General features: G+C 38.8%; 1 long non-coding RNA gene and 1 pseudogene across 2 annotated transcripts in view; one reads left to right on the forward strand and one right to left on the reverse strand.

Moving 5' to 3' along the window:
* Positions 1-36,230: 36,230 nt before the first annotated feature.
* LOC311593878 lies at positions 36,231-100,906 on the reverse strand. The gene is made up of 3 exons (XR_014777853.1): positions 100,822-100,906; positions 59,561-59,657; positions 36,231-36,305 (listed from the first exon to the last, which is right to left on the reverse strand). It is a non-coding gene; the product is annotated as an uncharacterized lncRNA (long non-coding RNA).
* Positions 100,907-132,798: 31,892 nt separating this feature from the next.
* LOC311593847 (ERBB receptor feedback inhibitor 1-like) overlaps positions 132,799-144,179 on the forward strand; it is a 54,403-nt pseudogene continuing 43,022 nt past the window's right edge. The window contains exon 1 of the transcript in view: positions 132,799-132,850. The product of the transcript in view is annotated as an ERBB receptor feedback inhibitor 1-like (transcript). The remainder of the gene's footprint in view (positions 132,851-144,179) is intronic.

Raw genomic sequence — 144,179 nt, forward strand, 5'->3', positions numbered from 1 at the left:
ATGAGGGGAACATTGCAAAGATTTTTGCTGAATAGTGACAGCAGCCTACACTCAGTGCTCTGATCAAATGTGCAGATAACGTAGAGAGTGAGCCAGAGCTTGGGAATAAGGCTTCCTCAAGACCCAGCTGTTCCACTCCTTGGAATATACCCAGAAGATGCTCCAGCACACAACAGGGACATATGCTCAACTATGTTCATATCGACCTTATTCATAAACTGGAACTAGTACTGGCAATATTAACTTAATACATAGACTTCATAAATATGCTAAACAGATAACTACACTTTGTGCTTTATGCTGGACAAGCAGGCATAAGAATTTTTTTCTTTTTCTCTTTCTTCCTTTCTTTCTTCTGCTTCTTTTTTTTCTCCTAATGAAGCTGAGATATAGGCTTGGACAGTGGAGGATGTCTTAGTTAGGATTTCCATGGCTGTGAAGAGACAGAACAAAGCAACTCTTATAATGGCAAATATTTAATTGGGGCTTGCTTACAGTTGCCACTATTTAGGTACATTACCATCATGGCAGGAAGCAAAGCAGAGTGCAGGCAGATGTGGTGTTTGAAGAGCCAAGATTTCTACATCTTGATTAGAAGGCAACCAGGAAGAGACTGGATTTCCATGCTGGGCAGAGCTTGAGCATGGAAGACATTAAAGCCCTACAGGGACACACTTCCTCCAACAAGGCCAGATCTCCTAACCGTGCTGCTCCCCATGGGCCAAGCATTCGGGTACGTGAGTCTGAAGGTCAAACCTACACGAACCACCACAGAGACTATGCAGTCACATGCTCATGGGTACTGCTATTGGACAGAACTCTCAAGACAGTTCAAAAGCTGCTTCCTTCCCTCTTATCCTTGGGGCCTGGCATTTCTTCAAGTCCAGTGATTTCTAGAAACAAGATGACCCAAATCATTTCTGATAGGTATTCCTCCTCAGATTTTTCTGATCAGGTATTTTTCCACTGCCACTATCAATAGGACAGCACAGACTGGATGCCTAACATCAATACTTGAAACTTTAAAATCCATGGCATCAATATAAAAAAACTAATTAAAAAATATTGGAAAGGATTCAGCAAGATTATGAGTCAGAAGTAATGGTAGACTCCAACAAACCAACACTGTCCAGTAACATCAGGGCTGATGTACACATGAACTCACTGAGACTGTGATACCTAGTTGGGACCTACAGAGTTTCAACAACACAAAATCCCAACAAGGGGAAAGGGAAGTGGAAACAAAGACCCTTCACCTAACCAAGAAGCTATTTTGTTGTTGTTACTGTTGTTGTTAATTAAGTCACTTAATTACTTTACATCAGGATCACAGCTTCCGCTTCCTCCCCTCCTCCTAGGCCCTCCCTCTCACCTCATCCCCCAACCATACACTCCTCTTAGGGAAAGGGGATGTCTTTTCTGAGGAAAATAAGAGGCTTCCTATGGATATAAACCTGCCTTGGCATATCAAATTACAGTAAGACTAGGTAGGTCTTGTTCCTTTGGATCCAAAGGCAGGCAACAGAGTTAGAGATGGCCCCTGGTCCCAGCTAAGAAGTCCCACAGGAAGACCCAGCTGCACAACTGTTACATATGCACAGAGAGCCTAGGTCTGACCCACACATGCTCTCTGGTTGGCATTTCATTCTCTATGAGGCCCTATGTACCCAGGTTAATTCTGCAGATTCTGTAGAATTTCTTGTGGTCTCCTTGAACTCTCCTTTAATCCTTCCTCCCCCTCTGCCACAGGGTTTCACGAGCTCCACTTAATGTTTGGCTGTGAGTCTCTGCATCAGTTTCTAGGTGAAGCTTCTCTGATAACAGTTATGCTAGGCTCCTGTCTGCAAGTATAGCAGAATATCATTAGTAGTGTCAGGGGAGGACTCCCTCTCATGGCTTGAGCTCAAGCTGGGCCAAGTCATTGGTTGGCCCTTGCCTCAAATTCTGCTTCATCTTTTACCCTTGCACGTTTTGTAGGCAGGAATAATTGTGAATCTAAGGTTTTATGGTTGACTTGGTGTCCCAGTCCCCCCCGTTGGAAATCTTGCCTAGTTACATGTGGCCAGTTCAGGCTCCATGTCCCCCATTACTAGGAGTCCTAACTAGGGTCACCTCATAGAGTCCTTGGAGTTTTCATTCTCCGCTTGTCTCTCCAAGCACTCCTCCTCCATCCTGACCTCATCTCTCCTGTTCCCACCCCCCACAACTCCCCCATCCAGTCCCCTCCCTCCCTCCATTCCCAATGTCTAATCTATTTCTCCTTCTCAGTGAGACTCAAGAATCCCCTTTTGTACCATCCTTGCTACTTAGCTTCTTTGGGTCTGTGGTTTGTAGCATGGTTACCCTGTGCTTTACGGCAAATATCCGCTTAGAAGTGAGTATATACTATGTTCGTCTGACCTGGGATCAAATGCCGGCATTCATATGGCAACTCATAACTGTCTGTAACTCCAAATTCTGACACTCTCACATAGACATAAATGCAGGCAAAACACTAACACACATAAAATAAAAGTAAATCTAAAAACACAAAAACAAACAAAGCAAGAAAACCTATTTTAAAAAGAAACTAATTAAACTCAGAGGGCTACTGAGAAGACGTGGAAGTAGAAAAGATACTTGTTGAGAACGGTTCCAACGAGAAGGACGAGATGAGTGAAGAATCATGAAAATTGCCAATTATTAAGTCACATAAATTTTCACTGTACTTTCCATACTACTTGCATATGTGAATTACATTTCATTATATACTGCTATTCAAAAATAAAAAAATAAAAACATCTAGTGCTTTGGATGCTTCTGTTCCATGAATGGTGCTGTGAGCAATAGGTTATATACTTGACGCTCACTGAGGACAAGGGTCCAGCACCTATCACAATCTTAGTGCATAAAATCCTCTACTGTGTGAACAAAGTGTCCCCTCCTTCAAGAACAATGCATCAGTCATGAAGACATCTGTGGGCTGTCCTTAAAAATCTGTAAGTAGAGGGATGCCGTGGTTAATTTAGAAGTATGGCCTAATAAATGCTTATTATTGGTATAAAAAAAGAGGAAAATTGCCAATTGAAATGAAACAAAAAAATACATTGTATAAACAATGAAACTGTCAATTTTACAAAGTGTTCAAATACTGGAAGGAACTCCAAGAAGCTATTTGTAATGAATGCTTTTGTGGAAAGCAAAAATCAGTTTTATACAATGGAGACTCACTGATATCAACCCTCTCCAGGCCTGTTTCCATGCCTATGAGTAGCTAGCCAACACAAAATGGACTCCATGCTTGTTTCATTGATTATAGTCCTTTTGTTTTGTTTTGAGGTTTTGTCATATTAGGTTTTTGTTGTTGTTTGGTTGGTTTTCATTTTTTTTTTATCTTGGCTTTAGTTTGTTTGGAAAGAGAAATCAGGTGAGAGCAAGATCAAGTGAGCAAAGGAGAGAATAAAAAAGAGAAGATAAAGTTGGGTGGCTAAGGGGGTGCACAAAATCTTGGAAGATTTAGGGCAGAGGAAAATATGATCAAGATATTTTGTATAAAAAGAAATTTTTGTAATAAAAACTTGAACTTACAATTTAAATGGAAATTATAAGTTAGTGTAGAATTGCAGCCTCTTTATCAGCACAACATGAAATTTCCATTAAATAGAAGAAATTCTATTACAAGTAATTATAAGGAATTCATTTTTTCATAATATTCATAAAGTAATCTATTATAAGCAACAATATAATAATATATGCCATTTACTAATAGTTCCCAATCTAGCTTATTTGGGAATGAGTCTACTTGCAGGAACATCACATTATTTATATTATAGTAAACCATATCATTAGTGACTCTGAGTTTCTCACTTCAGATAATGCCACTGTAATATTGGGAAATAAGAACTTATAGATACAAAGCAATATAAGTAATAAATTTTAAATTATTTCTTTATATTTTAATTCACATACACATAATTATTTTGCTTTATTTTTAAGTCAACTTTCTTACCTCAAATACTATGGATTTTCATAGTAACTGCAAATGTCTATTTAAATCATATTTCAACAAATAGATCTTTTGAGAGGTATAAATCACAGCATTTGAAAGAAAACATAATTGACAAATTTTCTAGCTTGAGTAATTTATTTTGATTTATCATTTTTTAAACTGGGAAGTCCCCAGCTCCCCTAGGGTCTGGGAATGTTTTTATTATTAATTAATTTATTTTTTAATTCACTTTACATTCTGGCCATAGCGCCCTCCCTCCTCACCTCCCAATCCTACCCTCCCTCCCTCTCCTGCCTCCCCTTCTGCTATTCCCTGGAAAGGGGGGGTCACCCTTCCCATTCACCCCGTCTCATCAAGGCATATCAGGACTAAACTTGTTCTCTTCCCCTGTGGCCTGGTGAGGCAGTCCCACCAAGGTGAAACGATCAAAACACTGGCAGGGGAACCCATGTCAGAGACAATCCCCCCCCTTCCTTTACTAGAGAACTCACACGAATCCTGAGCTGCCCATAAGCTATATCTTTATAGGGAGCCTTGGTCCAATCCGTTCACAGTCCTTGGTTGATGCTTCCGTCTCAAGAGATCAGGGATACAAGGCCCATACCTAAACACAAACGGGCCATATACAGCAAGCCTAGAGCCAACATCAAATTAAATGGAAATAAAGTTAAAGCAATTCCACTAAAGTCAGGGACAAGACTCTGCTGCTCACTCACTCTATATCTCTTCAGAATAGTATGTGAAGTTCTCACTAGAGCAATAAGACAACTAATGGAGATCAAGGTAATACATATCGCAAAGGAAGAAGTCAATATTCAGATGATATGATAGTTTCTAAAAGTGACCCCCCCCCCAAAATTCCACCAGAGAACTCCTAGAGCTGATAAACACCTTCAGCAATGTGGCTGGATACAAGATTCATTAAAAAAAAAAAAAAAAGAACAGTAGCCCTCCTGTATAAAAATGGCAAATGGTCTGAGAAAGAAACTACATCCTTCACAATAGCCACAAATAATATAAAGTATCTTGGTGTAACTCTAACCAAGCAAAGTCAAAGACCTGTATAACAAGAACTTCAAGTCTCTGAAGAAAAAACTTGAAAAAGATATCATAAAATGGAAAGATGTCCCATGCTCTTGGATCAGTAGGATTAACATAGTGAAAATGGCCATCTTGAGCCGGGCATAGTGGTGCATGCCTTTAATCTCAGCATTTGGGAGGCAGAAGCAGATGGGTCGCTGTGAGTTCAAGGGCAGCCTGGTCTACAAAGTGAGTCTAAGATAGCCAAGGCTACACAGAGAAACCTTGTCTCAAAAAAAAAAATGGCCATCTTACCAAAAGCAATTTACAGAAGTAATATAATCCCCATCAAAATTCTTTACAGAGCTTGAAAGAACAATTCTAAACTTCATATGGAAAACCAAAACAAAACAAAAAACCTAGGATAGCTAGTACAACCCTATATAATAGAAGAACTCCTGGAGGCATCTCCTCCCCTGACTTCAAGCTCTACCACAGAGCAATAGCAATACAACCTGCATAGTACTGGCACAGAAATGGACTGGTTGATCAATGGAATGGAATCAAAGACCCAGAAATTAAACCCACACACCTATAAACACATGATTTTTGACAAAAGGGCATAGACGTTTGGCAAGGTTGATAGTACCAGGTAGAGTGGACCTCAAATTCAGCAAGAAAGTAGTTGGTAGGCCCTATAATACCTATGCCATGATTGCATCTTGCCAAAGTGGCCATTACTGTAGGTCATGTAGTTCAGAGTTGGGCAGGACTTTTCTCCACTAATAGTTTACACACCACATTGTGGCACTATGACAGCTGGCCAGCAGTACAACTTCCAGCTCAGAGATAGCTTGACTGCACAATCTCCTGCAACTCAAGTATGTGATACCTTCAGTGATAGGGTCTTATCATTTACTTATGATAGGCAGCCAAGGCTGTTAGCCTACAACATTCAGAGGATTCTCTGGGGCTTCCTTGACCAATTACTGGCAGGGTGACATCATGCGTAAGATATTTGGATTTTGATTTAATAACTCTATGCTTCTGGGAGGAGTATTGTCAACCTATTTTTATTATTATTTTTTCAGTAGACTTACATGACGTAGGTTTCCATGGGGCTTTTCTATTGGATTTATTATTTCTCCAACTTCTCTCTTACCCTATTTTCTACTTCCATTCTTTCTTAACCCTCTGCACCCTCTGATTTTTTATTTATCCCTATCTCATACGTTACACCCTGGCCTCAGTTTCCCCTCTACTTCTCTCAGCCTCCTCTCCACCGCCCCTCTCCCCCAGGTCCACTCCTCTTCCATTTCCCTTCAGAAAAGAGCAGGCCTGCCACTTCCTCTACTTTTCTATCACATGGATTCTGCCATTGTCTTTCTCTTAAGGGCTCTATTTATTTGCCATCCCCTTATATTGATCTCTTTCTAGTTTCCTGGACTATGTAGACACCTCAATTTAAATATGCTAGTCTAAGAATGCAATGTTGGGCCTTACATATGAGAAAAAAACCAATTCTTGCTTTTTTGAGCCTGGGTCAATTCATCCAGTAAAACTTTTTTCCAGTTCCAACTATTTTCTTTAAAAGATCATTATTTCAGTTTTGTGTGCTCATAATATCAGTTTATTATTTTTATTTCTCAGTACTATTAGAGGACAACATCTCCATTTTTGTAGACTGGAACTCTCTTGTTGATTGTTGCAAGAGACTCCTTTGTAGACATAAGGTTATTGCATAAGCCAAATGCTGATATCTATATTCCCAATATCTGGTTGCAATCCTTGTTCTGAGAATCTCCTATTTCAATGTTGTGTAAATACTGCTCCCCAATTGACCCCTGATATGCCAATAAAGCAGCTTACAGTCAATCACTGAGCAGTGGTGAGAATAGGGCGGGACTTCCTGCCAGCCAGGGGAGGAGGAGTTAGAGGAGGAAGTGGGGGATTCAGCCATGGTCCAGGAGAGACCAGAAGAGTGAGCTAGAACAGGGAAGCTACAAAGTGCAAATAACTCTGAGATGTACACTGGAAGAAAACTAAATTAGCTTAGATGATTAAGAATAAAGTAATAACTGCTCAGTTATTGTGAAGCTTCTTCTTAAACAAATATAAAAGAGTCTCAGTTATTTCTGTGGTACCAAGGGTAGGAGTGAAATTGATAAACACAGTTATATAAAAATAACTTTAATACTCTTAATTTTGTCTCTGTATTTCTACTTTGCCTTTATTTTTTTTTTTTTTTTACAATTCATCTTACCTCTACAATAGTAACAAAGGTGCCTTCTTAATCATTGCCTTAAATAAAACACAAATTAACCTAATATAGGAGTACAGTACCAGGTGATTACAAATCCCATTCTTGGTCTCAGCAATTGTTGCAATACCAGAGAGATGATGCCAAAATAATTTTGATTGCCAAAGAAACCAATTTTACCACTTTGACTGAGGCGAACAATAACTTAGCTCATATGCCTTATCTTTCTCATGTATAATTAAAATTTCACCTGAATAATGCTAACATTTCTAAAGTCCTAGGAAGAAGCAAAAATTAAGTTAGCATCTACTGTGAACAAGGTTTTAGCAGCACCTGAGCTTTTCACTCTTTGGTTGTTTGGTTGTTTGGTCAACTGATTGATTGGTTGGGTTTCCCTGTAAGGAAACAGGTGTAAAAAATCATTATTGTTTCAGAGTTCTATCTACAGGTGATTCTGTCTCATATAGCATTTCATTAGATTAGTTAGGTGGTAGAATAACTATTAAAATGTAGTTTATTACAGTGTCATAGCTCATTATTAAATATAATAATGAACTTTATCTTTAGAGACCCTTAATTATGCTCCTTATAAGTATAGACTTAACAAATATATCAATAATTTTCTATTATGACACTAATGCAAAGTAATTTTCCTGAAAAAGCGTATTCTTCATCAGTAGCCAAAATTAAATTTAATAGGCTTAATTATCATAGGAATAGAAGTTAATTGACTGTAACTACATGTCTTCTAGGAGTCACCAACATCTCAGGATTACTAATTAGCTCTGGAAAATTCATGGAGAATTATCAAGTAAAATAGTATACCTATTTTATTCATACAACCAATATTTGCTATTTGTGGATAATATGCATGAAGCAAAAGAAGTTATATAATTATGTGCACTATATTTTCAATACACTTTTGTGTTGAAAGTATAAGACACACTTCAATTTATGTAAAATGCTTTTTTCCATTGTGCCAAATAAAAGTCATTTGTATAAAGTCCCCACACTCTCAATCTGCGGCTCCCACTGGCTCTTTCTTGACTTGCAGTCTTGTCATCTCCCAGTAGCACAGTGTCTTGCTTCCAAAATTCTTGCTTTCCCTTTTAGCTTCTGTTTGACATCACTGGAAATGGAATCAGCAAAGTCCAGCGTTCTTAACAAACTTTTATACCGAGTCCTGTCTCTGCTCCAAAGTAGCCATTACAGTGAATAATTTTATGGGTAGTTTGAGCCCAAAGAACCCTAAAAGACCCATGATAGCCTGTTGTGTCAAATAAGCTTGCAAAAAGAGGCGCTCAATTTGACTTTCAGATACAGAGTGAAATCACTCTCTAGGATCTATGAAGTGCATGTTAAGAGTCTCTCTGTGCACAAAGATATGAGTCATTTTATTCTAGCTTATCAATGACTCATCTTGTCCAAAAACTGCCCTAGTAAGAGCCAAAAACAATCCCTTATTGACTGATATATCACTAACACTCTAGCCTTTAAAAATGTAAAAAGAAAATTTGTATTTGGTCATTTCCCAAAAACTATTTAATTTGTGGCACCCAAAGATGCTCTCTAAAGTAGATGTTATCTACTAAGCCTTAAATTGTTTTAATTTTTGAACAAGAAAATCAGTCCATTAGCAACAGAGAGCCATATATTTTCTTGTGAATAACCTCTGTGGCATAGCATAGTTTATCAAGTCAACCAAATTGACGCCCTGGAAGTCTTCAGGGGAATATTTTGAAACATAATAATTCTGTGCAAAAAAAGGAAACGTACTGGTAAAAGCAACGGGTAAAAGCCCACGCTGCCCTATTTACAGAGCACTGAAGTGATGTGGAATATACTGATGGTACTCTAGGTCCAAACATGAACCCTAATGTCTAAGCCTTCTAGGTCATTTTTGATACAGGAATGTGAAATATTACATCTAAGTAGACAGAAACATGAGCTTTCAATAATATGGTGAATAGACAAGAATAAGTATATAAGTAAAGCATCTGATAGCAGGAATATTACCATTTTTATTTCATTGTTTTCTAATATCCCTACCTAAATGGAAAAACCTTTGGCCTGAATGGAAACAAACAAAACCCCCAAGGCTAGTGGCTGTGAACGCTGTCCTTTTGTAACACACACCAGCCACGAGATGAGGTCTAGAAGAGAACACCCTTGAAAAACACCGAAACTTGGTTATGCTATCTCACTAACACTGTAAAAGAATTAGTTAGTTAATTAGTTAGTTAGTTAGTTAGCTAGCTAGTTAGTTAGTTAATTAGTTAGTTTTTCAAGACAGAGTTTCTCTGTGTAACCCTTGCTGTCCTGGACTAGCTTTATGGACCAGGATGGCCTGGAACTCATAGTGATCTGTCTGCCTCTGCCTCCTGAGTGCTAGAAATAAAGGAATGAGCAACCATGCCCTAGAGTTTAATTTTCAGTTTGAGTCTAGTCATTTCAATTGTGTCCTGAGTTGACTTAATTTTTTCCTTCTTTTTTCAGATAGCATTAAATCTCAGGGGTCTTTTCATAGGATTATGTCATCAATGGCAAAACTAAAATGTTCATCCAGACACCCAAATTGGTCATAACTACCAACTAGCATACAACTGAGATAAATTGCTCAATGCACTGAGTTCTCTGTGAACAAATCATAAGGTACACTGAAATTAACTCAGCCTATTTGGCTTCTTTTAAGCCAGTGATTCTCAACCTGTGGAGTCACAATCCCTTTGAGATATATATATATATCTCAATTCATAAAAGTAACAAAAACTACAGTTATGAGGTAGGAACAAAAATAATTTTATCATTATGGATCACCACAACATAAGAAGTTGTATTAAGTGGTCACAGATTTAGGAAGACTGAGAACATCTACAAATCATGTACATCTGTATATTGAAAATAATCCCCAGGCCCATTTCTCTGCCACAAAATTCTGGAGAAAAAAAAAAAAAAGGTTCGAAGTGTTGCCCTTGTCTCTGTACCAAAATGGATGATGGTCTCTCTTTTTTTAATTTTATTAATTTATTCATATTACATCTCAATGGTTATCCCCTCCCTTGTATCCTCCCATTCCTCCCTCCCTCTCATTTTCCCTTTACTCCCTTCCCCTATGACTGTGACTGAGGGGGACTTCCTCCCTCTGTATATGCTCATAGGGTATCAAGTCTTTTCTTGGTAGCCTGCTATCCTTCCTCTGAGGGCTACCAGGTCTCCCCATTCAGGAGACATGGTCAAATATGAGGCACCAGAGTTCGTGTGAAAGTCAGGCCCCACTCTCCACTCAACTGTGGAGAATGTCTTGTCCATTGGCTAGATCTGAGTAGGGATTTGAAGTTTACTGCCTGTATTGTCCTTGGCTGGCACCATAGTTTGAGTGGGACCCCTGGGCTCAAATCTGCCTATCATAATTTTCTTCTTGTAGGTTTCTAGGATCCTCTGGATCCTTCAACTTTGCCATTCTCCCATGCTTCTCTCGTCTAGAGTCTCAATAGGATGTCCTCCCCTCTGTCCCAGCTTTCTGGTTAGTGAAGACTTTCATGGGACATGCCCCTTGGGCTAGTCTCTTTTAACTCTTCTTTCAACTCACCAACCTGTAATAGGAAATCTGCTTTTCTGTGGAAAATGGCTACCCACCTTTTTTATTTATGCCTGAAATTAACACTTGGGATAAAAGATAAAATTTCTACAGAGCCAAAGAAGGTAGATGACAGAGACTGTTATCTGTATAACCACAGGGAAGAAAGACAACAAAGTGGCTGCTACTCAACAATTACATCCTATCATACTTCCCAGTAGCAAATAGGTTCACCCAAGACAGAAGTTATGGGATGTCAGAGCTGCTGATGTCTGTGAACACAGACAGCTGTATGGATGTACCTCATACAGCTTGAATGATGCAAGTCTTTGCCTTCTCATGAGAGAGGGAGGAGCTAGAGAAATTCTAGTTTGAAAACCACCATGTTGTCTTGGACTGTGATGTCACTTGTCCATATTTATAACTGTAGACAACATTTTACAAATAATCTGGGTTAGGTTAAGAAAATATTAAATAATTCCTACACAATTAACTCAGACAAGAAAAGGAATTGAAGTTATTGAGCAAATTAAGTCCAAGACATAGAAAGACGGACAAGCATCACAGTTTGAAATGGGTGAAAGAATGGCACGCTTCAAATGCAACACAGCTGATACAGTCCCTTGAACTTGCTGTGCAGTGCTGTTTAGTCAACGCTGTAGCACGGGGCCACAAGTCATTACCAGAGGAGGATAGCTGCAACACTAGAGTTTCCAGAGAACACATGAAGTTGCTCTCATGGTTCTAGAAAAAACTCCTAGCAACTTCACCTGTGTGAACAGTGCCAACCAAAGCATCCTCCGATGAAAAACGTAAATATTCAACAATGTACTGAGAACCAGTGAAGCCAGAGAGAGTTTTAAGGTCTGAAGAGAAATATAAGACAAAACTAAAATTCCCATCTGGCTTTCCATGTCTCTAAGTGTTAGCTTCTGTGGATAGACTGTATCCATGGATAGATGACATTTTCCTTACTTCTAACATATAACCAGCGACTGGTTGCCTTAGTGTGAGATCATAAAATCAACAGGACATAGATTCTATGTATTAGAGTCTCCTCCAACTTGGCATTCAGTTTCTATTATATAAATGCTTTTGTCTAACCTTTAAAAAACATATTGCTAAGGTCCAAAATGTCCTCATCAAAGTATCTCAAACTGAACATTTAGAAAGTGCATCCTAGCATAGTGACACTGCTCAGTGGGCACAGCAGCTGCTTAGAATGCACAGCACCCTGGGTTTGATCCTAAACACTGCAGTAAAAATTAAAATTAAAAGCTAAAAAGCACACTTCCAGTTCCTATCCGGGGTCTATTTAACTATGCCCCTATAAATCTGTATTTTATTGAAGTCTCTAAATGACTCTCAAGAGAGCCTAACATTTGAAACTGAAAGGCTCAAAGTGTTAGTTTATTAAAAGGAAAGATAGTACTCATCTCAATGTTGTAAATGAAATAAATTTGAATGATTGCTTCAACCTGATACAATTATTGACCCTAAAATCACTGGTACCTCCCTGGTAGGTGGAACTGTTGGCTGTGTATTTTATTCTCTCAAGACTTTATGAATGGTGTTTGTTGGTGAACCACATATTATAAATTTTCTTTCTTTTTTATAATATTAGTCTGTAAAAAAAAAAAGGGCCAACCTAAACTAGGGCTTAATTGTCTGATTTTTGCTTTTATGACTTTTCAAAAGTAAAGTGCCTCCACCCCTCTCCTTCCGTTCTTCTGAAATTCCAGTATTAACAGTGAGATTCTCAGCCCCAAACTCATGATGTACCTGGCTCTGGGCAAGACATTCTGGTTTTGTCTGGAGCCAGGTTGGGCACGGATTACTGGTGCCTTAAGCCCTTTCATTAATATGATCTCAAGTGAAATCACGGAAAGTTTGAAGGTCTCATAATTTACAGGAAATATGGCTAAAATGCTCATCATCGATACCAGCAGTGGACAGTGGTGGATCAGAGCCTGATTCTAAGCCTAGCAAATTCTCCTGGAAAGTGGATTTCATAGCTTGCCTGAATTTCCTTGGCTTCTCTCGGTTGTCTCTCTCTCTCTCTCAGGGAGGAACAATAAGCAGTATCTCCGAGTGACCCCTTCACATATTTCTTTTTTTTTTAAGATTTATTTATTTATTATTATGTATACAGAGCACTGCCTACATGTGCACCTGCAGGCCAGAGGAGGATATCAGATCACATTATAGATGGCTGTGAGCCACCATGTGGTTGCTGGGAATTGAACTCATGACCTCTGGAAGAGCGGTCAGTGCTCTTAACCACTGAGCCATCTCTCCAGCCCCTACATATTTCATTATGCCACACAAAGCACATTTAGGCAGAATGGCCTACAGAATCTTTTCAGAATTGTATTTGTTAATTAAGTAACTATGTTTTAACTAAATATTTCAGGTACTTTGAGATCTTTCATTTATTTCCTAAGTATTAAATTCTTTATAGTATGTAAATGCTTCAGTTTAATTTGGACCAACATAAAATACCATAAAAGTATCATAAAAACACACAAGGGAGAAATACGTCTCGCAGTTCAGGACAGCAGCAGACTTGAAGGCAGGTGAAATCCTGTTTCCTTATAGAAAATGTCTTCTTGTTTCCAAACAAGCAACCTCTCTTCGGTCCCTCTGTGGGGGGAATAGTCTCATTCATGGAGGTTCTGTCCACATTATCTAATCAATTTCCCAAAGAACCCTTTTATGCCATCATCTTGGAGGTGAGATTTCAGCAGATGTATTTTGAAGAGGTACACACAATCATACCCTAGCCGAAAAATGAAACAGGAAGAAAAGTACCAAGCCACTCAGTATTCTAAGTGCTAAATGCTAAGCCATTCCTGGTTGTTGTACATTTATCTAAGCAATTTAGAATATGTGATCCATTTTACACTAAAATGTTATAGTAAGTCCAATGCAAAAAATTTTTTCAAATTAGATAATTTTTAAAACACTCTATGCAACCTCAAAGAAAATATTGCTTGGGGTGTGACTGTCATATAAAGAACTATTAAGATGGTTATACATACTAACATAGTAAACATTACACACTTATAAAAAGATGGCTGGATATATTTGTGTTCTTACATGGAAGAGCCATTACTACATACTGTTGAATATGAAACAAATTATAAAATAACATACCAAGCTTCCATTTATGAAAAGATGATTATGCATTAGATAAACCCTCCAGTATTAACACTCGGGGATAGAGGTTGGCTTAGTAGTAGAGTTCTTGCCTATTATGTGTGAGATCTTCAATTCAATCCCAAGAATACAAATAAATTCAGGCTATGTGATGATGTGTATATTTTAATTCTTCCTAATAACTGAAAATTAAAACTGTCAATTCAAACTTGTTAGAGTCCATTATTTCTATCTAAAAGCTATTTAAGGAGTACATAATTATTATAAAACTTAACCTTCCTTTCTTCCTCTTAATCTACGACTGAACTTTGTCCTATCAGTACTTGAAATTTTAAAAGGAGGTTGTGGGTTATCCCACCATTAGAAGCAGGTATCGAGGCGATGAATATGGACACTTTTGACCCAGGTAGCTTCTCCGATAGTAAGTCTCCAGCATCCCACATATTCTACTCATGTTCGGTTGCAGCAATGATATACCATGACCAAGGCGACTCATGGAAGAGTTTATTTGGGCTTACAGTGCCAGAAGGATGCGAGCTCATCATGGCGGCCCAAAGTCACGGCAGCAGGAGGAGGAGGAAGCTGCAGGCTCACACCCTGGACCACAAACATGAAATAAGAGTGTGCTGGGAATGGTGAGGGCCTTTGAAACCTCACTTCATATAGGACAGGAAATTTTTTATAGGTTACAGTGAAAGAATTCTATTACTTAATGGATTAAGCAGAGAAATGGCTGTATTCACTACTCAAGTTTTAAGTTCCTAACTAAAACATCTACTTTCAAATTTTCATACTTCATAAATTTAAAGATGCTGTTTTATGAAGCCAGAAAATATGTTTTCTAGATTCTCTTTCTATTTTTCTACATTACTTTGATTCCTCCCCTGGGTCAAATAACAGTTTTCAGAGGAAACACTGTCCATTCTTGTAATATCCCAAGGGAGGAGACTCCAGGCAATACATGGAAAGCTCAGTTAGCACTGTTAAAATTTGGTTCACTGCACGCACGCGCATGGACATTCTGCATGAGGGAATTTCTATAGAGATCACAGAACGCGATCGTGGACAACATTAGCATGTGCAGATTGTACTTTATTTCTAATTTTTACACTTAAAATTGTGTAACAGGTACATATTGATTTGTTCTTTGCATATTTTCTTACTTTAGAGTGTGTAGCGTCTACCTGACCTCTACCTGATTGATGCTCTACCACTGACCTATATTCCCAGTTTTATCTCTTCGAAGATACAGTATTCTCTTTAATGATTCAGTTAACCTTAGAGTTCAGGATGAGTAGCTGAAGTTTTCATAATTACAACTTTTTAGCTGAACATGATGAGACAATAAAACTCCCAGCACTCAGGAAACAGGGTTGGGACCTTCAGAGGTTCCTAAGCCAACCTCAGCTCAATAGAGAGACTTTCATTAAAAAAAAAAAAACAGAAAAAAATAAAAACTACAACAAAACATAACTCTTCTATGAAGCCACCATATGATGCCACTCAAATTAAGTGTTCCTGAAAATATTTCTCAAAAATAGAATCATCTTTTTTTTTATTTACTTGTATGTATTCTACCAACTCTGAATCCTTCTGTGGTTGTATAAATATCACCCAGTTCAAAACTAATCCACTGAGTCTTTATAAAAGAGTTCTCATTTGCATTATTGGGTACCATGAAGATGCAAAGCACAGAGATTGTGCACCAACAGGAGATCAGAAAACTGTGTAAATAGGTTATAATGGCTGTTTTACAGTTAACTTCTGAAATTCAGGGTTCTCAGATATGGCATGGGATGAATGTGTAACAGTATGTATGCAGAATATAGAAGATTTTCCAGAAAAGTTAGCTACAAGATTAGAGGTCGGTGTGCGACTGCCGCCTGCTTCCAGTTCTCCCCTGAATATTCTAGTATCTTCCATGGGAGGGTTAGATTTCCCAAACCTATATTAGTGTAGGGAGCACTGTAGTATTCTGTCCACTTGGGAAGCCACTAGAGTAATTCACATGTCAAGCAGAGTCAGTGACAGCTGGCCTGGCTGTGTAGCTTGCCACCTGGATGAATGTAACAAAATAACAACAAATCATCTATAGTTGTGTTACTGTTGCCATTCCGTTACACAGGAATTATATATAAGGCATTCAGTACAATATCAGTAAGTAGATATTTCAGTTATTATCTCTGTGTGTTGTATGTGTGTGTATGAGTGAATGCTTGCATGCAGGTGCCCACACCCACACAAATGTAGGCGAAGGCCAGAGGAAGGCATTAGTATCCTCCTCTATAACTTACTCCCTTGAGACAGGTCACTTAATGAACCTGGTTTGCACCATCTTTGGGCAAAACTGTACTGTGTCCCAATAAGCCCCTAGCACTGTACATTCAGACTCATGCATAGCCATGCCTAGATTTTTATGTAGATGCTAAGGATAAAAACTTATGAAATGCTGATCCTTTGATTCTCTGATTTTATCATTATTCCTTCTAAATTACCTAACTGTTACAATAGGGATCCTTTTATGTCAGTCATGAAGGTGAAATATATTGAACTGAATATCTACTGACAAGCGTTACGGAAGAACATTGAAACAGATGAAAAATTATATAACTGAAAAAGGAAACATGAGATGCTTAAATAATTGCTGTAGGCTTATATTCACCAAATATCAAAATCACAAGGTTGCTTAAAATATTCAAATAAAGTGATTTCTATGCTAGCTGTTTAATGGTGTTTTACTTGGCTTCTAAGGTGACATTGAATAGAAGCTGTTCACTCTGTCCAATGAAAATAAAGATAATGAAGCAAAGGTATGTTAACTTCCACATTATAATCATAGTATCTTAAAGCAACAGAATGGTAGGACAAAGCTTCATCTTTTCAGTTTGAACACTGCTGTAAAATCAGCACAACAATAAACAATTTGTTCTCAACATCAACAAGCCAACAGTTATTTCCACCAGTAAATAGAGCTTTGTGAATCCACTTTGGACAGACTGACAGCCTTAAACTGCCACTTCCAACAACCAAACAATTCAATTTCCTTTTAGAGCAACTGTATTTGTTCTCTAATATAATATGACTGTTTTAATCTTATAATTTAAGCTGACTTTTGGATTTAATAAAGATTCATCTGGTAGGATTCAATCAAAAGAAATACAACAGCTTTAACAAGGAGCAGCATACTCAACCCAGTATTGCTTCTGTCACTTTTTGATACTTGTGCTTACCAGAAATTCTTAATTAAATATTCAACATTAGAAAAATTATTATCTATTTGATTTTTAAGAAAGGTGAAAATCAATTTATTTAAGCCCTAAATATTAGGGCTGGGCTCAGTGGTTAAGAACACTTGCTGCTCTTGTAGAAACCTTGGGTTTGGTTTTCAGCACCCACATCACAATTTCTATACTGCCAGCTTCAGAATATCTGATGCTCTCTGACCTCCGTGGGGACCTGCATGTATGTGATGCACATAAATTTGTTCAGGCACACTCACATACACATAAATAAAAGTAACAAAACATTAAAAGAAACTGGCAGCAAGCACATGCTAGAAGAGCACAAAACTATATTAAAAACAACAAAATACCAACAGCAACAAACCTTAAATACTTATAGTTTTCATAGACAGGTCAGCACTTCCATAACTCTGCAAGTGCTAATTAGTAAAGGCTTTACTCTGGTGGACTATGAGGCCTCGGCCTTAGCTTTTCAACTCTGCCACCATGATAAGAAGGAATCCTTGTCAGTACATTTTCAACTGGGCACACCTGTGTCGTCAAAGCATGGACTGTCAAGGCTTAAAGTGCAGTTTGTGAGAAGAAGAAAGATCACCTCAAAGTACAGAAAACACACTTCACTCAGGAGAATCCTCTGTGCAGAATTCAAAACGGGATGGTATCAAGCCATAAGTAACTGCTAAGCGTATTCTGTATCCAAGAAGACTCAGTATTCGGTGCCATGAGGGTGCCATTGTAGTACAAGATCACATTCTTACCCTCAGGAAACTCACAACTCCCAGAAAAGCAAAGACTTGAACTGCATATACCACCAGCAATGATAGGCATCACGTAACGATGAGTTAGGTGCATAAGTTAAGCTCAGTCCTTTCAGGACACCACTGGGGATAGTCATTTTTTTAATATATCTTACCTAAATAAGTTGAGTGAGTAACACTGTTTTCTCTGGTAAGGAAAAATCAGTGACGTATTTATCGGTTAACCTGTTATGCATAAATACCTGTTATTCTATGGATTCACGCTCTTGATATTCTGTCATAAAAGAAATTTTCAAACGTCTACAACATAGGGCTATATGTAGTTGAACTTAAAATTATATTTTAATGATGCTAGGAAAAGATAGATTGCTACCATTTGTATTCAGGAAATACGTACCGACGTCACAAAAATTTTAATTGGCCTTGAAAATAGGCTCGAATCCAAAGACCTAAACCCAAAAGAAATAATACCAGAAAATATTTAGAGGTATAAACAGTATTACTTTAAAAAAAACAAAGGCTGCTCCTGCATCCATTGTCTCCTACCAGACCCACTGGTAATCAGCAACAAAAAATTTACTTAGATCTTACATTTTTAAACTACTCTGGAAAACCATCCAAGACAAAGTGGGTGTTAAGTACAGGCTTGTGAGAATCACTACATTTATAAAAAGTATTCAAAGCTACATCTCGGGAGAAGTCCTTCTGCCAAGGCCTTACGTTCAGGGCCTGATAAATCCTTATTCTGAAGCACAAGGCTGCGGTGATTTATCAAATAAGAAAGATCCTACCATGTCCTTTCCCCACAATTTTAACTTTGAAATTTATGAGCTATTGAAGATCCTTACTCCGTATAGCTTGTTCCGGCTATTTGGAAGTTTGCTTTTATGAAATATGAGTTAAAGTTTCTAGAACCATAGACTGACAAAAAAAAATCTGAGTACTATGCACAAGAAATATCCATAAACAATAGAAGCCATTTCTGCTACCCTCGGTTGCCTCTCAGAGGTTGAATGTAAGACTCTACTGTTGAAGACACTGTACACTGAGGACACAGGATGATTTGGGATGGTTCTAACTGAAAATCTCCTTCCTGTGGCCTAACTCCCATAGTATCACAAATTATTATTCAAGCTGATCATGGAGAGAAGCAATAGTAGTCCCATCCAGCTGTGACACCATGAACCACAGCAATGACAGCAGAGTAAGATATACATGAAAGTGCAGTAGTGGCACTTACATTAGGCAGGAAGCAACAGTGGGCTTAAGATCCACTCCACAGGGGACGAATCTTTCTCATCCTACAAGCCTAGCCACCTTGCCATAGCTGTAAGATCATAAACCCTAAGTGAGTCTACCACTGCCACTTTGCTAGGTCTGTATAATTCCTAGATACATTCTAAATACATAAAGATGATCCTCCCCCCCCACAAAAAAAACTTTAGATATCATGCGTCTCATCAAATAAACTTCTCTTTACAGCAAGTTAACAGCATTACAGAAAAGCACAACTGCACGCAACGCAGAGTCAATGGATCAGAAGAAGCCCACCTCAATGCGTATGTAGACATCGCAGCTCCTGCATTCACCACTTAGAGAGCATCAGAGTAGAGGAGGTAAAAAGATTAGAAGAGTCAAAGTGTCATAATTGTATTTGTGATACTGCCTCTCAGGGAAGTGGCTGCATAAGCAGGACTTCAACAATGGCCATATCAATACACATGTTAACATGGGGAAGGGGAAGTTTTTATGGTGTCCTACCCCTCCACAAAGATGGGTAGGCAACTAATGACTGCTGAGAGAGAGAATCATCTTTCCCAAGGATAGTCATCCTACGTGCTCATTCAATGCACAGCAGTCAGCCCCCAAGCCACAAACACGCAAACTACAAAAATGGGCTCAGTGAGTTTTATTTATATATTGGTGCGTATGTGTCAAAGTAATAGAGAAATAGAGACTATCTATTTAAAAGCGGGTGGGACAGAGGTGGCGTTAGAGGGGGGGACATGGGACAAGGTGGAGGAAAGAAAGAGAAGGAGAGAGGTGACATAATTATATTCTAACTTAAATGTACATTTAAGCGTTGGAATTAAATGGAGAGTTGCACTACAGCTCTAACACGCACCCGTAAAACAGCAGTGCTGCCATGTAGCCTCAGTCACCATCTGAGGATAATGGGGAAGGTCAGTTGGGAGTCGCATGATCTTTTGATGGTTGACACAAACACCAAATGCATCTGTTCACTTACCGTTAACTCATGGAGTTAGTTTCAAGGGCAGCTTCAAACGCTTCTGCCATGACAGTGTTTTGCTTATTTCTTTGGGATATCCTCAGCAGGTTTCTTATTTGTTCTCCTTTTAACTGACCCCACCATCACCACCAGAATAGAGGCACAAGGGTTTCTGATTCTGTTATGCAACAAATGCCACGGAGAGTGGAACTAGAAATGATTATAATAGTTTCTTACTAACTGACTTTGCCATAGAGATCTAAGCCATAAACTTCTTTGGAGTATTTTGTTCTTATCGTTGCCATAAACTTTTTCCCCTCCCCTACCCCCTTTATTATTCTCTCATACAACACATGCTGACTGCACTCTCCCTTCCCTCCACGCTTTGTCCTCCCCTCCCAACCTCTTCTCCCCCATATCTACTAATCACGTTTTCTCCCCTTCAGAAAAACGCAGGACCCCAGTGAAGTCAACTGAACTCGGCATAACAAGACGTGATAAAACTAGGCATAAACCCTCATATCAAGGCTGGAGGAGGCAACCTAGTAGGAGGAAAAGGAGCATGCAAAAGAGTAGGAGATACCCACTTCCACTGTGAGGAGTCCCACAAGAACTCCGAACTAAGCAACCACGGCACACGTGCGGGCTCTGTGGCTGCAGTTTCCGTCTCCCTGGGCCCTTGTGAGCCCTGATTAGAGGATTCTCCAGGCTCTGTTCTCCTGGCGTCCTCCCCTCCTTTGCCTCCTGCCCTCCTTCCTCTCCCTCTCTGCAGGTTCCCGAACTCTGCCTAATGTTTGGCAGTGGGTCTCCGCATCTGCTCCCAGAGGAGATCGCTCTATTCATGACTGGGTTAGGCACCGATAAAACAAAAACAAAAAAGAACAAACAAACAAAAACCATTTTTTGTAATAAAAGCAAGCAGATTGTGCAACGAGTGTCATGGATTCTAACATTCTCTTCAGGTGCTTTGTCTTTTCAACATATTGAGTTGCCCAATAATTTACATATATGTAAACTCCCCTTGAAACTAGAAATTGTTTCAAAACTATTCAAAGATTCTTTTGGTAGATTATTTAAAATTAATTAGTACTGGTATTCCTTTGACATTTTTTCTCTTAGGAATCCTTTGGGTTTAAGAACGTATGCGCAGATGATAGTATGTGACATGTCTTTGCTCTGATTCCCAGTACCACACAGGGAGGGGAAAGTCAATGAAAGAGCATTGGAAACAAGAAAAAAATACTTGTCTGTAAGGATGTATTCTCAATCTTTAATTTGCACCATCTATTCAAACATCAAGCAAGAATTATGAAATGGTAAAGTATTTTTAAATGGTTCCAATTCAGCCCATAATAATACAAATAAAAATATTTCTTAAAGATTTATTTATTTATGTATTTTATGTACATGAGTGCTCTGTTTTCATGAACATCAGAAGAGGATACCAGGCCCTGATACAGATAGTTGTGAGCCACCATGTGGATGCTGGGAATTGAACTCAGGACCTCCAGAAGAACAGCCAGTGTTCTTAACTACTGAGTCATCTCTCCAGCCCCTCAAAATATGTTTTAATTGATTGTTGTTACATTATCATTGTTATTCACATAAATAGTCATCAGACACCAGTTACATTTTAATCAATGTAAGCATTAGATTGTTTCAGCTCTTTTTGTATTCTGTACAGTTCACTCATTCTAAGATTTCTGCTCCCATGTCTTACCTCAGGAGCTCCATTCATACAGAACACAAGTTAGTAAGTCATTTAAAATCTATTTACAAAATGTATATTGCATGTGCCTAGCTTTCAGGAGATATTTTCTTCTCTGACATAAGAAAAGAAAAATGTAAAATAAAAGATCAGATTACTTCATTATATAATTTCAAACATTTCTCAGGTAGTTTTTTGTTACTGGCTGGCTCCACCTCCTGAGCCGGAAGAATCTGTTCCTAGCAAGAGTTGCTTCCGTTTCCTGCTACACTGCAGGCACAGCTGGGAAACAGTTTAAAGGGAGGAAAGGTTTCCTTAGGCTCCTCTCAAGTTTCAGCCCACGTTCATCTGGTTTCATTATTTTCTGACTGACTTGAAGCAGAACTTTGCTGTAGGGTCAGCAACACAGCATGGAAGTCGTCTGGAGGCAGGAAGAGAAAAGATGGAGCCAGGGCAAGCCATGCCCTTCTGGGGTGCGCCGCCAGTGAGCTGCTTTCTCCACTATACCCCGCCTACATCTCACCACTCCCCAGGAAAGACATCAAATTATAAAACCATCAAAGCAGTAACCCGTTGATTTACTCGCAGGCTCCAGGATCCTGTCACTTAACAAAAACTCATAAGCTGGCAATCAAGCCAAGTTACCACAGGGGCCTGTGGGTAACAGTTCATGAAAGTAGCACAAGCTTTTTCGACTTCGATCATTGAAATGTGGAGGGGACTTGAAGCTAAGTTACGTATACTATAAATTGTATGCCCTATGTTGGAGTTCATGTAACATGTATTATAGTGGTATAGTCCCCGAGGAATCAAGATAAACTTTCAGGACCAACGTTTTTTATAAAAACAACAACAACAATAACAAACATTAAGGTAAGATGGGCACAGAGTACACACCAGTAGCCTCAGCACCAGTGAGGCTAAGACAGAGGGATCTCAAGTCCAAGGGCTACTGTGGGATGCCTAGTGGGCTCTAGGAAATAAAAAACTATAAATAAGACATTGGCCTTCTGACATCAAAATTAAATGCACTCTGTCAATCCCAGTCTTTAGTAACTATAGACAAGGAAAGTAGACTCTGATTAGGGTAATTTCTTATAGACAATTACATTTTTAGCAATATTGTCTAAGAAAGTCACCTTCCTACAGTGACTGTAAAGTGCTTATGACAGCAAACCACAGAAGGTTTTGAGGGAAAAAAAGCTAACACATGTATATGTATTTGCATGACTGCCACATAACAAAGTTACCACAGGGGAAGAACTATTTCAGCAAGTATGAAATATTAGTCTAAACATGCATAAAGATGTTATATCAAATTTAATTCACATTTTCCCTATCATCCACAGTAGTATATAAGGGCATATTGTAAGTAAAAACAATCTTAAATTCTATAAATTATGATATCTGAAAATTGTGATACTGTGAATTTTAGAGTTAACCTTTCCTCCTAAAATGGAAAAGCTTTTTCTTCACTTCTGGGGAATGCTTTCCAGTCATTTTGCTTGTCTTACACTGACACAATGTGGTGGATATAGGCTTCTTTCTACACATAGCCTTGAAGTTGGACTCATTCAGAAGAGAAGCATTAGCTCTATCCTGTGTTCTGTGGAACTAAACTGTCACTGACCACTGACGAGTGATGAATCCTTCACAGAATAAAGCTAGACTTCAAGTACATTTGTGATAACAAAGGATTTCTCCAACTTTACATCTACAAATTTACAATTTCTTTTTTTTAATTTACAATTTCTTATGACTCGTGTGGGTGTCTCGGTGTGTGTATGTGTGTGAGTGTGTGTGTGTGTATCTGTGTCTTTTTGTATGTATGTGTGTGTGTGTGTGTGTATTTTCCAGGGGAAAAATGCAATGGTAGTAAACAATGACAAAATCAAACAAATATGAAAGACTTGAAAATTTAAAATATTTCAAAATAATTATTGAAAATAAGGCTTATTTCCCAGTGTCTTACTGATACCAAAGGAAGGAGAGTGAGTTGAGGAAACATATACTGGACTTTAAGAGTGATCATTGACAATGTGACACTTTTAGAACAAACTTTCCTGTTGTTCAGATGTTACCCTTTAACTGAAAGGGTTGATCTGGGGATGAGTATTTTTAATGAGTATTTGTAACATAGTAGCACCTCTGTAATTTTGAATACTACTACAAACATTTGAAAACCAGGACTTTCAATAACTGTGTCCTAGCCTTGTATCCTTGGGTGCCCTCCTCTTTGTTTCTTTAAAAAAAAAAAGTGTGGTTTATGAAAACAAACTAGTCCTCCCCAAAACTTCCTCTAGTCGTTCTCCAAGACCTACTAATTGGACCCTTTGCACTTAATTAACCATAAATTTCCTTTTAAAACCATGAAAATCCAACCTGAATGATATACACTTCCTAGTGCCAAACGGGAGGCAAGCCAAGATAGTAACGTCATAGCCAGCTGTGTATGCATAAACTCCAGAAGAGTTAAGATAAACTTTCATCTGCACAGATAGTCTCCAGAGAAGTCCTAGGGGTTATGAAGAAAAGCTGTTAGTGTTCTAGAAAATGGAGGAGCTTTATGACTAATGTATATAGTCTAAGCTCAGGATAAAATTCTTATTTCACACCATCGAATTTTCTAATGAACTTTTGAAGATTTTTTTTATGCAATTACTTGCCTTAGTCAGATATATTAAGAAGGCTACATTTTTTATTTTAAAAATTACTGTGACTACATATAACTGTCCACACCATAAATCCTAATGCTCACAAAGCTGTCCCATATTAACAATGGACTTATCCACATGATTTGCAGTGGCCATCAGAACACTAACCAACATACGCTTTGCGGTGCAGTATTTGTAATTTTGTTTACTGTGTATTTTCAATGCTGTCAATACCCCCTGTTTGTTTGTAATTTTGTCAATTTGATAAGACATTCTTGACTTCTCCCAGCACTCTGTGAGGCAGAGGCAGGCACATCTCTATGAGTTTGAGGCCAGCCTGGTCTAAAATGAGTCCAGGACAGCCAAGGCTACACAAAGAAACTCTGTTTCAAAAAAATATTTTCCATCTTTATGGGTTTCTGGTGAAGAGTTTGCTGTAGCTCTTGTGTTTATCTCCTGTGTGTGTCTTTTTCTGGATACTTGTAGGAGCTCTTCTTTATGTCCAGCTTTTGTCAGTTTTAATATGAAGTTCCTCATGATTTCATTTAGATTTATTTAGTTTGATATTGCTGGAAACTCTTGAATGCACAAAATATAATAGCTCCCACAAAATCTGTTAAATGATTAGCTGTTTGGTGGAAGTGTGCAATTCACCTTCTGATTTTACAGGGGCTTACCATTTAGAGATTTGCTTGACTATCAGAAAAGACATTGGACATTGGCATATTAAAAGTCTTGAGAATGAAAGACCGTGGGGACTTTTGACGTTAAACGCAATACATGTTTACGGTATTGGTATGGCTGCAATCCTATGTGGGCTGGAGGATGGCAGGAGAATATCACTCTTAGACTCATATATGTGAATGTTTGGTACAGGGTTGGAGGAACTGCTTGGGAAGGATTAGGTGATATGGACTTGTTGGAGGACATGTGTCACTAGGGATTGGCTTTGAAGTTTCAAAATGCATTCTCAGTTAAATCCTGCCCCCCTCTCTTTCTGCTTCTTGGTTTTTGTCTCAACATTTAAGGTCTCAGCTCCTGCTCCAACACTAGACCTGCCAGCCTGTTGCCATGGTCATGGACTCACCCTCTGAACTGTAATCAAGGTCTCAATTAACTATATAATATATTTATATAATTTTCTGCCTCTTCTACTTTCTTTTATCCTAATGGAACTCGAATTTTATATACACTGATTTTTTTTTTAAATCAAGCAACAAAAAATCCTCTCATCTAACTAAAAACAAAATTAACATGACCTCAAAGAATGAGGAAAATATGACATCAACAAAAGGGAAAAATCTCAAATTTAAAAGACATCAAACTCTGTTCAAGATTTTGTATTCAGGAGTTGATGCTTTATTGGTCTTTTAATATTTTTCTCATACTCTCTATATCACCTCTATTGCTTCGTATTCAGGTTTACTTTTCTTCTACCCTGGACAGTCTGATAATCTGTCTCACCATTTTCTTTCGTTCTTTTATCTTTATCTTTGGAGACTCTATTTGTTTGTTAAGTTACTTCCAATTCCATCATTACTTTGATTTTTTTTTCATTCTCCCAGTCCATACTAAAATTGTTGTCACAGATGTTACAATGTAGTTTTTACTAGGTTCCTTAGCAGGGTCTGTTTGTATTACATGGGGTACATTCCTTACTGTTAGTCATCTTTTTCTGCTATACATGTGTTACCTGGTTTGTTTGTTTGTTTGTTTTTTGCTATTTTCTAATATGTTCCTTTGAATTTCTGAAAGGTTATTTTATGTGAAAATACTTGGACTTTTAAAACCTTACTCATAATTTTTATAAAATCAAATAAGAACATTCTTAAATCACAGTTTTAGTCTCATGACCAGTCACCCTGGAAATGTGATAATACTTAAGGAATTGTGTGATGTCCACACCCTAACTGGTGGAATACAAGCTATCCCAGTCTTGTGAAATCTGGATAAGGCTTCAGGTTTTTCCTGGTACTACCATTTCTCTGATAGTTTGTATTTCTTCCTGTATGGGTCACATCAGGCAAAAGATTCCCACCACACTAGACATCGTCAAGCCCCAAGTGGTCTCATCAAGCAAGCAAGACTCTTAGGCTGTGTGGATGCTCACAGTGAAGCTATAATGGCGCTTAGAAAGGTTGGCTGATGGCAGGTGGGAAAGAGAGCAGGCCTTAGCTTCTTTCCTCTCTTATGGATAGGACATGACCTGTCCCACTGCATATGTTTAAGGAAAGCAGGTTAATCCAAAGTGCTTTATTATATTTTGGCCAGAAGTAGAAATAAGAGAGATACCCCCTCATTTTGTTTTGTTCATGATGGTCTTTTATTTTGGGCATTGGAATGGTAAAGCATAAGAAATAAAAGACACACACACACACACCATACACCACACACCACACACACACCATACACCACACACACACACACACACCATACACCACACACACACACTACACACACACCATACACCACACACACACACACACACACCACACACACCATACACCACACACACACACCATACACCACACACACACACACACCACACACACACCATACACCACACACACACACACCACACACACCATACACCACACACACACACACACCACACACACACCATACACCACACACACACACACCACACACACCATACACCACACACACACACCATACATCACACACACACACACACACACACCACACACACCACACACACCATACACCACATACACACACACACCACACACACACACCATACACCACACACACACACACCACACACACACCATACACCACACACACACACACCACACACACAGCATACACCACACACACACACAAACACATACCACACACACACCATACACCACACACACACACACACCACACACACACACCCCACACACACACACACCACACACACCATACACCACACACACACACACACACACACACACACACACACACACTGATGCTATTGATCTAAATAGATCCTGCACAAAAACAGAGAGCAGTCAGTAGCATGAAGAGACAATCTACAATGGGAGAAAACATCTGCAAAATATACACCTGGCAAAGGGTTTATATGAAAAACATAAGGAACTCACAAAACAATTAGAAAACTCAAATAATCCCACAAAGCTAGCAATATGTCTAAACTGGCATTATTTTTAAGGACATACAAATGTCAACAGATAAAAACTGCTGAGCATCACTAATCATGGGAGAAACCACAACGCCACATCACATAACTATAGTAAAATGGCAACTGCCAAAAAGACAGAGAGTAACAAGCTCTAATGAGCATGCAGAGAAAAGAGAGAATAAGTTGCCATAACTGCGGTGGAAAATAGCAAGAATCTCTTAATAATTAAAAATAGACCAACCATATTGATCTGAAAATCACCATAAAGAGTACATTTCCTAAGAAAAAGAAATCAGTATGTTGCGGAGCTACCTACTTAACCACGTTCATTGGAACATCTCACAATATCTAAGAAATGAAAGCTATGTAAGTATCCACAACCTAATAAAAAGATGGTGACAGCATGGCACACATACATGGCTTAGTAGAAGGGTACAATATTGCTATATTCATATTTTCTATATTTTCACATTTTTATCATTAAAATATAAGCTCATAATGATAAAAGGTTGTACTTAATGAACACATAAAACGTAATATTCCGTCCTAACTTATGTTCCTAGTATATAATAAAAATAGACATATGTTTAGTATGAAGAAAAGACATAATATTTGGTTGCTAATAAAAATAGTAATAATCTCTATTAGTCCTTAATGGTACAATTATTTTCTCTTTGACCCCTTGGAACTTGTAACCATCTAAAAAACCTCCACCAGGCTCCTAGTTTCGCTTTAAGAACCTTATTTTAACATTTACATTTGCATTGTTGTGCTCTGCATGACTACTCAGAGCTTGCTTCTTTCCTCTTTGACTTGCCACACTAGAGTCACAGCTCCCATATGTGGGCATTTCCTACGATGCTGCAGTATCTGTGTGCTGCTCCCAGGCGCCTGCCACTTAGTGCTGACCCACTCGCTAATCCATTTACCCACGCGTACACTTTCAGTACATCGGTAGGACACGCATATATGTTGGAGGATAGTTTTTACATTCCTTCAAAAATCTCCTATTAACACACTAAATGTCCTTATGATTTTTTTCAAAATAATTTTTTTATTAATTTATTCTTGTTACATCTCAATGGTTATCCCATCCCTTGTATCCTCCCATTCTTTCCTCCCTCCCATTTTCCCCTTATTCCCCTCCCCTATGACTGTGCCTGAGGGGGACTTCCTCCCCCTTTATATGCTCATAGGGTATTAAGTCTCTTCTTGGTAACCTGCTGTCCTTCCTCTGAGTGCCACCAGGTCTCCCCCTCCAGGGGACATGGTCAAAGGTGAGGCACCAGAGTATGTGAGAAAGTAATATCCCACTCTCCACTCTACTGTGGAGAATGTTCTGACCATTGGCTAGATCTGGGTAGGGATTTAAAGTTTTACGGCCTGTATTGTCCTTGGCTGGTGCCATAGTTTGAGTGGGACCCCTGGGCCCAAATCTGCCTATCATAATGTTCTTCTTGTAGGTTTCTAGGACCCTCTGGATCCTTCTACTTTGCTATTCTCCCATGCTTCTCTCATCTAGAGTCCCACTAGAATGTCCTCCCCTCTGTCCCAGTTTCCTAGTTAGTGAAGACTTTCATGGGACATGCCCCTTGGGCTAGTATGCAGATATAAGTGAGTATATACCACTTGAGTCTTTCTGCTTCTGGGTTAACTCACTCATTATGATCATTTCTAGCTCAATTCATTTGTCCACAAATTCAGGAATTCCTTGTTTTTAATGGCTGAGTAGTATTCCATAGTGTAAATGTACCACAGTTTCTTTATCCATTCTTCTACTGATGGACACTTAGGCTGTTTCTATGATTTGGCTATTATGAATAAGGCTGCTATGAACATGGTTGAGAAAATTTTCTTGTTGTGTGCTGGGGCATCTTCTGGGTATATTCCAGGGAGTGGAATAGCTGGGTCTTGAGGAAGCCCTATTCCCAGTTTTCTGAGATAGCACCAGATAGATTTCCAAAGTGGCTGTACTAGTTTGCATTCCCACCAGCAATGAAGGAGTGTTCCTCTCTCCCCACATCCTCGCCAGCATGTGGTGTCGCTTGAATTTTTGATCTTAGCCATTCAATCGTTTTATTTCAGCCATTTACTTGGTGGCTTGGGCATGTTCTATGTCATGGTGCAAGCATGGAGGTCAGCGGACAACTGCCAGGAGACAAGTCTCTGCTCCCACTGTGCAGATCCCAGTGATTGCACTCAGGTTATCAGACTTTACTACGAGAGCAACCACTGACTGAGAGCTGGTTTTCATTCTCCTTGTGATGCATATTCTCACATCATGGAGACATGCTACGAGGGCGTAACCAGAGCGTGAAGCCAGGCCTACCCATCCCCCTCTTCCTAAGCCCAAGCTTTTATTATTGCAACACAGATATTCATTTGGAATCAATAATTAACAGTGGAAAATCATACCTAATATCCTACTATGTCAGAATTATGGTAAAAATTCACATTAGAACTTTCCATGCCTTTAGAAGTACACGTGTATTAGTACATGGTCACATTTGTTTGACTGTAAGTGATATGTTATGTGGTTTAACTCTAAAGAGTTTATTAAAGTTAACTTGTCTTTTTCCTCCTAGAGTTTAAAATAAAAACAGCAAATTCTCTCTCTCTCTAAATCAATCTCTCTCTCTCTCTCTCTCTCTCTCTCTCTCTCTCTCTCTCTCTCTCTCTCTTTGTGTGTGTGTGTGTGTGTGTGTGTGTGTGTGTGTGTATCCATGGTTGTTCTGGACTTTGTAGACCAGGCTGGCCTTGAACTCACAACAATCCACCTGCCTCTGCCTTCCAGAGTGCCAGGATTACAGGTGTTTGCCACCACACTCAGCTAGCAGATTCAATATGATGGCTTTCTAAGCTCTTAGTAGTTCAGTGACAAGCCATAACTATAGGATACATAGCAGAATATGAGCTCTGTTATCAGCACTGTCCTTTTAATGTCTTTGCACATCCAATTTCAACAGATCTAGTGCTTTTCCACTAATATTTCACTTAATTTAAAAGTAATATTAATAACAATATTTAAAATATCAAATAAATGAAAAATAAGCAAACAAGAAGTCATGGCAAACGTTGTAGCTATGTACTTAATGGGATTGTATGGGCCACATCTCTGAAGGAGTCAATACAAAGGAAACCACTACTGACACATGATAGGAAAACAGTTCACAAAATTCCTCCTCTTCTCTTCAAGGACTAGAGCTACCTGCCTCCTGTCCTGCTGAGGGCTCATTTCAGATACTGACAGAAACCTTTTCCACTGTGCAGCTTTTCATGAGACAATTAATATTCACACCATGTACCCTGGATTTGCAGAAATATATCCCCCAAACATTTAGGCCAGCTTCCAATGGAAATTCTAATGTGAGTGCTTTGGAAGCTTAGAGTCAGTGAAAGGTGATTTTATGTTATACAACTAGCTCCTGTCAGGGCGTTTCAGCAGCACTTCCCTAAAACTTGAGGACCTTATGATCCATCTGTAAATGGCTCTGAGGTTGACACGCCCTCACTTGGACGAAGTTCCTCTCCAGATCATGGGGTCTGCCCACTTGTACCTGAAACTATGTCTTTCTTTTTTAGTCGACATTTTCTGAAGGATCAATTGCAAGCAAAAAAGGAATTCATTTTAGGAAACCTTGTGACTTCCCTGAATCCACAGAGCTTTCCAGAAACTGAGGCTGCGTGCCAACTCATTATTACTCTAGCCACGTGGGTCCTCCATCAGGCAATTAGGACATAAAGGATTTTATTATCCTAAAGGGAAAATGGATACAGGGACGCACTCTGTGAGAAGAGAGAACAAGAAAGCCAGAACTCGCGGCATTGTACACTAGCCAATGAGGAGTCTGTGTTCACTGCAGAGGTAAACAGCGGCAGCCACAGGACAGGCACAAGAAAGCCCAGAAACTTTATTTTCTCCCCTCCTTTTGTACCAGTTGACAGCATTTAGACACCTGGCTTGTCCTTTAAGGTCCAGGTCTCACTTTCTGTTTAGAAGTTAGTTCAAGGTGTAATTTAATAGAGGTCACTACTTTTTTCTTCAATGGTATCATTCAGCACTGGCCTGAATCCTGTACAGAACACTGTAAAGCCATTGATGTAGAAAATTATTTTAACCACATGGGCCAACTGAGCAAAATGGAGCTATTAGCTTAAAGGCTTTTAGGGATTTAAATCTATGGTCGCATCATGCTTGCTGTTGGTCATGTTTATTTATCCTTAGTGATCAGTCCAGTACATTTCCTTTGTCTTTTAATTCTCAGTCAAATTAAAGTTTCAGTAAACATTTTATTTTTAAATTATTGTGCATGTAATTAGCTTTCTTAGTAACATGATTTTTTTTAAGCTTGAAAGTGGGGGTACACAGCAAGTTAGCTTTTCTACCTCACATGCACATACATACACAGCACACATATGTAATCATCATCATAGTCAGCATCCCTTGATTGGGGGAAGTCTGAATGGCAAGGGTTATTTTCATTTGCTTTATGGAATATAGTGGTGAGACTAGTATGTCTATTTGGAAAGGACTGAAAAGATAGAGAACTTATTCTGTGATGTAAAGTATGCTTAGCTTATTTCCTGGAAAGTGAAGAGAAATAGAAGAGTACAGAATAAATATCTTTGGAAAAATAAGTGCAAAGGAAAAGGGAGAGACCCTCTTTGTACTAGAATTGGTCTCCAGCTGGCTAGATTCAACCACCAAAAGTGTAAATCTACCTTTAAATGTTAGGCTATTTGCTGCCAGGTGTCTGGTCATTGGGTTTGAAGCTGTTAAACACACTGTGTCAAGCATCTCTGCTTAACCTTGTCAATCCCCCCCGCCACAGATTTGCCTTTTTAAAAACATTTCTTCACCTCAAATTTCTGTCAATCCCTCCAAACTTACCCTCTCTTCAAAGAATTCAATTAAATGTACAAATTCACCTGCTATACTAAAAACTTTTACCAAAACTTGTGCACCAAATTCCTCAGGCATACTTGAGTTGGGTGCGTTAGCGACAATCCAACCCTAAGAAGACTGCTGTATCTAATCTGTGACCTCATTGAGAGCAGTTATCTCCCTTCTGCCCTTAAACTCAACAGAATTGCCACTGCATGACATATGCTTTTTTTGGATTATTTTGACAGTGTCAAATCTCTGCTTTTCAGTATTTCTCTTTTACATTGTCTGCTATGGACACTCTACCACAGCAAGTCTAATGCAATGAGACTGCATAATCTGTTTTCATCATGTTGTCTCCAGGCCTGGCCTACTGCCTCAACTGTAGAAAATGATCCAATGATACTTCTTACACGAATGACCCAATGAATGAAGAGTTGTCTCTATAGATGTAGATAGTCTCTGTTCATAAATAGTATCCCCAAGATTTGTCATTTAGAAAAAACATTTGTCACAGTAGCTTCAGAGGTCCAATTGATACACATGGGAAGATGGAACCTCAAAAGAGGAACTATCTTCTTCTAATGGGCTCCAAGGGCATGTCTGTGAGGCATTTTCCCCACTGTGGGTAAGTACATCCATTGTTAGGTGGGCCTTAATAGTTCAAGAAAGATAACTGAACACCAGTCTTACAGCCATCCGGAGAGCATCGTACCTCCTGGTCTCTGCTGCCTCCTATCTTGAGCTTCCCTGGATTATGGATTAAATAAACTCTTTACTCCCAAGGGTGCTTTTGGTCCATATTTTATTATAGCATTCCGGAAGTAAATTAGGACAGAAACTGGTACCAAAAGATGTAGAATTGTTGGTGCGAAGGACCTGGCCATGTGTTGTTAATTTACCAGTATAACCTAATGATGTTTATTATCAGGCCTATAATTATTATTGTGGCAATGTAATCTGCTACCAATCAATCAAGACACAGACAAGTGTTATATTGTAAAATAGCCTTAGCTAACCTGGGGTCGGGCAGATATTAATCCTCTAAACTACTTCCCATAGTGGAGCAAGTATGGGATACCTGCCACAATCCCATGCCATCTGCTTCTAGTAATTTCTACCATGCTACCACCCATCCACAATATCAAATATTTGCTAATGTTCTTCATCTGGGCCAACTCTCCATCCATGTTGGCCATGTGCTTCTCTTCCATCTAACCCATGGCAGCCTTCCTCTCTTCTCTCCTCCTCCTGTCTCCCTTCCTCCCAAGATTCTCTCTGTCTCCCACACCCAGGAACGTTAGCCATGCCTATCTCTTTGCCCTGCCCAGGTGTGACGGCCTTTTATTAATAAGCATCAAAATACATCAGATCAACAACTCTACTTTTCTGTCTAAATAAAAGGCCATTTTTATATACAGTAAGAACAATTATGAAAAATTATAAAAACAAATAGGTAAGACTTATATACATAATGTTTAATCAAGCAACCTTGAAGAAAATATTATCTGTTTTATCTTGGGGAATCTAAAGTTTTGAATTAAATCAATATCTATCAAAGCTCAAATCTATCAACTTAAAAGTATCTATCTAGACATAAATGTATCTTCTTAACTCCTAAACAACTAAGCTTAATTTAAAAACTATCTGGTCTTCAACCCCATCAGAGACTTGAGAAAGAATAAAGTTAACTACCTGAGTAAACACGAAGTACTTCCAAAATGGAAAAAAAAATGACAGTTTGCTGCCTGAACAGTCACCCAAACTCTCTATAACATTGGAGCATTATCTTCAGCCTTCTGGCCCAATATATCTGACAGACATATTAGTGAGGCAGGAACTATTGAGGACTTGCTTACCCCATCTTGACAAAGTCTGGCCATCAACTCTGCCTGTATCCAAGATTACCCATTTTAGGCAGAATTTTGTCTGTGGCAGATAAAAGGACATTTTTGTCCAGTGGCTTGTTTGTCACCTTTGAAGCCTTCTCCGCAAAGATTTTCTTCAATGCTCATCATCTTCTTTGAGGTAGGATGGGTGTTGTCAGGAGTTAGCCTGTCTTATTGTCTAAGAATCCTTAAAATAATAAAAACATTTTTAAATGCCATATTCTGTAGATCTCTGAGGTTTTTGAAGACCATATCTAACTATTTTACCTTATCTGTCTATAGAGTCATACCTATCTCTTTAACCTAAGATGTATATTCCTGTGATTAAAATTATACTAGTATTTGATGTGATTATGAATTGATCAGCTAACAATTTACTTGTATTACTTAATTATCCTAAACATCTTGTAATAGCACTATCAGAGTACTGGAAGGAAAACATGTATTAATTGAGTTGTATGTATATAATACTTCACATTAGAGTAGGAATGTAATGTGTAAAGAATAATTTAAAATTTTAATTCAATTTTAATGTATCAAAATTAAACTTATTTTGCATCAATATACAAAATTCTATATCAATGAATTAAAATTAACCTTATTTGTGAGTAACGATTAAGGCATTAAGTTGAGGAGTAGATTCAATAATCTACTTTTTGTCCTATCATCCCTATATATTTCTACATTCCCCTTTCTTTTTTTTCAACACCTATCTCCATACCTAAGAAAGAAAGATAAAGGAAAAGAGAGAAATTGCTAAGTTCAACTTCATTTTCTCTCTGAAGAAGACCAATAATAACTTATAACCAACTTCCAATGACAATAAACCTCTATAGTCCAAGAAAGCAACCAAAAACCTACCCAACCCCCGTTAAGGGAAACGGGGCATCTTTCTCTTAAAGTTTTTTCAGGATGGTTTGGGGTGAATAATACCTATGTAGGGGCCCAAATAAAATTGGAAAAAAAATGGTTAAATAAGCTAGGAATGGTATTTGTGGTCCAGTCTCTAAATATTGAGAAATTCCAGGCTTAATATAAGTCCTGTGTGGGACTGTCTGAAATGCTGGACCAATCGGGATCAGGAGCCTTCTTTGAAGCTGTCCTTTTCTGATAAGGGGCAGCAACTGAAGCACTTGGGGCTGGAACATGAGTGATGCAGGATGTCAGCGTCGTGGCAAGCTGGAGGATGAATCCTGTCAGGTCTAACCCAGCCTCAATGTCTGGTTCTTTTGTTCTGAAAACATATAGTTTCTCACAAGCATTATACAGTCCTAAAACTATGGATGTATTAGGTGTGCGTGATGCACAGAAAAATTAAGGGTGGTTCTCTGCTCTCTGTATAAGCAGAAGAAAGACATCTGTAAGTCTTCATTCATCCCATACTAAGAATGGAATCTAATAATAAATCATGGGGATTCTGTGACCAACAGGAAGCTTTGGCTGTGCATAGGCATTCATGTCTCAGCCAGCCTCAGAGCTGTTCCCATGTAGTCGGATCAGCAATATAAGTTACCTGCTTGTTCTGCAGTTTGAATTCATGTAAGCATAGACCGACTTGAGTTAGCAGCCTCTCTTTTATCCAGGTCTGTTTCATTTTGACATCTTTCAAAGAGGAAATATAACATCACCACTAATAATGAATATATAAATCTTATCATATTAAAATCAAAACAAGATTGTATGGTTCCAAATGTCCTTCTCTAAGCTCTATGATGCCTAATGTATAGGCCAGGCTGCTCCCTGTTTCCCGAGAGAATGCTTCCCATTTTAGAGAAAAGCCAGTTGCCCTGAGCAAAGGAAAAGGCATTAAGTTTAAATAAACATTATATTAAACTCCCATTTTATCCCATTTTATTTTAGGGTTTATGTATACTGTAGGCATCTTGTACCTGGCTTTTCACATTTGTTACAGGGTTTGTTTTTTTTTTCTCACTCCTTCTCAACATGGGAGACATGCACCTTGCTTATCTGTTTCCACGCCCAACCTTTGTCCTTACATTGACCAACAGAGCATAACTCTTAGGCTAATTACCCTTTGGCACCAGTGCTCCTGTGGATGTTCCACTTTCACGATTGGCTGGCCTTTTTTTTTTTTTTTTTAGAGCAGTTACATCATTTTTCTTTACATAAACCTAAGATTTATGTGTATCCATCCTTTAGCTCAGTAAGGACATACAGTACATTGTTAAGAAAAAGGAACATACACAGGAAATTTAAGGAAAAATTTGTCAGTTTAAATCCTAGGCTGTCTCTGCAAGTAACTTATCTTATCAACAGGGGCCACGCCCTGTGAGGACCAGGTTGGTCTGCAGTTCAAGAGTTCTGTCTGTCTTTGTCTTCTCTGTGTTGGGATTAAAGGTGTGTGCCACCACTGCCCTGTTCAAATATTTCACCTCAATTCAGTCAAAATCTTTAGAAATCTCAAGCAAAAATCAAGCAGGGAAACAAGAAAATTCTAAGTCTTGGGTCAGTTGTGCCAATTTAGTCTTCAGTTACTGAAACCCTGTCCACTGTTCCTTGGAATTTAGTTATTGCTATCTCTTTTTGGTTGGACCTTTTCCAGAAAGTGCTGGCAAATACCTTGTAGCTAAGGAGCTTTGAATTTCAGCCACTATCAACTCTTTGGAGACGAGTTCAGTTCCTCCTTCCCTTTTTCTTGCCAGTAACTTAGCCTCACATCTCTAGGCTCTCTGCCTTTCTCCCTGAACGTTTTTAAGAGACGGTAAGGAGAAGTGTGACCATGACTAAGCCCATTGTGTACAAATTCATAAACACCAAAACAAAATCAAAAAAGATCCAGGAGCCTCCTGCCATGGCGCCTTAGAGAGGGGCCATAGCGGTTTTTATTTTATTATTTTTCAAGGCAGTTAACTCCATTCCCTAAGCCAGCTTAGACTACCAGCCTCCTAGGTCCACCTCTCCAACTAGCCATGTGTCTATAGCCATCTCTTCTCTGTGAGAGTTGAGCCCACAAGCAGCTAGAAGCCGTGCCTGGGAAATGCTCTGGCCCGTGGGTACTCTCTGGGAGCTATTCCTCACTTGTCAAACTACGACAAAATATTATTTTTAAGGGTATGGATACTTGAATTTAGTTGGGTGCCAATTAATTGTGGTTAAATTATCAGTATTGCCTAATAACTGCCCCATGTCCAGTGCCACTTGCTAAGGAGAAGGCCGCTATGGGTTAGGTGGAAGAGAAGCTCATGGCAGGCATGGGTGGAGAGTTGGCTCAGATGAAGAACATTAGCAAGTATTTGGGATTATGGATGGGAGGTAGCTTGAAAGAAATTATTAGAAGCAGATGGCATGGGATTGGGACAGGTATTCCATGTCTGCCCCACTATGGGAGGTAGTTTAGAGGATTAATATCTGCCCTGTCCTGAGTTAACTAAGGCTATTTTAAAATATAACATATGTGTTTGTATTGATTGGTTGATAGTGGGTTAGAACATACTGCTGTAATAATAATTATAGGCCTGACAATAAACATTAGGCCATACTGTTAAATTAACAAGTGGCACTCGACGTGGGGCAATTATTAGGCAATACTGGTAAATTAACAACAACAGCCATGTTATGTGGGGAGGTTATTGTGGAAGGAATTGGGATCTGGCCTGAAAGTGTCTTGAGTACTCAGTGTGATGGGCTTGGAAGATAATATTGCTAAAACTAAAGCAGACAATGGGGCCTACTTTGTGAAGTCGTAGGAGTAAGTAAAGAGCATCTAGGCCTTTTGCGTGACAGAGTCTATGCAAGTGACACCTTTGCTTCACTGGAACAACGGATGCCGCTTCTCTGGGGATGAAATCAGTCATGATTGATGAGAGACCAGAAACTCATAAGTGAAATCTTGGGGGAAGTCTTTCCTCAGATCCATGTGAAGAGAGCGCTGGCAGAGCGGCAACCTTAGTTTCAGTGGAGACAGCAGCACTCTGAAGGACTTCCACCAATGACAGGAGATGGTATGGAGTGCAGCCTGGGCCTGCTAGGTAAGCTGTGTGTGCTAAGGTGGCAGAATCAGAAAAGGGGACATTCCTAAGCCTGGCCGATGAACATGGGTCCCCGGCTTGGCTACTGAGCTTATTAGACTATTGAATTTTTATTTTGTTTTGATCCGACTGTAACTTTACCCTGGTTCTTCCTTCTTCCTACTGGGTTGATTCATCCTGTTGTTGTTCCTGCCGCTGCTGCTGCTGTTGCCGCTGCTGCTGCTGCTGATGATGATGATGATGAAAAACATGATAATGACTCCTTTGATGATAACTGAATCGCTATTTCTAGGCTTCTGTTGCTGCCTAAGAAACAGCAAATCTCTAGTAACCCCTCAGGCTTTTGGTACCAGGTAAGCACTACTAAGACGCCCAACCTTATGCACTAAACCCTGAGAGGCAGCAGTTTGGGGCTGCACCAACAACACAAGCGTGAGACAATATCAGTGTTACAGTCTATTTTATATCTAACGGATGTGTAGACACACACACACAACAAAACTGTTTTTAACTATTGTAGGATCACAGTCATGCAGCCCAAACTGCCTAAGGAGATGAATCTATGCACTTCAAAAAAAAAAATGACTTTATTTCTAATTTTGCCCTGAATATTCGCTGTTTCCATGCCAACATACTTTTTAAAAACACTATTCTCTTTCAAAGTTATTCCAACTTAATGAACAAATTGATTGCTTTGTGGTCACGAAATGACTTTAGGGGTTCTGGAAGTAGCTCATGTCTTAGTCCACGTGAGATGGTACACCATAAGCTAGGTGCCATGTGAAAACCAGCCGACGTCTCACACTTAGAAGCTCCAGTGGAAGGGGGAGCAAGTTCCCATGTCGTCTTTGAAGCTATTCTAGAGCTCACAGGTGACAGTTTCTGGCTATGTTTTCCCTGATAGGAAGATCCAATGAGCCCCCGAGGGCGCTTCACGGGGGCTCTGCCCTGGTGACCCAGATGCCTGTGAAAAGGCCCCACTTCCTAATGTTGTCACTTCACTGTCACGTCACATTTTTACTAGAAAGGAAATCATATTCTCATTTTTGAAGAAGCAGTAGAAGGAACTACTAAAGTTTATTAAGTACCATAAAATTAGAGTTAATTAACATTTAAGCTTCTGACCTAAAAATACAAAACAAAAACTCTCGGACTGGAGGGGCGGCCCAGAGGTTAAGAGCACTGGCTGCTCTCCCAGAGGCCCTGAGTTCAATTCCCAGCAACCACATGGTGGCTCACAACCATCTATAATGAGATCTGGTGCCCTCTTCTGGCGTGCAATTGTACATGCAGACACAACATTGTATACATAATAAATAAATAAATACATCTTTAAAAATAACTCTGGCTTTATGAAATGCTTCAAATAGGAGACAGTCAAGACAGCCAGTAAAATAGTGTAAAGTTTAGAAATTCATTGTATAACACACTATTTAAGATAAGTGTGTCATTAACACTATAAATAAATAAAGGTAGTTTCTGTAGTTCTTTAACACTTCATTTTATTAAAATTTTATTAAAAACTTTTCATGCAATATATTTTCATAATGTTCCTTTCCATTCTCCAGCTTCTCCCAGATGGCGCACACCCCCCAGGTCGCCCACACCCCCCAGGTCGCCACACCCCCCAGGTCGCCCACACCTCCCAGGTCGCCCACACCTCCCAGATCGCCACACCCCCCAGATCGCCACACCCCCCAGGTCGCCCACACCTCCCAGGTCGCCCACACCTCGCAGATCGCCCACACCTCCCAGATCGCCCACACCTCCCAGATCGCCCGCACCCCCCAGATCACCCACACCCCCAGGTCGCCCACACCCCCCAGATCGCCCACACCCCCAGGTCGCCCACACCCCCCAGATCGCCCACACCCCCAGGTCGCCCACACCCCCCAGATCGCCCACACCCCCAGGTCGCCCACACCCCCCAGATCGCCCACACCTCCCAGATCGCCCACACCTCCCAAATCCCCTTTCTCAAGGCTCAGGATCTATGTGGAAGAGGAAGCACAAAGATTATAAAATCCAGACATATATATGACTCCCAGGGAACAGCGTCTTCCGGACATCACAGGAGTGATGCACAAATACACAGACGGGCTCACCGAGACTGTGGCAGCATGCACAAGACCTGCACAGCCCCAGGCCAGACAGGGTGCTAGAACTGAGAGTAGTGGAGTGTGGTTCTGCTACCAAGAGGTATCCACAGTGATGCCTGCTGGAAAATGGAAAATCGTTGTTTTCCCTTGAAGTCTCACTGGACATGCCAACTGCATACCACGATGGACCCCATGTCCAGGAGTAGTTACCGAACACAAACAAATTCAGTGGTGTTCTTGTCGACTTTTTGTTTCGTTCTGCATTTTTAGTCTTATTGCTCTTTTGCTCATCTGTTTTGATTCTCACTTTTGTGGGTGACGATTTTTTTTTTCAGTTTTGTTTTATGTTTTGGTTTTTTTTTTTTTGAGGGAGAGACTCAGGATTTCAACATACAAAATTTGGTGAAGGACGCAGCAATTCGAAAATACAACCAGAACTATAAGAATTTCTATTCAAGGGATCCTCTTCTAGATTCCTATTTTCTTTATACGCATATATAGAAGCTGTAAGTATAAAAATCAGGCATTACACACTCTTAAAACATTTAAACAATGAGGTAAAATATTAGATTATATGTAAGTCCCCAAGTGCAATTTGAAAGTGTGCTACTTAGTTTCTCATCATGAAAAATACAAGAGACGATAACTTAAGAGGGAAAAGATTAATTTAAGTTTACGGTTTTTGAGCTATTGATCCATAAATAACTAGTGCCGCTGTTTCTGAAGTGGGGTGAGGCAGAGCGTGATGAGGGAAGGCAATGATAGAACAAAGACGCTCATCTCACCATGGCAAGGAGAGAAAGAAAGGGAGAGGGGAGGTCTGAGAGACAGAGACTGGGATTCTGAGGGCACGGTAGGTCTTTTCAAGGCATGCTCTCCTACCCTGTCTTTTTCCTAATTAGACTCCACTTCCTACTTTCTACCAATAATGTAATCTTATTATAAACCATCAATATATTAATCTATTTGTGAGGTGAGGGCCCCCTAGATCCAGTCACTTCCACAAACCCTCATCTTTCACCAGGGCTACATTGAGTGCTATGTATTCAATACAAGAATCTTGAGGGGGCAAAGCTTCATACCCAAACAATAAAAGGATAAGCCATGTCTTTTTATTACACTGTTGTCTTCAGAATTCTTTACATATACATATATTTACATGTGTACACACACACACACACACACACACACACACGTAAAAGTGATGGATCCCTAAATACTCAATTGCTCTTTGGTCCATTGAGTCCAGCTCTCATACACTCCCGTAAGATTTTGTTTTTTCCTGTCTGTATATATGCGTGGTGTACAGAAGGCTAGCGTGCGTGTGTGTGTGTGTGTGTGTGTGTGTGTGTGTGTGTGTGTGTGTGTAAGAGAGAGTGGAGAAGGTGAGAAAGAGAGAGAGAGAGAGAGAGATTGGATGCTGTAATGAATTCTTGGTTGTCAACTTGACTACATCTGGAATTAACTAAAACATAAACCACTGAGTTTACATGTGAGGTTTTGTTTTGTTTTGTTTTGTTTTTGAGGTGGGAAGACCTATCTTAAACCTACAGTCCACCTTCTGGTGGAAGCCTATATAAAGGACATGGAAGAAAGAAGTTCTTCCCTTTTGCCTGCTTACCCTCACTCATGTTGGCAAGTTCATTCCTCACCGGTACTAAAGCCTATTTCTTCACGATTCCAATATAAACTGAAGACCAGTTGTAAAACATCCAGCCACACGAACCAAACAACTATTGAACTGTTGGACTTTCTGTCTGGAGACAGTCATTGTTGGAATAGTAGACCATATTCTGTAAGCCACACTCATAAATCCCATGTATACATAAAAGTCTGAAAGCTTAAAAGTCATACATCATAAATCTTGTCTTTGAAATTCTTTTAGGCTTACTGCTAATAAAATCGCATATCGATGCTAATAAAAACGCATATCAATAGTAAAAGTTATTCAAAGTTAAGTGGGATGTCTTCCCAAAATGCATTAAAACACCTGTTTCTTTATTTTAAGATATTTTACGAAAATAGCAATATAAATATTCAAGCTCCCAAACAGGTGTGTTTTTAATAGCTACTGACAAAAAGAAGTCCTGTGAAACATACCGCCCTTATTGAACCTCACGATCACCCACACAAGACCCTCCCAGGAATAGGATGTAGTGCGCGCATCTATGCTCACCTTGCCTTATTAAAGCCTTAATGGCAGCACTGGCAAAAGGAAGGACATAGGAGTCTCCAGGGTAGAACAGAATTTATTACCACACTGAATCAGAGAGACACAAGGCTCCTTAAACTGAGCCAGGACTGCCAGTGGGCTAAAGGAAGAAGCCTAGGAGCAAACAGCATGTATGTGGCCCATCGTACAAATGTCTTGAGAATCCACTATGGATTAGGCACTTTGTTATATATAATACTAAGTGAAGGAAACTTAGACCTTGCTCCCCTTAAGAGATGTGGACTCTAGGAGAAAGGGCAGGAGCTAATTAAATAATACATCGATATATGTATAAATGTGGTTTAGGATAGGATTGCTTTTTTAAAAAAGACATAGTTAAAAGAAAACCCAAGGGCAGTGGGAAATAAAGAAGTGACGCTTGATCAGTTAGTCCTCGGATATCACGAGAAGGTGAGCAAGCGTACAGTGAGGCCAAGAAGATGGCAGAAGGAGTCACATTTGTCCTGGTAGAAACAGCTTGTGAGTGAGGCAGAGACAAACAGGGTCGATTGGGGAACAAATGTGCAACTAGAACAAAGAAAGTGTGGGGGATCTGGGTCAGCATGGAGAGGGGACCATGCTGGACAAGACAAGTAAGGTTATGTCCCCAGGCATATAACAACAACTGACTGACTTTCTCTGAGACTTCACATTCTGCCAGCTGAAGAATTCAGCTCAGTTGAGTTCCAAAACTGGTGTCCTGCTGTCTGCCAGGTCCATGTTTTGTGGATAAACAGTGCATTAATGGATGTCTTCTGGTTGTGATGTATTGGTTTTTTTTTTAATCTTGCAATAAATGTCATCAGATTATAAACATTACAAGAGTAAGTGTTGTATGTTGTTCATGTTTTATTCTTCCCTCTTCCTGGAAAAATAACATTGGTTCTGATATTCAGCAGAGGGTGGGAAGTCCAGCTAGAACCCTGGTCCACGTGGTTATAAAGTGGTGACACCCCAGTAGGCAAGTCAGGAACACAGACATGACTGACGTGCCCTTTCACCTTGGGAAGCAACCTAGCCAGATCCAAATGACTTTTCTTCCTCTAGGCTTATGCTAAATGTTTCCTCCCATTACGGCTGCTTCCTTACTACACACCTATTCAGTAGACTTTAAAATCTAATTTAACATCTTGGTGAGTGATAAATAAAACAAGGGGATGAGCAAACCCCTTCTTGCATGAAGATAACTTAGCATACAATTCTGTACAGCAAACCATTGCCTTCTGCCTTCTTAAACGTCAGCCAGAAGTCCTCCTGCCTAACATTGCATTCACATTCAACCCACTTAGACATTTGTCTTGTAGCAGGTGACACGACATTATCTAAAATACTTTATTAAACAGCTAGATCACTAGCATTCAAAAACTTCTAGGAAGTAGACAATCAATTCCAGGTGTCTGGAAGTTCACTGTGGACACCAAGACTGTAGAACACGCTGCATTCATCCAGATGCACAAGCAAGGTGTAAATCCTCTGTGCTTAGCTGCACATTACATGTGACTGTGGAATATCTGATGTTATAAAAGGGAGAGTTCTATTTCCCCCAATCATAATCAAGGCATCTGCACTCATCTTTCTTTTCTTTTCTTTTCTTTTTTCAAATCTGGCTCAAATGTTCCTCACTAAGAAACACCGAGATGTTAGCAGCCTAATCTTTTCACTCTCTAAATATCCTTATGGTCAGCAATGAATGAAGAAAAAAAAACATATCACAAGATTTTTCCTGTACTTCAAGACACAGGAAAAAAATCAATATCATCTTCAATAACAAAAGAACAAGCTAGAAATGATGGATGTTAAAATGATATGATTGGGGAAATGGGAGAGCTGGATCTTTAGAGAGGTGAAGAGAGGTAAAAACAGAAGAGGGTAAAGACAACCACCGTGATTTAGTGATTTGATGGGGGAAATGGGAACTGGAGGCTCTTCAGAGAGAAGGAGTGAGGTAAATACAGAAGAAGATAGAGGGTAAAATAGCAATATATATGACTGAAAATGCCACATGGAATCATAGTACTATTTACCTAAAACTATAATACACATAATTCAATGTATAAATATATACACATGGAATTCTGATAAACCTTTTTCATCTGGGCTGACAGTGCTCTCTCCAAGAGACAAAGACCACTTACCATAACACTTAATACCAGACATGAGAAGCAGTCTTTTGGAATGTTGGCCAGGGCTGTCCAAAACATACATCCTGTTGACATTGCTCTTGGTTTCTACCACAAAGGTGTAAGTTAAGTCCCTCTTGGTGAAGACACCATATACTTCAGAAACAGAGTCCAGAGGCCCCTGAGCTAAAATACCCTAAGTGCCCCTCTCCTGAGAACTAAACTCCATAGTAACAGAAGGCATCATGAAAAACTTCCAAAGGAAAGCAACAAACCATCCCACTCAGCTGTGCCCATGAACCACATCAAAGACCAGCATGGCAAAATAAGCCCCAGGGTGCAGTAGCGGCACACATGCCTTGGTGGTAACCATCAACTCTCTCGTTCAACCGAGGCCCTGCTCCATAGGAGGGAAACCGGGACTTGTACTGGAAGCCTTGCTAACTACTCAGTGCTAATGAAGTCATGGATATTGGAGGAGATTCGACAACCTCTAATGTACTAAGACAAGAACATCTATAGACATCTGTCTCTATATTCCACGGATAAGTTTACTCTTCACATCTTGTCAAGGTAACTTTTTTATACAGATGGAGACCACTAGAGAAAACCATAACCAATCAAAATGCAGAAATGTGGAACCCAATCCCAATGTAAATACCTACAAAACACTCTCACTCCTATGGTTTTGGGAGCATTATGGGAGAGAGGACTGAAAGACTGTAAGAGCCAGAGGATAATATAGATTCCTGTGAGACTGTCTCCTGGAAATGACACAGTCTACACCCATAACATCTCACCAATATGATCACTGAAAAGTAAGCTAAACAAGGACTACACCAATGGACATGCCAACGTGAACCAAGGGACACTCCCAAGGCCTCAACCACACACACAGAACTATGGACAGCCGAGGAGATCTGGGAGAGAAACTGAGAAAGTCAGAGAAGAGGCGGTGTTCCCTAGGGACACACACACCAATTGGCCTGCCAATGCCAAAGTGGTCAGCCCTGAAAACACATACTAGTAAAATAATATTGACTGAATAGGTTATATTTAGGGTTGTATTGGTGTGCACATATAGATATGTGCACACAGTATTGGGAGGAAAAAGAGACCATGAATGTATACATGAGGAGTAGTACACATGAGGGTTTGGAGTGAGGAAAGAAGAGGAAGAAATGTTTAATTATATCATAATCTCAAAAAAGATGACCAAACATTTTAAATAGGACTGTCTGATCCATAAAACATAAATTAAATAAAATAATGTCAGAATAACTTTTCTAAGACATAAAAGAGTACATGTTATGACTTTCTCTTCAACAATGAAGAAATTAGTGCCTCATATTATGTACGTGCAAGTGCTGTTACACACACACACACACATACACACACACACATACACACACACACTTAGAATACATAGAATTGTTTGAGTTTATAGAAAAATACTGGTTGATTCTATAAAACATAAGTGTAAGTCTTCCATTTTTCTTAGTGCTAAACATGTCACAACAAAACAGTGAAAATACTTATCCCCCTAATTAAAGACCACAAGCTGCTTCTGCAGTAATTACAGGTCTCATTAGTGTCTAATAAGATAGCTATTTGGTATCAATCATATTAGGTATATGACTTTAGATGGTCATATTGTTCTAAGTGTTTGAATCCTTTCCACTTGAGAATAAATTTTTTAGCTACAATTTGGTTTCTATGACCTTAGGTAACTATAGTGTTGAAATATTTTTTGCTGATAGGATAGGGTAAGATAAATACTAGGCTATGGTAAACTCAAAAAATAAAAAGAACAGTCTTGATTTTTCTGTCGAATTTAGTATGTTTTCCATAAGCACTCTCCATTAACAACCTCTGGGGTTAGAGCATCTTCAAATCACCCATCCTAGATCTATGCCACACTTCTTCACTAACCGACTCCATCTTACATAAAGGAGAAGACAAGTAAATGTTTAAAGAATGTGAGCTGATTATCAGCCTACACTCTGCAGTGACTGTTCACTGTTACTTTTGTCTTAAGTGAGTATAGTCTAATATATATACATAATCTTCCATATAGTGAAAATGATCTCCTATATAGTGACAATTAGGTTTAACATCTTTTAAAGATGCTGTATAAAGTAAATATAATTACATTTTTATTTGACTTTCAGATTGGTCTGCGAGCTCCTTTTAGATAGGAACTATCTCTTATGCAACTTTATGTTTTTAAAACATACTTTATTTTCATTGAGTGAATATATATATATATATGGGAGAGATGGAAGAGATACTCTCCTTCTTGGCTTGGTGACTAGAGGTACTATATTGGAGAACACTCTGCAACAAAGAACTGTGAATAGCCTCTCAGATCTGCCTGGATGCCCGGTGAGAGCCAGGAGGGTGCCAGCTTCTTCTATTTGCCCCAAAGCTCCAAACAAAAAAACTTAGGAATAAGCGCTACTTGCTTTGTGGCTAAATCATTCTTGACCTCTCTTGAAAGCACAATGATGAATCATAAACATTTGAGAAATTGGGGTCCAGACATTGCAAGCATGTTTACAAGGATGAGCCAATGTGATACACATAACCAAATATGCCAGATGTAGGGATGCAGAGTGATTCTGGGCTGCAAAGGTGAGACAAACGAACAACTCATTATTATAATGTGGTAAGTCTTGACTTGATTATGAAGTGCTGGTTAAATAAAACATGCATTAGAGTTTTGCCCAGACCCTCAGTTTAGAGATGAGGAAAGGATATAATATGAATAAATTACCTATAAAATCCCTATAATTAGGAAATAGAAAAGTCATTGATTATTATCCCAGTTCATACACTAATAAAGGCAATAAAATAATAGGAGTTAAGTATTCATATGCAATACTTTTTAGTGTAAATTATTAAATTTTGGTCATTATGTAGAACAAGTTACAGATAGTAGTATTAGAAATGGTAAGCTTGTGAGGCTAAGGTAGTCTTTGTTTAAACATTCAAAAGCCAGAAACAAAATAAATGTAAAAGCCATTTGGTTTCAGCTTCGAAAGTCACCATTCACCAGTCAGGTGCAATGACAGCATTGTTTTAAATCTGCATTTGCTACAGAGTGAGGCTGTCAGCTTTCCCACTTCCCCCTTTGTCTGAATCACGTGGCCTTTCCCCAGCAGAGAGTGAATGTCACATCACAGCTGGCTTCTTGGTATAGAGACAATTAAAGGACTCCCAGTAGAAATGTTGCTTCCCAGGGCTCATGGGGAGGTAATGAGAGAAAGGCATCCGGCATTCTGTCTCCATGTGAGCCACGCAGCCTTTCACTGAACCCCAGGTTGATTTAATGAGTTGGTGGATATGACTTCAGTTTTTGAAGGACTGTCATTTCAGTGATAATTGTTCAGGTGTGACAAGGGGGATGGTGATTATTGTGTCCTGGATGGTCACTAAATGCTCACATTTTTATGATTTATAAGTCAGGCAAACTGACTGACAAATCATTTAAGATGCCTCTTAGAGAAGATTTGGATATGTAAGAAGTATGCCAGTAACCATTTTTAATTCTTTGAAAAGCCCAGTGGATTTTTAGAAAGGCATAACTAAGCTATGCTGACTTAGTGTAATATTGAGGTGTTTGTACATACAGTTGATTCGTTCGGTTAGACCAATTAATAAGTTAGTAACTCATTCCACCTACGATAGTAACTACAAAGGATTTGGTTCTGGCTTACAATGTGGAACTTTTCATGCGTCACTTCTAGCATGCTAAACTCCTACCATAGGGACACGTCACCAAGAACCTAAAACAGGGACATGGAAGAGTACCCAACTGTGTCTTAATTTTATGGGTTAAATACCTGCTACTCATTTTTAAAAGATTCGGAACTGATGACAAATCATTTGAAGAAGATTCTGTTTCATCTGAGTGCTTGGCTTATAGTACATTTTTGCTGCTTCTGCCTTACTCCCCACTCTGCTGCAAAATAACAAGGCTGGAAAAAGAAATTACTTCCACTGATATATCAAGGATATCTGTATTTAAGCATTGTGTTCACAGGCACAAAATTATCTAATTAGCATAAAGTGTTTATTTGGAGTCAAATGGGGTGGTAGTCCCACCACTAAAAAAGTATAGGCAGCCTGAGTTAAATAGCAAACTCCAAGCCAGCCAAGGTACACATTGTCTCACAAACAGTGCAAATAAATTTCAAGAGGACTTATTTTTAGAAGCAATTAATATTTACTATTCAAAATTTCACCCGTTCTCTCTCTCTCTCTCTCTCTCTCTCTCTCTCTCTCTCTCTCTCTCTCTCTCGTGTGTGTGTGTGTGTGTGTGTGTGTGTGTGTTTCTTTTTTCCCTTTTAAAAGTAGGCTGTCTGGCCAGGCTAGCCTCAGACTTCAGCCTTCATGTTGGGAAACACAATTCTTCCAGATTAGAGGCATGTAGCATGCATAGCTTCACAAATATTAAAACAAACCCTTATATTATAGTTTATTGAGTTATTAAATTGTGTGTATTATCTACAGACTTCCCTGTGATAAATGAAGATACAACTAATTTTCCAAGGAAAACTATTTTGATCAATAATTTAATGAAGTGGTTGATCTTCATTCTGTCACTGGTGATTGGAGTCTGAGTCCAATGTTTTCAGGTCTCTTTGTTTCTTTGCTTCTTTGTTTTTGTTTTGTTTTGTTTCCATGTCTCTTATCCAAAGAACTAAAAATAAACATGCACTGATATTTTCAAAAAAAAAAAAAAAAAGCAAAGTAACATAACCAAAGTGACAGTGCAGGTGATAGAAGGAGACATCGTCAAGAATGACAAAAGGCCACAAGGTCGAGCATCCTCAAATTTCTCTATTACTGTTCCTGACTTCCTTTTAAGGGATCCAAGGAAGGAGCTTAGTTACTAAAGGATGTAGTTTTAATGGGGCACTATTTTAATTGATAGATAAGGGTATATAATAATATCTCTAAAGTATATATTTTTTATAATGTTTTTATTTTAATCATATTTAAATACAGATATGTGTATACATAAGATAGTAAATAAGGGGTCTCCCTAAAAGAGTTACTAGAGGACTTACTGCACATGCACCCCAAACCAGGTAAGTCTGGATTGGTCCTTCTATTCTATAGACCCCAATATTTTGGGATTGTTCTTAAGTACAAACACACCATCTTAGAACAAAACATGTGGCAAACTGGTTCCTTCACCTGTGCATACTATGCACATATACTCCTCTCCAAACAATGCACCTAGAAACTGTCAATTCTCTTTACCTCTCCCACTTGCACTGACCATACATAAAGCATTTCTGAATAATGGTGTGGGTTTCTCTTTCCTTGGAATAAGTTGTGTGTGTGTGTGTGTGTAATCGCAAAATAATCTGTCTCCTATGCCTGCCTCACTTCTGTCTACCAATATGACAATTCTCCAAAATTAATAAGAAAAGTGTGAAAGTGTGGGGCCCATGAACCTTGTGACCGGGGGCAGGTGGGGCACTGGCCTGGAGCTAGAGTGAGGTCGAGACTTGTCCAAACCCCCTGGAGACTGGCAGGAGTAAGGATCGCTCCCTCCATGTTATGTGCCTGCATGCCCAGATGCATGGAGTCTTGTCACCCTCATCTCTACCACCCTTGAGGTAGTCACACACCCTGGGGACAATGACATGTCCAGCTAGCACAAGGACTTTCTCTCCATGCAGAAGAAGCATTCCCAGCACCTCAGCGTCAGATAATGATGTTCACTCACACAAAAACCCTTGCCCACTTCCCCAAGGTTTACATGGTCCTTATACTCCCAATAAAGAGAGCTGTATCACTGGAAGAGCTGTGTCACTAAAAGGGCTGTATCACTGAAAGAGGTATATTGGAGACACTTAATGGAAGTTGCTCCTTTAAGTGTCTGTATGCTGGAATTCTAAAGTGGTGTTACAATACTGATCCAAAGAATTACTGAAGATGTGAGTTGATGATCAGCTATAGCCTTTATCTTTCTCCTTCAGTCTGTTTCTTTTCTTTTGAACTCCAAGCAGCACATTTAGATGATGTTTTAAGGACTCCATTCTCTAAATTTTAAGTGATCCTTAACTTTTTACTTCCTCATTTGAGCTTCAGCTTTGCTTTTATTGTGTGTACAGATTAAGTTACCTGTTTGTACTGGTATTTGTCAACATGACAGCTAGAGTCATCTGTGATGAAAGAACTCTACTTGAGAAAATGTTTCCATTAGATAGCTTGTAGGGGGCTTCGTGATTAATGGCTTTTGTGGGTATGCTCATTTTAAAATGGGCAGTGTGACCTCGGGACAAGTAGTTCTTAGTGCTTTAAGAAAGTGGTCTATCAAGCTATGAGGATAAATCCAGTAATCAGCGTTCCTCTGTGGCCTCTGCTTAAGTTCCTGCCTCCAGGTTCCTGCTTTGAGTTTCTGCCTTACGTTCCTTTCACAGGGTATTGTAATTGTGGTATGTAAGTCAAATAACTCCCCTCCCACCCAAGTTTCCTTTGTCATGGTGTGGAAAACTGCCACTTCCTGGCTTAGGCTCAGCTGGGTTTCTTGTGCAGCCCAGGCATGCCTGCCCAGGGACAGTGTGACCCATAATGAGCTAGGGCTACCCATACCATGCACCAATCAAGCCAGTCTCTCAGAAACATTGCCACCGGCCAATCTGATTGAACCATGAATTTCTCATCTCAGGTTACCCCAGGTTGTTGACATGAAAACTAAACTGCACATGCATTTATTCAGTTCTTTTAGTCTTTACACCTAAGAACTACTAATTTGCTTCATTTTGTTATCAGTAAACAGGTATATCTGTCTTACCATAATCCACTTCATTTCCATCCTTACATTTAGACATGAAGTCATGAAAAACACAGGCTGCCAAGAGCCAACAGCCTAACTGCTAAGTCTTTATTTGAATATGAATCATAACTGCATGCTCAGTTGCTGTTGGGATTTTTACCTTGAGAAGAGATCTCAATATGGCAGAGAAAAGCATAAGATGTTATTTTAAAGATAAATACTTTTGTGGAACTCTGCCAAACATAATCCCATTCTGTACCAAGCTACATTTAGATTTGAACTTCTAAATAAACAGTTGAGCATGTCTCCAGCATTATGTCAGTGTGATTGACCCAGCATACCAAAATGTGTAAGCAATTATCTCCACAGTTCAATATTTTAAAATGCAATCATATGAAAAACACAAGAATATGATGACTATAAATGCATAGCACTGCATGAGTAGCCACTATGGGGTTTCAAAGAAGCAACCAGTAATACTTATGGAATACGTATCACATGACAAAATAGCTACCACATACAGACAGAGATACATACATACATACATACATACATACATACATACATTTGAATTTTGTGTAAGGTTGTGGGGATCAGGAACCAATGGGAAGGGGTACGAGTGGTGATGGAGCCCACGCAGAATCCTGGGAACCGGACTCTGGAGACCAGACTCAAGGTGTAGGTCTAACTTCATTGTGCAGTGTATAAGCCTTTACACAACTGAAGGGCCCATCAGACCATCCCATGCTAGCCTCAAGCACCAATAGCAATCAGTCAGGCTGGTATAGCTATAAGGAAACGGGAGTAGGGAGGCACGGTTGCCGCAGGAGACTTCTATAAAGAAGAGGGAAGCAGTCACTGCTCTGGCCTCGGATCCATTCTGAGGCCTCACTATGTGCTAGGAGCCCCTAGTTGGTCAACACTGTGAGCAGTGGATCAGGATCTTTCCTGGAGCCTTAGGAGATGCTGATGCTCACTTGCGGTTCTCTATGGGACTCCAAAAGGCTTATCTTGATACTGCTCACATAAAATGTGTGATACTGCAAAGAAAAGAAGTTTCCTCCTCACAGTTAACTTTAAAGACATGTGGCGCTTTGTAGTAATGCTTAGTTTAAAGTAGAAGAAATAAAAGAGCAATTGCTGGTCTACCTTTATCACAAGAACATTCATCTTAGGAGCAGCAGGTAGATAGGATTCTAAAGAAAGATAAGGTATGATAGTTAGATAAGGTCTTCAAAAACCTCAGAGACATGTAGAATATGGCATTTAAAAATGTTTTTTTTTATTATTTTAAAGATTCACTGACAATGACACAGGTTAACTTCTGGAAACACTCAGCCTACCTCAAAGAGAATGATGAGCATCAAAGGAACCTCTTATGGAGATGGCTTCAAATGTGGCAAACAAGACATTGGGCAAAATGTCCTTGTTTCTACCACAGACAGAGTTCTGCCTTAAAAAGGGCAAGTGTGGCTGCAGGCAGAGTGGACAGCCAAACTCTGTCAAGACAGAGTAAGCAAGTCCTCAATAGTTCCTGCCTCACAAATATGTCTGTCAGATATATTGGGCCAGAAGGCTAAAGAAGATGCTCCAACATTATAAAGAGTTTTGGGTAACTATTCAGGCAGTAAACTGTCTCTGTCATCTTCTCATTTGGAAAGCTACTAACCTACACTCCCGGCATACTCAGGTAATCAAGTTTATTCCTTCTCAAGTCTCTGGTGGAGTTGAAGACCAGGTTTCTTAGTTTTACAATGAAGCTTAGTTGTTTAGGGGTTAAGATGTTTTTAGGTCTAGATAGATGTTTTAAATTGATAATAAGAAAGCGTGATAGAGATTGATTTACATTCAGAATTTTAGATGCACCAAGATAGGAAAGATGTTTTCTTCAAGGCTGTCAAATACAAATAGTCAAAACACTAAGAGTGTAACATTTATATAATTCCTGATTGTGTCACGGTTCTTCTTGTTATAAGCAGTTTATTATATATGTGTGTAATAATATAAATATATATGTAAAAGTGTTTTTTAAAATAGGTTTAGTGATACTCTATGGTGCAAATAACATATATGTTAACTTACTGCTATGATACTGTTTTCTTATGCATGGCCCAGTGAGAAAAAATAATTTTAATTTTTCCTTGAAAATAGATTTTTTAATACTCAAAAAGAGAAATGTGGATCTTTGGGGAAAGGCCTATGCTTTCATGAGAGTTACCATGGCTGAGAAGGATTAGACCCTGGAGACCTGACTACCTTGCACTCTTAAATGGTACATTTATGTAGCAGGGTGCAATTAAGTGGCTGGTTCCCCCCAATACTCAGGATGGGCATATGACCTGCTCACCATAAAAAAAACTGCCTCAACTACTTAGCAATTTGGATTGGTCTATCAACAGACAAGCTTCTGGGTTTATTAAAACCTGTCACAACCCATTTTACTAACATTTCAGAAGTACCATTTTCTCTCGTGTGAGGAAAACAAATATTGACTATAGAAAGATAAGGCGTGCCGTGCCATGAAGGCAACATGCTCGGAAACGTTAGCCAAGTACCACAGAATAGAGGAGCAAGGATTCGTGGGTCTTGAAAATATTTTAAGCTGGGAGTAGACACCTATGATTACACTTTTAACATGAAATGGGTGAGATGAATTCTGAAATTTATTAAGCACATTTCTCAGGAAATGTCCCCAGGACCTGTGAGAGTGCTCAACTTCTGTCAGGCCCCTTTGGAAAATGGTGGCTAGTGCAACTGCTCTCATGATGCAGTGAGAGTTCACACTTGTGTCAATGTGTCTGCTGTTTGTGACCCCTTCCTAGTCCTGCCTTTATAGCTGTTTATTTCCTAAGAGATGACAGTAATTTTGATACAAAATATGAGCATTTTATCCTTTTAAAAAATTATTCTTTTGGGGGGTTTTTTTTTTGAGTGTATAACATAGTTATATAATTTCTTCCTTCCAGTTTCTTCATCTAACCCTCCCATATACCCCTCCTTTTTAAAATTATCAGTGTATTAATAAAATGGACTTTAAAATATTTTTGAAAGGGAGCATTTAGAATCTAGATTTTGATAAGATAAAATAAGTAGTATTTCCCAACTTTAAAAAAGACAAAAATTGAATTCTTTTATATCCCAGATAACAAAGACCTCAAACACATAGTTTCCCAAGAGACAAATCTCAAAACCAGCCAAGAGATGCAATTCAGGTTAAGTAAGATAAAATTATCAACTCATATCTCAATGCCATGTTATTAAAATAGTGGACTATAAAATCTATGTTCTGCTTCACCTCACAGCATGTGAAAGGTGTGGCTCCTTCATTTTCCAGTGACTTCTCTGCCATCAGAGAACTTCCACCCACAGTGAGTCTTCTGTGACACTGAAGATGTGTAGTAGTAGCCACAGCCTGAGCTGACTGGATGGCTGCTTACAGGAATTTACAATGAGATAGATATTATAATAAAAACCTGTCAGTCACAATTTTGATTCAGCCCTGGCCCTGAAGCCAAATCACCTGCAGTGTCTTGGTCCCTCTGAACTGGTTTTTTTTTTTCATACTATCTCCATGCTGTTGTCATTAACCAGCCAGCTTCTGAACAGAGAAAACGTAACATTGGCACCCCCATCACACGTGGTCTCTATTTCTGGTTGTTTTATGGTGGAACCATACTGCCATTCTGTGCTGTCAATTGCATAGGTTTTGTTTATCAATTTTTATTAGGTCCAACAAGCTTATTTATTAGTTCGTGCAGCCATGTGACTAATGTATACATCCTAAAAGGAGATACATACAATGCAGGAAAAGAGTGAATAAACAGATGGAGATAATATGTAAATATTTCATAAGCTATCAAGACAGCATATACAAATAAATATTCAGACTTGAATTAGGGGGATTGCTGACTACACCAGGAAAAAAAGAAAAAAAAGAAACCACCAGGTTTGCAGGTGTGAGATTCCTTTGATGCTGTAATAAGATAAGACCTTGCTGTCATGGTGAAGGAACTTACTAATACTGCTGTCAGGATTACAGAAGAGAAAAACTCAGAAATAAGAATATCAAAAATGAGTTGAAAATCTAGTTGGATTGAGAGCTGGCTCAGCAACCAACTAACTAACCAACCAACCAAACAAAGCTACAGAATTTGCAAACACTTCTCAGACCTCATCAGCTAATCCCTGGTTCCTATTTTCTAGGAAAAAAAAATGACGGGCCTGATATTAATAGTAATTGAATCTTTTAAGTACTCATAAAAACAGTCGGCCTGTAGCTCTGCACTGAACAATGTAAGGAGTTGGACCCCGTCTTTATCACCAAATCTGCCATCCTGCTTTTCTCTATCTCCTTCCTGGTTTCTAAATTTTCAAAAGACTCCCACCCTCTGTTTCCCCATCTGCACATTAGGGGAATCACAGCAGTGGGCAACCTAATTCATGGGAATATACGTGTGTTTTTAATGAGACAGGATTTATACAGCAGGGGAGTTTCCAGAAGAACTTAGCTATATAAATACTAACTATTCTTAGGGTGCTATAAGCAGACTCTATCATACTAACAGGAAAAATATTCCTTCAATGAGAGGGAGAGAGAGAGAGAGAGAGAGAGAGAGAGAGAGAGAGAGAGAGAGAGAGAGAGAGAGAGAGAGAGAGAGAGAGAGAGTATTGAAGGATCACTTCTGAGAGCACTCGCCTGTCTTGCCCTGCTCTTGCTCTCTCTTCAGGATGAATGAAGAGAAGAGAAGTGGCCAGGGATAGATGAAGCTCAAAAAGATGTTGTTAGAACAAAGAGCAGATTTTCACCTAGGTACTTAATTAAGGTTTGAGCTCTTAAGAAAGGGAGCCTGCATGTCTTTTTACTTAGATCTAAAATATAAATAAACACAGAGATACCTCATAGCATAGCTCTTTTGCTTTCAAACTGTTTTTTCTTTAGGAATCATGCTCTCCATTAAAGAAACAAAAAGTGATAAGAAAAAGGACGTGGCAAAACTAAAGATTCATGTCTGTGATAATCCTGAACATCTACTCCGCATTTTACCGTGAGCCAAGGTGAATTTTTATTCATCTTAAAATCACTCTCTGCAACCAAGCATAGTATTTTATTTCGCTCTCTATGTGAGTTTGCTACGACTATCATAAGGAAACACAGGCAGGGTAACTTAAACAAAGAAATGTATTTTCTTGCAGTAGTGAAGACTCGATGTCCAAGAGCCAGGTGTTAAGAGCATTAACTTTCTGAGGCCCCCTTTTGGCCTTTTATATTGTTACTCTTTTCCCATGGTCTTCCTTTGTCCTCTCTTGTCTTATAAGCAAACTGTCATTTTAGATGAGAGTTTACTGATACCCTCAATGATTCTTAATTACTTCTCTAAAGTTCTTATCTCATGAGACAACGCACTTCAGTGTAGGACATGAATTCTGGGTGATGAGGATGTGACTCAGTCCAGCTTTACAGACAGTACGAAGGTGAGGAAGGGTAAGTGACTCATTCAGTGGAATTTAACTTGTGTCTCGGCTCAACCTCAAGTCCTAAATTCTGAGTCCTAAGCCCTCACTACCGAAAGTCAGAAGGGTTATACAGATCTTTGTAAAGGAAAGGATGATGAACTACTTACTTAACGATCGATATGACAAAACACTGACCAGAAGCAATTTATTTTGGCTTACAGTTGCAGAGGGGAAAAGGCTCTGTCCAGCAAGTGGCAGGTATGGCGGCAAACACAGGAAGCTGAGCATTGGAACATGAAACACGGAGTAAACTACAAGTAGGACAAGGCTTTTTACTCTTGAAGCCTGCCCCCAGTGACGTACTTCCTCCAGCATAGCCCCGCTTCCGGAATCACCCCTAACATGGCCACCAGCCAAGGCTCCGTATTTAAATACTGGAGCCTAGTCCCATAGACGGTTCTCATTCAAATCACCACAGACCTCAATCAGAAATTGTTAAATTAATTCAGCTGAAAACGTTCATAAGGAAACAGATTATTGAAAGAAAAGAAGTGTTAATTACTATCATGTATTATTCCCAAATACTCCAAACTCCTGGAAAGTGGCCAAAACTACAAGCACTGGATGGAGATGACCCTGCCCCGTAGAAACACATATTTGATAGTGTTACTAAGTTATACAAACGATCTCTAGTTTTTACTTAATTATAGGCTTATTAAGAACGTGCAAAGAGAGCCAGAACTTAAAGAGCACTGGGGTTGCTTTTTATTATTCTTAGTTTGTTGTGCATACTTAGAATTGAGAGTTAGTTTTTACAGTGACATTTACAACTCCAAGCTTCAGGGTAGTTCCACCATCTTTCCCTGTTCCTCTAGAAGACAGTAACCATGGGAACAAATGTATATAAACCCACTTGCTGGCCACTCCCACTTCCGTGGGCCTGTGGAAGTATGCACCGCAAGAGCCCACGCATCTAGACAGAGCTTATCAGCCAAATGTCTCAGAAAGTAAGGAAGCGATGTCCAACAAGAGAGTGAAGGCAGGAAGCCTCAGGGTCACCTCGCACTTCTCTAGCTACGTTCTTCACTGCACTTCTCAAATGATCCCTTGTATCCTTTTAGTCTGACTCCATCACCATTTCATCTGTATAAGTTTTATTCATTTTACATTGTTAATTCCGGGGCAGGCGGAGAGGGAATCTTCCCATCCTCGGTTTCAGAAAGATGAAGCCAGTTTTATCCGACTAGTCTAACCATTTACCAAGTTCACCAAAGTTTAGTCTTTCATCTTTCATAGTACCTGCAAGGCCAGGTTTGTGTGTATATACATTCACAGATGGGGCCCTGGTAGTATTAGAAAGGCCCATGGCTAGTTTAGTGAATCACAAACAAGGTTTTGAAATTCTTAACCATCTTTGCAGAATTCTTTTCCTGAAGTTGTGCTCCAAAATATTCATAAACTTTCAACAAGCATATGTGTGTGTGTGACAGTTTGTGCAGCACAGTTTGTAATAGCCTCAAACTGTAGTCACTACATATTGACACCACATATACATATACATATACATATACAGGCATAAATGACTTTAAATAGCAATGAAAATCAATATGCTATTGATACTTATAGGACCTCATTAGCACTGGACATCAGAAAATTAGCTGATATAGAATACATCATATTCCATGTATGTAATTTTTAAATAAGTAAAAGTAACTTATATTCAGGACATATTTTTATGATAAAGTTATAACTAGAAAAATATGAAGGTTTCTGGTTGGTAGCAAGGTTCTGTTTCTTAATCTGGTACTTATTGTAAGAATAGGATTACCTTGCAAAATTAAGCTATATACATATATACATTAAGCTTATACGTGATTATATTTCAATAACCAACTAGTATGAAGAGTTCTTATAGAATTTCAGACTGCAGCCAGGCATGAAAGTCTTGATACTCGATATTGTTAGAGTCCTTACCACACTGTCTGCATTAGACTTTCCTGAGACCTTCATCTGTGTCAAGACCGAGTCTAATGCCCATCACACTTTCATGCTTCAAAAATGTTTTCTCTTTTCTCTCTTCTCACAAATTCATATTCAAGTAGGAAGATTTCTCTATTTGCTCTACTTTAACTATACGTTATCATATATATAACATATTACAGTTCAAAATCTTCTATGGTGTATACATATACATTTAACATGCCACTTTTATGGTATATACATATCCATTTAACATGCCACTGATCAATAATTCATAGATGATTTAATCTTAGAATCAAACATTTTATTTATAGCAAGATGCTTATCCTTTCATTTATCCATTACACATTTTATAGATCAAGAAACACAACAAGGAGGTCTGAGGCACTAACCTGTTTTGTAGATGTCCTGGGGTTTTGCAAGCACGAAGAGGAGAATGCGCATAGAGTGTGCTCCACTGTTCTGAGTCTCCTGGGGAATCCTGTCTCCCTAGAAAGAACAAAAGCTATTAAGGAAAAATCATTTATCTCCTAACAGGGTAGCTCATGTTCAAGTAACATCTTCTCTGAACCAACAAAAACATATAATAGAACATGGGTCTTCTTTATCTCTGATGACCAAATTGACCCTGTCTTTCCAATGCCACTCAGCTTCCAGTTCAAATGTGCAGTCAGGGAAGGGTTGCCTTGCTAGCTCTTTGTCTGTTGGTCAACGGGTTCAAGCAAGATGCATGTGTAAAGATCAGAAACACAGGCCTCTGGTAGTGCAGGAACACTTGGGAATGAGGAAAAATAAACTGCCGCCTCTACCTTCAAAAGACACAGTTTTGTATCCCCAGAAAGATCCAGAAACTGAGAAACTGGCACAAACAGAGTCATGACCACAACAGAAAGTATATGATTTTTGTCAGAAGAAAATATACTAATAAAAACACATTAGTATATCCCACTTGTAATAGGTGTTGGGTAATTTTGTTGTGCAAACTCATAAACACTGGAATAATAATTGAGGTTTTGGACATTTTCTCATGTTTATACTTTATTCCTTGTGGTAACTGAGATTGTACATAATTTTTAAAGAATGGAGAATTTCCTTTAAAGCAATTGTATTTATTGTCTCTATCCCATCAAGAACTAAAGAAACTTTTTATATACTCATATTTCTAAGACTGATCTGAAAATAGTAAGAGCATGGGGTGGTGGAAACATTAGCAGTGTCATTGCTTAAATCAAGCAGGTTTACATGCCCAAACTAGGTATTTTTTTTAGAGTAATTGTTTGACACTTTGCTAACTTTGCATATCTCTTCATTCTATCTTTTTTTAGCCACAAAAAAAAATGAGATCTTTAATTCCTTTTTACTATGTAAATGTTGCCTCTTTCTCTATGAATACATTTACTTATATGCTGAAACAAATATTTATACTAAATATAGTAATTTGGGGGCAAATGTTTGTTAGGAATTGTGCTGGTTTGGTAAAATGCTAGTTATAAATTCTCCTTCAGTAAACGCTATTTCATTAGCACTGATTGGCCAGCTAGGTTTGCAGTATCCGGCACAGTTTTCCTCTTGTTGCAGATCCAATTAAAGAGCTGTTGGTTACCACCCAGGTACGTGTGCTACCACTGCACCCCGAGGGTTGTGATGCTGTGCTGGTCATGGGTGTGGTTCATAGACATCAAATCTGGGGGGGGGGGGACTGTTGGTTGCTTTCCTCCTTTGGACACTCACATGGACACTAGAGGCCCTCAAGAAGGAGGCTTCAGGTCAGAGGCTTATGGGCCTCTGCTCTTTCTTTCTGTAGTACACGGTATTTTCAACAAGGAGGACTTGCCTACCGCCTCTGGGAGGTAGCTAGGGCACCAGCAATAGGCTCTCTGTTTAGGGAACCCCTTTTTGAAAAACACACCTTGGCCAACAACTCAAAACAAGGCTTTTCATGTGTGGTATTGGGGCAGGAGGCTGTTCAGTGGTTTTTGGCCCTTGGAGGTATCATTAAAACTGTACATGTAGAAAACATCAAAGTCGCCAAATACAAATAGCCAAAACACTATGAATGCAACATTGACATAATTCCTGGTTAGTTCATGGTTCATCTTGCTGTATGTAGCTTATTATATTTATGTGTATGTAATAATATAAATGTATATGTAGAAAGATATAAATAAATAAATATGTGTGTTCATACATGTAATCACATGCATTTTAGTTTTTTATTGGGCAAATGGTAGGGTGAGTCCTTGTGGCTCTTTCAGCTATCCATACTATTATTGGCCTACCTATCTCCTGCTGCTGCATTTGCCTCCCCCTTTTCCATCCCCATTGTCAGATAATGGTACCCTGGTACTCCCCTTTTCCCCCATCCCACCTTTTGTACCATCCCATTGTCAGATAATGGTACCCTGGTACTCTCCTTGTCCCCCATCCCACCTTTTGTACCATCCCATTGTCAGATAATGGTACCCTGGTACTCCCCTTTTCCCCCATCCCACCTTTTGTACCATCCCATTGTCAGATAATGGTACCCTGGTACTCCCCTTTTCCCCCATCCCACCTTTTGTACCATCCATTGTCAGATAATGGTACCCTGGTACTCCCCTTTTCCCCCATCCCACCTTTTGTACCATCCCATTGTCAGATAATGGTACCCTGGTACTCCCCTTTTCCCCCATCCCACCTTTTGTACCATCCATTGTCAGATAATGGTACCCTGGTACTCCCCTTTTCCCCCATCCCACCTTTTGTACCATCCCATTGTCAGATAATGGTACCCTGGTACTCCCCTTTTCCCCCATCCCACCTTTTGTACCATCCATTGTCAGATAATGGTACCCTGGTACTCCCCTTTTCCCCCATCCCACCTTTTGTACCATCCCATTGTCAGATAATGGTACCCTGGTACTCCCCTTTTCCCCCATCCCACCTTTTGTACCATCCCATTGTCAGATAATGGTACCCTGGTACTCTCCTTGTCCCCCATCCCACCTTTTGTATTGTTACTTCCCTCCCATTCCCTAAGGAGCTCACTGGTCTGGACAGTTTTATGTCTACTTGGCACAAACTAAAGTCATCTGAGAAGAGGGAACTTCAACTAAGAAAATGCCTCCGTAAGATCGAACTATAGGCAAGCCTGTAGGACATTTCCTCATTAGAGATATAAGGGAGGGTCCAGCCTTTGGCAGATGGTGCCATCCCTGGGCAGGTGGTCCTGGGTTCTATATGGAAGCAGGCTAAGCAAGCCATGGGGGGAAAGCCAGTAAGCAACAACCCCCATAGCTTTTGCAACTCCTACCTTCTTTTTGAGTTCTTGCTCTGACTTCCTTCGATGATGGATAGCGATATGGAAGTGTAAACCAAATAAATCCTTTCCTCCCCAACTTGCTTTTTCTTTTTCATGTTTCATCTCAGCCACAGAAACCCAGACTAAGACATTCCAATTTTTCTATTTCACGTATGAGATTATTTATACCCTGCTATTCCCTCTCTATTATTACCATCCCTGTGAGAAAATTAAAACTTCTGTTACCTTAGCCTGACTTTAGATTTCCTGTGTGGCATGTAAGTGTATGTGCACACATATGCACACTCACATGTGTATGTGTGTATGTATTTTCTGTTATCCCTAGACTACCAGAAGCTTTATATAGAAGCACACCAAGCCTTCAATGGCATAAAAATGGAAAGTAAATGTTATGTTTAAAACAAAAGCTGACATAGAAGAAAAGAGAGATAGAAAAGTCTACTTGAAGTATTACACTGAAAATTATATTGTGGAATTCCTTGAATTTTAGAATAAAGAACATGGATGTTTTTACCAAACAAGAAAACTCATTGTAACCTCTTGAACAAAACAGTACAAAAGTCCATTGCTCACTGAATAAGCAATGGGCTATGGAGTGGGAGAATCAAGAGGAAGGAAAGGGGCTGCACTGCTTGCCAGGATATGAGCCTATGGAAGAGGAATGAACAGAGGGAGAGTGAAATCAATACTGAGAAAATGAAAACAAACTGTGAATCTCACAACAGCGAAGTTATCAGTACACTCTATTATCATCCTCAGACCCAGACTAAAGCATGGGCACTTCCATTCCATGACTAATCCCACCTTTCTACTGGGGGGATGCTTACTGTTGTTATTTCATCGATGAGCCCAGCATTGTTTAATCCCCCCACCTTTAGTAAACAAAAATATATTAATAATACCTGCCATGAAATGCCTGAGTCTTGATAGCATCCAGCTAAGAGCTGGGTCCCTACACATCCCTAACCCCTCACAGAACTGAAACTATACCTGGTGAGTAGATGCTGCCCCCCCCCCCATCTCACTGAAATATTTTTGCTAATTTCTTCAACTGTGTTCTTTGATACTACAAGCTAAATAAGACTAGCTTTCTTTTTTGACTAGAGGTGTGTTCCTAGTGACTCTTGATTAGTGGACTTCAATATATACATAACATCAGCAAGGAAAAATTAAATACTAAGTCACTGGTTGACAGAATAAAGAAAGTTCAAAATGACTGAGGTTTGAAATTAAGATAGGAAAAGATGTGGAGATGTTGGAACCTTTTTATACTATACTGTGTGTGTGTGTGTGTGTGTGTGTGTGTGTGTGTGTGTGTGTGTGTGTAAAATGGCGTTGTTGCAGAAAACAGCACGGTGAGTCCTAGAAAATTAAAAATATAATCAGCATGTCATTCAACAATGTCACATATTCCAAAACTTAAAAGCAAGGCCTCAAAAAGACATTTGCACATCTGTGCACATATAAGCCTGAGGGCAGGAACAAGCCAAGAATTCATGTAAAGATAAATGAGTTAACAAAATGTGACGAATGCATAAAATGCACACAATTCAGTTTTTCAAAGGCAGGAAATATTGATGCCGCTGTAACTAAGGTAAAACCAAGAACATTATGCAAAGTGAGGTAAGCCATGAGGACAAACACCACATCCCTTGTTTATTTTCAGTATCTGGAATAGTCAGATGCACCAAGTAGGAAGATGGAGATAAAAAGCCCAGGACACAAAACAGGAGGATGCAGAGTAGTTATTAATGGGTTACAGCTTCCTATTCGCAAGACGAAAGACTTCCAGAGATTGGAGGTACAACAGTGTGGGTTTACAGAGCTGAAGTGTACACTCAACAGGATATAAGGACGTATCCTATGCTGTACATGTCATAGTGTGGTGATTTAGAAACAAGCACAATGGCAACACTGTGTCCACCGGGGGTCACCCTCAACTCAGTGCCCTGGCAGAGTGGAGAAAGACAGCAACCAGGTAACAAGGGCGGCAACACAGTAACTTCAGAGAAAGCCTTTGTTCTCTGAACTGTTTCCATCGGAAAAGGAGCAACTAGATTACAAGCTAAATTAAGTTGCTAGAAAAACAGGAAAGCAGAACATCTAAGGAGCATACATTTTTCTGTTAAAGTAATTAGAGAGATGGACAGTACAGATAACATTTAAAAAAAACATTATTTGAGAAAAAGTGAGTTTCTCCAAACTCTGTCAAGACAGAGTAAGCAAGCCCTCAATAGTTCCTGCCTCACAAATACGTCTGTCAGATATATTGGGCCAGAAGGCTGAAGAAGATGCTCCAGCATTATAAAGAGTTTTGGGTGACTATTCAGGCAGTAAACTGTCTCTGTCATCTTCTCATTTGGAAAGCTGCTAACCTGCACTCCCAGCATACTCAGGTAATCAAGTTTATTCCTTCTCAAGTCTCTGGTGGAGTTGAAGACCAGGTTTCTTAGTTTTACAATGAAGCTTAGTTGTTTAGGGGTTAAGATGTTTTTAGGTCTAGATAGATGTTTTAAATTGATAATAAGAAGGCGTGATGGAGATTGATTTACATTCAGAATTTTAGATGCACCAATATAGGAAAGATGCTGTTTTTAAGGCTGTCAGATAGAAATAGCCAAAACACTAAGAATGTAACATTTATATACTTCCTGATTGTGTTATGGTTCTTTTTGCTATAGATAGTTTATTGTATATACATGTAATAATATAAATGTATTTGGTAAAAAAAAAAAAGGAAACATAAACAAAATTTAAAAAAAGAAAAAGAAAATTCCAAACAGAAAAAAAAAAGAGCTTGACTGATCAGGAAAGCAAGACATTTCTAATGAATGGAACAATGAATTGATAAGACGCCAGGAGACAAGTGTCTGCATGCTGGCTAGGCCTTTGGGATCCTTGCTTCTCGCCAATAATGAGAGATTGTGACTTACAGTAGTATCTTGGGCACATTCTATAACAGAGAGGCAGTGGATCCACAAGTTTTGATGATTAGGTGGTCAATGCCAGGCTTGGAGAGAGAGAACACTGGTAGGACTTGAAGTTACATCAATTAAATCAGATCATAGAGGCAGGTGGATCACTGTGAGTTCAAGGCCAGCCTGATCTACAAAGTGAGTCCAGGACAGCCAAGGCTACACAGAGAAAGCCTGTCCTGAAAAAAAACTGAGAGAGAAAAAGAGAGGGGAGAGGGAGGGAGGGAGGGAGGGAGGGGGGAGGGAGGGAGAATAGAGATGGTAAAATGACAAGCTAGGAAAACAAGACAATATTAGAAGAAAACGTTTGAAAGGAATGAGAAATAACATCTTAAAGGGCTGCAGGAATAAGCATGTAAGAATGCTGTCTTTTCTTCTTCAGCAGGCCCAACAAGGCCATGGCTCCCTAAGAAAATCAGCTTTAAGATAACATGTGACTCTCTTACCCTATATGGCAAAAGGGAATTGAGGAATATGACTAAGGTTAATGAATTTGAGGTGGAGAGATTGTCCAAGAGACACTCCCCCCCACGCCGCCCTGCAATCACATGGAATCTGTAGATGTAGCAAACTTTCCAAGCTGGTCAGAGATGCCACGTGGTTGAAGGGTCAGAGATGCCAGGTGGTTGAAGGGTCAGAGATGCCACGTGGTTGAAGGAACATGGGCGGTGCCCTTGTTTAAAACAATGAAGAGGAAATGAGCTAAGATGGAAGGGTGTAAAAATGGGGAGGCTGCAGCACAGAGGAATACAACCCGTTTTAATGGCTTTTGCTTTAATTTTTTATACTGAAGCTATTGGAAGTAAGATTTAAATCAGAACTGTGGTATGATCCAAGTTAAATATTGAAGAAAAATGTGAATGCTACATTGAAACACTTTAGGAGACAGGAGGGGTAAATATATGTTCATGCACACAGATAATGAATCCAGTAGAACTGGATTGATCCGGTTAGCAGCCTTCCAGGGGGTGGCTGAGTCCTGGAACTGGCTGATCTTGTAGACAGAGTACTTGTGCTTTATGAGAGAGACAAGGAACTCAACAGTCATTCTGAGAGCAGCTGGGAGGCGTAACTGCCAAGTTGGAGATTGTACAAAATAATGTCCTGTGCAGCCACCAGGTTCCAGGGAAATATTCCAGTTCACCCCAGTACAGCCTAGATGAGCCAAGGTGTCTCTCTACTCTCTCGCTCTCCTTGGCCCCTCAGGCCTGCAGCTCCGTGCTTCAGCCCTGCAGGACAGGTGGAAGAACACAGTTGACTCTGCTCCTAACAGCTAACATGCCCGAGTAAACAAAACATTAGCGTCTGTTCTTTCAGTGACTTCAGTGGTGATGAGTTGCTGAAGAGCTTCAAGTGCACTGGGTGTAGATTCTGTGTCTAGCTGTGTTTAAAACCTGGTGGTCCTTGTCCCATTGGTCCCCAGTTTTGAAGATTTAAGCAGAATATCCAAGCAAAAGGGATAGTTGCTTTGTAATAAAAATAAAGCCTTTAGCAATAATATTGGAAGTGTAAATTAATTTTTAAAAATGTTCTCTGTACAAAAGAGAAGATAGATAAATGTGTCATTTACAAAAGAAACACAAGTACATAAATAGGCAATAACTATGAAAACATAAAAATACGCAAGCATCAATTATAATAATGTAAGAAATATACATTAATATAATAATATACTTCTTGAGTATTGAGTTAGATGTGAATAAAAGAATCATTCCACTGTTGTATGCAGGAAGCAGGTAACTTTTTGAAATCATAAAAAAAAACTCAGGGGTTCCAGAAGACATACTGATATGAGAGAAGCATGGGAGAATAGCAAAGTAGAAGGATCCAGAGGGTCCTAGAAACCTACAAGTAGAACATTATGATAGGCAGATTTGGGCACAGGGGTCCCGCTCAAACTAAGGTACCAGCCAAGGACAATACAGGCGGTAAACCTTAAACCCCTACCCAGATCTAGACAATGGTCAGAACATTCTCCACAGTAGAGTGGAGAGTGGGATATGACTTTCTCACATACTCTGGTGCCTCACCTTTGACCATGTCCCCTGGAGGGGGAGACCTGGTGGCACTCAGAGGAAGGACAGCAGGTTACCAAGAAGAGACTTGATACCCTATGAGCATATACAGGGGGAGGTAATCCCCCTCAGGAACAGTCATAGGGGAGGGAAATAAGGGAAAAATGGGAGGGAGGGAAGAATGGGAGGATATAAGGGATGGGATAAGCATTGAGATGTAACAAGAATAAATTAATAAAAATAAATAAATTTAAAAACATATTTATTAAAAAATAAAATTATAAAAATCACCATTATATTATTATTAAAGTATTATATATGAAATGACACAATGTAAATTCTGATACCATAGAGTTCATTAAATCAAGCACAATTCATAGCTGTATGTGTTTGTTAAAATGTAATTATGCCATAGTTGCTTTCTCTTCAAAGATAACAAACTTTCTCCTTTTAAAAAGCATCTGTATGTGCATAACTGTACATATGAATGCCAGAAGAGAAAGACTCATAGTATCTTGCTAAGTATCAAAAATAATACATATGAGCCAGGTGCTGTGGCGTACGCCTATAATCCCAGCACTCAGGGAGGCAGAGACGGGCAGACCTCTGTGAGTTCGAGGCCAACCTCGAGGTCTACAAAGTGAGTCCAGAACAGCCAAGGCTACACAGAGAAACTCTGTCTCAAAAAACAAACAAATAAATAACACATAGGAACTTATTACTTGTCTATTCAATTTGTTGAACGTATACAGAAGCTATTAATCAGTGATCACTTTTATTTCCTTTACTTTCTATATTTTCATAACCGTAAACTCTGTTGATATAGACACTGGTAAACTTGTATAGAAGTTGTTTTCAGAAGACTTATATTTACTAAAATGTTTATGGTATCAAGCTGATTAGGAAGTAAGAATATAAAGTCATGTGCTCAAAGTGACGACACATAAGTAAAGTTTTGAACAGAAAGGAAGATAAGAAAATACATCACCATATTCACAGTCAGGATATACAGGTAACTTTTTTTCCTTTATAGCTTATGATTTTAGTACATTAAGCAATATTATTTTTATTATTAAAAAGCCACTTAAGACCTTGCATTGGTAAGCTGTTGTACTTGCTTCTGCAGCTGACTGGCTTCTGTCTGGGAAGAGGACTGTTTTTATTGTTGATCGCCTTTCTTTGCAACTCACACTACTTTGTTTGGCAAAAGCATACCACTAATTTCCTCTTTTTCTTTACACCAGGCCCACATTTTTATCTTCAATACAGTGCTATTGCTATTCTTTTTGTGTTCTTCTATTTTGCCCTGGGATGATGGTTCTGAAATGCAGTTCTTTATCCTGCAATATGACCGCTAAACAGCAGGAAAAGAGTTGTCTAGGTTGCAATAGAAACCTCAGGACTTTGTCAAGGCAGTATCTGTCAATACCTAAAAAGGGATTTCTTTATGAAAGGAAGTCATCTAAGCAAGAAACAAAGATGAGGTCTGTGACATCCCACAGAAGAAAACCAGGAGCCATGACTATTAAGTTCCAGCAGGAGGAAGATGCCGCTCTGAGTCATCAAACTACATTAGGTCCTCAAGGAAATCTGTAAAATTAAGTCTATAAAAGCTGACCCAGCTGGTTAATTAGCACACTGTACACCAGATTATGTTTTATAGTTAGATTTTTATATTCTAAACTATGGCCTAATAAGTCAAACCAATTACATTACCAAGGACGTGATGACTTTTTTCATATGAGCTCATCAGGCTGCTAACTTGCATTTATAGACAGGCGGGCTGATTGCTGGTCCATGCCTGGCTTCTCAGACCTCCGTGTTAAAGCACCCACAGTGAACAGCTTCCAGAGCTGCCAACACAGAGAATGCTGTGCCTGCCCTGGCTACTACCAGCCAAGGGAAGTGATTCATTTATGAAGGTTGTAATTACAGGCTATGAAACAGCTGGTTATGGGCTCCTTCTCCTGGCCTGAGCTCCTTCATAACATCTGTTAGTATGAACAGACTCAAGCACTTACCTCCTACTAAGGATGCTGTCCTGGATGGGAAAAAGTTACATTTCAGAGGCCTTGAGAGGTTTCACCAGGGTAATAAGCAAAAGATCAAGTGGTAAAGGTCACTTATACTGAAGACTTGTTACAACTAGTCTCAGTTCAACAAAAGCCTGGTCTCACACTTCAACCTAGAAAAGACAGTTTCTACTAAATTTTCCAACATTCCAAGTACATGACGAAGAGAAGGCTCTCTGAAGTTGCTCTGGCCATCTGTGTTCATTTCACTAGAGAGTCGGACACACACATGCACACACACACACACACACACACACACACACACACACACACACAGAAAAAAATACATAATTTAAAAGAACTATACATGTGTACCACACGCATGCCTGGAACCCATGTAGGCCAGAAGAGAGCACTGTATCCTCTGACTGGAGGTGCAGGCAGCTGTGAGCCACCATGTAGGTCTAGCAATTGAACCCATGTCTCAGCCAGAGGAGCCAGTGTTCTTAACTGCTGCACCATTTCTCCAGTTACAGTATTTTCATTTTTCCCATGTATTTTTAATTTTACTTGTATTTCTCCATGCCATTTGATTGGCTAAAAACCACTTTCACTTTTTGCCATGTCACTTTCTCTTTTCAAAATTGTTTTTATCATATTCCTAAAACTCAAACAAGCCTATTTCATGAACTCTGTCTTGCTGGGAAGGTAGTAGCTACACATATCACCTAACTGCTTTGGTCACCCTCTGTTCAATCCCACAGTTAGGTGATAACTAATTCCCAAAAGCACTTCTCTTCACAGTTGTAAAGTGTAATTTTTTAAAATATACTTAATATGCAAATTCTTTCAGTGCTGACATTGGTAAGATGGCACATGATTCAATGACAGAAGTTGAGAGTTTTGTTTAGAGTTTCTTTAAGGAGATGAATCATGCCATGAAGTGGACTACTTCATCTTTTGAGATCAATAAACCACTTCAGGCTTTAGAACTAGGTCCCTCTTTCAAGCCATGAATATAATAAGATGACGCAGCAAATTCTCTAAGGAAGAAGATGGCAGTAAGAAACGGAAAGTCTTGTCAACTGAATGTCAATACCATTGACATTTGTTAGGGACAAAAAGAGGAACTGTAGCAACCTGGTAAGAAAAGCTAATAAGTAGATTGTTAGGTATTTTGACCATCTATATCCTAGGAGATAAAAGAGTATAAAAGGTTAAAAGATAGTGATTTTGGAAAATATGTTATTATTTACACATATTTTGAAAAAGACACTTTCTACCAAGTTCTGATAAACGTTTGCTATATTTCTAGAATTAATGTATGTGTTATTTTAAATTACATGCTTTATTTTGCCACTGCTATAGGGTGAAAATCAATGTTCAAGTGTTGTTTTATTGAAATAATTGAAGTTAAGGTCAATACAGAGATACATAATTAACAAATTGGTGTTCTTTGACAGAAATTTTGAAAATGTATTATATCTACAGTAAATTAGTAAAATTTTCCAATATCTTGTAATATCTCCCACCCCCTCATGACAGAATTGGATGGTTAACCAATTGAAAAACCAGATTACCCTAATGGGGCCAAATAGATAAGACTGAAAATTTTCATCTGTCAGATTCCTTGCAATGTCTGACTGTCCTTTACCTTTGAGATGGGCATACCCAAAGAGGCAGAAAACTGAGCAGGCAATGTTTATCTTTGAAAAATACTTGAAGGTTATTTTATGATTATAGACTTCAACCTACATGTAAGATGAACCAATTCAGTTATTTTCAGATATTCCTGTTATTTTCTGTTGCATTTTTAAGTAGTTGGGGCAAAATAATTGTGCTCAGATTAGGCATCTGAAAACTAGTAATAACAGCTTACTGTTAAACATATTTTATATTAAAAAATTATAGAATCATTTAAATTTATCTTTAAAATGAACCATTTGATATACCCAATGTGGCTAGTAGTAAGGCAAAAACTTTAAAACAGAAGAAGACATAATTTATTGCACAATATAAAATTATCTTGATCCTGTTTAGATTGCTAGGATGGTGGTATCATTTTGGGATGCAGAAAAGTGTTCAGATTCTTTTCTTCCCCCCAATTCAAACAATTAAAAGGCAAGAAAATCACAAGCCACGGCATCCAGTCAAATTTTGTTGACAGCAAAAGCACAGGCACAAACCACAGCAGACTGTTTAGAGAACAGATTCCCCTCGCGGGAGTTTGAGCTAGGCTCTGGGCTCTTACATGTCTGAGACATGGGATAGATCTCCGTTCTTTCCCACAAATGGCCCGTTTGAAACAATTTGGACAAAGACAGGATAATTGATTAGTTTCAATTGCAAGTGATCTGGAGGTTCCTGCCACTCATTCTACCTTAGATAAAAGCCCATCAGCTACTGGCCTAGAGAAGAAGAAGCCATTATTCTGACATTTCAAGCTTTAACCAAAATCATATTTGTTTACCTAAGGCCTCCTTTCTCTGTCTGCCTATTGGGGAGCTGCCAGACCCCTATGGTCTCTTCCTATGATTCTGAAGAGACCTGTTCTTCCTGATAAAAGCCTCTTACTTTCACATCTTCTTTTGTGTGTGACCCACACAGTGTGGGTGGAAGGTGGTTTGCTAGAGCAAGTGCTGTTTATCACTGGCCACACCACTGAAGGAAATGACACCCTTCCCACAGCAAATATTAACTACAGGCTTTATTTTTTAAAATACCTAAATGTAAGTTTGAGTAATTCAGTCCAAAGCCTGTTTTGGTGCCCTGTGCTCGTTTTAATTTTGATGGCATGTGTCATCACTCATCCAGTTGCATCTTCTTGAAAGGTGAATCTTAGCCCCACACTTCCCTGTCTCTTGGTCACTTCCTGTCATTTGCACTGCCTACACAGGCCTTGAGTCCTGCTGCTTCTTCCCTATTCCCTTTGAATCAATCTTAATTTATTTCTGACTACGTAAATACATGAGAGCTTTATTAAATGAGTGGTTATGTTGGCAGTTGGTAAACGAGGACTCACACCATCACTCATAGGTATGAACTATGGAAGACTAAACGCCTTTAATAGAAGGAGAGCGTTAAATTCTGAAAGGTTTTTTTTTTCAGAATTTTTACAATGAGCTCTCCAGTCAAGACCCCCAATCAAGCCGCCCCCCAGAGCTGAGCACAAAAATATTAATTCCTCCTCCCATTTTGTCCATGTATTGCCATGAAACTGCATCATTACCAGAATCAAAGTGTTAGTTTCCTTCAGAAGAGGAGCCACAGAGTCACTTCTTTGTGGTCTCCACCAATTAACAAAATACTTAACCTTTTTTATTGCATATCATGTGCCAATCTGAAAAGAATAACCCTAGTGGAAACTGAAAAAAACATATTATAGTTGAATAATAAGTATTAAAATTAATTCTTGCTTCTCTTAACAATGGTAAATAGGACGGTACCACCTAGTCTCATAGGTAATACCAACAGTGCATTTCTTTTCCTCTTGTTATTGCATTCTGACAAAATTATTATGACTTATTTAGCAGATCACCTGATCTGACTGTCCTTGGGCTGAAAAAGCAACAGTGCCAAGCCCGCAGTACACATGTGCAGAGATCATCAGGGTAGCACTAGTCCAGTAAAAGCCGGAGAGCATCACGACACTATTGTAGGGCTCAGATGGGCAAAGCCACTCCACTCAGTTCTCAATGCTGGTAATTTGCACAGACAAAGCAAGAGAGATTTGAAAATGGAAAATCGTTAGTTACATTTGGACCAATTTTTCTCTATTACCTGATCATTGTTTAATAGAAAAGAGTTCTGCATTGTAACTTACATAACAAAAGGAACTGATGCTCACTTTGGAACTTGAAATAATGATTAAGCGGTTTCTAAATGACTGTCTGTAATGAGATGGAAGAAAGAATTGAAAAGAGAAAGAGAACAAGGAGGGTGTACAGAGAAACTATGGCATTTTGCCACAAATAATTGGTTTATCATATTGCCAACCTTCCCTTGGTTAGAGACAAACTAGGAAAGGAGAAGCGTAACTCTGCTCTATTGAAAGGAATGAAGATGATCTTTTTCTGTTTGAAATGATGATAAGATGTGAATTTCAAAATCTTGTTGATAACTGAGCACTAGCCCCATTGCCTAATGCCTTTTGTTGGGTAACAACGGAAGATGAATAGTTACGAACTTAAAGGGAAACATTGAAATTCCCTTACACAAGAATGTAAAAAACATGAATCTCTCACAAATAAACTAATCGTAGGAAAAAGCCTCTTCCATAAAAATGCAATTTCCCCTCTATTTGGCATGTCTTTTAGGGACAACAAGAAAAGGTATCTCCTCTCTAGTGCCCTCAATCAAATGTAAAGTGTGCAGTTGCCTTATTTGCAGGACAAAAGAAATATACTTGCAACCTGTACTTAAAAATCATAAAGCCCAAACATTCTTTTCTTTATAATATCCAGCTTCAAATAATCATAGCTCCAGATACCACTGCTCTGGGGGTAAGCATTATGCATGTTAATGCCCTGTAACAAAGTGCATAACCACTTGCCCTACAAACAAAGATGTCGTGATTTGTAGCGCACAAGTATAAGAAAGATGAACAAACATTCCTTCAATATTCTCTTTGTATTTGTGTTTGAGCAGGGGTTATGTTTTACCAGACTGTTTAACTCTATCTCTTAGCTAAGCAATCTTACAATACTTAATTACTGATGTTGTTTTCATTTTATTTAAATTCTATCTCTAATTTTAGAGTTAAAGTTGCCAGTGAAGAGGTCAATTAATAGGAATTTTCGTATTGGCCAATTTTTCATTTGTATATCTATAACTGAAGTCATAGTCAAGAAAGCAGAAGTAAACATGGACATTGACTCAGTTTCTCCCAATCATAAGTTTTAAATCTGGCTCTTAAAGAGCAAAGAAACGACACATTATTCTATCCCCTAATGAAAATATGAAAGAGTTTTTTAAAATGTAAAAGTAACAGTGTTTAGTGAGTGTAGAGAATAATTTTACGGTGAAATGGTTCAAATTGGAAGTGTTTGTTACCTACTGAATTTTTTACTGAGGGTATAGCTTAGTTTGTAGAGTGCTCTCCAGGCATGCATGAAATGCTGAATCAGCACTTGAGACAGCATGTACTGTGTATGATGACCAACAGCTATAATCCCAATAATTAGGAGGGATGTGAAGATAACTGTCAAGACAGTGGAGCATGGACCACCTCTGACATGAGCTCTGGTGCCCCCAATTTGACCACTTCCCCTTCGTGGGGAGGCCTGATGGCACACAGAGGAAGGGAAAGCAGGCTATAAGGATGAGGCCTAATAGGCTGTGACCATATGGAGGGTGGGGAGGTCCTCTTCTGTCAGAGGTCTAGGGGAGGGGAAGAGGAAGGGAGGGTGGAATGAGGAGGTACAAGAGAGGGGGTAACAATTGGGATATAAACTGAATAAATTATAATTAAAAAGTTTAAAAATAAATAAAGATAGATGATAGACAGATAGATGAGTTTGCTATCTATCTATCTATCTATCTATCTATCTATCTATCTATCCATGTATCAGTTATCTATATACCCTCTGGAGAGCAAAGACTTCTCAAAGCCACAAGGAGTCTTGTCTAGATTTGACTAGATTTAGAGCCCTGCCTCAAGACTAGCTAGGCACTAGTGCACCCCACACATGACCTTGAAGAGATCCCTAACCCAGTTATTGCACACCCTTAAGCCAGTGCCTCCCATACCATCAACACCCCACTGATCAGCAGTAACGTGCTCGCTCCTACTTTCCTGACTCAGAATTTAGAGCAGATTCTATGTATGATGCACTCCTGTGCTTCCAGGTAGACAGAGTGGGCTCCCTAACCTCTCTAACCCTGGGTGATTCAAGTTCTAGACAAGGCTTGGGACTTGCCCTTTGCACATATGTGATCTGTCTCCCAGGTCCTCCTGGGGAGCACCAAGCTATCCAGGGATCTGCCAGCCGTTCTTGTAAGGAAACTATAAGAGAATCCATTCCTATGGTGACATTTCTTTTTTGTGGGTTCTTAGTCATGTTGATAAAATAAATTTTAAATGGACTCAGAAGGAAACTCTAGAACCACTTCATTGGCATTTGATAGAAAAAGTAATGGGGAGGTTAAATCTCATTGGCTGCTGGAGAGGGTGATGGAGAAGAAGAGAGAAAGAGAACGCTGTGTCTTTTTGAGTTAGGGTCCAAATAGCAAGAAGATTCAGCAGAGGAGACAGCAAAATGAAGGTCTGTAAGCAACTGCATGGTGGACGGGACTCTAAAAAGTACTCAGAAAGTGGAAAAATTATTCCTCCTATCTACTTAACCAGCTTTCCTGAAGAATTGTCTTTTGACCAGGTGATTGACAGGCCCAGTTGGATTAACTCTTCAGGGAGAAGGCAGCCGTGTGTAATTTTCCAGGCAGTTTAGAATGTCATCCAGGCCTAAAAGTGGACCTCAGATTCCATTCTTTTAATGCAGAGAAAGGCACGTTCCCTTAATGGACTCAATAAAGCCCTGATACCTCCACTTTTTCATATAGTATTTTAGATCTTACTCTGGTACTAGAAAAGGAAAGATGATGTTTCCCTTTCTACTGTTACCATGGGAACCAGAAGTGACCAAAGCCACCGCAGTGATCTCCAAGTTTTCTACTATCTGTCTAGTTATATAGCAGAGACAGGAAAATCCAAAATCCAAAGTCATCGTTGGCTGCATAAGACACTTTCTGAAATATACTATCTGTGTGTATGTATATAATACATACATTCTGCTCATCTTTTTATATATACCTACATACATGTTAACTTCTTCAATTATTAATATTTCTCAAGCATAACCTGAAGTCAAATGTCTTGAAAAATCAGTAACAATAACAAAAGTGAATTATTTAGATTTATGAACACAAGGAATCTTTATACCACTATATCCTATACAGAAATAATTTTTATATTTTAAGAATTCACTTGTGTCTCACTGCATGTCTCCCTTATTTTTATTCTCTGACAGCAGCTACCATTTGAGAACTGAGGTGCCCTTGAGGATGAGGAAGGCTCTGTAGTCTCAGGTGGGCATAGCTTGGGCATCTAGGGTGCTGGAAAACCAATATCCATCAAATCTACTGAAGGCCAGTGTTCTCCATGTTCTTGGTTCTCAAATTTGAAGAATGAAATTTATGGACCACAAAAAACGATAAATTTGAGGAGATTTTATGTAGGATTTTAGGTGGCAGCCTAAGAGAACAAAAACAGGTCTCCTGTGTAACAGGAGTGGGGTATGCGACACCACCAAGTCAGCAGTCTAAGATCTTTACATGGAATTTATGGTAGAAATTGCAGTGAGGCACAGGGAGAGGGAGACATGTTGATCATATTCTTGGTCCATTTGGTCCAGGTGCTTCTTGGTTAAAATTTTTTCTCACAAATAATTTTCAGAGGTGCTCATTTGGGGAAAAAACAGACCTACTCTCTCACCACTCTGACTTCTAGCATGGCCAAAACTACCCACAGGACCAAGGACATTTCTGGATTCTAGCTGAGGACAAGAATCAAAACTGGTTCCTTTTTGAGTTTCCAGCCTAAAACTATCTGCCCGGTTCCTGTTTCCTGCTCTCACCACTTAGCGGGGGAAATCAAAACCAAACACCATGACCTGAAGCATTTGCTCCTAGGTGTTGTTTCTCAGCACACAGTGCTCCAGGGTGAACTTTCCAGAAGTAGTCCTTCTCCAACCATCTATCTTGCTGTCTACAATCACCTTTTGTTACCTAAAATGAGTCATACAAACATCATATAACTCAAAATAAAATGTAAAGTTTTAAAATGAAAATTTGCTATGATTTTCTTTTGTTAATCTGTCTTTGGACCCTTTATGATGTACAGAAAAGGGAAACTTTTCTACTCCTACATAGAAAAAAACCTAAATTGGCTTTTAGTTGTCATATATATGAATAATTGCGTTAAAAACTTGATAACAATTCTTGACCGTTTTAGTGCGGTCTTAGGTTACTCAGTGTGAAAATTTTAGTGTAGAAAATAATTTACACAACAATGATGGTAAAAGTTTGTTTTCAAGCCACAGTCTGAAGATAATGATCTTTAAGTTGGGTTGGAACTTGAAAATTAAGCATTTGGCAAGACTCCTAGGCAAACTGCTTCATACATTAAAGTTTTTAGAGACTGACAACTTATTTAAAGCTTCCTTCCAGCCTTCCGTCCTACCCCCCACCTCCGCCTCTCTCATCTTCCAACAGTCATGAGACAAAAATTTGTCTTATCAGGGCAGTATCTTCAGGAGCTGGTATTTGGGCTACAGTGCAAAGCAGTGAATTGAGACAGGCAACAATTACAGTGATCCCCAAAAGGCTTGGAACCTTGCATCAAAAGAAATGGAGAACAGGGAATTTTTTGGATCAGCTTCAAAAGATATTTTTCTCAACCAAATGCAAGGCAGAATATCTTTTCTTGCATAAGAGATGCGCTTTGCTGGAAGACTTAGTATTTTCAGAGACAACAGGTCTCTTGTTACTCATATTCATTTATTGACTGTTTCCTTAAGGTTTTTCTTTCAAGACAAACTGTTACTGTCTAGTCACATGTTTTCTACATAAAATTTAATTAAGTCATAAAGAGTTCTAATCATATAAAGAAAAAAATGCACACACACACAAATAGAAAATGAGGTAGAAGAAATTTTCAAAGGTCATCTTTTCCCTGATTAAAATCCATAATAAAATTACAACAGCTATGTTTTTCATCAAGGAAGCATTTAAGCAGCTAATTTTTATATAAATATATTCCATGCTTATTCAATAAATTAGGAAAAGGAGAATAATCTTATTAAGATACAATTCAGAGGGAACAGTGGGCAAACATTCGAAGGCAATGAATGAATGAATGTACTAAATAAACCCTATGAATTACTCTTTGCTGAGCCAACAGAATTTAGGGGTTTTTTTTGTATATTAGTATTAAAATAATTACTTATGGAGTGACTAATTTTAAAATATTTTAAAGTTGAAGCCCTGTCATGCATTTCTGTGGCATCTGAGTTCCACAGCAGCCTGAGGATTAAGGACTGAGCCCATGCACCTAGCTGAGGCCTGTGGTGGGGCCTGTTGTATGCCAGGCTTGCTTGTAGCTCTCTCAGCAATTTCATGCAAAGGACTGTGGGCTCATGTCAATCATCAAAGGCACATGCGATGAGAGGCCACACATCCCACCCTTGGTTTTTTTAATTGCAGGTTTTCACCTCAAACTCTCTACTCAATTCACTTCTTTGTCATAAAATACGTTATTTCTTCCATTTGCTTGAAAGTAAAAGGGTCTGAAAATTACATGTTTAGTTTGATTCATCATCAGTATGACCAAAGGAGTAGGGAGACAAGCTTGCCCTAACAAAGGTACTTACTTACTTTAACCTCTCACTTGTGCCATCCAGTCTTCATTAAGCTTGGTCTAAATTGATAAAACTGCAACTCAAAAGAAGCAGCATCATTATAAAAGAAAACATCCTGACTGATGGCCTGGGCTTCTCCACGCTCAGCCTTGTGACTTCCTGTAACTCAGAGGAAGCATGTGTTACTCTGGTCCAAATATTCCAAGACTGATTTTCATTTAAACAAGGAGAAAGCTGTTACAGGTGCTTTGATTCCATTGTGATCCCTGAGATTGAACTATAAATCCCTGTTTCTTGTGATTGGACCCTAACACACCTTTAGTTCAAGAGCTTTCTGTACACAGGATTTAATAAAGTTTAACCTAGGTCAAGACGTGGAGCAAGAAACCAGCTGACAGGGATTAAAGAGCAGGAGGGACTTTGAGTTGAGGGTGTTTAAGGCACGCAGTGTGTAGAAGCAGAAGGAGCTTTGGTCTTTGGCCTTTTATTCTTCTTTGGGTTTGGGATTTTAGCTTGGCTCTTAGAGCTCCTTGGCTCCTCGGCCTTTGGCTTTTCCGGCTTTGAGCTAGCAAGCCTTTGACCTTAAGATTTTTGGCCTTTTCCTCCTGGCCTGTCAGCTGAGCTGGTGAGGCTTTTGGGACCTTCTCCATTGCGATGTGAGCTGAGTAGGATGTTCAGCTGGTGCTTCTCTGCCTTTCTGAGCTAGCAGGCTTTTCACCACAGCATCTGGTTCCTGAGTTTTTCTTGGTAAAATAGAGCAATCAGGGATTCTCAAAATAAATTTTTAAAAAATAAATAACAAACTATTGCCCAGCAGAACTGCTTTACTAAGTTTTACTTAGAAGTCTCTGGATACTTATTTTAATATGTAAGTGTAAATGAATTATCATATTTAAAGGGAGAAATCTCCTACTTGGTGAAGATAGATGCACATATCGGTTGCTGGCAGAGAAACGATAGTAGGGCACTGTGATCTGGATGCCATAGGCAAAACCACGTCTAACTCTGGGAAGCTGGGACATCTAGACAGAGCCATAAAGTTGATGCTTACGCGCCCACCGCTCTCTTACGTAGCAGGGCACAGACCCACATTCCAGACAACAGGGCATTCCCTAAAGGTAAATATACATTTCCCAACTGTCCTTTCTTCAACAGAACCATCATTAAACAATCCACCACTTGTCCTGATTCTTGGATCCTTATTTCTAATGGTGATCATGTTGCTCGCAGCATACTAAACATGTTAGTCTGCGTGCTGTGATAGGAGCTGGGTCGTGAGCCTAGCTGAGTGTAAGGAGGAGAAATCCTTTCCCCTTCCGCAGTCTCATTATCTGCTTCAAAACGGCTACCACAGATAAGGTCTACAAGAGCTTCAAACTGATGATAAATTTTAGCAGGCTAAATTTTCTAAAACGTTAGTAGACAGAAATAGAAATTTTTAAATAAACTCCAGTAAAGGTCAACATGATATTTTTTATTTATTTTTTATTATTTCAATATGTTTTATAGCAACAGATTTAGCCACATGTCTGCATTCTGGAATGATGATGTGTAGGAACACTTGTGTGTGTGGTGCCAGGGGTCAGATCCAGGACCCTACACGTGTGAGCTGAAGCTGCAGAGGCCAAATAATAGTTTTTTAATATTTATAAGTTTTTAAAATCCACGTCTAGTATGGCCACCCCACCAATATATTTTATATCATACATTATTTGCTGTAACAAAAATACTTTAGATTCATGCTTAGGATATCTTCAATGTATCCTGATATTTTTCTGAGTTAAAAATGAGGTCAGGTGCCATCAAAATATGCACTTTTGATATTAGCATGATAAATGGCAAATTATAAGGTATCAATGATCTCCTTTTGTCTTTCTGTGTGTGCTTCTTTGCACATGTGGTTGTGTACAAATATCAATATGCAGACATCCCTGGAATTTCAAAGGGTACAATCTGGCTCATTTAATAAAATCAAATCCAATACCATATACAGAGAGGCAACTTCATCTTGTATTTCAGGTTGCTTTCAGTGGAAACTCTAACTCAGTCTTGGATTTTGTAGGTTCCAATTTGTTCAAAATGAAAAAATCCCTTGTGTTAAAGAGGAAATCTATTCAGGGAGGAACCCTTTCCGGATCGCTTATGCTAAAGGTTATTAAGGCGACTCATAAAATACGTGGGCAGTCTATATGCTGCTATTATTGCTAGACGTCTCATGAGCTCTTGATTAAATGACCCATTCATATTTTCTGCTCCAGGAGGACAGATGGCTCTCCACCTTTTTCTTCTGGTTCTTCTAACTCAGATGTGAGGAGCCACAAATCATCTGGAGCTAATAGTATGAAGATGGCCTTGCAGGTCTGCGCCATGATGCTCCTACCTGTCCTGCTAGATGACAGCAGGAAAACTCCAAAGCTCAACGACTACTGAAAATATCTTGCAGGAGGTGAGTGAGTTCACCACAAGAGACGACTGATCTCAGGAATGACAGAATGAAGAATTTGAAATGAAAGTATTTAAGTACTAATTACACTATGTCTGAGGCCTTCCCTGCTTCTAAACTTGTATCACATTTTTTTTAATCTTCATTTTTAACTCCTTTGTGTTGCAGCATTTTCTTACTATAACCAAGTATTATAAATGATATACAAGCTACAGAAGATATAAGTAACAGTAATTACTTTCTTATGGGCTAAATATAAAGCCAGCACTGTCACTCACTGACCAAGTAGCTAGGGAGTAGGTGTATGGCACACAATCAGTCTGAAGAAAAACAAAGGCTAAACTAAAAGATAGATTTTTTTCTGAATTGTACTTTTTATCAGTAAGTCCTACCACTGAATTTTTAAGTAAAAATATATAGAGTGCTTAGAAAAAAAATAACTGACATTCAAAGAGAAGCTAATGTTGAATCTAAGTAGCACCAATGGACCAGAGACCCCAGTGGCAAAGCCAACTTCATGGTCTAGAGCAAGGCTACTAATGAATTCAATTGCTCTTAGCTAAAATATCAAAGAGTGAGGAACAAAGAAAGATCTTTAATCATATGCGTGTGTTTTCTTTAATGTCAATCAACCATTGCACAGATGGGGAAAGAGGGTGGGAAAGAGGAAGCAAAACTGTCTCTGACATTCAAATCTTGTTCTTTATTCAGTGTTGGGGAGGGATATTCAATTAGGAAACCCAATGACCCTTGACATCTTGCTGGAATATGCACAAGGAAAGAAATGCTGTTTCTAGCATCAAACACACAAAAAGGGAGTTTAAAGTTCAGATTCATAGATAAATCCGTAACTTTTTTAAAAGGACTGTCTTGAACATGCACCATAAACAAGAACTGATAAAAGAGGAGTTACACAATTAAAGTGGTCTTGATGCTCTATTTTTGTAGGAAAGTTGCCTCCACCTGAAGTCAAGCGAAAGCACAAACTTCATAGGTTCTTGTTAAAATGAGCAGGGAGGGTGGCAGGGGGGCTGCATACAAGACTGACCGAAAAGCTTCTGTATAGCAAGGAACACTGACAATAGGACAAAACAGCAGCCTACAAAACAGAAAGATCCTCACCAACCCTACATCTGAGGGTTAATAAAACAAAATACACTGAACCTCGTAGAAGAGAAAGTGGGAAATAGCCTTGAACTCACTGGCACAGAAGACAACTTCCTGAACAGAACCCAAATCTCACAGCCATGAAGACTGATAATAAATGGAACCTCATGAAACGGAAAAGCTTCTGTAAGGCAAAGAACACCGTCAGTAGGACAAAAAGGCAGTCTACAGAATGGGAAAATATTTTCAGCAATTCCACATCTGACAGAGAGCTAATATCCAAAACATATAAACAACTCAAGACACTAGACATCAACAAACCAAATAATGGGTGTAAGTTATTTTTAGATCTAGATAGATGTGTTGAGTTGATAGAGATGAGATATGATAGATATTGACTTACATTCAGAATTTTAGACTCACCAAAAGGAAAGATGTTTTCTTCAAGGTTGCCAAATACAAATAACCAAAGCACTATGAATGTAATATTTATATAATTCCTGATTGTTTTGTGTCTCTTCTTCTTGTATGTAATGTATTGTATTTGTGTGTAAAAACTAAAATAAAATGTAAAAAAAAAAAGAATGGGACACAGGTTTAAAGAGAGAATTCTCAGCAGAGTAATCTCAAATGGCCAAGAAACACTTAAAGAAATGTTCAACATCCTTAGCCATCAGGGAAAGGCAAATCAAAATGACTCTTTACACCTGTCCGAATGGCCAAGTTCAGAAACACAAGTGACAACTCAAGCTGGTAAGGATGTAGAGCAAGGGGAACACTCTCCCATTGCTGATGGGAGTACAAATTTGTACAACCACTGTGGAAATCAATAGAGCAATTTCTCAGAAAATTGGGATTTAATCAACCTCAAGATCCAGACATGCTGGCATATCCTACTGTACACCGCTGGACAAACAACCAAAAGACACCCATTCTATCACAAGGACACTTGCTCAACTATAGTCACAGCTTTATTTGTAAAATCCCCAAACTACAAATAATCTAGATGTCCCACAACTGGAAAAATGGATAAAGAAAATATGATACATTTAGACAACAGAGTATTACTCAGCTGTTAAAAAAAATGACATTGTGAAATTTGCAGGCAAATGCATGGAACTAGAAAAAAATCATCCTGAGTGAGGTGAACCCGACCCAGAAAGACAAATTTGGTATATATTCATTTATAAGTGGGTGTTAGCTGTAAAGTAAAGGATAATCATGCTACAATACATAGACCCAGAGAGGCTAAGTAACAAGGAGGGCTCAAGCAGAACATTCTCTCTGGGAAGGGGAAATGGACTAGACATTGCAAGTGGACTGGGGGAGGGTTGGGGCAGTAGGAGGAGGTATCAGGTTGGGGAGGATGGAGGGACAGAGTGCTGAGAGAGATGACTGGGAGTTGGGTATATTTTGGAAGTAAGGAAGAAATCTAGTGCAAAAGAAATGCCCAGGAATCCATGAAGGTGACCCTAGCTAAGGCTCATAGTAATGGGGAATAAAGAACCAGCCGACTCCTGTAACCAGGCAAGACTTTAAATGGAGTGATTGGGACATTAATCCAACCACAAAACCTTCAACCTACAATGCTACAGGATATTTGATCCCTTTGTGAACACTGAGATTATGAACTGTAAAACCCTGTCTTTTATTTGGTGTGGTTCCTCCCTAACACACCTTGAATCCAAGAATTTTCTGTTTATTATAAACAGGCAATTATAGTATGATCCAACCCTAGTACACAGCTTTAATCCAAGAGCTTTCTGTACACAGGATTTAATAAAGTTGACCCTAGGTCAAGAGGAGGAGCAAGAAACCAGCTGTAGGGATTAAGTAGAAAGGAGGGGCTTTGAGAGAAGGGATTTAAGACAGAGTGGAGAAGAAGAAGGAGTGCTTTAGCTCTTTGGCTCTTTGGCTCTTTAGCTCTGGGGCTTTTGGCTCTCTCCTTCTGGGTTGGTGTCTGAACTAGCAAGCTTTTATCCTGGGCTGTTGGCTTTCGGTCTCTGGCTTTTTCCTTTGGGGCATGATCTGAATAGCAAGGTCATAGGGTCTCTTTTTCTGCCTCTCTGATCTAGCAAGTTTCCACCCCAGCATCTGGCTCCTGAGTCTTCATTGGTAAAAATCAAACATTTGAGATTTTCATTTTTTATAGCAGTACTACAATTTGTCCTGCAAGATGTGCCGGGGTAAAGGTGATGCAGAACTTATTGGAATAGCCAGCCAATGATTGATCCAGCTAGAGACCCAATCCACGAGAGGTAGCCTACCCCAGACACTGCCTGGAGGGCCAGGAACCAGACAGCCCAGAGACCTGGGATAGAACCAAACACAACAGGCAAAAAAAGAGAAAAGTCAATGAAACTATTCGTAATTATATTCTGCTATGCTTGTAGACTGGAACCTAGCATAATTGTTAGCAGAGAGGCTTCATACAGCAACTGAAGGAAGCAGACACAGAGCTCGGGGAATCCTGCAGAAGGTGGGTGGGAAGGAAGGATTATGGAAGCCGGAGGGGTCAAGGGCAGCTTTACCTCTGTATGTCATTTAGAACAGTTAAGAAAGTTGGGGAAAGCCACACCAGAGTGCAGGGTGTCAGGAGGGTTGAATAAATGCACTGTGGTGCTTCATCTTGACAGTCCAAGCACATCATCAACTTTATCCTCCCCATAATACGTTACGGTTTTTTAGCTGCATCTATTAAGGAGAGTTTTAGATATGACAAATAACAAGAAATATATTTTACATCAATATTAACAAAATACATTTGATAAGTGCCTCAGATAAGCACCAGAAATGGCAGGAAAAGACTATAAAAACTTACGCTCCTGCAGAACAGTTTAACTTTGGCCTAAAGTAAAGAAGGTAGGTAAAGAGTCCAGCATGTCTGATGTATCACTGCTGTCTACCAGTTCCTACGTCATAGCTAAATTAAGTGCGTGCTGTGAGTAAACAGCACTTATATACATTGAAATTTCTGATTTTACCTAAAGCAAGCATCAAGAGTTCATCTTTTGCTTATCCAAGGAAACAAAATTTCCCAATCAATCCAGCTACATCCCTCGTCCCTCGTCCACACTACCAAGTTCACTATCAATAATACTCAAAGTTATTTACCTAAAATCTGTGTTTCTCACCTACTTTTAAATGTTAGTGACTTCCTATTGTCAGAACAGTAAGTCTATTCCTACTGAGATGTAATGTTGCATCTTTTAAAAGTTTCTTTCATTTAATTTATTCATTTTTCAGTTGAGGGAATTTAGGTGGTTTTCTGATTCTGGCTATTATGAATAAAGATACTAAGAACATAGTTGAACAAACATACTTGTTGTATGGTAGAGCATCTTTTTGGTATATGCCCAGGAATAGCATACCTGGGTCTTTAGTTATATCTATTCCTAATTTTCATAAAAGCCCTCCAGATTAATTTCCATGGTGGCGTACAAGTTTGCACTCCCACCAGCAATGGAAGAGTGTTCCCCTTTCTCCACATCTCACTAGCATGTGCTGTCACTTGAGGTTTTTTTATCTTACCCATTCCAACGGGTGTAAGATGGAATCTCAGACATTTTAATTTACACTTCCCTGATGATGAAGGACATTGAGCATTTCTTTAAGTGCTTCTAGGCCATTAGAGAATCATCTGCTGAAAATTCTCTGTATAGCTCTGTACCCAATTTTAAATTGGATTATTTTGTTTGCTGGTACTTAGTTTCTTGAATTCTTTGTATATTTTGGATATTAGCCCTCTGTAGGATGTAGTGTTGGAGACCATTTGACACTGAGCTACTATCATTTGCTGTGCACTTCCCTAATGTCACCCTTGCTGAGCTCTTTGATGTTTGGGCTGTCAAGTTGGCCAGACCTTCTGTGTGCATCTTCTGACATTACTAGGAGATACAATCTCATTGTGAATTCCCTGATACTCTCGATCTTATCATCTTTCTCCCCCCTCTACTGCATGTTCCCTGAGCCTTAGGTACAGACGTGTTTGTAGATATATCCACTGGGAATGGGTTCCAAAGGTCTGAGTTTTTCTTGTGTTTTTCTGTGGTGGTCTCCACATGCTGCAAAGAAAATTCCCTTATTGAGGAGTGTGTACTACACTTATCTTTGGACATAAGGACAAATGTTTTTAGATTTATGCTAGGGATTGTGCTGGTTTAGTAAATTAGTGGTTGTAAATTCTCCTTTAATAACCATGGTTTCATTAGCATAGCACATCATTCAGTCTATAAATATACACGCATAATTTTGATAAACTTTTCTCATCTAAGCTAATGGTGTTCCCTCCAAGAGCCAAAGACCACCTGAAAAAAACCCAATATTTTCAGACAATTCCCGAAGCATTCACCCTACTGTTTCACTTGGCTGCCCCCTGAGGTGGAAGATAAGTCCCTGATACTTCAGAAGCAGGGGCCCAAAACCTATGATCTAGAACTGATCTGAATGCTCCCTCACTGCTTTCATGGGAATTTCCAAATAAGACAGGCAACCAACAGTCCTATGCTATGATGCCTATAAACTACATCAATAACCAGCATGGCTTAATAACCCTAAGGGTGTAATACTGACACACACATCTTGGCAGTAACCAACAGCTCTCTAATTAAAGTTAAGAGATGCTCAACAAGAGGGATGCCATGCCTGGTACTTGAATCCTGGCTAGTGCTAATGAAGTCATGTTTAAGCATTTTTTGTGTCTTGCCAGTCTTTTCATGTTTGCTTTGCTTTTGTGTGTGTGTGTGTGTGTGTGTGTGTGTGTGTGTGTGTGTGTGTGTTTTATTTTTGTGGAATTTTGGCTCTTTGAAAGAGAGAGACAGTAAGAACATCATAAAGTTGGCTAGGTAATGAAATAGGGAGGATCTGGAAATAGAAAAACAATCAAAATACATTGTATGAAAATCTTTAATAAAAATAAAGATATGCAATCACCTCATTTGATGTGACTTTATTGCATCAGTAATGCAATAAACCAGAAACATCCTGAGATTGACCTAGCTTTGTATCAGTTCTGTAATTTCCAGTTTGCTGTGTTCTCAGAGGCCTGATCTAAATATTTACATAAGCACAACAAAAGAAGGTAGAGTAAATTCTGTTCAAATATTATTATTTCTGTCTGTAGAGAGCCTGTAACTGCCAATCCTCTCATAGTGGTGAACTACAAAATTAATCTTAAAGCAAAAGTCTTCTAGAAAGTAAAAGATTTACATTTTGCTCACATGGTTTTAAAAGTAATGTTTTCAAGAAACTGAAGATAAAATAATTTTTGAAAAAATGTTTTAATGTATATTGGATAAAATAATAATTACTTTGCCATTTAAAGAAGTTTTAATTCATTGCAATGAATAAAAATGAAATTATAGTAACTAAGCTGAGCACCGTATTGACTTGGATAGCTTCCAATGCAACATTGAGAGACAGACATTGTAGGTCGTGATGGGTAGTTATAAATTTCTTAGCTCTTTGAATCATTTTGCTACTCAGGCAACATGACATGCTACCCAGAATTAGAAATGCCTGGGACTGATGAAATGGTTCAATAGGTAAAGGCATTTACTACCAAGTCTGGTGACCTGAGATTAACCCTTGAGTCCCACATAGTAAAAGGAGAGAACCAACTCTAGAAGGTTTCCCTCTGCCTTCCATATGTGTGCTATAGAACACACACACACACACACACACACACACACACACACACACACACACACGCGCACGCCAAAAACATTTTCTTAGAAGAAGCAGTCAATGAGCAAGGCATGACCTAGTGTCATAAGGTACAAAAACCCATATTGTTAAGCAAAGAAAGAATAGAAGTCAAGTTTTAAAATCTGAGTAGGTTACTATGTGGTAAAATAAATACTATATTTTAAAAAGTGGTTAGAAAGAGTATTGATACATTATTCACTGGCTCTTCCAATGCAGCCATTTGAGAGTGTTTTTTTTTTTTCCTCACTAGAGAAAAAAGGACAATAAAGTTGACTTTTGGTCACTGATCTCCAGAGATACTCTGAAAAGTGATTGATAGCAGAAAAGAAATGTAATTCCTGAGACATCAGGAAGACAAATTGCTGTTCTGTGTGATTATATTTGTGGAGTCACAGCACAGTCGGGGAGGTGGAGTTCTATTTAGCACTGTCTTGGCTTAAACAAAACTGGTACTTTTGTGCTTTTGATTCCACCTGCATGTTGAATCTGCACAACACAGATATTTTTTACTGCTAGGAGAGTTTGCTCATATAGGGCCCTCTATGGAGCTTCTCTACTGAGGTTTACAAAAGAGAAAAGAGTATCTACAGCTTGCAGAGGATGGAGTGATCCTATTTACTGACTTGAGAGTAGTAAGTCTGTGACTCACAGTACAAATTGAACCAAAACCCAGAAAATTTTAACTGTTTGGTAAGGCTTCCTCTGGAAAAAAAAAGATTAGAAATAAATGGGTGTGAATGGGCATTTGTATAAATAAAGAAGCATGGACTTCTTGGGTTTGTGTTCTTATAAAAAGAAAAGAAGAAGCCAATGAGATGCAGAAGAGCAGATACTGTTTTCTAAAATAACAGTGCATTATTAACACAGCATTTGACATCTGAACATCCTCATCTGGAAACCTTGAGTGAGATGTCTGGTCCAAAATCATCCCTTGTTTTCATTAGCGTTTCCTCTCAATAGTATGGTCTTAGAAATGTAGCCCTTCCCAGTGACATCCTGCAAGTTAAAGTTTATAAAATATGAATTACAAAATACAATGAGGTTAAAAAGTAAAACTTTCATCTCAATCTCATATTTAACCAGAAGTAAATTAAAAGTAATGATGCTCAATTCAACCTGATGCAACCACTCAATATCCCAAATCATTTCTTGATTCTATCTCAAATATTTTTTTTAATTTGTCAGCTGTGGAGTTTTAGAAAGCAAGCACACGACTTTTCTGTTCTAATCAGGGAGCTGTCTAGAAGACATATACAATAGTTGGATGGAGGAACATATTTATTCCTGGTGATGCTGATTCCAGACACACAGCTTATCTCAGCAGCAGCAAAGGCTCCCTTCTTCTGAGTGAGCTACTCCACCACTTCAGTACAGGCAAGTGATAGCAGACCACAGCCTTAGAAGGAGCACCTGCCCTGCTAAGACGGACAGCATAGGCCCCGCCCTTTACAGTGGAGAGGATATTAACTTGCATGCATCTCCTTGGCAAGTAGATAACTAAAAGGGAAATGGCTGTCCCAGGCAAACTCGGGCTCTTTTGTCCAGGAAGAGGGCAAATATGGACAGAGAGCTGCACGATTGCCTGTGAAATCCAAGAGTGTCAGATTTCGTGCATTATTGGCTGATTGTCTGTCTGTATTAGTTTGTCTAATTTTTCTAGCTTTGCTTTACCTGAGTTTTCTTATATGTAAAAATGGAAAAGTAATAGAACTAACTCCATAAGGTGAAGAAAAGTAGGAGTTAAGAAAGGAGCAGGAAGTGAAGAGTATTTGTCAGTACTTAAAACAACACCTTCCTAGAATACAAAGAACCATGAATAACACAACACTAATAATATAACACATAATACTAAGTATATGAAAGACTTCAACATTGAGAATCTTAGATAATGGATCTGTAATAGTTACTAATGAAAGTAATTTACTAATATTAATTCATATTACACCTAAAATTTTTTATTGAAGATAATAGGGATCCTTCCGTTGTTTTTATTTATCTGTATACAAGCCTCCCAAATAAAATCATGAGCCTTCTGAAGTGAGGTGATAGCTTTCTTTATTTTTGTATCTGTAATTCATGGAAAACAGTATATACTCATTTTAAAAACTGAATTATTCGCATTTTAATTTTAAAAATATTTATTGTCCATTTTTAATTGAATTAAGTACAAATTAACATCTTTTATACAATTTCTGTGTGAGCAAATGTGTGTGTGTGCATCTTTATGTGTTTCTGGTGCTTTTTCTTTGCCTCTTTTTTCCTGGTCATTTGTTTGTTTTGTCCTATTCAAGTTTGCTTATTTTTTATTTTATATTATTTTTTCTTTTTTAGATGCCTGTTTGTTTTCTAATGAAAGAGAGCAAGAAAATGTGTAGATTTTGGTGAGTGGGGAGATGGGGAGAATTTGAGATAAGTTGGGGGAAGCTAACAATAAACTGATTATATTGTGTGAAAAAACTATTTTCAATTTAAAAATATAAATTGATATGCTTGTTTTATCCTTCAAAAGAGCATTATATTTATACCAAATTTACATCTTGTGGTTGCTCTTATGGGTTTTAAGTTCTGTTAATAGACTATTTTTAAAAAATAATAAAAATTTTAAACATAAAGTAACAAGATTTGTTTAGACAAGATTGTAATAGCAACAAGATGAATCTGTCATATTTACATAATTCAGGGTGTTTATTTACAGAAACCTAATGACCAATGGAGAATTATACAGAGCCACTGAGGGGAAGCAGAATGTGTTTTTTTGGAGAAAACAGTAGCTTCCAGAACGAACTTACACCTAAGAAATGTTTCAAGCCCTGCAGGCAGTTAATAGATCACTAATATTCACACAATTTAAATGATATCAATATTCTGCAGAAGAAGACAGTTGTGGAGGAGCGGAGGAGAGGCTGGAAAGGACCTACCTAGAACAGAAAGTGAAAAGGCACAGTGTGACCTTACTGTCTAGTAACTAGTAACAGGGTGACACTGGAGCCATCAGTCAACTTTAGAATGGCCCCAAAAGCATGAGCTAGACCTTTCCCCAGGCCTAGATGGGACAGCATCACAGAATGAGCCCTGCACAGAAGAGAAACACGACAGCCCAGAAGGAAGGTGAAGACCAGGAAATGGAGAGTAAACCACCACGGGTTTTTAAATTAAATTTATATTAATTTTACATCCTGATTGTAGTCCCCTCCTTCATCATCTCCTGGTCCCACCTTCCTTCCCACTCTACCCTCCCCCCGTGCTCATAAAGGGGGAGCCCTCCTTCCTCACCAACTGACCCCAGCCTATCAAGTCACTTCTGGACTGCCTGCATCCTCTTCCTCTGTGCCCTGGCAAGCCCACTCCTCCAGGGGGAAGTGATCGATGAGTGGGCAACAGAGTCCATTCAGTGGAAGCCCCTATTCCCCATATTATGGGACCCACACGGACACTGTACTGCCTAATGACTACATCTAAGCCTTCCGGGTACCATGGCTCGTGGCCCCAAGCTCAGATCTTCCCGTGGAGTGAATACCTTCCATGTCTGGGATGCGTGGTCCCAACTTCGGGCTTCCCAGCCCAGTGAGCACAGTGTCTGAGCAGCAGGATTTCATTTAGCTTGGAGCAAGAAGGCCAGTAGTGAGGCACCTGACTCTGGGACTTCACTTGGTGAGAGGAGGGTCCCCGGGCTCCTGAGGAGCCTACTTGGTCCTCTGAGAACCACCCACCAGTTGGAAACCATTCCACCAATCTGAGGAGAGCACCTACAGGAGCATACAGCTTCCTGTCCAGAGCCCTTCCCACATCCCCTGAGAACCCTAGACGGCAACAGGATCTATCAGCCAACACCATAGAAACCAGATGGCTAAAAACCAGTGTAAAAACACAATCAACAAAACCCAGAGCAGTATGGCATCATCAGAACCCAGTAAACCACCATGTTTTAAGCCTGGACCCAACATGACAGGAAGATATATATATATGTCTTTATATATATGTCTTTATATATGTCTTAAATATATATATTTAAATATTTCCCCAGAATGCTCATGGAAATCTATTTGCAAAAATATTACAGTTGAAAGGGCCAAATTCTTGAAAACATTACTAAGGAGAAAAAATAGAAAATTAACATAACTTAATGTCAGTCAAAACATACCAGAAAGAAACCTGAACTAATCTATTTCAAAATAAGCTTTAAAGGAATTTAATAAATTACACCAGACACAAAAAAAGAATGCAAGCCACAATTAGAATGACTCTATGAGATGAGAGACCTAAAAGACCAGATTTTCAAATAAAGATTTAACTGAAAAGAAGAAACAGGTAAGTATAGCATAAATTGGCTTCAAGTTAATAAAATGTGTCAAGGCATAGGAATAAGGAAGAAAGAAAAAAAAGGAAATAAGTAAAAGTGACAAATATTGAAGACAAAATGAGTCAAGATGTAAAGAATCGCAAACATAGAAGAATACTTTGTTCATAGACCAATTAAAAAATATTAGCTCAAGAAAGCATTGTTGAAGTAAAAGTACTAAAATACCTAATATTAAGCATTTTTAGGGTATGGGCTGAAAAGATGGCTCAGCAGTTAAACACACTGCCTGCTCTTCAAGAGAAGCTGGGTTTGACTCATAGCATCCACATGGAGACTCAGCAACCATCTTAAACTCCAATCGCACGGGAGCTAATGCATTTCCAGATACTGCATACATATGGCACACAGATGTGCATGCAGGCAAAATACACATACATACACAGAAAAAAATAAGGAAAAAAAGTATATTCTGTATTGGACAGACCCAGAACAACCAGCATTTTAAAATATCTTTTTATCAAATTACTGCATTTTTAAAAATAATAATAAAGAAAAAGAAAAAAGAAAAACAAGCTGGGTGTGGTGGCACATGTCTTTAATCCCAGCACTTGGGAGGCAGAGGCAGGTGGATCGCTGTGAGTTTGAGGCCAGCCTGGTCTACAAAGCGAATCCAAGATAGCCAAGGCTATACAGAGAAACCCTGTCCCAAAAACCTAAATAAATAAATAAATTAATTAATTAATATAATAATAAATAAATCTAGTAAAAAAATAAACTAAAACACATGTTTGGAATGTAATTTAAAAGGTAAAGACTGCTGTTTCCCTCTCCAGAGGCTGTGAGAACTGGGAAAATGGAACCAATAAATGAATGGACAAAAGTCTCATGCAATATCCAGCTTTACTCGGAGTGTCAGACAGTTTATACTCTGAGAGTCAAGAGGAGTCACATGAGTAATGTGTGAAGTCACCAAGGCAAGCTGACTATGGCAGATGAGCCACACAAGTGACAAGACATCTTTTTCCATAGAGGCATATAAACAAATATCACCAAGCAGTTGTAACCGGTAATCTTAAGTAAACTCACTCCTACTCACTGTACCTGATAAGGGCAAAAAGGCTATTCCAAGAACAATTCCTTATTTGAAAAACAAAACTGAGGTCATGAGACTCTTGCCTTGTGCCTTGGAGTTTTCTCACAACCCAAGTTCTCACAAGACTCCATTTTTAACTGTACTCTGACTGACAGCTAAGGAAAGAGAACGGGGCCGCCAGCTGCCTTTACAACAGCTCTAGTGTATGTATACTTCAAGAAAATGAAATGGCATACTGCTTGTGCATCCACTTTATTCTTATATAAGTTTATTGATTCACTTTATATCCCGAATACATCGCTCCCTCCTCTCCTCTTGATGCCACCCTCCCATCTTCCTCCTCCTTTTCCCCTTCCCCTTCTTCTCAGAGAAGGGGACCCCCCCCTTTTATCAACCCATCCCAACACATCAAGTCACCCAGCAGCAGATTGAAATAGCATATTTAAAATACACAAGAGTGTATAGGCCAATGATTTTATATTAAGAAATAATTGGTCACAGACAAAATACTATCCACGTACAAAGAATCAGAAAATATTGATATCACACGCTTGCTGAGGAATTAATTACAGGCTTATGAAGTGAAATCAACAGAAATAACTAGAGAACTCTCATCGTCAGTGTGTGTGGTTACCTTCTGGACTGCCAGGAAATGATAGTGGGAGGAAGGAAAAGAGCTGTGTACACAACTATGTAGACCAGGCTAGCCACAAAAATCACAGAATCTGCCTGAGTGCAATTCCGCACTTCATTTGCTGTGTTTAAAAAGATAATGGCATAAATAATGATTATAAAGAGCTTTGTAAGTTTAAATGAACAACGTACAAAAATTATTTTTAATTACACGTGAAACAAATTATAATAAATTCAGGATCATTCTCTCTGTTTTAGTGTGCTTTCAGTCTTAACACTCTAGGACAAGCCTGTGCTAATTGCTCTTTGCTTTGTGTGTCATGGTATTTGTTACCTATAAAGTTACTTTAATCATATATCTCATGATTATATTCAGAGCAATATGCACATATATAATATTTCAAATTTTTCAAATACGCATATACCAACTAGTGATATTCATGTATTATCAACAAGACTTTAAATATAAGAGCAAGACGTGTATCAAAGGGTGTTAGCACATGCGCTGGCTAGTTTTTATTTTTCAGCATGACACAAACCTAAATATATCTGAGGAGAAGTCACAATTGAGAAAAATGTCTCCATATGGTTGGCCTTTAGGCAAGCTTATGAGATATTTTCCTAATTAGTGATTGATTCGCCTACCGCGAATGACGTCACAATAGTCCCGGGGTAACTAAGAACAGGATGAAAAAGCCTTAAGGAACAAGCCGGTAAGAGAAGTACCTCCACCTGCCTCCAGGCTCCTGTCCTGACTTCTAGACCTGGCTTCCTTTGATGATGGACTGTGATGTGCAAGCATAAGCCAAATAAGCATTTTGTTTTGCACAGTCATTTTCATGAAATATTTATTTGACTTTAATAAATTCTTAGCTACAGTTGCCTGAATGTACCTATAGGAAATCTGAAAACAGAACTGGGTCATGGTCTACAGCAAGTTTTGCGTTTGAAGAAGATAGAATAATACACACACACACACAGAGAGAGAGAGAGAGAGAGAGAGAGAGAGAGAGAGAGAGAGAGAGAGAGAGAGAGAGAGAGAGAGAGTCAATAATTAAGATAGTCACTGAGAAATGAAATGAAATTCAAAGGCAAGTGTAGAAAGAGTTCACATGCCAAGAGACGACTCGTTTAAATGCACATGTGGTACCTACCACACATGTGCAAGGATCTTGAGCCTCTGACTCTCACACAGTCTGGCTGAGACATCAAAACCTAAACACCCCAGATTAAACAGTTCAGACTCTGAGTTGCTTTAATCCACACAAAGCCATAAATCTCCAGGATAAAAGACATGAAATGGCAGAGTTCAATGAAAAGCCATGTGCAAGCCATGTTTGTGTGTGATTTATTGGGCAAAGGGTGAAAGCTAAAAGCCCCTTCATTGCTTTCTTTGTTAATATTAATACAGAATTAGCAACGCCATGTGCTGCACAGTGTGCAGAAGTAAACATGATTAATTTTTCTGGCATTTCAGAATGCAGCCTGAAGTCAATTTATGGTTGATTTTCCAAGAACAGAATCACAAGAGGAATAAAATGAGATTGATGCAATGGAAATGTTTTCTTACTTTACAAGCACGCCAAGACTAAGATCTCACAACTACATAATTTTTAATACTGGATTGTGTCTTTTTTGGTGCCTCTTGAGAAAAATATCAAGAGAACACTTTTCAATACCACATAATTAAAAGAAATGTTTGCCGCTCTATGTTGCTTGCTTTGCATTTGTGATTTGTGGATTTTGATGAAATCATAGTTAAAGTGGTGCTGCCTCAGTAGGAACAGCAGCATGCCCCAGCATACCCCACAAATCGTGTGCAAAAGTGTTGCACACACCACCATTTACAAAAACAAACAAGTGTTTTCCATTAACATATTATTAACGGGAGCATCAGATTCAATCTTCATGCGAATGCAGTCCAACATTCCACAGAATCGTGCGTGGCCATCAGTTCCTTCCCTCCATCTCCAGTTAGTTCTATCTGAACTTAGGGCTCCACCATGCGAGGATTCGTCTGGCTATTGCTAAAACAGCCAAGGAAGAATCATTCAGATCACAAAACCAGCCTAATGAATGTTAACCTCTGACAATTCAAGATTATCTGTATTTATCAGTTACTTTATTCTCACAGCCAAAAATAAACAAACATTAAGCTCAAAACCATCCAAACAGCTGTAAGGATCCCCAGAATAACTCTACACGGAGGGAAACAGATTAAACACCATATGTGTGGTCAAATTCATGAAATGAAAATTCAAATGAATGACATTCACATTCTAAAGAAAACTCAAAACTATGAGCAAGACCAAAAATATATTGCCTTGTTGGGAAAGGCAAAGTACTCCACTGCTTTTATTTGTCAATATTTACATACATAGTATGTCTAAAATATGCACGTCATTCAACGTGTACAACCCTTGTGTAGAGAGGGGGTTATCTTACAGAGGAGTGTACAGAGGTGGCTAGCCTCACAACTTAGTGGCTTTGTGTCAGAATTTGGCACATGGCTAATGATTTCCCCGCATCATAAAGTATATGTCAATGCACTTCATGGTTTGAGGGCAGGAGAAGAAAACATTTACATAAACTAAACGACTTTATAGCTGGCAAATATATCCATCTGCTTGATATGCTATTATGAATCTATGAAATATTTTCATAAGCAAATGAAAATGCAATGCAGGATGCATTCTGATGACTTAAAAGGCTGTCACTGTCTAATGATTGAAGAATTTTTATACAGTCCTTTCTGTGTGCTTTATTCTGTCAGAGCTGTAGTTCTGCAATATGCACATATAATTACATTAAAATATACTCCAGTAGAGCTAATCATTTTAATGACTCATTAAAATCGGAACCCTTAAGCAGTTGTGTGTGTGTGTGTGTGTGTGTGTGTGTGTGTGTGTGTGTGTGTGTTTGGTATTGGAGATTGAATCAAAGGCCTTGCACATGCTAAGCATTAAGCTCTGCCCGTAGCACTGAGAATATTCTGAGGCTCTAAAGACAATAGGTAAGATAAAAGGTGATAAATTATGCACTTTAATGAATTTTGAGGTAAAATATTAATCTAAGTTTTATTATATTCTTTAATTTATATAAAGATTTCAATATGATATTCATATGGAAATGCCTAATAATTGTTTACATGACCAGGAAAAATAAAAGAAAGGAATACTTGTTGATCTATGCCATCATATGGTTACATGTGCTGTTGCCAGTAACCAGCACTAAAGAGAATAACGTAGTCTATGGAATGTTAATATATGAGTTTAGAAAAGTGAAAGGACATGACCAAGGCCGATAATATGACAAAGTGATGTAGGGAATGCCACTGGCACAGAAGCTGGCAGTGGAAATGGAGAGGAAAGGATCTAATGATAGATAATGAGTAATATTTCATATCACTAATGATGCCTCTTCAGCATTGGCAGGACCACAATAGCACAAGTAATGACTGAAAAGTTGTTATATTCAGCTTGGGCATATAAAATGAAATGTACTTACCCAAATCTTTACTATAATTAGTATTAGTGAGTATTATTATAATTATTGAGGCATGTTTGTTTATTTTATGTAAACAAATAATTATATTGTTTTGAATGTTCCTGAAAGTTATTAAGCTAAAATATTTTACATTGTTGCAAAATCAAAATCACCAATTTTTAACAATATCTTTGTCATACAATAATTATACCAAATTGTCCTAATGGGTAAACATTTTTGTATCAAAAAATAGCACTGTGATATGATCTTTGTGTAAGACTCCATTTAGTTATTTTTTAGCTTAGGAATATTAATATTTCATAGACTAGTGTATTCTATTTATTGCTGATGGGTGACAATAGCACATGTAACTGTGATGGGCATCATTCAACAACTATTCCTTTAAGTGACCACTATCAGGGTTAGTAAGATGCTCCATGAGACGAGATACCTGCCATCAAGTGTAAAGAACTGAGGTCGATTGCCAAACTACATGGCAGAAGGAACGGTCATAAGTTTTCCTCTGACCTCCACACCCACACCATGACATGCACACCCATGGACCGTCTAAATAAACAGATAAATATAAGAATGTTGCCATTGTGACATTTTGATGGTGGTAATTTCTAGCTGCTAGAAGTATAATTTTTTTCTTTTAAAAATTATGTTTGATTTACTTAGTTGGAGAGCACATCAGAGGACAACTTTCAGGATTGGATTCTATCTTTTTACCATGTGGATCTCATGGACTGACCTCAGGTCACCAGGCTTGGCAGAGGCACTTTCCCTTTTAAAAGTCTTTCTTGTTAATGCTTTGTTTTTCTTATTGCCTTTCTAAGGCTTTAGAAGAACTGGTAGCAGTTTCATAAAACTGTTTCATTAACAATATTCACATTATAAAAAAACAGGTTAAAATATATTGACATGGATATAGCATGGATTGCAATGATAGTAGTCATAGCAATAAATGCTTTGGAACTCCTTATTACTATTTAATTTAAAAACATCAATTTATTTATTGTTCATTATGAGCAAAGTGGAAGTTTCTATTCCTTTCTCAATGGTGCATTTAATCTACATATAAAAACCTGATCTAACATTAGGAGACAGGGTGAAGACAGCTTCTTTAATTCAAACAGGTACTTACTGAAGAAATAAAGATTTATGTAAGTGAAATAAATATCTCTTGTCCCTTTATTCTTCAAAGAAAATTGTTAATTTCAGCTGGCAAGTGGGTATTTGGTGTTTTTTAGATTACATCTGCCATGTAGCAATCCATATCAAATTACTCTGTTTGCAGCTTCTTCTGTACCTGCTCCTCCCTCTATACCACTAAGGGTACAGTCCAGAGCTCAAGTGTTGCCAATATTAATAAACAGTTCCTCTTAAACTGCTGAGGTAGGAATAGAACCTAGCTTTACATGAATTAAATAGAATCTATGGTGCTAAACCAAAAAAAAAAAAAAAAGTTGTTCTATGCCTTTGCTAGAATTAGCTCAGATAAAAGGAATGATCTGTGGGGCTGCCCAGAAGCTGTGGAGTCATGAGATGCAGAAAGCAGAGGCTGCTGTCATAGCCTGGTCATCCTGCTGGTGACACTGTGTGAGCTCAACAGTCTGAGCAACTTCATCAGTCACGACACCACTCTCCTGTGAGAGCGGCTCTGAGCATGTCATTGCTTCTTAGCTACAAAGGTAAGGGGAAGTAACTGCCCATCATGAATAATCAGAGTAGAAAATGGATATCACCTGGCTGAAATCTGACTCACTTAAAACTGAATGAGACTTTGGGTATCCAACAACACATGTTCAGCACAATTCACTGGATTTAGAATCAGTCATGGCTTCCTTCCTTGCCTTTCTTCTCAAACATATTCATGGAGTCCAGGAAAGAGGGAGGGAGGGAGAGAGGGTGGGACCAGGAGGAGTGGAGGGAGGGGGCTATGATTGGGATGTAAAGTGAATTATGTACTTTATTAATTAATTAAAAACAAAATAATAAAAATAAGTGACTTTGACTTGGCATTTAAAAAAACTAATGGATAACGGTGACCTATTAAAAGGAAAACTGAGGAAGAAACATCAGAATGCACTGTATGCAAGATTTGTGAAACGTTTGTCTTATTCTTTTCTATGTGCCTATGTGCATGCCACAATGTGTGAACGTGAACGCGGCAGTGTCCCACAAAGCGTTTTACTAGTTCTGTGACTGCTGTGAGTCACTGTGCAGAACCAACACTACAGATAGTTTTTAAACCAGACTGGCACAGTATGAGATGGGCATATCCTCGCCTACATAACAGGTGGTGGGAATCCTTCATATTCAACCACTATTAGGAGCTTCTTTCCCTTTGCTATGATAAAATTCCTGATGAAGGCAACTTCGTCATCATGGTGGGTGAGTAAGGCAGTGGGTACTTTAAGAAGATGCTCACAGTGAAGAAACAGAGAAACTAATGTCTGCCTCTGTTCAGCGTCCTTCTCCATGTATGCAACCTAGGACCCCCTGGCCCAGGAATGGTCCCATGCACAATCAAGACGAAACTTACCACGTCAATTAAGGTAATCAAGGCAACCCACCACCAGCTGTCCAGAGGGATCCCTAACCCAGATACTTACTCACAGGTGTGTCTACATGCTTTTTCCTCTGGGTGATTCAAATGAGAATAGGTGTGGAAGTAGGTTTGGCTATTTAGGGGAAAGAAAGTAAATAGTTTCTTTCTTGACTTAAAAAAGCCAAAAAATATCCTTGAGCCTCTTGGCAAACTCTCCTTTTGGTAGAGGCTATAAATGCCAAAAAGTGTTTAGGGGCTCTGATTTCATATCTGGCTTGTAAAATAATTTTAGGTTACTTCTCTGGAGGGAAGGATGTAATAGTTCTAAAAAAGAAATAAAAAGAAGCCTCCTCATCAAGAAAATGGATTCCACAGATCCTAGATGCCAGCACAGATCACAGAACAACCAGGACTACACAGTGACCTAAAGAACAAACTGAAAGTTACAAAATGCAAGTGCTGATTCCCACATTGTGTAGAGCACGGGTGGGTCTGACCCCTGGCAGCTAACCCACAGTAAAGCCCCGGGAGGCAAACCCACATTCGCCGCCATCTTGAGAAAGACTGTGAGACGCCTGTGCAGCTTTGGGCTCTCTCCACTCATCTGATGCTTACCTGATCTGGGACACAGAGAAGACAGGCAGAGCTGAGTCCTGGAGCAGGCCACAATCCACATTAACTGCCAGCTTGCGAGCAGCTTTACCGACCTAGATCATCTGAGCCGCAGTGCAGGTAGACAGAGCCATGCCATTCAAAAAGGCCTGTGGGGCACCAGAGCAGCTGTGGGCTCAGATCTCTCTCAGGCCCCCAGCTGCTTAACAGCCCGGCCCAACTGTGACGCAGAGCATACCCGCAGAGACGAGTCCAGGTGCTGGCCACAATCCACATTACCTGCCATCCTGTGAGCAGCTTCAGGCTCAGATCTCTCCGCACCCACCTAAAGCTCATTGGCCAGACACAGCTAGGACACAGAGCAGACAGGCACAGCTGAGTTCTGCACAGGCCACAATCCACATTAGTTGCCACCCTGCCAGCAGCTTTGGGCTGGAGTCTCTCACTAACCGCCTGAAACCTACTGGTCTGACGGGATACTGAGAAGACAGGCTGAGCAGAGACCTGCATGGACCACACTCTACATTAGCTGCCACACCAAGAACAGCTCTGGGCTCGGACCTCTCTCCACCGACCTGCAGCTCATTGGCCCAGCCCATCTGCATCACAGGGCAGAAAGGCTGAGCAGAGACCTGCACAGGCCACATTCCACATTAGTTGTCATTCCTTGAGTAGCTTTAGGCTCTCAGATCTCTCTCTGCCCACCAGCTGCTTACCAACCCAGCCTATCTGGGACACAGAGCAAATAATCAGAGCCCTGCCATCTGGAAAAGCCCTGTGGAGCACCCCACAGCCTTGAGCTCAGATGCCCCATGTGGAACAGAGCAAACAGGCAGAGGTGAGTCTGGCATGGGCCACAGCTCACAACTGATGACATCTCAAGAAGGTCTGTGGGGCACCCGAGCACTTTGGGCTCAGATCTGGAACACAGAGCAGATAGGCAGAGCCCGGCCATCTTGAAAAGGACTGTAGGGCACGTGAGCAGCTTTGGGCTTGGAACTCTCTCAGCCTACTCCTCTCCTGCCTGACCCAACTGGAATACAGACAGTGAAACCAGCTGAGGTGGGTGCAGGCTCCAACATCCACTGTCCACCATCCTGAGGAGGCCTCTGGGGAGCCCTAGCAAACAACCTTTGGTTTGGAGATCTTGCTGATTGCTCTCAACCCGCCTGGCCCATATGGAACAAAGACAGTGACCTGATTGGAGAAACCTCTAGGCCTGCTAACAGGCTTGAAATCAATAAATTAGAAACAAATAAAACAATGCAAAGAATCAACTAAACCAATAGCTTGTTCTTTGAGAAAATCAACAAGATAGATAAATCTTTAGTCATAGTACTTAAAAGTCAGAGGGAGAGTATTCAAATCAACATAATCAGAAATGAAAAGGGAGACATAATGACAGACACTGAGGAAATCCAAAGAATCATCAGGTCTTACTTCAAAAGTCTATATGCCAAAAAATTTGAAAACCTAAATGATATGGACAATTTTCTTGATAACTACCAACTACCAAAATTGAATTAAGATCAGGTAAACAAATTGAATAGACATATCACACCTAAGGAAATAGAGTCAGTCATCAAAAGTCTCCCCCCCAAAACACACCCAAGACCAGATGAATTCAGCACAAAATTCTACCAGACCTTCAGAGAAGAGCTAATACCAATACTCTTCAAACTATTCCGTAAATTAGAAACAGAGGGAACATTACCAAACTCATTCTATGAGGCCACAGTCACCTTGATACCTAAACCACAGAAAGACACAACAAAGGAAGAGAATTTCAGACCAATTTCTCTTATGAATAGTGATGCAAAAATACTCAATAAAATACTTGCAAACTGAATTCAAGAGCACATCAAAACTATCATTCACCATGACCAAGTAGGCTTCATCCTGGGCATGCAGGGGTGGGTCAATATATGGAAATCCGTCAATGTAATTCATCATATAAGCAAATTAAAAGGAAAAAAACACATAATCATCTCCTTAGCCACCAAAAAAGCATTTGACAAAATCTAACACCGATTCATATTAAAAGTCTGGAGAGAACAGGGACATGAGGCACATACATAAACATAATAAAAACAAAAAACAACGAGCCAACAGCCAACATCAAACTAAATGGGGAGAAACTTAAATCAAATCCACTGAAATCAGGGACAATACGAGGCTGTCTACTCCCTGTACCTCTTCAATACAGTACTTGAGGTCCTCACTAGAGCAATAAGGCCACTAAAGGACATCAAGGGGATACAAATTGGAAAGGAAGCCATCAAATTATTACTATTTGCATATGATATGATAGTACACATAACTGACCCCCAAAAATTCTATCAAGGAACTCCTACAGCTGATAAACAACTTCAGCAAAATGGCTGGATACAAAACCAATTCAAAAAATCAGTACACAAATGTATACAATGTACACAAATATATACAAATGACAAACAAGCAGAGAAAGAAGTTAGGGAAACTTCACCCTTCACAATAGCCACAAACAATATAAAGTATCTTGGTGTAACTCTAACCAAGAAAGTGAAAGACTTGTATGAAAAAAACTTCAAATCTCTGAAGAAATAATTTGAAGAAAATTTCAAAAGATGGAAAGATCTCCCATGCTCATGGATTGGGAGAATCAATATAGTGAAAATGGCCATCTTACTAAAAGCAATCTGCATATTCAATGCAATCCCTATCAAAATACCTACACAATTCTTTACCGACCTTGGCAGATCAATTCTCAACATCATATGAAAAAAAAACCAGAATAGCTAAAATAATCCTGTACAATAAAAGATCTTCTGGAAGAATCTCCATCCTGGATCTCAGGCTGTACTACAGAGCAACAGTAATCAAAACAGCATGGTACTGGCATACAAATAGGCTGAATGATCAATGGAATTGAGTCAAATCCCGAGAAATAAACTCACACAACTATGGATACTTGATTTTATACAAAGAAACCAAATCCATACAATGGAAAAAGATAGCATCTTCAACACAATGGTGCTGGTGTAACTGGATGGCTACATGTAGAAAAATGAAAATAGATCTAATATCTGTCACCTTGCACAAAACTGCCATCAAAAATGGATTAAAGACCTCAACATAAAACCTGACACACTAAATCTGTTAGAAGAAAAAGTAGGGAAGAGCCTTGAGCTCATTGGCACAAGACAACTTCCTGAACACCAACAGCTCAGGCCCTAAGATCGACCATTAATAAATGGGACCTTATGAAACTGAAAAGCTTCGAAAAGGCAAATGACACTGTCAATAGAGCAAAATGACTACCTACAGACTGAGAAAAAAACCTTCACCAACCCTACATCTGAGAAAGAGCTAATATCCAAAATGCATAAAGAACTCAAGAAATTAAACACCACCAAACCAAACCCAATTAAAAAATGGGGTACAGATCTAAACAGAAAATTCCCAACAGAGAAATCTCAAATGGCTGAAAACACTTTAAATAATGTTCAACATCCCTAGTTATCAGGGAAATGCAAATCAAAAACTCAGATGACAGCACATGCTGGTGAGGATGTGGAGAAAAGTGAACACTCCTCCATCTTGGACTCACTTTGTAGATCAGGCTGGCCTCAAACTTACAGAGATCCACCTGCCTCTGCCTTCCAAAGTGCTGAGATTACAGGTGTATACCAACGCACCCAGCCATGGAATGCGAATTTACTTGTGGCTTACGTGTAAGCAATTTAAGGGCAGAAATAACTTTTAAAACTCATTAGCTGAGGTGTTTCAGAAATTATTATTTGAAAACAACAATATTAGAAAACTATGGTCCTCTTACATTAGGAATAATTACAGTGTAGTATATGCTCTATTTTTTAATTATTTGAATAGCTGGTGGATTTGAATTCCAGGCTAAAACCCAATTAAATCCCAATGTTGGTCTATAATAGACACATTCATTAAACATGAGCAAGAGATAATCTCTAAAACCACATAGGTCTAGAAAATGGTAAATTTTTGTTTTATATGTATTATTTGTTTATATTGTTTATATTTATAAATTTTGTTTTATATTCACTATAAAATATGTTGAACTAAAGAGTTTATTGAGTAAAGTCTATAATCATCTATTAAAATTAAGAGCTGTAACAATAGACTGTGGCACTTTAAGAATTTAATTTAGTAGAAAAACATAAAGAACTGAAAAGAGAAAACCAAATAAAGAAATTCAGAATGTAGTGGATATGAGGAGCAAAAAGCTTCCATGACAAAGGTGAGAAATAAAGTAAGATGTAAATAAATGTAACAAGAGAAGAACCATATAATTTCATGAATAATTATGTACTATTATGGATGTAAAGGAAAAATTAAGATGTGTATAAAGTTGCCATCTAAAAACATAGCATGCATGTAATATAGAGAGAGAGATAGGGGGAATGAAAGACCAGGTTTTATACAGTTTAATAACTTAAGAGAAAAGCTATTTTAAACTACATATAGGATTCTGAGAGAGATAATTGCAGAATCTCAAATTATTTTTTGTTTTGCTTTTTAAATTTTTATTATTAAACTTTATTTTTTACATATACATTTATATTATTACACATATATACAATAAAATACCAATAGCAAGAAGAACCATGACACAATCAGGAATTATACAAATGTTACATTCTTAATGTTTTGACATCCTTGAAGAAAACATCTTTTCTATCTTGGTGCATCTAAAATTCTGAATGTAAATCAGTATCTATCATATCTCAACATTATCAATTTTAAACATCTATCTAGGCTTAAAACCCCTATCTTATAGCCTTCAAAGTCCTGAGATTATAGAGTGCACTGCCATACCCAGTGAAAATGTTATACCAATCCTGTTGTAATATATTATACTAGAAATTATATATATATATATATACACATATATATGTGTGTGTATTCAATAGCATGCCATATAAAACATTTATCCCATTCATCTCTTTCATATGTCTATATATTATTTATTCAAATACTTATTTGAATATATTTATTCAAATATTTATTCAATATTTAAATTTATAATGTACCATGAGAGAGATGGTATAAAAGACAAAATTAAAAGAGCTCTTAACTTTGAGCTTGCAGCACAATGAGATAGACTGTTATTAGAGAAAATGACATGTAAATACATATATAATTGCTAACTGGTGTTAAATAGCATGAATTCAAATTTTAACTTACAGAGAAATTATGATTGTCAAATCACATATTTGCTATGTACTAAATCTTTATTATTAAATTCTCAAGCTCATATTTGATGTTCAGTATTGGCCTTAATTAGAGAGCTAATTTACATTTAAATTTTTAATTGCAAGCTATTTTATTGCTATTGGGAAATTTATAATTCAAATTAGCAGGAACAGGTCATGCAGATGTCCTTTCAGAAGAGGCCCACAGCAATATCCAGCCCTTGCTGTCACTAAAGCTTTATAGTTCCCTACTCAAAAATCTGCCTCCCACTTTGATTACAAACTAATTGAGAGCACTAAGTAGGACTTATATATTAGTACATCTTTAATATGTAACATAATTCCTGGACTATCAGAAGCATGATAAAATTAATGGATAAATAAATGAATAGATGACCACTAGCAGGAGAAAATTTCATGTTTTTAATTTGCAATCTTCATCATCATCCTTATATAACTGTGACTGTAGATTGTGAACTGTTAGAATTACTAGGTTAAAAGGAAAGTTAAAATATAGTTCATAGCCTCAAGGAACTAACGATTTGACAACATGGAGGTACAGATCACATAGCTTTTCATGTTGTGCTCCTGTACTCACAACTGGCAGTTTTTCTTATCCACATAACAATCAGAGAGAAAAGGAGAGTAGACATTGGCTTCAGAGTTAACCTATATAGGAGAATGATGCCTCTTCCTGACACCACGGGCTAACAAACGAGTACCCCAGCGTCAGGGCTGAGTTACTGCTTTTGGACATATTGGCTGGTAGAGTCTCATAAAGCCCCTACGTGTTATAAGCTGTTGGCAGTGCTCTGGGTTACCTTCCAGATCTTGGCAACAAGACCTTACTACTGAAGACCCTGTAGTCACATAACACGGAAGAATCAAGCTGGTGCTGATCTGGAAACCTCATCCCTAACAGCTCTCTTTAATGGTTCTGGAAACAGCTAGCACTACCGGAGGAGAAAAGTAGTTGCCTGTCTACCGGGCTGTGTACTCTGAGCTACAGTGACTGGCCTAGCAAGCCACGCCCACTGATGAAATAGTGGGATTAATGTCATAGAAGTATCCAATGGTTGCTTGGTTAAATTTAAGGCCCAGTCTCCAAGATTAAATCCATACTTGGAGCCACTAAAGGGGCCAGAGCCCCAGATTAGGTAGGTCATAGGCCCTAGGGAAGAGTCTATTACGATAATGCTAAATAGAGACATAGTATTAAAGCAGCCTCTAGACACTTACTATTATATTCATAAGATTAGTGCAAAAATATCTCGTCGAATGTTTTTTGGGTGGGCTGGTGTCCCACTTGGCTACTTCTGACTCCTTAACCCCTGTTTCCTGCACCAATGAATTTATTGCTATTTCCAATTATTCTTCTACTAGTATATTTAGTATATCCAGTTTTATGTTCAGGCCTTTGATCCACTTGGACTTGAGTCGTGTTAAGGGTGATAAATATGAATCTACATGCAGAAATCCAATTACATCACACCATTTGTTAGAGTGCCTTCCCCGGCATAATTTATGGATTTGTCTTCTTTGTCAAAACTCAGGTGTTTGTAGGTGTGTGTGTTTATTTCTCGGTCTTTGATTCAATTCCATTGATCTAATTTATGCCAATATCATGCAGTTTTTATTACTGTTGCTCTGAGTACAGTTTGGAATCAGGGATGGTAGTGATTCCAAAAGTTCTTTTATTGCACAGGATTGTTTTAGCTATCCTGGGTTGTTTTTTTCATATAAACTTAAGAATTACTCTTTCAATGTCTGTAAATATTTGTGTGGGAATTTTTATGGAAATTGCATTGAATCTGTAGATTTCTTTTGATAAGATGGATGTTTTTACTATGTTAATTCTCCCAATCCATGAACTGGGAAGATCATTCCATCTTCTGATATATTCTTCAATTTCTTTCTTAAGAAACTTGAAGTTTTTATCTTGGTAGTCTTTCACTTGCTTGGTTAGAGTTACACCAAGATATTTTCTATTACTTGTAGCTGTTGTGAAGGGTTTTGTTTCCCTAACTTCTTTCTCTGCCAGTTTATTGCTTGTATAAAGGAGGGACACTGCTTTTTTTAGTTAATTCCATATTCAGTCACTTTGCAGAAGGTGTTTATCAGCTCTATGAGTTCTCGGTAGTATTTGGGGGGTCATTTATGCAGACTATCATATCATCTGAGAATAGCAATGCTTTGACTTCTTCCTTTCCAATTTGTACCCACTTGATCTCTTTTTATTTAATTGGCTTATTGCTCTAGCTAGAACTTCAAGTGCTATGCTGAATAGATATGGAGAGAGTGGGCAGCCTTGTCTTCTCTCTAGTTTTAGTGAAATTGCTTTAAGTGTTTCCCCATTTAATTTTATGTTGGCTATTGGCTTGTTGTATATTGTCTTTATTGTGTCTAGGTATGGGCCTTGTATCCCAGATCTCCCCAATACTGTTAGCCTGAAGGGGTGTTGTGTTTCGCCAAAGGCTTTTTCAACATCTAATGTTATTATCATATGGGTTTTTATTTCAGTTTGCTGATATCGTGGATTATATTCATGGATTTTTATATATTGAGCCACTTCTTCATCCCTGGGATGAAGCCTATATGATCATGGTGGATGACGTACATCTTTGATGTGTTCTTGTATTTGGTTTGTGAGTATTTTACTGAGTATTTTTTCATCAATGATCACTAGGGAGATTGGTATGAAATTCTCTTTCTTGGTTGAGTCTTTGTGGGTTTAGTTATCAAAGTGTCTGTGGCCTCATAGAATGAGTTTGGTAATGTTCTTTCTGTTTCTATTTTGAGGAATAGTTTGAGGAGTATTGGTGTTAGCTTTTTTTTTTTTTTAATTCTGGTAGAATTCTGCACTAACACCATCTGGCCCTGGGCCTTTCGTTTGTTTGTTTGTTTGTTTGTTGGGAGGCTTTTAATGACTATTTCTATTTCTTTATGAGTTATAGGACTATTTAAATAGTTTACCAGAACATGATTTAACTTTGGTAAGTGGTATTTACCTAGAAAGATAAACCTTTAAAATTTGTTTTCTATCCTAGTTCCTCTTCTTTTTTTTGGGGGGGGGAGGTTTGTAAAGAATCATTAGGTTTTATTTCAAAAACCTGTACTCCACAGAATTGGAAAATATAAATTTTCTAGTCAGGCTATTATGATTTCTGAGACACCATGTAAGAAGTTAAGAAATTGCTAGGGTTTCTTTAATTCTGTGTCTCCCTGCGACTTTCCACAAAAGTCAGCCACAATGTCAAGACTCAACACATAGTCAGTACAGGATCTGGATCACAACTCAAAATGAATACATGTATGTGGAAATACTTCAAAGAGTGAGACAAAACTAATCCTGGAATAAGGAAAGATATGGAGGAAGAGAATGGCAAAGGAAAAATTCAGTATCTCTACCCTGGCTTTCCACTAGGTGGCTTTTCTCTCAGCCTACAGTTTTTACCTTTAAATATCTGAGGTGGTGACTATGCACATAACACATGCATAACAACAATCTAGTTGTAACATTACAGATGTTACATACAAACAGATATGTTCATATCATTTACATTATGCATACAAATATTTTGGACAAATATCAGGTTCCGTCAATTATTTATCCTTCAAATACCTGAACTTCTAAGTAGCAGCTCTGGCTACAGACACTGCATCATGAATATACACACTATATCAGTGTCATGTTTATGTGTATGCACTTTGAATTGATTAAACAAACCATTTATTTCTCATATTTTTATTTAAATTGAGTAAAATTATCAAGCTCCTGATATTTTCAGAACTGAATATTTTAAATACACAAGTCAATACAACATGATAAAAATGAAATGCTTGACATCCGGAGCTGCCAGGGAAATGCAGAACCCAAACCGCAGTGAGATATGATCTCAGACTTGTCAGAAATGCTGCCTTCCTAAAATCAAAGAGATAACAAATGCTGGCAGGGACGCAGAGAAATAAAACTTTTTAAGTTTTAATTTCATTTTTTAATGCAATAGAGTCCAAGGACCATGGCCTGTTGTGGTAGAGAAATGGCAACTTTTGGAAATCAGTTCTCTTCTTCCACTTTATGGAGGCAAAGTTGTTCTTACTTTTGTTTCATGGCAAGTCTCAGGCTAGCTGGTCCCTGAGCATCTTAGTAGCTCTCCAGTCTTTAACTCCCATCTCATTGTCAGAGTGCTGTGACCCCAGGTCACTGGCCGCCGTCCAGCTTTTTACATGAGTTCATTAGGTACCCAAACTTGAGTCATCAGGTTTACACAGCAAGTTACTTACCTACTGAGCCATATCCTTTGTCCTAGAAAAAAACCGTAATCATTACAGCCATATGAAAAAGAATGCTTGTTTGTTTAAAAAACTGAACACATGTCTACCGTATGATTTATATATCCCTCTTGTGGGTATACATCCAGGGAAACCCAGGACTCCTGTATCCATTGCCATCACTCACAATAGCCAAATAAAGCAATAAATGTGTGCACTGATGGATGAATGGACAGGAAAATGTGGCATATACACAGAATGGAATATTACTCAACACAGGAAAGAATTATGTCCTGTCACGTGTGGAACAATAGAACTGGAAAGTATTAGGTCAATTACTGAAGTAGGACAAACACAAAAAGACAAACAACTTACTCCCCTTGGGGTGGATGCCTGGTGGCACTCAAAGAAAGAATAAGCAGGATACCAGGATGAGACTTGGTAGCCTATGACCATATAGTGGGGGAGGAGATCCCCCTCAGTCATAGACCTATGGGAGGAGAATAGGATGAAAGCTGGAGGGAGGGAGGAACGGGAGGAGACAAGTGATGGGATAACAATTGAGTTGTAATCAGAATAAATTAATATTTTTTTTAAAAATTGGCAAATATATATATATGCATTTTAAGTGGAAATTAAATAACTATAATGTTGTCACAGATTTTTAGAAAAGCATCAGGAATGAGGAATTCCCAGGGGATGCCCATAAATTCCAGGAAGACACTGAAAGAAAGGGTTTCTATGCATGTGGGAATTGGATGTGCAGCTGCCTGAAGGGATTGCTCCTACAACAAGCTCCTACTACAAGCATCAGGCAATGGGGGCAGGGGTAGAATGGTTTGTAAAAGGATTTGTTTGTTTATATTGGCAACTGGTGGTTCTAAGTGAATACTGTTTAGGATAATGTTGATGAATATTATTAACAAAGCTTGGTTATTTCTATATCAGCAATTATCCCCCTAAATAACCACACATGGTTATTTATGACTTATTCCAAAGCTGAACACAGAGCTGAGCCTAGTCTAATCTGCCACCCTATTATCTATTATCTTCCACCCATCCAAAGTCCCCAATATTTGCAGATATTATGTTCTCTGGAATCCTTCTTTTTCCCCCCTCCAGCATCTCTTTCCTCTTCCTCTCCTCCTCTCTCAGACCCTGGAAACTTCGCTCTACCCCTTCTTTCCTGCTCAGCCAGTGTGAGCACTTTATTGGCCAGCCGGGGATAATTTGGAGAGTGACATCACACAAAGGCCATTTTGGTTACATGAGGAATTGCTCTTAGAACAGCAGGAATTTCAGAGAGCAAGCAAGTAACATCTGAATACATGATGGTTCTAAATCTATCCCCACGGGATAAATCTTGGCCTTTTGATTTTTTCTAATCACTAAATTCAGCCCTCAAATGATATTTTTTTATTGTCCATATAATCACTCTAAAATAATGTGCTCTGTGAAACATTAAAAATAACTACTACTATTTATCACAAAAGAACATAAAACTATGATATGTTTCTTTTAATTTGGCAGTTCAAGCATTCTCATGACCTGAGTGTTGTGAAACATACCTATAATCCCCCCTTGGCAAAGCAGCTTTCCACAAATACATGGTAATGAGGATGGTGTGTCCAAGTCAGTTTCCTTATTTCCTCCAGCTGTTTTTAGACCAGGTTAGGAAGTTGCCACATTCCCGTGGGAAGTTCTGTTCTGTGAGAATTCACCCATCCTGCTCTTCATAAGAGCGTGGGTCGTCAGTCTCAATACGCATACCAAATTTTGAGTTAGAGGATATTTTATTCTGTAAAAGAGCTTAAAATATCATTATAGTTCATGGAACTAGAGGCATATGGAGGTGTAGGTAGATAGGTCTTTTCTCTATACAGAACTTCTTGATTTCTAAATGTAGGTTTGCGTTTCACATGTTTGATGACTAACTTAATTTCCCACACTTGTGGCTACTCATGTTCAGAGTGTTGATGCAGCCACGTGGACGCTCCGCATGTCCTGCCCCATCAGGATAGGAACTAAAAACAATTTCCTCTGTCTAAGGAGGCTGGATTCATTAGCGTCACCATCAAAGACCTGAAAACTTCGATGTTTTGATTTATCCTTCTTTCCCATTTAAACTGCCTCCTTGGCTTGTACAGCTGGCAGGGTGACCTCAGAGAACAGAACTTAGCCAGGGGGTGAGGGTGGTTGCAGCTGTTTCTTCTGTTTAGCATCTTGCTGGGAAGTCAACAGAATTGGCACCTGGTACACAGCTTAGCTATGAAAAAAATGTCTTTTCTCTCCACACATTTTTAAAGTGTGGTTGGACAGAAACAGCTCATTCTCATGCACAATGAACAGAATGCACTTGAATGTTCACCTCAGTGAACTTTGCCAGTTTTCTGCTCTCTTAATGTAGCTTGTGGAGATTATCGCACCATCATCCCATAGAAAATCTGGCCCATTGTACAAAGACATCGTTTTGACTGGACCAAATAAGGAAAATATGGAGAATACCTTTAGAAGACATGCCTGTGTCATAAAATATGAAATACACCTGTGAAAATGAAGCTTTGCCACATGGAGTATCTAGGAACCCAATGCCCTAACGCATCTCCAAAATCCTTCCAAGGGCAAAACACCAGTAGTTACACCTTTTATTGACTGTTGCTAAAAACATGAACGTAAGGACTTATTCTCACTTAGTGTTGAAATAACATATAACCCAACAGAGTGCTTGTCCAACCCGTCCATTGAGAAGGCTGCTAAATGTTGGTGTGCTTAGAGAAGAGAAGGCTGTGTGACAGCGATGGTGCTTTATAAGCTGATTTGCCACTCAGGGCATATACCAGAACAAACTTAGTTGCACTTCCAGTGGCAAATTAAGGTCTTCTACAGATTTCAGCATCCTGAAGGGAGGAGTAAAGTGTGAACACTAAGATTTTCTGGAACAAAGCCATATCACTTTCTGGGGGGAAAAGTCTGTTTCAAGATTAACTGTGTGTGTGTGTGTGTGTGTGTGTATGTGTGTGTGTGTGTGTGTGTGTGTGTGTGTGTGTGTGTGTGTGTGTGTGTGTGTTAATCGGTGTGTTCCATAGAGGTATGAAATCTCCTACTTGCAGAAAAGACCAGAGTTACATGTTCTCATTCCAGTCAGCAATATTACTCTGTAACTATATCTCTCAGACGCCTTTGCTAGCAGACCTGTCATTCACTTATCTCATTAGGATAACTTATGGAGATGTTGTTAAGTCTGAATCTTGGTCTTTCATATATCACTCAGAGTGAAAACATATTTTAATGCTAAGTTTGGTACACAGAATTTACTCTGTTGTCATTGTCCTCTAACTATACATGGAAGGTGGGGGCAGTGTGTATTTTTATTTTTAATTGGTAAACTTTGCAGTAAGTAAAACCCTCCGTCATAACCATCTTTCAGTGTTCATTTAGTTCACTCATGATGCCCACCAGCTGCCATGCCTCTGTCAGCAGGAGGCTGTCATGGCACCTGAGCCGGGTCCAGCAGTCTGTAATACACACCTTCGCTATTTGCTCAGCTGTCTTCTAGAACAACCCTACCATATGTACGTTTTACTGCTCCTGTAACTAATGGCCTACAATACTAAGGAGGATTTAGCTGTGTTAATCTGGAATTGGACTGATTAAAAACAAATCTTTCTTTCTCCAAAAAAAAATATAATACTATAAAGTTAAAAAGGATTGAATCAAAATTAAACCGAATACTGAGCATTTCAACTCTAGGTGTAATGTGCTGATTGCCAAATATATATGTGCTCATGAAATTAACTGATTATTGCATAGTCTGCATGCTTAAAACATAAATACTGTCTCCCTAGTAAAAGTCTTTAACATATCTATAATATATCTATAATGTCATAAATTAAATTTAACCCTTTTCCACTAAGAAGCTACTATATACTAGAAACTACTCAAATCTCTCTCTCTCTCTCTCTCTCTCTCTCTCTCTCTCTCTCTCTCTCTCTCTGTGTGTGTGTGTGTGTGTGTGTGTGTGTGTGTGTGTGTGTGTGTGTGACCTGCGTGCATACAAAAAGAGAGAGGCAGAGAAAAATTCCATACATGAGCTTTAAAACATAATCTTAAATATTTCAGCCACTCAAGGTACTAACATCTCTGTGAATGTTAAAATTAGCAGATCACTGCAGAACTGTCCGAGTCTGGTTGCAATTCCTTGCCTGGCGAGTTTTCTTGGTCTGAAGCAGGGACTTCTGCAGCACTGCTTGAGACACTGTTGTCCTGGGGCTTAAGTGAGTTTCGGTGTTTTCCTTCTGGCATGCAGGTGTCTGTGCTAGAGGCACTCTTGTGAAAAACAAAGGCTAAAAAAAAGAGGGGATATGGTAAACAGTAGGAGTGAAAGGGAAGCTAATTGTGTCAGGTGAAAGGCCACAGAAATCTACTTTAGCACCTGCACAAGTATGTGGGTACAACAGTCTCTGGGGGTCTATGGGGGATGTCAATGTAAGACACACTACCATTCTTTCGGTTGCTTCTTCCAGCCATCTGTGGGTAATATGTTCAGAGAGTGGATGATCTGACAAAGCAGGAAACACAGCAAATGGTAAGGTTTGGAGCCTTGCATGACCAAATACAAATACAAAACAAAGATCAAAGTCCCAGAGCAAACTGGGTGATTGTTTGGTTTTTCTAAAAGAACAGCCCAAAGCAAGGAAAAAAAAAATCACAACTTCTAAGCAACCAGACTATCAGTAAAACATAAACAAAAGTATGTTTATCTTATACCTACCACAGAATTTTCTTGTGTCCCATTTCTGTTTAAGCCTTTGGGCAGCTGGACATACTACACTGGATATCCTGCTTTAATTTGCTCAGAGTGAGAGACTATTTTGAAATTCTGGTGGTATCTCCTACATAGCCAAGTCCAAGGAAAAAAAGACCTCATATATGTAAATGTATAAGTCTATGAAAACCTGCATACAACGCAAAGAGAAGAAACACCGGAAGACAACAGAAATTCCAAGTTTAGATTCTATGCTGATAAAGGACTTTCTGCCTTTGAAAAGAAAAAGTTGACTCTGTAAAGAAACTTTTGCCCACTCAGTTAGACTCATTCCTCCATAAGCACACAGCAGAACACAAAATACACGTTTTTCTCAGCATTTCAGAAATGTCCACAGCCAAACATTAAAATGCTTCACAGCCCAGTTTTCTGCATGATTCCTTGAAGTCAAAAGAAGGTAGGAAGAATAAAACCATGTTCTTTTATCAATTTATTTCTCCAACTTGATAAAAATCTCTGTCCCATCAATTCTATGGCAACTTTGAAAAATTACCTTGGTAGCCAGAGAACTGAACTCAAAGGGATTGACACGGTGTCTTTACCACACTAAGCTAATGCTCGATATTATCAAAGTGTTTCATATATTTAATATTGATCAATACAAAGAAGGCTGAAGCAGAAAACATAATGTGCAACTTAGCAGAAATTTAGAATTTAACATAGCATTTAAAAAACTTTGTAATCTTTTCTTATTGGTAGCCATGAACAAAGGATGTTTTTGAACCCAATATCATTTTTAAATTCAAATATATTTTTGAAAGTGTCTTTCAAACTACCATCTAACCAAAACTTATCACCCTATCTTTTTTTTTTTTTTTTTTTTTTTTTTTTTTTTTGAGACAGGTGCCGTACATCCAAGACTGGCTTCATTTTCACTCCACAGCTGAGAGTAGAATAACTGAATTTCTGATCCTCCTGCTTCTGTCCTGAGTGTTGGGTTTAAGATGTGTACCATCAATTTGGCTTTATGTGGTGCTGAGGATGAAACCCAGGGCTTTGTGCATGTGAGATGGGTATTTTATGAACGGGGTTCATCTCCACCTAAATCTCTTTTTTCCAATTTATGGTATGGACAGTAGTAGATGTGGGGTTAGAGGACACTTTGTGGGAGTTCTCTCCTTACATCTTGCCCACCCCACCCAAGTCTTTTGACTTTATTAAACCAACTCCTAATATCTGTGAGACTGAGCCAAGTATACAAACAGAAATCAATATTTTATCCACATGTCTGAGTCATGAATCAAGCTAATAAGCAAATATATAAAGCATATACTACAAGCTAATTGTTAGTTGATCAAATCATGATCATGTTAACTACTAGTCTATTTTTATCACAAGAATATACATTCTAGGTCTAACAGATAGATATGCTTCTATAGATACATAAGGTAAAATAGATAAGGTCTTAAAAAGCATCAGAGGCCTACAGAATATGGAATTTAAATGGTGTTTTAGGATTCAAAATAAGCAACTGTGTGTTTAGACTGGAAAAAATACACCTTAAAACAAATATTTTTAAAATAAATTTCTTTTGTGTTTATTCATCCCAGCTCTGGGCTCTACACTTTCCTGAAGCCATTGGTTTTCTTCGGGTATTGAGTACAAGATTTTTCTTCTCAAAGGACCGTCTGTTGTTCAATGCCAAGTCATGACTGTCCTGAGGCCTTCAGAATGTTATTCTGCAGCGACTCCTTAAGGAAGAAGGGCATTCGCAATCAAAGGCTCAAAGCTATTGTCCATTTGATAAGCATCAAAACACAACTGTGATATGTGTCGCGCAAGACAGAATGTTTTGCATTGCTACACATGAATATTATTTGATGTTCTATTTTTATTATTTATAGTATGCCTTACTAGAAGTGTTTTACATATATAGTTACACAATGCCTTACATGAATTACTAATGATATTTATAATCAAACTATATATAGAAGCAGTTCCATTTATTATTTTAACAAGTTTTAGAAAAACAATATACGTACACTTTGAAAGTCCCCCAAAAATCCATCCTCTACTACAATTTTGGAAATTCTTTAACATGGTCTTAGAAAGCTTAACATGATGTCATAGTTTTATTGCTGTGAAGAGACACCATGACCACAGCAACTCTTACAAGGGAAACATTTAGTTGGGGCTGCCTTACACTTCAGAGGTTAGTCTATTACCGTCATGGTGGGAAGCATGCTGGCACTTAAGCAAACATGGAGCCGGAGAAGGAGCCAAGAGTTTTACATCCAGATCACCAGGTAGCAAGAAGAGAGAGAGACTGGGCCTGGTGTGAGCACTTGAAACCTCAAAGCCCACCCCCAGTGACACACTTGCTCTAATAAGACCACACCTACTCCACTAGGGCCACGCCCTCTAATAGTACTACTGGTGACCAAGCATTAAAACACATGAGTCTGTGGGGGACTTTTCTAGTCAAACCACCACACACAGTATGAATGAACTGCACATTCAATGAAGACCTAGTGAATAAGAAGAGTAGCCACATTAGCTCAGTAAGGAAAGAGTAAGGAAACCTTCCAACAAGCATTGGAAAATACTGTACAAGAATTGGTGCCAGTTACTGGCAGAAAGGAATATGCTGAAAACACATCCTTTCTCTATTCAACTTCCTAATTTTCTTTTTTTTTTTTTTTTAAAAAAGCCATCAAGATCAGTTTAAGCACAGATACATACTTTTGAAGTGAAAATAGCCTTAAAGCTGTGACACCTGGCCTTTTCTTTTCTTATCTCCTTCTTAACAATGCAATCAGCCCCTTAGGTCAGCATTAGGCTGAACTCAGAGAGCAGCAACACACTCTTATAGTTTAAGCATTTCTCAGAAAATCAGGTAATCATAATGCAGGCTTCTGCCACTGTGTTTCCTGCCACGACACAAGCTTCAGGCTCTATACAGAGAGCCCTGCACTTGTCTTCTTGCACTGTACCAACTATGGGACTGACCCTTGCCACACATCTTCCAGAGAGATAAGCAGGGGTTACAAATAGTCACTTTTTGTGAGAATTTCATCCTCAGAAAACCATTCTTTATAAGTTCATATTGCTGTGCATGCAATTAATATTTTTCAAAATATAAACCATCTAGTATGACATGTAAGCCATAACTCGTAGCAGCCTTGAAGAATGGAATAATAACCATATCTGAAAGCTTACGTAGGATGTACCAAGGAGGTACGGTTCATCCCTTGCATGTAAAAGGCCCAGGATAAAAGGAATGTTCACAGACATCTTTACAAGCACCAATTCTTCCTTAAACTGTCCTTGTAGATATGTCTACAGATGAGGCTGAAGTGATTTCATGTCTCCTATGAACTAGACCAGACTGTCCCCACTATTCAGTCACGTTAACAAAATACCTTTCAATTCCAATCAAAATGAATTAACAAATGAAAAGAGAATTAAGATCCTAACAACTTTACCAAATTTGGCAGAAAGAATTGTGGCTAAACCGGCAAGTCTGGAGAAAATCATGGGGGAGTAAAAAGTTATGTCTGCTGTTTTATACATATCTAAAAGATGCAGACTTTGATTATAGCAGAAAAGTTGTTTAGGCATTAGGTATTTGGCATTAAGAAAATAGTTTCTTCATTTTTTTTTCTAAGTTGAGTCATACTTTCCAAACCACTGCAAACTATTTGGATATATTTCACAGTGCATACTTGTAGTTATTAATTCCATTTTATAGTTTCCACCACACAGTCTGCCTTGAGGACATGTACACCAACATACAAATATCTCAGCCTTGAAAAACCTTTTCTGGTGACGTCAGGTAATATATATATATATATATATGATGAATCAACAAGGCCCATGGAAAAACAAACATCATAACTTCCTGAATTAGAAATCAAATATCATAGGGATTGGAAAGTTGGCTCAGCAGATAAGAGCATCAAATGCTCTTCCAGAGGACCCAGGTTCAATTCTCAGCACCCACATGGCAGCTCAAAACTGTCTGTAACCCTAGTTTCAGGGTATCTGGCACCCTCACACAGACAAACATACAGGCAAAACACCAATGCATATAAAGTAAAAATAAATGAATTATTTTAAAAATGATTTTTAAAAAGATGTTAGATTTAAAAACAAAGAAATAAATTGTTTATCATAAGAGGCTGCTCAAAGAAGCCTGCTTCCATCCTAGGATCTAGGAATATGCATCATCCTATAAATCCACTCAGGATCTAGGGAAATGAGGACAGAGGTCATCTCCCAGGCTAGTCACAGCCTGATATAGGAGTTAAAGGGGTGCAGTTCATTGTACGCTGAGGGAGTGATTAGAATGCCAGACACAGACAAGGAGATGACATTTTACTAAAAGGATATAGAATCTCAGTAAAAAGGAATCAGACAAAAACTACTCTTCAGGTATTGACATTGAGCCAAGATTTATTTTATTTTATTTTATTAGAATAGAAGAAAGGAAAATGCCAGTATAAAATAAAACGAATGTCACGAGTAAAGCATTGTATGCACATCAGTAGTCCAGAGATGGTACTGTGAGAGGTGACATGCTAAGTAACAAAGCTAAGTCAGTTGCTCTGCATTTGAGTCTAAACTTTATTGCCTTAGCACACCAAGCAAAGTAGTTCTAATTTTATAAACACCTAGAACAAAAAATGTTTCTGAGCCTGGCAGTGGTGGCACACGCCTTTAATCCCAGCACTCAGGAGGCAGAGGCAGGCGGATAGCTGTGAGTTCGAGGTCAGCCTGGTCTACAAAAAGAGTCAAGGACAGTCAAAGCTATACAGAGAAACCCTGTCTTGAAAAACTGAAAAAGAAAGAAAGAAGGAAAAAAGAAATGTTTCTGAATGAGCTAGGTCTTGTCTATACTCCTAGAAAAGCATTTTGGCAGACTAAAAAAATAACAAATTTGGGATGCAAAAGGCAGGAAGTGGCTGGGATTTATTCTAATGGTTGAGGGTGTATCAGGGGCCATAAAAACATAGATCATTAGTAAGTTTAGAAAATAGTTCAGTTGTCTTATTGATGAACTCATACACTCAAACCTTGAAAGTGGATTACAACTTTCTATTACAAATATCAGAAGCCAATATTAATCAAACTGGTTTGGTACTGTGAGGGCTGATTATGTATTGAATTCTTCAGTAACTGAATAAAAAGTTGTCATTGTGTATGTGATGGCATAAGATTATTAACCTTCTTTGTTTTGTGAAGATGTAGTTTAAATAAAATTACCTTGATTTCTCCTATCAACTGAGAAAGTTGGTGACAGTGTGTCCAGTCCAGTGTGTGAGGTCAGAAATGAGTGCGGTGCTAACGCAGATGGTGCTGTGGTGGGGCCATTTCTCCTGTAGCAGTGAAGGAAGCAGTGAGGCGCAAAGCATGAGCAAGTCCTTCTTTGGAATCTTTGTTGATTCACTCAGTCGAACAGCTACTGAGAACCACTTTGTACCAGATGGGATGTGACACGCTAGTGAATACAAACAAGGCAACAAATGGGGGAAATGCTGTTCCACTCAAAGAGCTAGTCACGGAGCTGAAAAGAGGGCTCAGAAGTGAAGAGCATACTTTGCTCTTTCAGACAACATAAGTTAGCTGCCTAGCATCCACATCTGTTACTCCAACTCCAGGGATGCTCAAGGTCTCTGGTCTCTGTGGGTACTGCACTCACTGCACAAGCCTACATTCATATACATGCAAACACACACACACACACACACACACACACACACACACACACAATAAATAAATAAATGCGGATTTTAAATGTACCATTCTGATTATTATCTTCCACCATAAAGGCCTGCAGTGGCTCATCACTGTCTCAGTTAAAAGTCCCATACTTCATGACACTACAGAATCTGGTCCTGATCTTATCTCCCACCTCCATGCTCTTGGCACACTGGGTTCCTAAACTAGATGTGCTGTTTCTTGTCTCTTTTGTTAACTCTCCTTAGAATAGTTGCCCCCCCCCCCATCACATAACTGCCTGGCCTCACCTTTCCATATGCGCTCCGGGAAACATTAGCTGTCCCTCCCCCTACACCTGAAGGCTTGAGGTGCCTCACGTCTAAGGTCCCAAATCACTCAGGCACGAATCAGTCACGGCAGGTTTCCAACTGTAATAGAAATGTGATGCACAGCCCCATCTCTGCCACTGATCTTGAACTTTCTAACAACAGAAGCCCACTTCCATCCCTGCATCAACAGAGCTGCCAAGCACAGTGACTGAAACTGAGTAGGTGAAGAAACAACTGTAAATGGGTAAATGAAAAAAATGAATATTTTAGTACTTTTATCTTTTACCAAATTTGTTCTTTGAAACACTTCATACACATATATAATGTGTTCTGATGACTGCCATCCTTCATACATGTATATAATGTGTTCTGATGACTGCCATCCTTCATACACGTATATAATGTGTTCTGATGACTGCCATCCTTCATACATGTATATAATGTGTTCTCATGACTGCCATCCTCATACTCTCTTTCCCACCCCAGTTATTCACCCCTTCTTCATAACGAGTCCCTTCCCTCATTTTTTGTTCAATAGAGTAGAATTTCTATGAAACAAATACATAAATTTACAATTGCTATATGGACAAGCAACAGAGGAAAGTTTCTGATACACAAGCCTAACAGATAACAGACATATGTACAACCTTGTGTCCGTGGAATTCAAAAGAAAAATATGAATAAGTATTTTTTTCAAATATGATTAACAGCGGGCTTCACCTGCATTTTGACTGCCTTGCTGCTTTCGATAGCATCGTAATCCTCAAAACAAAAATGTTCCGTTTTATTCGTGAGAGTCCTGGTCAAGCCAAACAGCTTGTGAATAGACAATGTGGGAAGTTGTCTTCCATGGTTCTTGCTATGGGCAAGAGCTGTGGAACCCTTATACAGAAAATATGAGCTAATTCTAAAAGACACTATGAATGCACTGGATAAGAGATTCAATCAAAAGAAAAAGAAGTGCCCCTCGCCACTTCAGTCTTTGGCTAAATGCCACAGAAAGCCTTCCTCTGATCTTTTCTGTGACCTTTTCAAATACTAATTAGTTTTTTTAATGTTCTATGAATACAAATACATGTTTGTCATTTCTCTTCCTATGATGCATTATAAGGCATTAGCAAAGCAAAATAAATTTGATAGTGAAGGTTTAATTGCACAGCTTGCACACACACTCCAATAGGCAACGCAAGCCCTTCTCAGCAGGTGCACTATGAAATGAAGTGATTTTTCATGAATAATTCATTTTTATTACAAAAAGAGCACTTCTGGTAAGATACAATTTGCAATAATGTTTTCCAAGATAGATCAGTGAAAATCTGAAGCTGTCATTGTCAATTTGTTTTAGTTCAGATTCAAAAGGTCACCTACTTGAAACAATGCAAATAAAAAAAAATGCCCTTTTCTGTTTTTCCATGTCAGCATGTTACCTTCCTTGTTTTTCCTTTTGAGATATTTTTAAAACCATAACAGTAAAGATTTTTGCATTACCTAGTAAGAGATTTATGCTACCTCAAACAAAATAGAAATTTATAAAACTCCCCAATAAGTCATGTTCAATACAATTCTCTAAGAAAATAGAAATTGTCCTAGGACTTCCTGTCATAAAGTAACCAGGAGAATGCATATAAAAATGTATCTGCCTCTCCCAATAGGCCAGGGAGCTAGGATTCAAATCATGGTTGTGCACGTGGCATGCTACCTTTAAGAGAGCATGTTTGAAATCCCAGCACTCGGAAAGCTGAGGCAGGAGGTTGACAACTTCGATGCCAGACTGAAACTGCACAGTAGGGCCTAGTCTCAAAACAAAATACAAAAAAGAAAAAAGAAGAATCTTATGGCGGGATTTTCTTTTTCCTGAGAGAAACATAATAACCTTCAGTCAGAATTTTTGCACACAGAGATTTAACCACCCCGCTTGCTGTTTATAGAAGGCAGAGAAAGTAACAGTGTAACTGTGAAGATTAGAATGCTCACAGCAAAAAAAACTCTGGGCGATGCACTTAAAGATTTCCACTGAGCAAAGCACTAAAGTCAAGAATGTGAAACACCTTCTCCTAGCGCTGCTCGTTGGCACAGATGGCAAGAGGACTGACTACCCTGTCAGGTTTCCTTTTCTACAATATACATTTGGATTGCAGTTAATAGATTCCACGCTATGTGCGTAATGCAATAAGAAATGTGGTCTTTTCAATTTTTGCTTTTAGGAAACAAAATGAAGTCTGAGGTATTGTCTGAACACACACGCACCAAACATTTCACTCCTAGATAGGAAGTATTGTACTTCTTATCTCTCTCTATTCCTTACCTAACACAAGAGCATTGTTTTAGAAAAGATTAAGTGCTTTTAATCTCAGCTATGACTTAATAACAACATAAAAAAGTGAATTCTTAATCATTCTAAGCATAACAGTATAGATTTAAACTTTAAAAAGGTGAAGAATTCTTTCCAACATATCAAAACAGGAAAAGAAATGACCTTTGTTTTCTGTCAAGCAGTGAGTTAAGACAGTCTCAGACTATAGCATTTGTCTCAGCTTTGCCTAATTGGCCTGACGACAGAAACAGCCTCTGCTGAGATGGAAGCATTTCTGAAGCTCTGCCTTCCTAAACACCAGCAGGTTGCAGTGGTTGCTGACGCTGACTGCCCTCGTAGGATTCAACAAGGGACTGTTGAGGAATTGCCTGTGTCTGGGAAGTCTATAGGGCACTGTCCTGACTGAATGACTAATGTGGGACGGACAGCCTACTGTGGGAACCACCATGCCTGGCCAGGGAGACCTGAGCTGGGTAAAAATGGTGGCAGAGAACCGGCCTGGGAGCAAGTCAGTAAGTGGTATTTCTCCATGGTTTCTGCTTCAGTTACTGCTTGAAGTCCTGTCATGACTTCTCACAATAACAGGTTGTAACCTAAAATTAAAAGGTGAAATAAATCTTTTTTAGTTTTAGTTTTTAGTGATGATAAAGAAAAATAGGTCATTTACAAAAAAAAATGGATACAGCTGGAATGATCATGGTGTAAATTAAGGCAGTCTTAAACAAATATCACCGTTTTCTCCTGAGGTTTATTGATTTTTATATAGATACATAAAGTCATGCAAATGTATGTGTGATATGACTTGAAAGTAGAAGTAAAACTGTTTAGGGGATAAAAAGTACAATTGGGACAGGGGAGCAAGAAAAGGGAAGGCAGAGAGATATAGGGGGTATGATCAACATAAAGTGTATACTGTGTGAAAACTTCAACATGTACCTTTAAACACAGTAACTTCAGGAAATCATGTATCCAATTTACTAGACGCAAATCACCATAAATAACTTAATTACACATTCACAACATTAGTAAGTTTTCTAACAGGTTACCCCAGATGCAAAAATTTATTCCAAGTTGGAGACTCAATTACATAATTTAACATATTAACTGAAATATAAAGGATAAAGTCATATGAATTAAGAGATGGAATTTACAATTGAATACTTGTTGGAAGTAGTAACAAATAATGACCAAAAGCCATTTATTCCTCTTGAAAATTGTGTCAATCCAAACTTTCAGTTCCTAGCTTAACTAACAGTGAAACTTTTAGTGCCCAAGCATGGAGTTCCTAGTCAATGCACCATCTGTGCAGCTAGATGTTCAATCAACTAGATGCTGACTAAAACCATTTATTTTTTGTTTGTTTGTTTTTCTGGTGGAAAATTTTATTTATTATAACATTAAGGTGACTAGCCACAAACAAGAGAACCCACATTTAGCATCTACAGACTCTTGAATGTGGAATCAGCATCTGAGAAATTTCTCATAGTTCCATGTGAACAATGATCCTAAAAATAAACTATTGGGCTCTCATTAAACTCCCCTTTCCTGTCAATCACTGCCATCTTTTAGCTGAGCTGAGAGAAGAATTAATGAATTCTGCACAGCATCTAGATCAATATATTTGTAATCTATATGCTCACATACTTGTCTACAAATATGTAGATTTGGTGACTACTGGATGAGGGTGTAGTGCATAATTCATTAAAACAGAGACCATCAATATATAATTCCCGTCTTTTGTTTTTTATTTTCTTTTTTATTAATTTATTCATATTACATCTCAATTGTTATCCCATCCCTTTTATCCTTCTGTTCCTCCCTCCATCCCGCTTTCATCCTATTCCCCTCCCATATGTCTGTGACCAAGGGGGACCTCCTCCCTCACTATATGGCCAAAGGCTACCAAGTCTCTTCTTGGTAGATTGTTATACTTCCTCTGAGTGCCACCAGGCTCCCCATCAAGGAGACATGGTCAAATATGGGGCACCAGAGTTCAGTCCCCGCTCTCTACTCAACTGTGGAGAATGTCCTGTCCAGAGGTGTGTAGGGATTCGATGTTTACTGCACGTCCTTGGTTGGTGCCATAGTTTGAACAGAACCCCTGGGCCCAGATCTTCCCATCATAATGATCTTCTTGTAGGTTTCTAGGACCCTCTGGATCCTTCTATTTCCCCATTCTCCCATACTTCTCTCACCTAAAGTCCCAATAGGATGTCCTCACATCTATCCCACTTACCTGGTAAGTGAAGACTTTCATGGGATATGCCCTTTGGCCTAGTGTCCAATTATAAGTGAGTATATACCATTTGAGTCTTTCTGCTTCTGGGTTAACTCACTCAGTATGATCCTTTCTAGTTCCATCCATTTGTCCAAAATTTTCAGGAATTCCTTGTTTTTAATAGCTGAGTAGTATTCCATAGTGTAAATGTACCACAGTTTCTTTATCCATTATTCTACTGAGGGTCACTTAGGCTGTTTCCAGGTTCTGGCTATTATGAATAAAGCCACTGTGAACATGGTTGAGCAAATGTTCTTGTTGTGTGCTGGAGCATCTTCTGGGTATATTCCAAGGAGTAGTATAGCTGGTTCTTAAAGAAGACCTCTTCCCAGGTTTCTGAGATGGTGCCAGATAGATTTCCAAAGTGGTTGCACTAGTTTGCATTCCCACCAGCAATGAAGGAGTGTTCCTCTTTCCCCACATCCTTGCCAGCATGTGGTGTCACTTTAATTTTTTATCTTAGCCATTCTGATGGGTGTAAGGTGGAATCTCAGAGTTGTTTCAGATCACATAAATCTTTTGCCTTTTACCCTAAAACCATTCAAAAGCTGATCTAAAGCTGTCTTTTTTCAATGGTTTTCACTTTTTACATGTAAAATTCAACAAAATCAATACATAAAATATTATTACTATAATCTAAGTTTACATGGGTGGGTAAAATAATTGTCAGATTATTATGAAGCAAAACTTGTGCATTAGAAAATATAGTTTCAGCTTAAGAACATGTGGAGGGCTCTGGATACAGCAATCACCATCTTTGTACTATGGGCATAGTAGTGAGTAAAAGAGACAAAACACCTGCTTTCTTGAAGTTTGCATTCCAATGAAATGGAGTACAGGGTAAACATTAATGGTAAGAAAATAGCTAATCCATTTTAATAACAAAAATTGGGGTATCTAGACAAACCAAACAGAACATTTGTGAAATTTTGTTGTTGGAAATTATGGGATGCTATTAGCAACCACAGCATCTAAATAACAAGGAAACGTGCAGTGGATGAAGTTTCATCATGAAGTCAGTTCATCTTAAATGAAATACAATTCCAGCCAACACATGGTAAAGTAGACAGTAGTAAAAGCAACATGGACATTTCAAAAAGATCAATAGTAAAAGATCTTAAGAAAAATGCACCTTCATAAATCAAGACTTAGGCTGGAAAGATGTTTCCGCAGTTAAGAACACGAGCTGCTGTTCCAGAGGACCTGGGTTTAACTCCCAGTGCCCACATGACAGCTCACAGCTCTGTGTAACCCCAGTTCTATGGACTTCAACATACACAGACGTACGACCAGGCAAAATGTCAATGGGGGGGGGGAGAGAGAGAGAGAGAAAGAGAGAGAGAGAGAGAGAGAGAGAGAGAGAGAGAGAGAGAGAGAGAGAGAGAATTATCATGCATGCGTACACATCTCATTATCCGTAGAGGTGTAAAGTTTACAAAATAATCTCAAAAAGAAAGACAGAAAGAGTAAAAGAAATCAAGACTTTGTTGACAAAGTGAGTGTTGCTTTAATCAAGGATAGGAAAGTCAATGGAATAGGCTACACAGTCCCTTCTACACTTGAGTTTTATTTAACTTTAAGACTGAGGCCATATGAAAATAATCCAGGACAGGGACAGGGACAGAGAGGTGGGTCAGCACATGCAAAGTACTTGCCAGAAAACCTGACAACCTAAGTTCAGTCCCTAGAATAAAAATAGCAGTTGCCCTCTGACCCCAGCATGTGACATGGCATACACAGGCACACATGTACACAGATGATATTGATAGACAGTAATCTATTTTTAAATTAATAACAGAAGGTATGGTTTCCATTCTACAAATAGATCCCAGTGAAATATTTATTTACATGGGAAGATGACTAGAAGTGTCAAATGTTTGTCCTCTAAGGACATATTTTATTTACTTTTTTGTTGCTGCCGTGGCCAAACACTTCACAAGAAGCAAACTAAGAAAGAACATTTTCTTCTTACCACAGTTCAAGGGTGTGCAGCCCGTTGTGCTGGGAGAGACTTAGAAACAAGATTGTGAGGTGACATTTTATAGTCAGGAAACAGAAAGACCACAGCTCTATGGGCTGATGACCCTCACAATCAGTGTGGGTCTTCTCTCAGAACTTGAAGGCTTTCTGGGAGACATCCTCATAGACACACTCACAGATAGGTCTCCATGAAGAGTCCAAAGCTACTCAAATTGATAATAAGTATTTACCATAGCAGAGCACACAAAATATTAAACACAGACAACAAAGGGAAATGCTTGGTGCATTTTACATCATTAAAATTACAAGCCTATGCATGACAGCAGACATTGTAGAAAGGTGAAATGGCAAGGCCACCTACCAAGAAAATATTTAGAAGATAAAGAAGCTTTGGATCCTTCCCAGGCAAGACATACAAATCAACATAATAAACAATCCTATGGGAAAATGAGCGAATGAGGTAAACCAGCAGTTTTCAAATGAAGAAATATGAATGAAGAAAAGATGTTCATATTCACGAGTAGTCAGAGGAACTCAAAATAAAATAACCACCCAATAAAATATTTTAAATATATCCCAATAACAAGTGTAAGTAATAACAACTTATTTAAAGGCACTTGGAGATTAACTTAGTATTACCCATTAAACTTAAAAATATTCATCACTCATGACCCATGGATTTGTGATTTGTTGTTATTAAAAAAAAAAACTCAGAGCACATAATTGAAAATACTTTCATGGAATACTACAGTTTTCAATATTACTCTTACAAACTAAATTCAGAAAATCTACATGAAATAATAAAATAGGCTCTTAAAACCTTTGAAAACAGTAAATAGGAATCAGTGGGAGCAAGCAATATAGAGCAAAGCATGAGCCTTGTTCCTGTTGCCCCAACATTAGGAGACTGAGGCTGTAGAATTGATGTGAGTTCAAGACCAACATGGGACATGTGTCGTCTTTACATTATTCTGGGCTACAGAATCAGACATATTACAAACAAATAAACCAAATTCCATGCCAGCCACCTGAAGTTCCATTTTCACCATTTCCTCTGTCTGGAAAAGAAACAAGACACCATTCTTTTTTTTTAATAATTGTTTTTAGATAATAATATAACAATATCATTTTTCTGCAAAACCTCCCATGTTTCCCCTTTTATTTCTTTCATGTTGTAACAAAGATAGATAAATGGATGACAGATATGTGATGGATTGATTGATTGATTGATTGATTGATGAAGGATAGGTAGATGATGATGACAGCTTGATAGATAGATGAAAGATAGATAGATATAGCTAAATGATAGATAGATGATCCATATATGATTGACAGATGCTCATGATAGATATAGATATATGATAGATAGATATGATAGATAATAGATGACAGATGATAGATAGATACATAGATGATAGGTAGATAGATGATCGGTATATGATTCATAGATGATGATAAAAGATATAGATATAGATAGATGATAGATAGGTAGGTAGATGGGTAGAGATAGACAGATGACAGATAAATGTGTGTGTATGTGAGTGTGTAAAATATGCTCATTCTATGTAGTATTAGGTGTACGTATATGTTTTCAGGGCTGACCATCTAGTATGTGATAACCAATTGTTACATTCTTCCTTAATATTATATATATTAATATATTAATAAATAATAAATCCCAACCATTTGATTTTTACCAAGACTCAGGAGCCAGATCCTGGGGTGAAAAATTGCTAGTTCAGAGCAGCAGAGAAAGCACCCAGCTGACCTTCCTACTCTGCTCAGAAGGAAAAGGCCAAAAGCTAAAGAGATAAAACGATAAAGGCCTCCTTCTTCTCCACGCTGTCTAAATCCCGGTCTCTCAAAGCCCCTCCTTTCTACTTATCCCTGTCAGCTGATTTCTTACTCCGCCTCTTGATCTAGGGTTACCTTTATTAAGTCCTGTGTACAGAAAGCTCTTAAAGTATCGGTGTGTGCTAGGTGAAGCCACACCATAATCACTTGTTTACAATAAACAGAAAGTTCTTAGATTAAAGGTGTGTGTTAGGGCTGAACCACACCAAACAAAAGACAGGTTTTTCTCAGGATTCACAATGGGATCAAATATTCTGCAACAAATCCTTCATGATTAATATATTCCTATGTTTTTTAATTAGTATCAAAACTTGAGTAAAATCACTTTAATTTCCAGATCATTATTTGAAATTTTTACCACATGAAACTTTACTTACATCTCTTATTCTGAGTGTTCTGGAGAGCAAGGACTCTGTTTTTATTGTCTTGATTATTTTTGTTGTTAATAACATATTTCTGATAAAAAGTAGACATTGCTTTTTAAAGGTATTTTCAAGTGCATTTATTTCTTCTATTGGTTTGTTTGTTTGTTTTTATTTTTTAATTATTTTGTATTAATTTATTCATATTACATCTCAATTGTTAGCCCATCCCTTGGATCTTCCCTTTCCTCCCTCCCTCCCGCTTTCCCCCCAGGCCCCTCTCCTATGACTGTGACTGAGGGGGACCTCCTCTCTCTGTATATGTTCATAGGGTACCAAGTCTCTTCTTGGTAGCCTGCTATCCTTCCTCTGAGTGCCACCAGGCCTCCCCATCAAGGAGACAGACATGGTCAAAAATGGGGCACCAGAATTCGCATGAAAGACATTGTTTTTTTTACTATAAATCCTTCCTATTTTTCAGTTTATTTTTGCAAAAAGGAAAAAGACAGTAACATAAAAATAAACTTTTGTAAAGTAACGTATGATTATGGAAAGCATGCCAGAATGTGGGCCTGGTGGCACATGCCTGTGATGCCAGCACTACGGAAGCTGAAACAAGAGTCCAAAGTTTGAAGTCAGCATAAACTATGCAAGACAAAAACAAAAAAACAAAAACAAAAAACATAAAAAAAAACAAAGGAAGGAGAGAGGGAAAGGGAGAAAGAGTGAGAGCAAAAGAGAAAATATAAACCACAAAACTAGGAAAAAAAAGATGTCATGTGCTAATAATGATTTGCAGAGCTGTGACATAGTGTTTGTCTTTGTAGTGTGTTGAAAGGTGAATTTAGTCACGTTAAAACTGTAAAGAATGTGTTGCAGAAAGCAACAAGACAAGCAGCACCAGCCATAGAAGGGGCTAGGGTGGGTATCTTTCATAAAATGTTACTGGACTGGAGACAAGGAAAATATATTATTATTTAAAATGAAAACGTAACATTTTGTCCCTGTTTGAGGCTGACTTGTGGTTTCTGACTCTGATGGCATCAGCTTCCTGTTCCTAGACTCTAAGTTCACCTCCTGCTCTGGGTTGTTTCCAGCTTTCCTAGATAGAGATCGGGGTACTAGGACTCCCTTAGTATAACGCCCTCATTAATTTTAATAAGAGCCAGAACTGAGAAAACTGTAGTGTTTATATCTGATTGATATGATGCTTCCTCTTCAAAGTGTATTCCAATAAAAATTATTTAAGTTCCAAGTAAATACATACTTACCAAAAGTGAACAATCCAAGGAGATGACACAGGCTCTAGGGTCCTCAATGTTTCCATGCTACTCCACAGATAAAGCGGTAGGTGAGGCATTTTTTATTTTTTGTTCAAAATCCTTGATTTAAAATTTAAAAATAATTAAAACCAAAAGTTTAATTTTACTGTTTTCAGAAGTTTAAATCATTCCATCTGTCAAACTACATACAAAGAAATTATTAGAATATTTTAAAAGTCAAAATTCACAAAAGGTCACTAAAATATCCCCCAAATATAAAGTAAGCTACTTAATGCCACCACCCATAATGTACTCTGACACAGTGTGCTCAATAGTATTGTTTTAAAAGTAAAAACTTTAACATGGGTCTAATAATGAAATCTTACTTTTGTTTCTCAAAGTTGATCAGAAATCTAATCACAGTGGCCACCAAGTGGACAAAGCCTGGTACTGCATCTCAATCTTTTCACTGCAGCTGTGGTTTACTGTGGGAGTCATGAAAAGATGTATCTGAGAGCTGAGTAATTAAATAACGCATGTTATGCAATTCATAAGTACACCAGCACTGCAGAATAGAGAAACTATCAACTAAGAACCTATCAAAGTTCAGGACTCAGATGAACGGCCTAAATGACCTTATAAGATAAACACACTTTAAATCAGTAGTTTCCTGATTGACAAACCTCTCTCTGCAAAACTAATTATATTGTGATTCATAACAGCAGGGAAATTACAGTTATGAAGTATCAACAAAAATAATTTTATGGTTGGAGGTCACCACAGCGTGAGGAACCATATTACAAGGCCACAACGTTAGGAATCTTGAGGACCACTGCTTCAAACCAACTGATCCTATAATAACATAATACAGATAATTATTAAATTATTCAAAATAGACAATAAGACACAAGGTCACAAATTCTATAAATGTTGAAATATCCCACATTAAGGAAAACGTCTGTGCTCACACAGCATTAGACATGGTAAGTATAGCACAAAACAGGGAGCCAGGTGCACTGCGGCCGCACCTGTTCCCAGGGCCGCACCTGTTCCCGCCGCCGCACCTGTTCCCGCCTCCGCACCTGTTCCCGCCTCCGCACCTGTTCCCGCCGCCGCACCTGTTCCCGCCCCCGCACCTGTTCCCGCCTCCGCACCTGTTCCCAGGGCCGCACCTGTTCCCGCCGCCGTACCTGTTCCAGCCGCCGCACCTGTTCCCGCCTCCGCACCTGTTCCCGCCGCTGCACCTGTTCCCGCCGCCGCACCTGTTCCCGCCGCAGTACCTGTTCCCGCCGCCGTACCTGTTCCAGCCGCCGCACCTGTTCCCGCCGCCGCACCTGTTCCGATGGGCCTCTTCAGAATCGTGTTGTTCAAGGCAGTGAGTCCTGTCTAGCCCATGAAGTAGATCTCCATGGCCAAAAGAATAATCACACAACAATATCTAATATGTAGTAGTGTTTCTAAGCACTTCATACAAATTAACTTATTAGTCTTCATAGTAATAAGCAACTGTGGTGGAGTGAATACTGTACAACAAGTGATACCAAATTCTCATTCCTAGACCTTGTATATGTTACCTTGTGATGACAGAGAGTCTTTGCAGATGTTATTAAAGCACTGGATATGGAAACTATACTAGATGGGTTTACGTGTAATTACAACTGTTTCTACAGGAAAAGGGGCAGAAGGAGGTAAGATATGCAAAGAAGAAAATACACACAGAAAGGAAGGTGATAAAAGGCGAGGGCAGAGGCTGCCCCTTGCTATAAGTCATCCTCCAACTTATTTTGTTCTGAAAAGTGGAGTTCTAATCAGTTAACTGAATGAAATAATGTCACTTTATAGAGTATTTCCTTTGAATGCCAATAACTTCACATTGTTTTACATAACTTATTTACACAATAGCCAAATTTTTTCAGTGATGCTGGAAAAAATTGTTATTGGTTTCTTTAATGAAATGTAGTTATTATAAAGTCACCAGATAAGATCTAATTTGCTTCACAGTACAATAACTTCTCTTCATTAATGATGTATTTATATGAGTGAAAATGTATTTGACCCAAAACTAAAGTACAAGTTTCTGGTTTCTTTGAATATGCAGTTGTGTCATGTAAATGTGTTTTTTGTTTTGGTCCCAAGTGTGGGATGTGGGAGTGTTTTTCCACCACTGAAAACAGACACATGAGAGGATGAATGATATTTTGCTGAAAGCTGTCTAGTGTGAGGGACATGGTTTTTGCCAGCAAGAATAAGTCATTAGATCTTAAGTAGAATCTAATTACTAGTCAACCTCCTTTAGAAAGGAAATTGAAATTTTCTACATTTAGTAATGGTATGTTCATGGTATATTAACTCCAAAACAATCAAAATACTTCACTAATTCTAAAGTCATATAAGAGTTAAAGTTGAGCAAGAACATAAGATTCATTTTCATTTTTATTTAATTTGCAATGGTGTTTTGCCTGCATGTATGTCTGTAGGCATAAGGTCAGTGTGTAATTCAAATGTTGGTTTTTGTACCCTCCATATCTGGTTTCAAACATTGTTCTGAGACTCTCCTGTCTCAATGCTGTGTAAACACTGCTCCCCAATTGTGCCCTGGTTAAGAAAGCAATTTATAGCCAATTGTTAAGCAGGGAGACAATAGGGCTGGACTTCCTGTGAGCTAGAGAAGGAGGAGTTGGAGGAAGGAGTAGGGGATTAAGCAAAATGCAAGCATCTCTGGGATATATGCTAGGAGGAAGCCAATTAGTTTAGAGGCTTAAGAATAGAGTAATAACTGCTCAGTTCTTGTGCTGTGAAGCTTGTTTAAATAATATAATGGGGTCGCAATTATTTGTGTGATAGCCAGGTTAAGAGAGAAACCAACATATTTATATAAAAATAACTATAACATATGTCTGTGTCAGATCCCTTGGAACTGGAGTTACAGACAGTTGGGAGCTGACATGTGGGTGCTGGGAATTGAGCCTGCATCCTCTAGAAGAGCAGCGAGTGTTCATAACCACTGAGCCATCTCTCTAGCCCAAGACTCAGTTTCTTATTACGGACATCTTTACATCTGCCTACCATGTACTTTCCATCAAAATGATTTATGATTTAGTTATTCTCTTCCCCTGGGATGCCAGCATAATGATGCCACATAAATCTCACACTAATTTCAGCTACACGTCTTTGCTCTTTGTGGAATGTAAAGGCAGCCTCCAGTTCATACAGAATACAAACATAATACCGAATTATGAGTTTAACGTAAAGATGTATCACATTGTTTTCATATTAAAAACTGTAATTCCAAATATTACTGTTTGGATCTCTGTATACATGCAAATTTCTTATAGAAGGTACAACATGAAAGTTAGTACTAGCCAGGTGTGGTGGGTGTGTCACACCTTGATCCTATCTAAAGCAACCTACAGATTCAATGCAATCCCCACCTAAATTCTAACACAATTCTTCACAGAAATTAAAAAGACAATTTTCAATTTCATATGGAACACAAAAAATCCAGGCTAGTTAAACAATTATGAAGGAGGAAAGATATGCTAGAGGTATCAGTGTCTCCCATCTGAGATTGTGCCACAGGGCTAAAGTGATAAAAACAGCATGAATTGATACAAAAACAGGCACTCTGATCAATAGAATCAAATTAGAGATCCAGGCATAAGGATTGTGTTGAATCTGTAAATTACTTTTGGTAGGATGGCCATTTTCACTACATTAATCTTACCAACCTATAAGCATAGGACTTTTTTTTTCTATCTTATGTATCCTCTTCAATTTTCTTTCTTCAGTGTCTTAATTTTTCTATTTCACAAGTCTTTCACTGGCTTGGTTAGAATTACCCTAATATATTTTTGATGCTACTGTGAAAACTATTATTTCCATATGAAGCTGAGAATTGATGTTTCAAGGTCTGTTAAGAATTGTTTAGGAATTTCGAGGGGGAATGTATTGAATCTGTAGATTGCTTTTGGTAAGATGGCCGTGTTAGCTATGTTGATCCTCATGATCCACGAGCATCGGAGATCTTTCCATCTTCTGATATCTTCTTCAATTTTTTCCCCCTCAGGTGCTTGAAGTTTTTTTCATACAAGTCTTTCACTTGCTTTGTTAGAGTTACACAAAGATACTTTGTATTATTTATGGCTATTGTGAAGGGTGTAGTTTCCCTAATTTCTTTCCTAGTCCAAGTTTGCCATTTGTATACAGGAGGGCTGCTGGTTTTTTAAAAAAATAAATCTTATATCCAACCATGTTTCTGAAGGTGTATATTAGCTGTAGGAATTCTCTGGTGGAATTTTGGGGGCCATTTATGTATATTATCATATCATCTGCAAATAGCAATACTTTGACTTCTTGACTAGTGCTACCACAAGATGTAGCTATCTCACTCCTGGGCATACACCTGAAAGATGTTCCACCATACAAGGACATTGCTCAACTATGTTCATATCATCTTTATTCACAATAGCTAGGATCTGGAAACAACCTAGATGTCCCTCAACTGAAGAATGGATAAAGAAACCGTGGTGCATTTACGCAATGGAATAGTACTCAGCTATTAGAAACAAGGAAATCTTGAAACTTGCCAGGAAAGGATGGAACTAGAAGAGATCATCCTTAGTGAGGTAACCCAGACCCATATGGTATATACACACATGGTATATACTCACTTATGAGTGGATATTAGCCCAACATTGATGTCCTCTGAGAGACTCCAGCCAGCAGGGGATCAGGACAGATGCTGGGGCTCACAGCCAGACTCTGGGTGGAATGCTGGGAGTCATATGGAAGAATGGGGTAGGCAGGATGGAAGGACCCAGAAGGGTCAGGAGCTCCACAAGGAGACCATCAAGGCCTGTGGATCTGGATGCAGGATGGCCTCCCCAAACTGATGCACCAACTATGGACGATGCATGCAGAGAACCTAGGCCCCTCTGTTCAGACAAGACCGATGGACATCTCATTCTCCATGGTTGGGGGCAAGGAGTGGGGACCGCCTCTGACATGAACTCAAGTGCCCAAAATTTGATCACTTCCCTGTGCAGGGAGGTCCTGTGGGCACACAGAGGAAGGGCAGGCAGGCCATAGAGATGAAACCTGGTAGGCTGTGGTCAGATGATGGAAGAGGTGCCCACCCCAGGGAAGCAGGGCAGAAGAGGGAGGGGGGGTCGGAAGGGTCGGAAGGGTAAGAAAAGAACAAGGGGATAACTGTCAGGATTAATATGAAGAAATTATAATAGATTTTTTAAAGAAAAAAAGAAAACTATTGTTTCCATGAATTTTCCTCAGTCTGTTTTTTTGTATCCTGTTACTTTGCTGAAAGTGTTTATCAGCTATAGAAGTTTTCTGGTGGAGTTTTTCGTATTCTAGCATCAATGAGGATAAGATAAGAAGATCATGAGTTTGAGGTCAGCATGAGCAACAGAGTAAAGCCATGTAAAACAAATAAAGGTAATGCTTTGGGCTTTAAAGTCAAACACAGGTGCTGGAGAGATGGCTTAGTATTTTAACAGTACATACTGATATTGCAGAAGACCAGAGTTCTATTCCTACCATATACCCCACAGCTCACAAATACATATCCAGGGAATCTAATGCACTCATTTGAACACACACACACACACACACACACACACACACACACACACACATCTAAAATCTAAGAAGTTTTCAAATTTGCTTAAATAGCTTTCCTGGCCAAGAGTCACATAAGTTGCCAACTGGCAATGAAATGATTTTCCATTCAAATCTGGCAGCAAAAGGATTTAAAAAGAAAGCCAGGGAAAGGGCAGAGGAAGTAATATGCTTCCTTCCTCAAAGGTAGTTTTTAGATTCTTTGGTGCCATGGAGAAAAGAATGTAAATTCTGTATGAGGACCTCAGTATTTATTTTTATCAAAAATAAAATGAGCGAAAAAATGCTCATTAACATCAGGGAAAAGGCATGTCCTTTTTATCACCTCTTTCTCATTTTGTGAAGTGCTTTTTGAAACCACCAGAATTTCTCCATTTGGGTACTCTCCTGCAAAGGAAGTGCATCTGGGCATTCTGGCTTGGGGAAGGGCATCACTTGACTTCAGTGAAACTATCAAAAGTTATTTCCTCAACACAAAAAAATAGAAACCATCTTCAAAATCTCATTTGCTATTTCCATCACTCTTGAGAGTCAAAGAAGAGAAACTGAGGCAATTTTGAATGGATTATATTTCATCTTCTCTGAGCAGAACCACAAGTAAACTTATTCTGATAATTTTTAACCAAGCCGAGAAGCTCGTAGGGATGGAGATGACGTATGCCTCCTCAGAAAACCAGACTCAAAGGCACTAAGGAGAATCTCTTGTATCTGTGAATATTGCTGAATTACCAAAAAGATTTTATGTAAGTTGTAAAATACACTAAAACGAGCCCATTTGTATCTTGTCAGCCAACAATATGTGGAGCACTGTCAACCTGGAAAACCGCTGGCCACACTGGACTGGGAATCAGATGGAGACCCACACTCTCCTTCCAGCCCGCATTGGAAATTCTTCACTCTTTAGCCTCCATGTCTCCTGCTGCTAGGAGTCTCAGCAAGAGTCAGCCGCCCCGCCTCCCACGCAAGCTTCTAAGCTTAGCCTGCCTTAGGTCTCTGGCTTGTCACAAAGATGCCCCCATCCATGGTATCTCTTCTCACTGTAGGCCCTTTGTCCTCCCACCTCTGCTGTCCCCAGGTCTGGACTCCACCTCCATCTTTCTCCCACCTTGTTCCCTCTCTTCAACCACTTCTGCTGTCTATCCTATTTCCCATTCTGCGTGGGAGTCAGCATCCTCCCTTGTTCTCCTTGTTACTTTTCTTCTTTGGGTCTATGGATTGTAGTGTGTTTATCTTGTACTATTTGGCTAAAACCCTCTGATAAGTGAGTATGTACCATGTGTGTCTTTCTGGGTCTACCTCACTCAGGATGCTCATTTCTAGTTCCATCCATTTGCCCGCAAATTTCATGATTTCCTTGTTTTTAGTAACTGAGTGGTATTCCATTGTGTAAATGTACCACAGTTTCTTTATCCATTCTTCAGTTGAGGGGCATCTAGGTTGTTTCCAGATTAGTGGAAAGAAAGGAACACCAACCCACCCACAAAACTTCAACCAAAAAACTTCAACATCTGCCTACAAGCTGTTCAGAGATAAAGATAGAGCAGAGATTGAGGGAATGTCCAACCAATGCCTGGACCAATCTGAGGCCATCCCCTGACACTATTAATGATATGCTATGCTCACAGACAGAGCCTAGTACAGCTGCCCTTTAGGCTCCACCCAGCAGCAGAACAAAACAGATGCTGAGACTCACAGCCAAATATTGGACAAAGCATAGGGAGTCTTGTGGGAAGGTGATGGGAAGGATAGAAGGATACTGAGGTGACAGGAGTTCCACAAGACCAACAGAGCCAACTAACCAGGGCCAGGGGCGGGGTCCTGTAGAGACTGTGGCACGAACCAAGGAGTCTGCACGACCTGGACCTAGGGCCCCTACACAAATGTAGCCGATGGGCAGCCCAGGCTTCATGGGGGTCCCCTAGTAAGAGGATTAGGGGATGTCCCTGACATGGACTTTGTTGTCTGCTTTTTGATCACTTCCCCCTGGCAGGGCTGCCTCAACAGGCCTCAGGGAAAGAGGATATGCTTAGTTCTGATACAACTTGATGTGCTGGAGTGAGTTGGCCAGGGAGACTCTCCTTTTCAGAGGAGTAGAAGAGGGAGGGTGAGAATGGGAGGAGAGAATACAATAGTAATTGATTTTTTTAAATTTCCTGACACAAAACATACAAGAAATCTGGGGTACTATGAAAAGATGTAACCTAAGAAGTTTAAATCATACTTCAAACCCCACACATTAATAATAGAAGACTTCAACACTCCTCTCTCACCAATGGACAGGTCATCAAGACAGAAACTAAACAGAGAGATAATAAAACTAACCAATGTTTTAAATCAAATGAACCTAACAGACATCTACAGAACATTCCATCTAAACACAAAGGATTTACCTTCTTCTCAGCACCTCATGGAACCCTCTGCAAAATTGACCACATAGTCAGCAGAGAAAGGAGGAAGGGAAGAAAGACAGACACTGGAAAGATCTCATACTAGCAATTTAAAAACACCTGAAAGCTCTAGAACAAAAAGAAGCAAATGCTCCTAAGAAGAGTAGATGACAGGAAATAATCTCAGGGCTGAAATCAATAAATTATAAACAAAGAGAGCAATACAAAAATTAAAGAAAATAAAGAGCTGGTTCTTTGAGAAAATCAATAAGATAGAAAAGCCTTTAGCCAAACTAATCAAAAGGCAAATGGATAGTATCCAAATTAACAAAATTAGAAATGAAAAGGGGAACATAACAACAGACACTGAAAAAATCCAAGGAATCATTAGGTCTTTCTTCAAAAACCTGTACTCCACAAAACTGGAAAATCTAAACTAAATGGATGATTTTTTTGGTAGATAAATTAAGATGAGATAAACAATTTAAATTGTCCTGTAACCCCTAAGGAAATAGAAGCAGTCACTAAAGTCTCCCAAACAACAACAACAAAAAAAAAAAAACCCAGGGATAGACGGTTTCAGTGCAGAATTGGACCAGACTTTCAAAGATCTAATATCAACACTCCTCAAACTATTCCACAAAACAGGAACAGAGGAACATTACCAAACTCATTCTACAAAGCCAGTCACCCTAATACCTAAACCACACAAAGACTCAACAAAGAAAGAGAATTTCAGACCAATCTCCCTTATGAACATTGGTGCAAAAATACTCAATAAAATGCTCACAAACTGAATTCAAAAACATCATCCACAATGATCAAGTAGGCTTCGTCCCAGGGATGCAGGGGTGGTTCAATATACGAAAATTCAACAATGTAATCTACTGTATAAACAAACTGAAAGAAAAAAACCAACATGATCATCTCATTAGATACTGAAAAAGCCTTTGACAAAATCCAACACCCCACAGAGTTTATGTGCATGACCCTGACTGAGACTCCTAGCAGCAAGGTTAAGGAGCCTGAAGTAGTCACTTCTGTACCCAGGTGGGACCCCTGGTGGAGCTGGGGAAGTTTTATGGAAGACTGGGAGGAAGAATAGAGGGAGCAAGAGAGGTCAAGGACACCACGAGAAGACCTATAGAGTAAACTAAACTGGGCCCATGGGGGCTCACAGGGACGGAACCACCAACCAAAGAACATGCATGGGCTGGACCTAGACCCCTACACATATGTATCAGATGCTCAGCTTAGTCACCATGTGGGTTCCCTAGCAATGGGAGTAGAGTTTGTCTCTGACTCTGTTGTCTGCCTCTGGATCCCTTTCCCCTAGCTGGGTGGCTTTGTCGGTCCTCAGTGGGAGAGGATGTGCTTAGTTCTGCTGGGACTTGAGGTACCAGGGTTAGTTGGCATCCCCTTGGAGGCGTCCTCTTCTCTGAGAAGGAGAGGGGGAAATAGCGTGATGGGAGTGTGAGGGTGAGACTGGGAGGAGGCGAGGGAGGGGGCTGAAATCAGGCTGTAAAGTGATTAAACAAATTTAATGTTTTTCTATGTTCTGGAAAGCTTACCATAATTCTAAATAATTCCAGACAACATTCTTTTATGTGACACTGAATTAATCAATGTCCATCCCCAGTTTTATGGACAATACATTTTGGACAGGTATTTTGCCACCAAAGAAAAACAGTTACAAGTATATACTTTCTTAGAGTCCTTGGCCTAGTTTTCTTTTTGTTGCTTTGATTAAAAACACTGACTAAAAACGACCTGGGGTGGAAACGGTTTCTTTGGCTTACAGGTCCCAGTCCCTCAGTAAGGAAAACCAAGGAGGACCATAGTGGCAGGAAGGAAGCTGTGAGCAGAGGACACTTCACTGGCTTGCTCCCGGGCTTACATTCATTCAGCTATACCCTGGACAACACAGACCCTCCTCCCAGGTGTTGTACCATCTGGAGTGAGCTCATCTCTCCATCAATTAGCAATCAGGGAAAGGCCGCACAGACATGCTGGTGGGGCAGTCTTGTGGGGCAATTCTCCCACTGAGGTACCCTCTTCCCAGATGTCTCTATATGTAAGAAGTTATCAAAAATTAACCATCGTAAGCTCTTATTTTAAGACTTATTTAGCAGGTATACGTAATCAAACTAAATCTACATTGATTTTGTTTTGTTTAAAAGTACGCTTTATTGCATTTAGTATCATCATTTAATTTCCATTTGATAAACAGCTTAAAATAGAAACCTCACATTAAAAACATCCCTCAAAACTTATATGATATACTGCAACCTGGAATATTTTAAAAGAAAATTACCTAAATAAAAGACTTTTTTTAATAGCTAGACAAGAGAGTGTATTTGTGAAAAGAAAGCTGTAGGAAATGAAATAAAAAGAATGAACTCTGTTATAATTGCAAATTATGTTTCCAAAAGTTTTGTGGTCATGATGCTGAAATAATGATTAGATGGTTTCAATGAAGTACTGGAATTGTTAACTTAATGGAATTATGCTTCTCACTGCCAGCTTTGCTCTAACGTCACATCTTATATTGCATTAGCTATCTTAATACACAAAGAGGAAGTGCTGCCACTGATTGTTGAAGCTGTTAAAAGACAATATCATGTAATTTAAACATCATTTTTACAAGACTCTATTAGCAACCAACACAGTTACTTCTCTCTACGTACTAGAGAGCATTAAACTGCCATTGTACTAGAGAACAAAAAATAAAATAAAATAATTTAAAAAAATACCACTCCTCCTGGATACCTTGAGTAATGAGGCGCGAAACAATGTTGCCAGACTTTGGTTGTGTTTTTTAATGTGTCCACTTGATGGAAACCATCTTTTTTTTTTTTTTTTTTTACATTTTAAGCCAACAAAATCAAATTAATTCCAAAAATTGCTCCCTGGGAACAACTGGGAGCACTAGGCACGATTTTCCTCAAAACTGGAGATTTTTAAGAAAATGGGTCATATCTACAAATCTTCTGATTTCAATGTGTTCTGTAAATAAATTAGAACATAAGGAGACACCCCATGAAGCCTCCTGAGGGAGGCTCCTCCACCCTTCAGCTGCTCCCTCAGAGGGAAGCCCTAGGTGCCACAGCAAGTGACTTTTCTTGAGTAATATCCTTTTGCAATGTTCCGTGTTGAAAAATGTATCATACATGCCACTCTGGCTCACAACTGTCTGTAACTCCAGTTCCAAGAGCTCTCACAACCACTTCTGGAACTGGTAAACACACACACACAGACACACACATACACACGTTAAACAGCTCACAAGTGCCTATAATTCCAGCCCCAAGGAAGAAGCCATCCTATTCTGGCCTCCGTGAGCACTCACATGCATGCAGAGACACAAACTTAGACCTATATCCATACACACGCATTAAATAAACAAAACAACAATAACTTAGGTGTGATGGGTATGACTATGGTACCAGCATTTGAAGAGCTGAAGCAAAAGGACCCTAAGTCACAGCTACATGGTGAGATTCTGAAAAGAAAGCAAACAAGAAAGAAAGACCCCAAAGAAAATTAAAAGTAAATATAAAAACAGGCCCTAGTAAGAAAATAGCTTTAATAATCTAATAGTTTACCTTCCATTTCTTTTTCAAAAAAGGAGGTTAAATGACATTTAATAAAATTTCAAAAATATCAACATAAAAATTTAAATATTTATGCTAATAAGTGTGTATTTTTTTAATTTCCTATAGTTTAGTGGATTTCTCTGTGTGTGTGTGTCTGGGGGGTTGCTGTGTATGAGTGTGCATGTGGCATCAGGGGTGGATGCGTGTTTTCAGAAGAAAGCATGCTAAAAATCCCTTTTTTATTTCCCTTCGTTTTTTTGAGTCAGAGTTTCTCTGTGTAGCCTTGGCTGTTGTCCTGAAACTCTCTCTGTAGACAAGGGCAAGGCTGGCCTTGAACTCACAAAGATCAGCTTGTCTCTGCTTCCCCAGTGCTAGGATGAAAGTGTGTGTCATCACTGTGCAGCTTAAAAATCTTAATAAAATAAAATTCTTTTCCTGTGGGATTCAATAATTCTGGCATTTAACATAACTTTTTTAAAATTTTGAGGCATCATCTACTTTACTTATGTTCAATCAATTTGCATTTGAGAACACAGGCCACCGAAGCATAGATGTCATGAATTCCACAATTAAAATGTCAATCAACATGATGCTATCTCAGTACGTTCACTGTGGTTGTGAAATGTGAAACCTCTTAGGAAATATACTTCCCTCAAGAATATGAGAACTGTACATTTGTCTAAAACTCTTACAATATACTTTTTTTTAAAGATTTATTTATTTATTATTATGTATACAGTGCTCTGCCTGCATGTACACCTGCAGGCCAGAAGAGGGCATTAGATCACGTCATAGATGGCTGTGAGCCACCATGTGGTTGCTGGGAATTGAACTCAGGACCTCTGGAAGAACAGACAGCGCTCTTAACTGCTGAGCCATCTTTCCAGCCCCACAATATACTTTCAAAGAGAAAGATGCAGCCAAACATGTAGAAACTAACCTTCATCTAAAATTAATTCATGAATCAAGCAGCCCAAATACATGAATATGGTAAATAGACAGATGATGATAGATGATAGATGATAGATAGATAGATGATAGATAGATAGATAGATAGATAGATGATAGATAGATAGATAGAAAATGATAGATAGGTAGATAGAGAGATAACAGAGAGATAGATAGATGATAGAGATTCATGTAGATCCTTCATTAATAAAACAAAGCAATCCCCCTGCATCATCTCTGTCAGCCCCCTGCTCTAAATGAAGGAAGCAAGGAGAAGGCTGCAATCAAACAGAAGGCAGGGCAGAGCTCTCTGGGTATAATGGTGACAAATACAAGGTCTGTCCGTGGGGTCAACCTTTCTATCCTCATAGCTGAATGACAAACTGTCACTTGAGAAAGGAGCTTTAAATGCTATCTGTAGGCTTTGGTCTTCTACAAGCCTACTTTACTTG

This window comes from Acomys minous (genome assembly GCF_964271855.1).
Source record: "Acomys minous genome assembly, chromosome: 3".
Classification (NCBI taxonomy): Eukaryota; Metazoa; Chordata; class Mammalia; order Rodentia; family Muridae; genus Acomys; species Acomys minous.